Below are 101,398 nucleotides of genomic sequence, written 5' to 3' on the forward strand. Positions count from 1 at the left end.
CTTGTTAGAAGTGACTCTGTAAATCTAGGCCACACTCAAGGGGAAGAGATGATATAAGTGCATGAGCCCCAGGAGGCAGGGATCATTGGGGACCATCTCAGAGGCTGCCTACCACATTGCCTCTAAGGTATTTGGGGCCGCAGACAAATAGTTTTGCAATGTCTCCATCTATATGAATGGTTTGAATTAAAAGTGTATTGAAAATCATGGGTCCATATGTGGTATTATGATTTATTGATGAGGATTTAGAAAAAAGTGTAGAGAAGAGGTATTTTTATTGGAATATAGTTGCTTTACACTACTGTGTCAATTTCTACTATACAGCAAAGTGAATCAGCCATACATATACACATAGCCCCTCTTTTTTAAATTTCTTTCCCATTTAGGTCACAACGAGGCACTGAATAGAGTTCCCTGTGCTCTACAGTAAGTTCTCAAGAAGAGATATTTAGGTATCTGTTTATTGTATAGTCAATACACCTGAATAATCTTTGTATTTCCAGTCTCCATCTTCCTCTTCAGGTCCAGGAGCCATCTCCTTATGTTCTTCATCTTCTTTTTTGTCAAATGTGCCTAAAAAGGAAAAAAAAAAAAAACATCCTTCACCTTCCATGTAGGGAAAAACCAAGTTTTCCACCTCCTTCTGTGTTTCTCTTTCCAATGTGTCTCCTATACTACTCACACAGAATACTCACAACACCTCTGACACAAGATGTGTGGGTTTTTTTCCCCCACATCAAGCAATTCTCTATGACACCAGCTGGGTGTCCTATAATTTAACTCAATTCCAACACTATCTACCTGGAGAATGCATCAGATACCAGAGGTTAAGGGCTCAGCCCCACGAGACTGCCCCTCACCCCACTTCAGATGCCAGTTGCAAGTAGTAGGTCCCCAGGTTACCCACAAATTCTGTCTGATTTGGTTGCAAATCAGAGGTTCCCACGACCTCCTCTTCAAGTTAGATTAATTTGCTAGAGCAACTCACAGAACTCTGGGGAATACTTATGTTTACCAGTTTATTAAAGGACATGATAAAGGAAACAGATGAACAGTCAGATGAAGAGATACCTAGCGTGAGGTCTGGGAGACTCCTTAGTGCAGGAACTTTTGTCCCTGTGGCACTGGGGTATAGCACCCTCCTTGTATGTGGATGGTTCACCCACTGGGAAGCTCCCAGAACTTGATGCTATTGAAATTTTACGGAGGCTTCCTCACGTAGGCATGATCAATTATTAACTTCATTTCCAGCCCTTTCCCCTCTCTGAAGGATGGAAGGTGGAGCTGAAAATTTCAAGCTTCTAACTATGGTGTGGTCTTTCTGGTGACCAGCCCCCATCCAGGAGCCATCCAGATCCACCTAGAGTCACTCAGTAGAATAAAAGATGTTGCTAGTGCTCTGTTTCTGTTTTTTATTTTTAATTGGAGGATAATTGCTTTACAATGTTGCATTGGTTTCTGCCATACATCAACATGTATAACTATGGCTGATTCATGTTGATATATGGCTGCTAGTGCTCTTGTCATGTAGGAATTTACAAGGTGTTCAGGAGCTCTGTGTCAGGACTCGGGGGCAGAAACAATATATATTTTATATTTTCTCACAGTGCCATTCCTGGCTAATTTCATCTCCTACCACAAGAAGGTAGCAACACCATTATTACTCACAATACCATGGCTCTTTAGAATCTGTTTGTACTGGAAAATGTAGAGCTCTTGCCTCTGCAGTTTCCTAATAGCATTTATTTAATGCTGGTTACATCTTACTTGGGACATCACATCATCCATTGGGCTGCCCATAAATCCTGGCCTCCAATGATTCCTCATACTTCTGTGTTTTGCTGATAAGACCCACAACAGCAAACCTTACACAGAGTATATGGGGAAATGTGAACAAAAATACTTCATTTTCTGGTCATGTTAAATTTTCTGTTTGGAATTTTATATCATAAATGTAGAACAAGAAAACTTCTAGCCATGTCTTTTCTTTAACTCTTTAAACAATGATCACTGCATTCCTAGAATGAGATCTACTGCAAACTTGACTGCACCCCTACCTTCAACACATCCTCACTATGGGGGAGGAAAGCATGGTGCCCATGGCAGAGTGAGAAGTCTCAACTGTAGAAAGAATGTCCATTCTTGGACTCCCCTGGCAGTCCAGTGGTTAGGACTCCACACTCTCAATGCACAGGGCATGGACGGCTTCAATCTCCGGTTGGGGAACTAAGATTCCCCCATGCCACATGGCATGGCCAAAAATAAATAAATAATAATCTATAATAATAATAAATACATAAATTTCATTTAAAAATAATTTTATTTATGGCCACACTGGGTCTTTATTGCTGGGAGAGGGCTTTCTCTAGTTGTAGCAAGTGGAGTTAACTTTCTAGTTGTGTGCAGGGTTCTCATTGCAGTGGCTTCTCTTCTTCCAGAGCACAGACTCTAGAGTGCATGGGCTCAGTAGTTGTGGCACTCGGGCTTAGCAGCCCCATGGCATGTGGGATCTTAGTTCCTGGACCAGGGATCAAACCTGTGTGAGCTGCACTGGCAGGTGGACCCTTAACCACTGGATCATCAGGGAAGTTTTTTTTTTTTAAAGAATGTCCATTCTTCATCTTGCCACCCCATGGACTGTAAACCTCCAGTCTTCTCTGCCCATGGAATTTTCCAGTAAGAATACTAGAGTGGGTTGCCATTTTCTTCATCTGGCAGGGCTTGAGACCCACCTGGGGGAGCATGATGTCACCATATTGATGAGCCAAGAGACCTGACTGGAGTTGTGGGGCAATTGTCTTGAAAGTTCCTAGAGAGAGTGGACATGGCCCAGAGAACTGCCTGATACCTGGTGCAGAGCCTGTGGAGGCAATGATTGCCCTGGACACTATACAAGGTAAAGGCACCTGCCACCACCTCTGTACCTTTAGGTGCCCTAGACTGGAGGCATGAAAAAGGCATGGTGAGAGCTGATACACATGCAGCTCAAGCACAAGGGCTGGCACTGAATGGTCAGGCCTGGAGCCTTGAACTTGGCCTATAAACAACACAACTGAAAGTCACCCCAAATCAGCCTGTTGCCACCATTCTACTGTCCTGGACTCATAAGATCCTATGAAAGAAATGCCACACTAGCCAGCAGGAGCAATCTACTCGCCAGGCCCTGTCCCCCACTCCCCCACCCTAGGACTGGCCACAGAGCTCTGGGACAGCCCCATAGGGTTACATCAGTGATGATGGCTTGTCTCTGCTCCTCTTTGTCTGCAGCCCCAGCTGGAGACTTGAAGACAAGGGCCTGGGTCATCTGAAGGCTCCTATACTCACATGGATGGACGTTGATGCTGGTTGTAGCCCAGACCTCTCCATGTGGTTGCTTTTGGCTTCCTCACAGCATGATGGCTGGGTTCCAAGGCCAAGGACTCTGAGAGAGAGGAGGGTGGAAGTTGTACCTTTCATGACCAGTTTTGGAAGTTACATAGTGTCACTTCCCCTATACCCTATTCATTGAGTCAGTCACAAAGTTCTGCCCAGGTTCAGAAGGAGAAGAAAAAGGTTCTGCTTCTTGATGGGGAGTGACAAGGTTCTAGAAAGGCACGTGGGGCCAGAAATGTTGCTGCGACCAGTTTTGGAAATTATGTTGTTGCTGTTCAGTTGCTCAGTCTTGTCTGACTCTTTGCAACTCCATGGACTGCAGCATGCCAGGTTCCCTTATCCTTCATTTTCTCTCAGAGTTGACTCAAACTCATGTCCATTGAGTCAGTGATGCCATCCAACCATCCCGTCCTCTGCCATCCCCCTTCTCCTCCTGCCTTCTATCTTTCCCAGCATCAGGCTCTTTTCTAATGAGTTGGCCTTTCACATCAGGTGGCCAAAGTACTGGAGCTTCAGCTTCAGCATCAGCCCTTCCTATGAATGTTCAGGGTTGATTTCCTTCAGGATTGGATTGACTGGTTTGATCTCCTTGCAGTCCAAGGACTCTCAAAAGTCTTCTCCAACACCACAGTTCAAAAGCATCAATTGTTTGATGCTCGGCCTTCTTTATGGTCCAATTCTCACATGCATACATGAGTATTGGAAAAACCATAGTTTAACAATAAGGACCTTTGTATGTAAAGTGATGTCTCTGCTTTTTAATACACTGTCTATGTTGGTCATAGCTTTTCTTCCAAGGAGCAAGTGTCTTTTAATTTCATGGCTGCAGTCACCATCTGCAGTGATTTTGGAGCCCAATAAATTCAAGTCTGTCACTGTTTCCATTGTTTCCCCATCTATTTGCCATGAGGGGATGGGGCTGGATGCCATGATCTTAGTTTTTTGAATGTTGAGTTTTAAGCCAGGATTTTCACTCTCGTCTTTCACTTTCATCAAGAGGCTCTTTAGTTCCTCTTCACTATCTGCCATAAGGGTAGTGTCATCTGCATATCTTAGGTTATTGATATTTCTCCAGGCAATCTTGATTCCAGCTCGTGCTTCATCCAGCCCAGTATTTTGCATGATGTACTCTACACATAAGTTAAATAAGCAGAGTGATAATATACAACCTTGATGTATTCCTTTCTCAATTTTGAACCAGTCCATGTCCAGTTCTAACTGTTGCTTCTTGACCTGCACACAGGTTTCTCAGGAGAGAGGTAAGGTGGTCTGGAGAAATCTGTATGATTTTCATAATTTTTAAAATTATAGTCTACCACCTGTATAATTTCCATAATTTTGGAAATTATAATCTACCACTAACTGAATGAGAAACTTGACAAGTTGCTTCACCTCACCAGGCCTCAGTTTCCTTATCAATTAAATGGATATAATAATAGTGTCTATGGTGGAGGGAGAGAATCATATGCAATAATGCACATTAGGTACTTAGCCCAGTGCCCACAATATGGCAAGTACTCAGGGAAAATTAGAAATTATTGTCAGTAATCATTAGCATTGACCAATGAGGCATCCTGATATAGCTGAAACAAGGTGTTATGGGTTGAATTGTGTTCCCCTGCCCCCCAAGGTTTATTCAAGTCTTAACCTGTGAATGTGACCTTATTTGGAAATCAGTCTCTGCAGGTGTAATTAAGATGTGAGTTAAGATGAGGTCATCCTAGATTAGGGCAAGCCCTGAATACAGTCACTGGCATCCTGATGAGAAGAGGCACAGAAATACACACATGGGGAGAATGCCATGTGACAATGGATACAGAAATTAGAGCGATAAGTCTGCAAGCTATGGGCCACCAAGGATTGCTGGCAACCCACCAGAAGCTGGAAGAGGCAAGAAAGGTCCCTCCCCTGGGGCCTTCAGAGGGAACATGGCCCTGCCACCAACACCTTGATTTCAGACTTCTAACTTCCAGAACTATAAAATAACTTCTGGATTTTTTCTGTTTTTTCTTTTTTTGGCAGCACTGCATGGCTTGTAGGTCTTAGTTTCCGACCAGGAACTGAACCTGGGCCCTTGGCAGTGAAAGCATGGGTATCTAACCACTGGACAGCCAGGGAATTCCCAAAATTTCTGTTGTTTTAAGCAACCCCCACCAATGACTCAGCAGACACTGGGACCCTACTCTTTTCTAGGCACTGAGAATACAGTGATGACTAAAGTAAGCATTCTGCGTCTGAGGAGCTGGCAGCAATACAAGCAGTAAAGTGACAGATGTACAAGCTGGATTTAGAAAAGACAGAGGAACCAGAGATCAAACTGTCAACATCTGGTGGATCATAGAAAAAGCAAGGGAATTCCAGAAAAAACATCTACTTCTGCTTCATTGACTATGCTAAAGCCTTTGACTATGTGGATCACAACAAAATGGGAATTCCAGTAGTCATGTATGGATGTGAGAGTTGGGCTATAAAGAAAGCTGAGCGCAGAAGAATTGATGCTTTTGAACTGTGGTGTTGGAGAAGACTCTTGAGAGTCCCTTGGACTGCAAGGAGATCCAACTGGTCCATCCTAAAGGAGATCAGTCCTGGGTGTTCATTGGAGGGACTGATGTTGAAGCTGAAACTCCAATACTTTGGCCACCTGGTGCGGAGAGCTGACTCATTGGAAAAGACCCTGATGCTGGGAAAGATTGAGGGCGGGAGGAGAAGGGGACGACAGAGGATGAGATGGTTGGATGGCATCTCCAACACAATGGACATGGGTTTGGGTGGACTCCGGGAGTTGGTGATGGACAGGGAGGCCTGGCATGCTGCGGTTCATGGGGTCGCAAAGAGTCGGACACGACTGAGCAACTGAACTGAACAGAACTGAACTTCCTCTTCATCTAAGGACACCACCCTTATGGCCTCATTAGGTGGTGAGACCCCACCCTTAAGGCCTCATTTAACCTTGATTACCTCCTTAAAGGCCCTATCTCCAAATACAACCACTTTGGGTGAAGGGCTGCAACAGAGGAATTTGGGGTGGGGGCACAATTCAGTCTCTTACACTAACCAGTGTCCAAGTTTTCAAAAAGGCCTTCCTAAGGACAGCAGTCACACCCCTTCTGTGCTACATCTTTTCAGCACAGGCTCCAAACCCAGCTCTGGAAGCCTTGAAATGGCTGTCAATCACATTGTTCCCTGGGAAGAAGTGGGCCCCATTCGGTGCTGTGGTCCAGGTTACAATGACTCCTTCACTGCGTGTTGAGTACCTTCCTTCCAGCTTGGCCACAGCTGACAAAACCAGAAGTAGATGTAAGAGAAGAAGGCATCCCTACTGTTAAAGGACAGAATGTGTCCTTTATTTAGTGGGGAGTCATTGCAGGGTTTTAAGTAACACTAACAGCTAACACTGCTGATTGAGAGAAGCTTCATTTCTCACAAGTGGCAGAAACAAGGATTTCAGACATGAAATTCACTATGAAATGGATCAGGGCAAGTTGAGACCCTCTGACTGTATTTACTAGACCTCATGTACATACAATAATTCCATGTATTAAATACATATAAAATGCAGTACCACATGAATTCATGCATGTGTTTACCAGAAAAAAGAAATGCTAAACATGGATTGAACTGCTGCTTCCTTAACAGGAAGTAGGTGTCATGGATTTGGGAAATGACTCATAAATTGTGAGATGACTCAGGATTGTATGAAACTAGGCCATCTAAAACTTTATTAAGTCCCATTTCATACAAGCTGTATGTATACAAATTATATAAATAGAATATGTGCTAAGAGTGTATTCAAAGCTAGATCTGAATTAAGGGCACTGTGCTTATAAAAGGCATAATTCCAGCCTTTCCATAATTTTATTTTTACTTTGTATTAGGGCATATTAGAAACTTACACAAAAGTCTAGAGAACAGCAAAATGAACATTCTGTACCACCATCTAGCTCCAAAATTCATAAGCTCATGGCCAATCATCTATATATCCCATCCACTATGTACCCTTCAGATTATTTTGAAGCAAATCTCAGATATCATATTTTTTAATGTACAATAGGTCAGTATGTGTATCTGAAAGATAAGGACTCTTTTAGAAAATCTAACCTCAATACCATTTTCTCATCTAAGAAAATAATAAGAAATCCTAAATAGTTTCAAATATCCATTCAGCCTTCACATTACCCTGATTTTTTTATATATATTCAGGATGGCTTCATATGGATGCTTTATTGTTGTTGTTGTTCAGTCATCCAGTCGTGTTCAACTCTTTTCCACCCCATGGACTACAGCATGCCAGGCCTCCCTGTCCCTCACCATCTCTCGAAGTTTGCTTAAGTTCAAGTCCATTGCATCGGTGATGCCATCCAGCCATATCACCTTCTGATGACCTCTTCTCCTTCTGTCCTCAATCTTTCCTAGCATCAGGGACTTTTCCAATGAGTCAGCTGTTGGTATCAGATGACCACAGATGTTCAAATCAGGTGGCCAAAGTATTGGAGCTTCAGCTTCAGCATCAGTCCTTTCAATGAATATTCAGGGTTGATATCCCTTAAGATAGACTGATTTGATCTTGCCGTCCAAGGAACTCTCAGGAGTCTTCTCCAGCATCACAGTTCGAAGGCATCAATTCTTTGGCATTTGGCCTTCCTTAAGGTCCAGCTCTCACAACTGTATGTGACCACTGGGAAGACCATAGCCTTGACTATATGGAACTTTGTCGGTGGAGTAATGTCTCTGCTTTTCAACACACTGTTTAGGTTTGTCAGTGTGGATGCTTTGCGCCCTCATAATTAGGCACATACTGTTGGTTGTCTCTTTTTATGATGTCACAAGTCATTGATGGGCAGTGACTGGATCCATTTATTTACAAGGGGGTGACAAAGTAGAATATTTTGATTCTCTCATTCTTTCACTTATTAGCCCAAATATATTTATAAAAAGATCCCCCCCAACTCTTTGCTTGTATAAGAAAAGCAGGATCAATAATTGACACTTGATTCTTTCCCTATATTTATCAGTTTCCAACATAAAGAGCTGTTTCCCAAGACTTCCCTGGTGGTCCAGGGATTAAGACTCAATACTATCACTGCAGGGACAACAGGTTCCCCTGGTGGAAAAACATATCCCACTGACCACATGATGCAGGGGAAAAAACAAAACAAAACAAAAAAAACCCAGGTTTATATTTCATGTATTTCAAACCATTGCAACCTTGTTCATGCTCAGATTGTCCCATCGACAAATCACTGGGATCATCTTCAATTTGGCTTCTGAGTCAGTCATTCATGACTTCTGGATTTTCTGTTCCACCAAAGCATTCCTTTCTTTCTGGTATTGTAGAAATATTGAGGGTAAGAGGAAGGGGGCAACAAAGGATGAGATGATTGGATGGCATCATCGACACAATGGACATGAGTTTGAGCAGACTCCAAGAGATAGTGAAGGACAGGGGAACCTGGTGTGTCGCAATCCATGGGATTGCAAAGAGTCGGACACAACTGAGCAACTGAACAACAGCCTCCTTTTGTTTGCTCACATGGCTTGAGGCTTTGTTGCATTTTCCTCTTGGTGGCAATGTTGCTCCAGAAATGCCAAGAAACTCTTAATTCCTCACCCCCACCCCCATCTACACTGCCTCTTCGCCTGCCTTTCACGTCCAAAAAAAACGCAGCAGAGCCCTTTGGTGATTGGGAAGGAAGCTGCTTGCTGCAGTGTTTGCGGAAAACCCGCTCACTTCGGCAGTACTGCCAGTCTTTCTCCTTTGATGAATCTGAAATAAATCTGAAGTCTAAGCTGCAAAGTCTGATGAGACATCTTCTAGAATTTCATTTCTACTCGACCTAGGCTTTGTAAATTGATACGAGTTAACCCTACATTAGATCCCCGCAATTTTCCCAAATTGTCAAGAAATGCTGGAGGCTAAAGGCATGGAGGAGGGTCCTAGCCACCAAGCCCTGAGGTTGCAGGTCTCACAAGCTTGCCAGGCTCTGGGTGTCCTCCTCTGTTTGCCAACCCAGGCATGAGGCCGCAGGGTCTCAAAGCGAGGATGCAGCCACATCACTGGGGATGTGTTAGAAATAAATTCTCAGATCCTACCCCAGGCCCACATTGAATGAGAACCAGTGCACTAGGCCAGGTGTACTGAGTGGGAACAGTATGTGAACCTAGAACTTCCAGATGTACAAGCTGGATATAGAAAAGGCAGAGGAACAAGAGATCAAATTGCCAACATCCGATGGATCATAGAAAAAGCAAGGGAATTCCAGAAAAACATCTACTTCTGCTTCATTGACTATGCTAAAGCCTTTGACTGTGTAGATCACAACAAACTGGAAAATTATTAAAGAGATGGCAATACCAGACCACCTTACCTGCATCCTGAGAAGCCTGTATGCAAGTCAAGAAGCAGCAGTTAGAACTAGACGTGGAACAACTGACTGGTTCAAGTTTGGAAAAGGCGTACGTCAAGGCTGTATATTATCACCCTGCTTATTTAATTTATATGCAGAGTACATCATGCAGAATGCAGGGCTGAATGAAGCACAAGCTGGAATCAAGATTCCCTGGAGAAACACCAATGACCTTAGATATGCAGATGACACCATCCTTATGGCAGAAAGCAAAAAGAATTAAAGAGCCTCTTGATGAAGGTGAAAGAGGAGAGTAAAAAACCTGGCTTAAAGCTCAACATTCAAAAAACAAAGATCATGGCATCTGGTCCCATCATTTCATGGCAAATAGTTGGGGAAACAAAGGAAACAGTGGCTGACTTTATTTTTCTGGGCTCCAAAATCACTGCAGATGGTGACTGCAGCCATGAAATTAAAAGACGCTTGCTCCTTGGAAGAAAAGCTATGACCAACCTAGATAGCGTATTAAAAAGCAGAGACATCACTTTGCATACAAAGGTCTGTATTGTCAAAGCTATGGTTTTTCCAGTGGTCATGTATAGATGTGAGAGCTGCACAATAAAAAAAGGCTGAGCACATAAAAATTGATGCTTTTGAACTGTGGTGATGGAGAAGACTCTTGGGAGTCCCTTGGACAGCAAGGAGATCAAACCAGTCAATCCTAAAGGAAATCAACCCTGAATATTCACTGGAAGGACTGATGATGCTGAAGCTGAAGCTCCAGTACTTGTGGCCACCTGATGTGAAGGGCCAACTCATTGGGAAAGAGCCTAATGGTGGGAAAGATTGAAGGCAGGAGAAGGGGATGACAGAGGACGTGATGGTTGGATGGCATCACTGACTCAATGGACATAAGTTTGAACAAACTCCAGAGATGGTGAAGGACAGGGAAGCCTGGCGTGCTGCAGTCCACGGGGTCACAAAGAGTCAGACACAACTGAACGACTAAACAACAACTAAGTGGGAAATAGCTATTTGGGGCAAGTCCTCAATGGCCTGGTAAGATGTTCCCCATCATTTCATCAGTGCACACCATACAATGCTCACAGAGAGAAAGTGTGCATGGATGCACTTTAGTGGAGGGGGTTCAGCTTAGTCTTGAGGTTTTCTCATTTATATTGGAATGGGAGCCCTTTCCCATTCCATTAAATACCTTCCATTGCTTCCTATTTCTTTTACTTTCATTCCAGAAGTGATGTTTTCATTTATCCTTAGGTCATCCACTTGGCTTGCAAGTTTTCCTGAAAAGAAGGAACTACATTGTAGAAATAAATGACAAACCAATCCAACATCCTAGAAATAGTTCCTCATTTCTGTACTTTACATGTTTATGTATTTCTAAATTTCCATGTTTGTATTTATATAAGTATATTTTAAAAAATTATTTATTCATTTATTTTTTACTGTGCTGGATTTTCCTTGCTACACAGGCTTTTCTCTAGTTGCAGTGAGTGGGGATACTCTCTAGTGGCAATGCCCAGGCTTCTCATTGTGGTGGCTTCTCTTGTTGTGAAGCACAGGCTCTAGGGAATGTGAGCTTTCAGTAATTGCAGCATACAGGCTCAGTAGTTGTGACTCCCGGCCTCTAGAGCACAGGCTCAATAGCTGTGGCACAAGGGCTTAGCTGCTTGGTGGCTTGAGGGATCTTCCAGGATCAGGGATTGAATCCATATCTCCTATGTCAGCAGGCAGATTCTTTACCACTGAGCCACCAGGGAAGCCCTACATAAATATAATTTCATAAAATTGCATTCATTTGTACATATTATTTTGAATTGTACTTTTTAATTTCTGTACGCATTGTTATATAATATGCAGTTTTCCAGTAATGATAAATTCTGAATGCATATATTACAATTTTTATTTTTTTTTATTTTTTTTTAATTTATTTTTTTATTTTTATTTTTTTTTTCCAGTGGGTTTTGTCATACATTGATATGAATCAGCCATGGATTTACATGTATTCCCAATCCCGATCCCCCCTCCCACCTCCCTCTCCACCCGATTCCTCTGGGTGTTCCCAGTGCACCAGGCCGGAGCACTTGTCTCATGCATCCCACCTGGGCTGGTGATCTGTTTCACCATAGATAGTATACATGAATGCATATATTACAATTTTTAAATTAAAATGTGAAAATTATAGTGAAAAATTCAAAAATATAGAAACATAAAATAAATAAATATTTCAAATCTCAACCTAACTTTCTAGCACTATATCCAACATTATCAGCTTGATTTGCATAATTTAGGACTGTACCTATTGTATATAATCAATTATATCTAATGATATATAATATATAATGTGTATGTATGTGTTAGTTGCTCAGTCATGTCTGACACTTTGCAACCCCATAGACTGTACCCCACCAAGCTCTTCTGTCCGTGGAATTCTCGAGGCAGGAACTTTGGAGTGGGTTGCCATTCCCTTCTCCAGGCCCAGGGATTAAACCTGGGTCTCCTGCACTGCAGGCAGATTCTTTACCATCTGCGCTCCCAGGAAGCCCATAATATATAATAATAATAAATGATATATGGTATACAATATATGTTATATAATATGTAATATATGTTATATAATATATAATATGATTTACATAAGATATATTATTTTGTATATAATATAATGTAATATATAATATGGGCTTACCTGGTGGCTCAGACAATAAAGAATCTGCCTGCAATGAGGGATACCTGGGTTCCATCCCTGTGTTGGGAAGATTCCCTGGAGGAGGGCATGGCAAACCACTCCAGTATTCTTGCCTAGAGAATCCTCATGGACAGAGGAGCCTGGTGGGCTAAAGTCTATGGGGTCACAAAGAATCAGACACAACTGAGCAACTATGCACATATATAATATATAACATGTAATACATAATATGTAATATATTATACGTAACATACAATGACTGACCATGCCCTCTTGAATGATTACTATAAAACTTCTCACTATCTTCCCTAAGTTGGGACACACAGTTTTGAGGACATTAGCCCACTGTGACCCCCTTTGCCTTGCAAAGCAATAAAGCTATTCTTTTCTACTTCTCCTGACCCCAAACTCTGTCTCAGAGATTTGATTTGGCACCAGTGTAAAGAGAGGGCTTCCCAGGTAGTGCTAGTGGTAAAAAATGCACCTGCCAATGCAGGAGACATAGGAGACACAGGTTTGATCCCTGAGTTGGGAAGATCTTCTGGAGAAGGCATGGCAATCCACTCCAGTATTCTTTCCTGGAGAATCCAAGGACAAAGGAGCCTGGCAGGCTACAGTCCATGGGGTCACAAAGAGTTGGACACGACTGAAGTGATTTAGCACGCATTCACATACAGAGAAGCTGAGCTTTCAGCATTGATTATACATGAAAAAGTCATTTACTTTTATCCTTCATATAAAATTACATTTAAAATTTCTAGGTGTGTTCATTTTCTGCATGAATAATATTAATATCTCATAAAAATGGAATGATTTTCTACAGTTTTATATACTATTTCTCCAATCATATTATGGTCATTACTCACAAGTTTGAATTCCAAAAATTATCCCAAAGTAAAGTCCTAAACAAGCCAATCCTATTCCTCAAGCCTAATAACTTTCAGGCATTATTTAATTAATATATGTGCCGGCCAAGTTGCTTCAGTAGTGTCCAACTCTTTGCAACCCTATGGACAGTCGCCAGGCTCCTCAGTCCATGGGATTCCCCAGGCAAGAATACTGGAGTGGGTTGCCATGCCCTCCTCCAGGGGATCTTCCCAACTCAGGGGTCGAACCCCTGTCTCCTTCGTCTTCTGCATTGGCAGCTGGGTTCTTTACCACTGAGCCACCAGGAAGCCCTGATCTACCCATATATGGATATAGATATTTTTATAACAAAATATCAATATATATGAACATTTGTTTCACTTCTTGGATTGATTTAGGGGTTTTCATTCTTTTTTTTTTCCTCAGTGACTTGGAAGTTGTATTTTCTATTCCTATTACTTTAATGTTTATATAGAATTCTTAACAAACTAAAGCCTACTTTTTTCTACCAATGGCTAGAATTAATCAACATCTCTATTGTCTGCTTTTTAAAAGCCCAAAGAATCAATTTAACTAAAACAACATCACAGGACATTCTTCTTCCAACCTCTCCTGTTAATATTTTTGGTAATTTAATGTCTAGCTTGTTATCAAAAGTTATCAGAAATGTAAAGTGTATAATTACTGTTACCTTTTGTTACCTTTGGCATCATCGACTCAATGGACATGAGTTTGAGCAAACTCCAGGAGTTGGTGATGGACAGGGAAGCCTGGCGTGCTATAGTCCATGGAGTCACCAAGAGTCAGACATAACTGAGCAACTGAACTGAACTTTGTTTAAACACTTTAAAAATATTTAATTTTTTTTGTCTGCACTGGGTCTTGGTTGCAACATGCAGGATCTTTAGTTGTGGCATGTGGGATCTAGTTCCTTGACCAGGAATCAAGCCTGGGCCCCCTGCATTGGGAGCTTGGAGCCTTAATCCCTATACCACTAAGGAAGTCCTTACTGTTATGTTTTTTGATAGTCAGTGTTTGTTTATCTATACCAGCATTCTATACCGATTTCTTTGCTCACTTTGTGACCCTTGCATCCCACTACTTCCTCATATTATTTTCCTGTTAGCTGAGAGTACATTCTTTGGTACATTTTCCACCTCAGGTTGGTGGGCATTGATCATCACATCCTTATTTGTCCAATCATAACTATATTTTGTCCTGCTAGTTAATTGAGTTGTGATATAGATCTAGGTTAAAACTATTTTTCAAGCTACTACTCCAATCAGTTGTATAACAATTATTTACTGAGTGAGTGTCCACTAGGTGCCAGGCACTGCTCTGGAGACTGCATACATCAGAGGAGAAACAATGAACAAATAGCTCTTATCTTACCATCCAATTGAATGAGAAATGAAACATCACTTTGATCCTATTCTCATGAATTTAATCTGTCCTTTTTTAAAAAAAACCTTTTTAGGATTTTCTTTAGATCCTTACCCCTTTGAAGTTTCACTGCCATCTGTGAAGGCTGGAGAAAGCCTTATGTTACATGAACTAGAAATTCAGGACTGCTGGAGCAGATGGCAGAAGGGTCAAAGAAGTGGGTGTGCTGGAGTGGAGCAATGATGTGAACTAGAAACCCCCCAGAAAACCCACAGGGTGACTACATCCCTTGAGAGGGGCAGGGGTTCCTTCATTTATCAAAGTGATAAGGAATCCTGTGGTGAGGGGGCCCCAGCATCACTAAAAGAATGAATGTGGGGCACTCCTCTATCGCTAATGCCAGTGGGAGACAGTCAGAGAAGGAGGTGGATGGAATGAGCATTGGAGGAGAGATGGGGTGAACAAGAGGACCTGGGGTGGTCCACCCATCCTTCAGGTTGCCCAACATGAAGGTCCATAAGGGGTTCAAGATCAATAAAAACATCTACTCTTCTCCTTGATCAAAAATAAAATTGTGTTTATCACAAAACTTATAACACATGAATAAAAGGGAAGTAAATGGAAAAACACACGGAAATAAAAGTCAAAGAGTTAATATCATTAATACATGAAGAATTCTTATAAACCAAATTCTTACAAATTATTCTTATAAATTCTTAAATTCTTATAAAAATTCAAAATTTTTAATCAGCAAAGGATAACAAATTATTTTTTTAAACACCATAAATGGTCAAAATACACATGAAAATATATTCAACAGCTGCCTGATAATCAAAGAAGTGTCATTTCTCTGGTGGCCTTCTTTGATTTCTACCCCCTCAAGTGATAATCTCCTTGCTCTGTGCTCTCACTGCACTGTCAGTGACTTCTGTGTTATACAGTGTAGGACACGGCTAGAACTCCAGCTCTCTGACTGATCTGTGCACTCTTCAGAACAAGGGTTGTGTCTTTTGTTTTGTTTTAATTATCATATGACAAAATGGACTTTTATCCTTTTAATGTACAGGTCTATGAATTTTACTACATATCTTTGTGAGCTCTATACCAATCAGGATAAAAAATATTTCCATCAGCTCCCACAACTCCTTCGTACTATCCCTTTCTAGATACACCCTACCCTCACCCCAACCCTCTGTAAGGACTTCCGTGGTCGTCCAGTGGTTAAGAGTCTACCCTTCCAATGCAGAGGGCACAAGTTCAATCCCAGGCTGGGGAACTAAGATCCCACATGCCACACAGTGTAGCCAAAAGAAAAAAGAAAAAACCCCAACTGCTGTAAATCACTGATCTCTTCCCATCACTTGAGTTTTGCCTTTTCAATCAGGAAGTATAACCTTTTCAGACAGGTTTCTTTCATTCAACATAATGACACTGAGCTTTCTTCAAGTCGTGCTGTATATCAATAATATTGGATTAATATTCCATTATAAGGATGCACCATACTTTTTTTAATCCATTTATATATTTGTGGATATTTGGATTGTTTCAAGCTTTGGAAAATTATGCTTAGAGTTGCTATAAACATTCATGCACTAGTGTTTTTTTTTTTTCACCTTAGGTTTTTTGTTGTTGTTGTTGTTGAATGATAATAGCTTTACAGAATTTTGTTCTTTTCTGTCAAACCTCAACATGAATCAGCCGTAGGTATATATTTATATCTATATATATCTATATATCTATCTATCTATATATATATCCCATCCCTTTTGAACCTCCCTCCCATCACCCTCCCCATCCCACCCCTCTAGGTTGATACAGAGCCCCTGTTTGAGTTTCCTGAGCCATACATCAAATTCCTATTGGCTATTTATTTTACATATGGTAGTGGAAGTTTCCGTGTTATTCTTTCCATACATCTCTCCCTCTCCTCCCCTCTCCCCATGTCCATAAGTCTATTCTCTATGTCTCTTTCTCCGTTGCTTCCCTGTAAATAAATTCTTCAGAACCATTTTTCTAGATTCCATATATGTGCATTAGTATACGATATTTATCTTTCTCTTTCTGACTCACTTCACTCTGTATAATAGGTTCTGTGTTCATCCACCTCATCAGAACTGACTCAAATGCGTTCCTTTTTTTGGCCGAGTAATATTCATTGTGTATATGTACCACAACTACTTTATCCATTCATCTGTTGATGGACATCTAGGTTGCTTCCATGTTCTAGCTGTTTTTAAAAGTGCTGGTAATGAGTTGTATGAGCTTCTTGTATATTTTGGAAATTAATCCTTTGTCAGTTGTTTCCTTTGCTATTATTTTTTCCCATTCTGAGGGTTGTCTTTTCACCTTGCTTATAGTTTCCTTTGCTGTGCAAAAGCTTTTAAGTTTAGTCAGGCCCCACTTGTTTACTTTTGTTTTTATGTCTGTTACTTTAGGATTTGGATCATAGAGAAACTTGCTTTGATTTATGTCATCGAGTGTTCTGCCTATGTTTTCCTCTAAGAGTTTTATAGTTTCTGGTCTCACATTTAGGTCTTTAATCCATCTTGAGTTTATCTTTGTGTATGGTGTTAGGAAGCATTCTAATTTCATTCTTTTACACATAGCTGTCCAGTTTTCCAGCACCATTTATTGAAGAGGCTGTCTTTGCCCTATTGTATATTCTTGCCTCCTTTGTCAAAAATAAGGTATCCATAGGTGCATGGGTTTATTTCTGGGCTTTCTATCTTGTGCCATTGGTCTATATTTCTGTGTTTGTGCCAGTACCATACTGTCTTGATGACTGTAGCTTTGTAGTATAACCTGAAGTCAGGAAGCTTGATTCCTCCAGCTCCATTCTTCTTTCTCAAGACTGCTTTGGCTATTCGTGGTCTTTTTTGTTTCCATATGAACTGTGAAATTTTTTCGCTAGTTCTGTGAAAAATGCCATTAGTAATCTGATAAGGATTGCATTGAATCCATAGATTGCATTTGGTAGTATAGTCATTTTCACAATATTGATTCTTTCTACCCAGGAACATGGACTATCTCTCCATCTGTTTATGTCATCTTTGATTTCTTTCATCAGTGTCTCATAATTTTCTGTGTACAGTTCTTTTGTCTCCTTAGATAAGTTTATTCCTAGATATTTAATTATTTTTGTTGCAATGGTGAATGGGAGTGATTCCTTAATTTCTCTTTCTGATTTCTCATTGTTAGTATATAGAAAGGCAAGTGATTTCTGTGTATTGATTTTGTATCCTGCAACTTTGCTGAATTCACTGATTAGCTCTAGTAATTTTCTGATACTATCTTTAGGGTTTCCTATGTACAGTATGATGTCATCTGCAAACAGTGAGAGCTTTACTTCTTTCCAATCTGGATTCCTTTTATTTCTTTTTCTTCTCTGACTGCTGTAGCTAGGACTTCCAGAACTATGTTGAATAATAGTGGTGGAAGTGGACACCCTTGTCTTGTTCCTGATCTTATGGGGAATGCTTTCAGTTTTTCACCATTGAGAATAATGTTTGCTGTAGGCTTATCATATATTGTCTTTACTATGTTGAGGTAGGTTTCTTCTATGCCCATTTTTTGAAGAGTTTTAATCAAAAATGGGTGCTGAATTTTTTCAAAGGCTTTTTCTGCATCTATTGAAATGATCATATGGTTTTTATCTTTCAATTTGTTAATATGGTGTATCACATTGATTGATTTGCATATATTAAAGAATCCTTGTATTCCTGGAATAAACCCAACTTGATTGAGGTGTATGAGCTTTCTGATGTGCTGCTGAATTCTGTTTGCTAAAATTTTGTTGAGGATTTTTGCATCCATGTTCATCAGTGATATTGGCCTGTAGTTTTCTTTTTTGTGTTGTCTTTGTCTGGTTCTGGTATCAGGGTGATGGTGGCCTCGTAGAATGAGTTTGGAAGTGTTCCTTCCTCTGCAATTTTTTGAAAGAGTTTTAGAAGCATAGGCATTAGCCCTTTTCTAAATGTTTGATAGAGTTCTCCTGTGAAGCCATCTGGTCCTGGGCTTTCGTTTTTTGGGAGATTTTTTTATCACAGCTTCAATCAGTGCTTGTAATTGGGTTGTTCATAATTTCTATTTCTTCCAGGTACAGTCTTGGAAGATTGAACTTTTCTAAGAATCTGTCCATTTCTTCCAGGTTGTTCATCTTATTGCCAGATAGCTGTTAATAATAGTCTCTTATAATCCTTTGTATTTCTCCATTGTCTGTTGTAACCTCTCCTTTTTCATTTCAAAGTTTGTTGATTTGATTTTCTCTCTTTTTTTCCTGATAAGTCTGGCTAAAGGTTTGTCAATTTTGTTTATCTTCCTCAAAGAACCAGCTTTTAGTTTTATTAATCATTACTACTGTTTCTTTCATTTCTTTTTTATTTATTTCTGCTTGGATCTTTCACCGTAGCTCCACCCGTTCAGGCACTTAGAGGGCTTCCTTACCTGGGGTCCTTCTCTGTTGCTCAGCATGTCAGGCACATAGAGGGGGCCCCCCGGCTGGGGTTCTACTCTGTAGATCGGTGTGTCAGGCACTTAAAGGGGCACCCGGGGTGGGGTCCTAGTCTGTATATAGAATATACATATATTCTATATATGTATATATATTCTATTATATTCTATATATGTATATGTATATACATATATGTATATATGTATATACATATTCTATATATGTATATTCTATATATTCTATATATTCAGTGCGTCAGGTGTTTGATGGGCCAGCCTCTCTACTGTTCAGCTGCCAATGCTGGCATGTGGGGCGAGAGAGGCTGTGGTGATGGCTCCACCCCCTACACGTGACTCAGCAGTTATCGCCTTGCTTCCATGGCTTCCCGGCTTTCCTCCACAGGCATTTCCCACCATAATCTCCTCCCTCACATCCCCTCAATCTGTCTCTCCGCAGTCAACAGCAGCCCTCGCCCAGGGATTGCTCCACAATCCCTAAACTCCAGCTCCCAGCCACTTCATAGTCTGGGATATGTATGGCTGCTGGAAGGACTGTCTGATTATCATTCCATTTAGGCTGCCACAGATCAGCTATTTCACTCTCAGCCTTAAATGTTTCTCCTCTGACTCAATCAATTGCCCCAATGTGGGGATCGGACCCCTGCTTCAGTTCCCTCACCCACTGAGGGCAGGTCCAGTCCTACTTACACTCCTGTTTTTTCCCCTAGTTCCTTCATCCTACTGAGTTTTGCGTGGGTCTATATATTCTTTTCCACTGGTCAGGTACTCCTGTCTGCTCTTAGCTGGTGTTCTGCATGCATTTCTGTGTCTGAAGGTATATTCCTGATGTATCCGTGGATAGAGATGTACTCCATGTCCACCTACTCCTCCGCCATCTTGTTCTCCCCACATGCACTAGTTTTTATGTGAATATAAGCTTCCAGAGTGACTGTGCCATTTTGCTTTCCCACCAGCATATATGAGTGATCCTGTTTCTCCATTTTCTTGCCGGCATTTGGTGTTGTCAGTATTATTTAATTATTCATTAGAACGTGTGTATCCCATCACAGGGGGCTTCCCAGGTAGCTCAGCTGGTAAAGAATCCACCTGCAAGGCAGGAGACCCTGGTTTGATTCCTGGGTTGGGAAGTTTCCCTGGAGAAGGTATAGGCTACCCACTCCAGTATTCTTGGGCTTCCCTGGTGGTGCAGACAGTAAAGACTCCATCTGCAATGTGGGACACCTGGGTTCAATCCCTGGGTTGAGAAGATCTCTGGGAAGAGAGCATGGCAACCCACCCCAGTATTCTTGCCTAGAGAATCCCATGGACACAGGAGCCTGGCGGGCTACAGTCCATGGGGTCACACAGAGTCAGACACAACTAAGCGACTAAGCACAGCACATAGCACATCCCATCATGGTGGTAATCTGCATTTCCTTCATGGTAATGAGGTTGAATATCTTTTTTTTTAACAGATACATAGTTTATATTGTCCATACACACGGTCATAGTTTTTAGAGTAGTTTCAATTTTTAAAAAATTTATAATTTAATTTTGTTTACACTGGGTCTTCATTGCTGCTCATGGGCTTTCTCTAGTTGCAGCAGGTGGGACTATTCTGCATTGTGGTGTACAGGCTTCTCATTTGTAACAGCTTCTCTTGTAGAGAACGGGATCTAGGTGTGTGGACTTCAGTAGTTGTTGCATTCAGACTCTAGAGCGTGGGCTCTGTAGTTGTGGCCCATGGGCTTGGTTGCCCTGTGGCATGTGTGATCTTCCCAGAGCAGGGATAGAATCCATGTCCCCTGCCTTGGCAGATGAATTTTTAACTACTGGAAGTCCCTTGAACATCTTTTTATGTGTTCATATCCCACCTTATATTCTCTTTGCTGATATATCTATTCAAATCTTCTCCCCATTTTAAAAACTGGGCTTCTTTTTTTTTGTTGAGCTTCAGCAGTCCTTTACATATTCCAAATACAAGTTCTTTGCATGACATGTGATTTGCAAATACTTTCTCCTAGTCATAACTTCACTCTGTTCATTCTTTTAGCCATGTCTTTCAAAGAGCAAAAGTTTTTAACTTTTGCTTTTAACTCCATCAAAAGTCAAATTTAATCATTTTTCTGTTATGGATCAGGTATTTAATGTCAAGTCTAAGAACTCTTCCCCTAATCCTTGGTTACCAAGCTCTTCTCCCATGTTTCCTTTTAAGAGTTTGATAGTTTTATGTTTGACATTTATTTCTATAATCTGCTTTTGTTAATTTTTTTCTAAAGTTTGAGGTTTCCATCAAGATTCATTTTTCGCGCATGGATTACTAACTGTTCTAACACTACTTTTGGAGAAGGCAATGGCAACCCACTCCAGTACTCTTGCCTGGAAAATCCCATGGACGGAGGAGCCTGATAGGCTGCAGTCCATGGGGTCGTGAAGAGTTGGACACGACTGAGCAACTTCACTTTCACTTTTCACTTTCATGCATTGGAGAAGGAAATGGCAACTCACTCCAGTGTTCTTGCCTGGAGAATCCCAGGGATGGTGGAGCCTGGTAGGCTGCCGTCTATGGGGTCGCACAGAGTCAGACACGACTGAAGCGACTTAGCAGCAGCAGCAGCAGCAACACTACTTTTGGAAAAGACTCTCCTGCTTTCATTGAATTTCTTATGCAACTCCATCAAAAGTCAGCATTTGTGTGAGTCTATTTCTGAACCCTCTCTTTTGCTCCATTGGTCTAAGTGTCTGAACATTTGTCAATACCACATTGTCTTGAATGCTGTAGTTTTAACGAAATTCTTAAAATTGAGTAGTGCGATTCCTCCAACTTTGTTCTTCCTTTTCTAAATTCTTTTGGGCTTCCCAGGGGCACTGGTGGTAAAGAACCCAGCTGCCAATGCAGGAAATATGAGATGCTAGTTCGATTCCTGGGTCAGGAAGATCCCCTGGAGAAGAGCACGGCAACCCATTCCAGTGTTCTTGCCTGGACAGAGGAGCCTAGCAGGCTAAAGTCCATAGGGTCGCAAAGAGTTGGACGTGACTGAAGCAACTTAGCATACACACACACACACACACACACACACACACACACACTGTAGTTCCTTTGTCCTTCTGTATAACTTTTAGAATCAGTTTATCTAAAACTACATAAACCCTGGCTGGGATTTTGATAGGTATTGCAGTAAAAATTTTGATCAATTTGGGAAGAACTGACATCTTTCCTGCATTGAGTCTTCCAGTCATGGAACACAGCATACCTCTCCATTTATTGAGTTCTTGTTGATTTCCCTCAGGGAAGTTTGGTGACGTGGCAGGGGTTTGCTAGGGGTACACATTATCTGGCAACAGTGGTGGCTGTTGGGAATGTTGGTTTCTTGGAAAAAATGATCAGGGTGGTCTCGAATTGCTAGTGGGCCGCCTGCAGTAGCCACTTCTTCTGGTTGGTTGAGCAGCCCAAGGCCAACCACAGCTTATTCCTGTTCAACAACGCACCTGAGCCAGCAGCCTCTGTGGACCCTTGCCCACCCTCAGTCCAGCTGGTGAGTGTTGTGTGTGGTTCTGCTCTTGCATCCTGCCAGCACCACTAATACACAGTTCTTAAAATAATTTATATAATACCCAACTGAGCCAAGGGTAAATTCTTTAGCTTCACTGCACCTTGCAAAGTAAGAGTATTTCTTGCTACCATAGAACTGAATGCTGAGAGTCCTATGAGAGTTCAGGCCAACACCCATGTGAGCCTTAGGGTGAAGTTACTGGAAGCTTCAGCCCCATCTGCATGCCCCAATTAGCCTCACAGTTTGCCTCTGAAGTGCAGGTCTTTGTTTTCTCAGGATCATGAATGGTCCATGGTTACCTCTGATCAGAATGAGACCTTAGAGGGAAGTGAGAGAACACCTAGCAGTCTCTTCTTTATGCTCCAACTCAGCCTCATACTTAAGATCAGATAATTTGAAGAAAAATTAATTTATGCAAAGCATAATCAATGATAGTTTAGTTAAACTATAGGTTTTATATCTGGACACTTTGTTGACAAACAAAATTCATAATCAATGTAAGTGACACCCAGAGGCCTCTAAGTATTTAATGGTTAGAAATCAAACCTATGTGTGGTAGATTGTGGAAAAGGCCCTAATTCTCCACTATTCCCTGCTTCCATGCTCCTGTGTAATGTGACTTCACAGCCCCTCCCATCAAGAGGTGAATATTTCTTCACCCCTTGAATCTAAGCTACTTTAGGACTTGCTCTGGCCCATAGGACGGTAGCAAATGTGATGAAAGCAGAGGCTTGAGGTATGCTTACATATGCTGTTCTTGGGAACCTAAACCCAGGCTAGCCTACCAGAATGAGGTGAACCAGGTCAGCAGAGGCCTCTTTTATACCTACCAGCTTGCCAACTGCCACATGTGTGAGTGACACCATCTGGTACCCTCCAACACCAACTGAGTTGGCCTACCTACACCAGAACAACCACCCGGCTGACCCACAGAATCTTGGGAAGTAATTTAATGTTTACTGTTTTAAGTCACTATGTTTTGGGGCTGTTTCTTATGCAGCAGAAGTCATCTAATACGCAATTCTTAAAAAGATTTCTAAATACTAACATAAAAATGGAAAAAGATATTTTTAACAAACCTCTTGTCACTGTGCAAGCATCATCAAAATATCTTTGCATAGAGCTTCTTTTCTTTTGGCTGTACCTTGCAGCCTGTGGGATCTTAGTTTCCTAACCAGGAATTGAACCCACATCATCTACATTGGAAGTGTGGAGTCTTAACCACTGGACCACTAGGGAAGTTGCTAAAACTTCTTATTTGAAATGAAGGAAAAGGTCATTTCATTAGTGTCAGGAATAAGGTGAAGATGTCTGCTCTTGCCATCTCCATTTAACACTGTAGTGGAGATTCTAGCTAGTACAATCAACACCACCACCAAGTAAAGCTATCTTCATTCATAAACAATATGGTCCTATATGTAGAAAATAGTATCCTAAGACATCCTTTTAAAAATAACCACTAGAGGACTTCCCTGGTGGCCCAGTGGTTAAGAATCCACCTGCCAATGCAGGGGGCACCGATTCAATCCCTGCTCTAGGAAGATTCCACATGCTGCAGGACAACTAAGTCCATGCACTACAACAGTGTATTAAAAAGCAGAGACATTACTTTGCCAACAAAGGTCCATCTAGTCAAAGCTATGGTTTTTCTAGTAGTGATATATGAATGTGAGAGTTGGACTATAAAGAAAGCTGAGCGCCAAAGAATTGATGCTTTTGAACTGTTGTGTTGGAGAAGACTCTTGAGAGCCCCTTGGACTGCAAGGAGATCCAACCAGTCAATCCTAAAGGAAATCAGTCCTGAGTATTCACTGGAAGGACTGATGCTAAAGCTGAAACTCCAATACTTTGGGCACCTGATGCAAAGAACTGACTCATTGGAAAAGACCCTAATGCTGGGAAAGATTGAAGGCGGGAGGAGAAGGGGATGACAGAGGATGAGATGGCTGGATGGCATCACTGACTCAATGGATATGAGTTTGAGCAAGCCCTGGGAGTTGGTGATGGACAGGGAAGCCTGGTGTGCTGCATTCCATGGGGTCGAAAAGAGTCGGACACGACTGAGCAACTGAACTGAACATTTATGGTCAATTATTTCAACAAATGTACTAAGATAATTCAGTGAAAGAAAAAAGTTGATAAATTGGACATCTTTTAAATTTAAAATGTTTGTACTTCAAAAGACATGGTTAAGAAAATTAAAAGACAGTGCTTGCTTCAGCAGCACATACATATAGTAAAACTGGAACAATACAGAAAAGATTAGCATGTCCTCTGCACAAAGATGGCATGCAAATTTATGAAGCATTTCCGTTTTTTAAAAATAAAAAAGTTAGCTAGCTAATGGGAATACAGCAATAAGATTGCTGTATAACACAGGGAGCTCAACCCTGTGCTCTGTGACAACCTAGAGGGGTGAGATGGGGTGGGGATTGGGAGGGAGGTTCAAGAGGGAGGGGACATCTGTATACTTATGAATGATTCATGTAGTTGTATGGCAGAAACCAACACAACATTGTAAAGCAATTATCTTCCAATTAAATATAAATTTTAAAAATAAAAAAGTAATACCCATTAAAATGAAAAAAATTAATTACAGAAATATTTAGCAAGAAGAGTAAAAAGTTTACTACCTAAAATTTCTATTGCTCCAGAATAACCACCGTTGAAGATTTGATATATACTCTTCCAGTGTGTTTCCAATGAATATTATAAAACAAAAATAAACTTTTCTAAAAAAAAGACAAAAAAAAAGAAAAGACAAACCATAGACTGGAAGAAAATATTTTCCAATCACATGTCTGATAAAGGACTTACATCTGGAAAATACAAAGAACTCTTCAAACTCAGTAAGAAGACAGGCCAATTTAAAAATTGGCAAAGGATTTGAGTACACATTTCACCAAAGAAGGTATAGGAATGGCTAATAAGCAAATGAAAATGTAGATACTCAGCATCATGAGTCATTAAGGAAATGCAAATTAAAACCACAATAAGATGTTACTACATTCCAAATGGCTTTAGAATGGCTATTACCAAAAAGGCAGATAATACCAAGTGTTGGCACAAATGTGGAGAAACTAGAACCCTCATGCATCACTGATGGGAATTTTAAATGGTACAGTCACTTGGAAAGAAGTTTGACAGGTTTCTTGAAAATTTATTAATAAACTAATCATGTTGTTGTCGCGCTTAGTGACTCTGTCATGTCTGACTCTTTGCAATCCCATGGATTGTAGTCCACAAGGCTCCTCTGTCCATGGGGATTCTCCAGGCAAGAATACTGGAGTGGGTTGCCATGCCCTTCTCCAGGGGAACTTCCCAACTCAGGAATCAAACCAGGGTCTCTTGCATTCCAGGCAGATTCTTTACCAGCTGAGCTACCCTCATACAACCCAGCAATTTCACTCCTAGGAATCTACTCAAGAGAATAAAAATATGTTCACACAAAGACTTGTATGTGAATATTTTTAACCTATTTTTTTTTTTACTATTTATTTATTTATTTTGTTGCCTTATGTCTTAGTTTTATTGCTACTCAAGGATTCTCTAGTAATGGCAAACAGCCCTGTGGCATGCAGAATCTTCTTGGACCAGGGATCGAACCTGTGTCCCTGTATTGGCAGGCAGATTCTTTACCACTGGACTACCCAGGAAGTCCATTATTTATAGCAGCATTATTCATAAATATGCTTTTGAACTGTGGTTTTGGAGAGGATTCTTGAGAGTCCCTTGGACTGCAAGGAGATCCAACCAATCAATCCTAAAGGAAATCAGTCCTGAATATTCATTGGAAGGACTGATGCTGAAGCTGAAACTCCAATACTTTGGTCATCCAATGCGAAAAACTGACTCATTGGAAAAGATCCTGATGCTGGGAAAGATTGAAGGCAGGAGGAGAAGGGGACGATAAAGGATGAGATGGTTGGATGACATCACTGACTTGATGAACATGAGTTTGAGCAAGCTCTGGGAGTTGGTGATGGACAGCGAAGCCTGGCGTGCTGCAGTCCATGTGGTCACCGAGTCAGACACAACTGAGCAACTGAAGTGAACTGAACTGATTCATAATAATGAAAGTCTAGGAAGTATCCATATGTCCAATACTGGTGAATGGATAAACAAAACATGGTATATCCAAGCAATGGATTACTGTCAGCAATAAAAAGGAACAAAATACTGATATATACTATAACATTGATGAACCTCAGAAATCTTATAGAGAGTGAAGGGAGCCAGACAGAAAGGCCTACACATTGTATGATTCCATTTATGTGAAATGTCCAGAAATGGTATCCACAGGGACTTGCCTAGGGCTGGGAATTGGGAGTGGGAAGTGACTACAGGTGGGCTTGAGGGAAATTTTGGATTTGATGAAAAACTTCTGAAACTGGTTCATGATGATAGTTGTATGATTCTGTCAATTTATTTAAAAATCTTTGAATTGTACACTTACAATGGGTCAATTTTATGATATGTAAATTATACCTTGATGAAGTTATAAAATACATGTACAGACTCAGGGGAGACAGACGGGCTTTATTATCTTGCCCCGGCAGCCGTAGCAACACCAACCACAGTGTGTGCTTGGAAGATAAACCAGATGAGAAACCAGGGCTGAGGGCATGGTGCAGCCACCACAGTTCTCTGGACCAAAACTGGTGACTTCCTCAAGGACCTACTATTAGCATTGTGAGATGCTCTTCTAGGGTTCTTCACAACAAAATATTTCATTTTCTTGACTTGAAATCAGATTTTTCCAGGCCATGGTTTCTGTGCTCTCTGTTTCCCTTCAAATCATCACCAATAACTAGTGAGGTGCTGCCGCAGCAATTTCTTAAACAAGAAGGGATCACAGGTGCTGCTGGGCCTTAATACTATCCAAAAGATCTTTTGTTTGCCTTTGGGAAGAAATTCCCATTTCCCTTAAAAGATCTTCCAAAGTTTTATGACTACCCCCCAGGCTTATTTCCTTTATCTTTCTGGCAGATGATCTGGTACTACAAGATCTGGAAAAGTGGAATTTTCTTTACTTTTCTTCTCTCCGTCCTGCTCAGTCTTTGGCATCTTCACCTCCATTCTCGCTTCCTTCTCTGGATCTCTGGAACTCCAGAAGATGACATGGCTAGATTCTGAGATTAGGTCCTTTCTCCATTTTTTTCCTAATGTGAAAATTTTTTCTTTTTTCACAAAAAAATGGCAAGAATAGTTCGAAGTTGAGGCTCTGTTAGAATGCTAAGGTTCAAACTTGGTAAAAAAAAAAAAATTTTGTGTGAATATACCTTGTAGGATTTTATTTAGGCCAAGTTCTTAGTACACAGCAACAATAAATTCCAAATACAATTTCAAAATTAAAGAAAGAGTGTTCCCCCATCTCATCCGGAGGTGGTTTAATGGCACATACAAGAAAAAAATATGGACTGCTTCATGAATTTGCATGTAATTCTTGAGCAGGGGCCATGCTAATCTTCTCTGCATCATTCCAGTTTTAGTATATGTGCTGCCAAAGTGAGCACTAACTTTGTAAATTGAAAGTTGGCCAACATCTACCCCCTCTCACATGTGTACATACATGGCCATACCTGTTTTGGGTGGAGGGGAGGAGGAGATTCATTAGTCCATCAAAAATTTGACTAGAGTCCATGTTAAATTATACTTTAAAATGTGCATAAAATTTATAATAAATAAATGATAACATTTATAAAAAAGTCACCAATAGTCTCCATATTGTCTCTAAAAAATGGCAAACTTTGCAGAAGACTGGATCCTGCTAAAAGAACAATAGGAAAAATAGTAATAATAGCTGAAAGTTTGGTTTTGTGCCATTGCTTAAATGAAGTGACAAGAGACAATCTTGGAGGAGTGAAGTGAAGAAGAAATGGGAAAAGAAGAAGAAATTGAGCCAGGAGGTACCCAGCGCCCTACCAAAGTGTCCTGGGGGCAGCAGCAACCTCCCTCCCAGGGCTGAGGGGACTTCTAAGAAAGTGGAATTTGTGTTCAATTTGTTTTCAGCTATGTAGCCCAGGGTTATCCTTCTCCTGTGTCCCCACACAGAAAAAGGAACAATAATTCTGGATACAGAAGGAATCAGAGCCAGGGGCAGCTACCAAGACATTATTTAGGCAGCAGCTGCCAAGAAGTAAATAACATGTAATGTAACAGTAAAAAAAAAAAAAAAATGATGATGATAATGACAGAAAAAATACAATGTAGGAAAATTTGGACTCTTGCCTAAGGGGGCCTTGTTTAATTAACTACGTGGGATTTCATCTCAACTGCTTCCATTAAATTTTGTTTTCTGATGGCCTCGTTCCTTGCTTTCTACCCTTTCTTCACCTTGTTTTCAAAATATTTGTGTCTCTGGTCAGAATATGTTAAAGGAAAATAACTTTCTACCTGTATCAGTTCACCTCAGTTCTGTCCTGTATCTTGTACCCCTGTGCCCTTTTCTCAATGAGAAATTTCTGGAGAAGAGAGGCCATGACTGTTTCATTATCCTTCTGCATTGCCTGGGAAACTGGCATATGCAAAAAGGTATTTAATACATATTTTGAAAAACAACTTCTAATCTCTTCAGAATCACTGAAGAACTGAAAGGTTGAATGAGTTGGCTGATTAAGGCCTGAAATAGATGCTATTTCTACTGTGAAGATATCAAACAAAGGTCCAATGGTGAGTAAAGGAATTAATCAAAAGGATGAATCTTCAGCAAGATCCCAATTCAGTTTCCCCTTGAATTCCAATCAAACATTGACTTCGGTTATTCATTTTCCCAGAAGGTGGCAGCAGGAATCTCTTCTTAAGCCCAGGCATTGCCAAGAGGCACCTATTAGGAGGTCACTCTGAAAAAGGTGATGGCAGTTGCAAATTACAGAGCTTCTGCCTTGGCTCAGAGGCACTGATTTCTTCTCTCTTACCAGAGTGTGAAGGGCATAGGGCCTTGGCAAGCAGGAGGAGCAGTGAGACTTATCTGCAGCTGTCACCCAAACCAGAAAGCCAGCGACTCACCAGCAGGCTAGGATCAGGTCTGGGGTAGTCTTCATGTCTCCTCTTTGCCCATACAAAGAACCAAAAGAGAAAAAAAAAAAAAAAGAAAAAATGTTGAATGACAAGAATTACTTGTGTCAAACAAATACCATCAAAGACAATTTAAGAATTGCTCATCTGTGTGGGAGATAAGGGCTTCCCAGGTGGTGCTAGTGGTAAAGAACCCACCTGATGATGCAGGAGACTAAAGAGAAGTGGGTTTGATCCTTGGGTCAGGGAAGATCTCCTAGAGAAGGGCATGGCAACCCACTCCAGTATTCTTGCCTGCAGAATCCCATGAACAGAGGAGCCTGGTGGCCTACAGTCCACGGGATCGCACAGAGTTGGACACGACTGAGCGCACACACACCGTATAATAGATAATATATCACTCACAGGTAAGAGTGTATTTAGCCTATTCATCCACATCTGACCATAAAGGTATCAGGCTTGATTCCCTAGTTCATAATTTTTTAAAAATATTTGTAAAAAATGTTATTTATTTATGGCTGTGCAGGGTCTTTGTTGCTGTGAGGGCTTTTCTCTCATTGTGGTGAGTGGGGGCTACTCTCTAGTTGTGGTGTGTGGGCTTCTCATCGTGGTAGCTTCTCTTGTTGTGGAGCATGGGCTCTAGCGTGCATGGGCTTCAGTAGTTGCAACACCTGGGCTCAGTAGTTGCAGCTCCCAGACTGTAGAGTGTGGGTTCAATAGTTGTGGTGCATGGGCTTAGTTGTTCCATAACATGTGGGATCTTCCCAGACCAGGGGCTGAACCTGTGTCTCCTACATTGGCAGGAGAACTTTTTACCACTTAGCCACCAGGGAAACCCCACCCCCCAAGTTCATACTTTATATTAATGTGATTGTTTTCATATTTGGACTGAGAAACGAATTTGGATGAACCAGACTTCTGTTTGCCTCTTTGCCAATGACATCAGTTGATTTTCCTGTCTCAGCTGGCCTCTATCCACTCCATCTCTAGCTCAGAGAACACTGCATTACCAATCATTATTTTCTGAATTGTCTCTCTAACTAGCAGTAAAACCACGAAGGCAGAACTCATTAATCTCTGTACATCTCCCCCTACCCTAGAGGGTTCAGCACTGGGCTTATTGTGTCTTATGGGAGATGATGGGGTTTTGTGGAAACCTGGGGATTGGCCTGCTCATGTATTCATTTATTTACTCATCCTACAACTGTTTCTTTTTTTTTTTTTCACATTCCTGTTTTTTAATTTTATTTTGTTATTTTTTAAGACCAAAAACATTTTGTATTGGGGTATAGCTGATTAACAATGTTGTGATACTTTTAGGTGAACAGGGAAGGGACTCAGTCATACATACACATGTATCCATTCTCCCCCAAACCCCCTCCCATCCAGGTTGGCACATAACATTGAGCAGAGTTCTCTGTGCTATACAATAGGTCTTTGTTGGTTATCCATTTTAAATATGGCAATATACACATGACCTTCCCAAAGTCCTTAACTATCCCTTCCCCTTGGCAACCATGAGTTTGTTTTCTAAGTTCCTACAGCTATTTCTTAAACATCTCCTACATGCTTAAAACTGTAAAATCAAGCCACAAATCTCTTGGCCACTTAGGGATTACAGAGGAGGGATGATGGGGTAAGTCTGGGGGCCCTGGGAGCCCACAGGAGAAGCACAGAAGCTGAACTCAGGGTGTCAAGGAAGGAAAGAGATGTTTCAGCTAAAATCCAAAGGATCAATAGGAGGTTGATAGATGAATGAGGTGAGGGGATAGGGGAACTGGGGGCTACATTTTAGAAGACACTGCTCAGCTTTATTTTCACTGGCTCTGTGACCTTTAGCAAACCGGCCCCCTAAATTCTCCGAATTTCAGTTTCCTCATTAGTAATATGTGGACAAAAGTAGCTACCTTGTGGGTTGGTCGTGAGGGTAAAAGGAGAGAATGTATATAACGTATGAGGCAGAACACTTTGAACAACAAATGTTCAAGAGACATCTCAGGGAGTAGAGATGTCTGAGCAATTCATCAGATCAATCCCCTGTATTAAACATGGGACAGAGCTGTTATATGGGGGCAAGGATTCAGTCTGAGATCCAATTCACTTTGGCTCTGCAAACTTGAGTCAACTAAGGGTGAACCAAGAAGGCATCAAGTGTTCAGCTATCGGTGACAACTGACCAAACCAGTAGATGGTAACTATAGTTGCAGGCCATCAGATGGCAAATAATTTTGTTTCAGAAATGACCAAAAGGGAAACTCATCCTGAAATTTTGAATTCATGGCTACAAGGACGCACTCCAGAAACCTAACCATGAGACTTGAGAAAGTGAGGCTGATGGTGCTCTGGTTGGTTTAATTATCACCTCCCCTCACTGGGAGGTGTTCTAATAAAAGGGAAGATTTGGTGTTTAAGGTCCTAAATTTCCCTGTGTGCAAATGACCAGATCAGATCTACTCAAGCAGGGAAATGCTCAATTCGGTGCCTAAAATAGAATCAAGTTATTGAGACTCAGAAATCCTTCATTTTTGCTGAGTTAGCCGAGTTTAGGAAACATAGTTAACTGGATTTTAGAACTTGCCTTCTTCTTTTTTGCCACACCACGTGGCATGTGGGATTTTAGTTCCCTGACCAGGGACTGAACCCAAGCCCCCTGCATTGGAAGCATGCAGTCTTAACCACTAGACCATCAGGGAAGTCCCATTAACTGGACTTTAAAAGACACAATGCTGTAATGATGTTTTTAGAATGAGTTAGTGGGTGCTAGGGGCTGGAGGGAGGGAAGGGGTCACTGGGAAAAATGGGGAGATGTTGGTCAAAGGGTATAAATGTCCAATTATGAGATGAATAAGTTCTAGAGATCTAATGTACAGTGGTCTGGTGGCAATAGTAACACTATTGTATTGTAATACTTGAAATTTACTAAGAGAGTAGATCTTAAATATTCTCACCACACACAGATACACACACACAGAGTAACTTCTATGAGGTGATGAGTGTGTTACCTAACTTGATTGTGGTATAAAATAGATACATAGATCAATGAAACAGAATAGTGAGCCCGTAAATAAACCCACACATATACGCTCAATTAATTCATGACAAAGGAACTAAGAATATAAGATGGGGAAAGGAGAGTCTCTTCAATAAATGGTGTTGGGAAAACTGGATATCCACAAGCAAAAGATGAAACTAGACCAATATCTTACACTACGCACAAAAATTAACTCAAATGGATTGAAGAAATGTAAGGCCTGAAACCATAAAACTTCTAGAAGAAAACAAAGATAGTAAGTCCTTGACATCAGTTTTGGAAATGATTTTTTGGATCTGACTCCAAAAGCAAAAATAAACAAGTGGGACTACATCAAACTAAAAAGCTTCTGCACAATAAAGGAAACCATCAACAAAATGAAAAATTCAACCTATGGAATGGGAGAAAATATTTGCAAATTACATATCCAATAAAGGGTTAATACCCAAATATATAAAGAATTTTGTATACAACTCAATAGCAAAACACCAAACAATCCAATTTAAAAATGGGAAGAGGATCTGAATAGACATTTTTCTAAAGAAGAGATACAGATGGCCAACAGGTACATGAAAGGATGCTCAACATCACTAATACAACTCAATAGCAAAACACCAAACAATCCAATTTAAAAATGGGAAGAGGATCTGAATAGACATTTTTCTAAAGAAGAGATACAGATGGCCAACAGGTACATGAAAGGATGCTCAACATCACTAATCATCAGGGAAATGCAAATCAAAACCATAATGAGATACCACCTCACTCACATGTGTCAGAATGCTTATCATCAAAAAGACAAGAAATATGGACTTCCCTGGCAGTCCAGTGGTTAAGACGCTGTCCTTCAAAAAAAAAAAAAAAGACTCTGTCCTTCCCCCACAGGGGGTATGAGTTCAATCCCTGGTTAGGGAACTAAGATCCCACCAAAAAAAAAAAAATTTTTTTAAGACAAGAAAGAACAAGTGTTGGTGAGGATGTGGAAAAAAGGGAACCCTTGTGCACTATTGTTCAGTTCAGTTCATTTCAGTTGCTCAGTCATGTCCGACTCTTTGCGACCCCATGAACCACAGCACGCCAGGCCTCCCTGTCCATCACCAACTCCCGGAGTCCACCCAAACCCATGTCCATCGAGTTGGTGATGCCATCCAACCACCTCATTCTCTGTCATTCCCTTCTCCTGCACCATTCGTGAGGATGTAAATTGGTGCAGCCACTATGGAAAATCATATGGAAGTTTCTCAAAAAATTAAAATTAGAATCAGCAATTCCAAAACGAGAACACTGATTTGAAAAGATATATACACACCTCTGTTAACTGCAGCATTATTTGCAATAGCCAAGACATGGAAACAATCTAGGTGTCTATTGATGGATGAGTGGATAAAGAAGATGTGGTACATATATACACAATGGTACATATATACACAATATACACAATACTCAACCATAAAGAATGAAATCTTGCTATTTGCAACAACATGGATGGACCTTAAGGGTATTATGCTAAGTTAAAAAAGTCAGACAGAGAAAGACAAATACTGTATGATTTCCCATATATGTGGAGTCTGAAAAACAAAATGAACAAACCAAACCAAACTCAACTCACAGATACAGAGAATAGATAAGTGGTTGCCAGAGGGACTGGAGGTTGGAGGGTGGACAAAGGAGGTCAAGAGGTATAAACTTCTGGTTATAAAATAAATAAGTCATGGGGATATAATGTACAGCATGGTGACTATAATCAATAATATTGTATTGCATGTTTGAAAGTTGCTAAAAGTAAAATCTTAAAAGTAAATCTTAGAAGTTCTCATCCCAAGAAAAACATTTCATAATTTTATATGGTGACAAATGGTAACTAGATTTATTGTGGTGATCATTTTTCAATGTATACAAATATCCAATCATTATATTGTATGCCTGAAAATAATATAATGTTATATGTCAATTATATCTTAATAAAAATGTTTCTTGAATAAATGAATTCTGATTGGACAGATCTAATACAGTCCATAAATTTTACAGGTGTTCCTCTCCTGCCTAAGATGGAATCTCAAATTCTTGTGTGAAATCCTCATTGAATTATTTTAAAATAATTTGGTATCGAGGATGGGGTGTCCAATCACTTTGATCAGTCCACAAAATTAGGCTTTACCCCTCGAGGCCCCTGACCAATCTATGGTTCTACATCCACACAAATATGCACATATCTATCTGTGTGAGTGTGCCTGTAAAGTATATACACACGTGTTTGTCTGAGAAGAGCCATCTCATAGCATTAGCTGAGTTTCTAGAGGTTTCCTATCCTTGTGGTTCAGCTTTTCCTCTGTCAAGTGGGAATGTGTTTCAGTTTCCTATTTCACTGAAGGTTTTACAAAGATTACTATGATATCACTTTCCTGAATGAAAAATGTCACTTGACCACAGGGAATAAATTTGAGGAATCTAAAGGCTGGAAGCTGAGAGTTTATATCTCAAGACAATATTGTTAGTATGTAAGCCTTTATGTTGATCAAAAACAAACCTATTCACTGCTTAATCAAAATGTGGCATGGAAAATCCTATCCTGAAATTCAGTGCTCATTTGGGCAGAGAAATAAAAGACCTTTTTAATAACATTCATTAGAGAATGTTTTTGAAAGTTTGGCAGAAGTCATACGAAGGGATTTCCTCTCACACAATGCCAACAAGTTGCTGACGGAGATTAACAATATGAATTTGGTTTTTTTTTTTTTCATTTATTTTTATTAGTTAGAGGCTAATTATTTTACAATATTGTAGTGGTTTTTGCCATACATTGACATGAATCAGCCATGGATTTACATGTGTTCCCCATCCCGATACCCCCTCCCGCCTCCCTCCCCACCCCATCCCTCGGGTCTTTCCAGTGCACCAGCCCCGAGCACTTGTCCATGCATCCACCTGGGCTGGTGACCTGTTTCACCCTTGATAATATACATGTTTCGATGCTGTTCTCTCAAAACATCCCACCCTCACCTTCTCCCACAAGTCCAAAAGTCTGTTCTGTACATCTGTGTCTCTTTTCTGTTTTGCATATAGGGTTATCGTTACCATCTTTCTAAATTCCATATATATGTGTTAGTATGCTGTAATGTTCTTTTATCTTTCTGGCTTACTTCACTCTGTATAATGGGCTCCAGTTTCATCCATCTCATTAGAACTGATTCAAATGAATTCTTTTTAATGGCTGAGTAATATTCCATGGTGTATATGTACCACAGCTTCCTTATCCATTTGTCTGCTGATGGGTATCTAGGTTGCTTCCATGTCCTGGCTATTATAAATGAATTTGGTTTAAAATCAAGTGAAAAAATCTGACTACTCTTGGCAGTGGAAAGAATTCTGTAATAGCTTGGGTAAATATATTAAAATACCCAGGCAATTAAAAAAATAAAATTAAATAAATAAATAAATAAAATAAAATACCCAGGCAATTTTTTGTGCATTTTTCATAACAGCTGACTGTGTTTTTTTGTTTTGTTTTTGGCCATGCTGCACAGCTTGTGGGATATCAGTTCCCTGACCAGGAGTTGAACCCAGGCCCTGTCAGTGAAAGCCTGGAATCCTAACCACTAGGCCTCCAGGGAACTCCCTATTTGTGTGTTTTAAAATAATAATGAGTGACTATAATAATAAACAGTGAGTTGTTTGAAAGTTGTAGGATTATAAAGCAATTTTCTGTTAAAAATTTAATAAATGCATGATTGATTTTCATCATGAACCAAAATATTATAAGATTATATACTTCAGTAATATGTAAAATGATCTTTCCCCGACATAAACATTTGATAATCAAAAACATTAAGAGACAGGAGTAGTGATACACTACTGACTTTGGATCTGGGGAAAGCTCCCAGTCACGAGCCTGGAGTGTCTTCTCTGCCTGTGTGTGGGAGATCCCTGGCCTAGGGACAAGAACTGGTCCTTTGGCTGCCCAAACAATTTGCCCTTTAGGAGTATCATCGGGTTCACTCAGCCCTAGCCAGGGAGAGAAGAATATTGTGTCAGCTTGGTTACTATTTCAAAACAAAGGACTGTAAAACATAGCAGCTTTGAATTACAACAGTGTATTTGCTCACAATCCTGTAGGTAGGCAATTTGAGCTGGGATCGGCTGGTGGTTCCACTCTTGGACTTCCCTCTGCTCAACCATGTTGCTGCAGTGAACTGGAGGATAGGCTGGACTGGAAGTTTCAATGGCCTTGATCACATGTCCAGCGTTGCTGCCAGCTGTCAGTGGGGGTGCTTTGGTTCTCTGTCCACTCCCTCTTATTCTCCAGACCAGCTTCCTCACGCGGAGGGCTCAGCGCAGCGTTGCACTAGGGCCCAGACAGATGCTGCAAGGTCACTTGAGGCCTAGGCTCTAGATTTCACGTGATGGCAGTTCTGTTGCATGCTGTTGGCCAAAGCACAGGCTCAAGGGGTGAGGAAATAGATTCCACCTCTGAATGGGGAGGTGCAAAGTCCCATTGCCAGAGGACATAACAACAGACAAGGGAAGAATGTTGGCAGCCATCTGTATTTATCTGCTTGGGCTATCATAATGGAGTACCATGGACTAGTTGACTTAAACAGCAGAAATATATTTTCTCAGTTCTGGAGGTTGGAAGTCCAATATTAAGATGTTGGCAGTTTTGGTTCCTGAGGCCTCTCTCCTTGAAAGGCTGCTTCCTTTAATGATGGCTGCCTCTTCACTGTGCCCTCACGTGGCCTTTTCTCTGTGTATATGCATCTCTGATGTCTCTCCCTCTTCTTATAAAAACACCAGTTCTATTGGATTAGGGTCCCATTAAGATTACATTTAACCTTAATTACCTTCTTAAAGGCCCCATCTCCAAATACAGTCACACTAGGGGAAATCAGTCCTGAATATTCATTGGAAGGACTGATGTTGAAGCTGAAGCTCCAATACTTTGGCCACCTGATGGGAAGAACTGACTCATTGGAAAAGACCCTGATGCTGGGAAAGATTGAAGGCAGGAGGAGAAGGGCACGACAGAGGATGAGATGGTTGGATGGCATCACCGACTCAATGGAGATGAGTTTGAGTAGACTCTGGGAGTTGGTGATGGGCAGGGAGGCCTGGTGTGCTGTGGTCCATGGGGTAGCGAAGAGTCGGACATGACTGAGTGACTGAACTGAACTGAACTGAGTGCCAAAGCACACAGGACCTTCAGGAGTATCACAGATAGAACTTTATGGAGGGAGGAGAGATTCTGTTAAGTAGCTGGTCTCACTCATTGCAAATATCTGGCACTGCTATAATTATTTTATTATTAAAAATTTACACAAAAAGTTCATCTATCTTTGATAAGACTATTACTAGTTATTAGGAAAAAACTTTGAAAAGATTAGTGTTTTTCTCTTTTTTTAATCCCTGCCCCCTACAGTGTCCTGGGCCTACAACCTGCCACCGCATTCCACTTGCCCCCACACCCAGCTGCCTAAGTATTTTTAAACATTGACAAATTACCTTTCAGTTATAAATCAAAGAAAATTAAAAAGCTTTATTTCTTTAAAAGATTTAGTGGGGACTTCCCTGGCAGTCCAGTGGTTAAGACTCCATGCTTCCACTGTAGGGTATGTGGGTTCAATCCCTGGTGGCAGAATTAAGATCCCACATGCCATGCATGGCAGCCAAAAAACAACAACAAAAAAAAGATTTTGCTTTGATTTCAAAAGACCATTGTTGGTAATGAATAACTTTTTAAAGCTTCCTGTCCAACTTCTAACACACAAGCTATGCTAATACTATGCATCTGTGCATCTTTATCGCCCAATTTTCTGAACGCTCTGTTGATCATAAGATTGTAAACACACACATTGGGTTCTTCCATAGTTGCCAAACTTAGCCAATTAAATAAAAAACAAAAGCTTTTCTCTTCAAGTTGCTGTAGTCAAGGTATAAACGAGTTGATAATGATGGAATTGGAAAAATTAAAGGGCTATACACATAGTGCATGCTATATTTTTGGAGTTTTTTTTTAAATAAAAAAGCATTTTATTTTATTCAAATAAGCTCATCCTTTTATTCATAAGCTAAAGATCTCGGTCTTCTTTAATTATATCACTTTGGGGTATATTTTTGTAATATAAACTATATAGTTTATTACATGTTGGGTTATACCATTATTGCAAGATCCTAAACAAAGACAATGCACCTGTCACTAACTATGGACCCTGAGTGGAGATACTAAATTGAAGTACATATATTACAAATCCAGCCACCATCAGAAAGAAGCATTCAGGGTTGACCAAGTGCCCACACTTCAACCAACCCTTTCAGTTGTTCTACCCAGCACCCCAAACACCCATACACACACTTAAAATAACAATCTTTCTAGGATCAGAACGGATACAAAGGCCAGCTTGTGTTTTCAGCAGTGGAGGCAGTGCTGGACATAGAGTTTCCAAGCAAATTAAGGGAAATTTGTCCTATTTGGTGAAAGCAGAGGACTCAAAGCTCAGCCTTCCTAAAAGTGGGAACACTATGTAAAATCAGCAACAGTCTTCTCCTTGGAATTCCTCTGTGGTCCAGTGGCTAGGACTCTGCACTTTCACTGCTGAGGGCCCAGGTTCAATTCCTGGTCAGGGAATCCTGCAAGCCACTCAGTGCAGCAAAAAAAAAATAAATTAATAAAAAAACATAAAAACAGTCCCCTTCTCTTTCAGCATGTGACTGACCAAGAGCAGTGAACTGGGGCCTCACTACTCCATCTATATCATCCATATCTATACCCTTATGAATCATGTATTTATTTATAGATATTATATATGTTTATAATGTATGTAACTTAGTGACTAAACCACCAACCTATATTTATATTTTAATTTATATGTGTGCATGCATGCTCAGTCATGTCTGATTCTTTGAGACCCCATGGCTCACCAGGCTCTGCTGTCCATGGTATTTTCCAGGCAAGATACTGCAGTGGGTTGCCATTTCCTCCTCCAAGGGAATCTTGCCCACTCAGGAATTGAACCCACGTGTCCTGCGTCTCCTGCATTGGTAGGTGGATTCTTTACCACTGTGCCGCCTGGGAAGCCCTTAATTTACATATATAATGTAAAAATTGCAGAGTTTAAAGTAGGTAACTGGCTATACTGCCTATGATGTATATTAAATAACACGTCAATCATAGCAATCCTGTCCTGTCTGAGAAGGCCTAATGCTCCAAAACCATCACTTTGCACATTGAATACTGTGTAAAGTGTATTCTCTTAAACACCTTTTGTCAAAAAGCCTTGCTGTTAGGGCTTTCAACTGCTGTAAACTTGTTGCTGAAACTCGGCCTCTGTTCACCGGTGCCAGATAGGAACAAGGAGACAGAGTTTTGGGTGAAGTAGGAAAGAATAGCTTTTTATTGCTTTGCCAGGCAAAGGGGGCCACAATGGGCTAATGCCCTGAACACCCTGTGAGCCAGCTTGGAGAGGGTAGTAAGGAGTTCTACAGTGTTCAAGGAGCAGGGCGTGATCAGCTCGTGGACAGTTCTTGGATTGGTTGGCATCAAGGTGACATTTCAAGCATTATCAACCTTCTGGTTTCAGCCAGTCTGGGGTCTGTGTCCTTGCGGTCAGCGGTTTTCATCTGGTGGGGGGTGGGGTGGGGTGTCTGTTTCCTGTAAAAACAACTTAGGAATGTGTATCAGGCCTTTATCTATGTCCTTCAGGGAACTGGGAGTTCGGGTGATTCTGTTATGTGGCAGAATTATAGTCTAAATTGTTACCAGTTCCTTAGCCCAACAGCTATCCTTTGTTTCTAAATCTTCACATTTCCCAATCATTGACTCAAGTCAGCATTTTACTTTAAAAGACAAGGCCATAGAGGCTTGAATACAGTTTCAAACTTTGTATCGGTTTTGTCAGGAGTAAAGTTAATGATTTTGGTACATCATATTCAAAGACTACAAGATGTCACTCTGCAATTTATAGTCTTGGGAGAGCCAGACACCCCACTGTACCCATCCCACTGTGGCAGGATTTAATTTTATTAAAATAACTTCTGAGAGTTTTCCTAAACTCATAGAACGTTTTCTATTTTGAGTAAACTAGAGAATAAAGGGTTGCAGAAACACTTGGCACACGCACTTAAAACCCTGAAAGTGAAAGTCACTCAGTCGTGTCCGTGTGACCCCATGGACTGTATAGTCCATGGAATTCTCCAGGCCAGAATACTGGAGTGGGTAGCCCTTCCCTTCTCCAGGGGATCTTCCCAACGCAGGGATCGAAACCGGGTCTCCCACATTGCAGGAGGATTCTTTACCAACTGAGCTACTTAAGGAAGCCCACCCAAAACCCTAGTGGGTGAGTTACAGAATCTACGATTGTATCACCCAGTACAGCAGGCGTCCTGATGTGTGATCTTACTAACCCTCCAGCAGTAAACACCACCTTCTGCACTTGAGCAATCTGAACCTCTGGGGCGGTATTCAAACCCACCACCCGAAGTCCTCAAAGCCGCCTTAAATGGCTCGGCACACTGGTCTGGCATCCACTGCGCATGTCCTTGAACCATGACCAATGGGAGCCCCGAGCGCGGGAGCGGAGGCGGGGCCATGTTATTCTCTGAACCCGTGCAGCTTCAAAGAATAGCAAGGACGAGAATTCGGTCATCGACCAATCAGAGCCCGTAGCGGTCCTGCTCGCCCCACCCGTAGGCCAATTGCCAGCTCCGGCATTCCGGCTATGAAATAAAGGAATGGAGCGGGTGGTGAAAGTAGTTAAGATGGCTGATATGAGAGAGGCTGAGGGTGGGACGCCAGAGAGAGGCTTGCCCAAAGTGGGTGAGAATCAGGAGATCTTGGGACTAGCAGGATTGCGACACTCCACTCTCCATTAGGGAACGAGGCAGCCACCGTATCCCTCCCCCACAAGCGAAATGGTATGTTGCAAGACGGCCACCCTCTCCACAGTGGTACGATCCTGGACGGACTGCTCCATTTTGCGTTCCTCCCCTTTCCCGTAGTCGTCCATTCCAGACTGCAGCGCTATCCCCCCTGGGCTCACACTGTCAAGGTGTGGGCGACCCTTGGGACCCACTGACCAGAAGGTGGACTGTCTTAAGAGTCTCACACAGACTCGGTTGTGGACCCTTCTGGTGTCACTGAGTGGGAAATAGACAGTTGGGGTCACAGATCGGGGTGGGGATTAGGAAGTACCCATTTAGGGAGAGTTGGTGGTGATTCTGAGGCTGTGATCAGTGTAGGGACTAGGAGGGGACCTTTGGCTGCCTGGCTGGTCCGAAATGAGTAGCGCAAACCTAGACGGGAAGGAGAGAGCTGGCTGGTGCTGTGTTTTCCCATGCAGGTGAGAGGAGTAGGGCAGGAAACGTGGTGGGTGGGACCTCCGAGGTTAATGGGGAAGGGCCTTGGAAGAGTGTGACTGGGCCCACACAATGGATCTCCGAGATGGGCTTTGCAGCACGGAAAAATAGGGAAAGGACAGAGAGAAGGTGGCCATGTGCTGGGTCTCTAAATATCCAATGGCGGTGGGACTTGAATGTCTAATGGAGGAGGGTGAGAAGAGGATTGGAGCAGGAGTGGGGAGAATGCTAGGCTGAGGGAAGGATGGTGCCTTTATCCAAGTTATTCAGCCATTTCATGAAAACAAACAATGCATAATTATAACATGTTAAGCTCTGTCCTCGTCACTTGACATGAATTATCTCATTTAAATCTTCACAACAGTCTTAACTGCTATTGTTATCCACTTTATGGATGAGAGAACTAAGGCACTGAGAGGTTACCAGACCTTAAGCAGCTGATAAGTGCCAGAGCGAGGTTGTAAGGCTAGAGAATCTGGCTGTATCCACTGAGCAGTTCTTATCTCTACAGGCGTCTCTGCTTTTCTGTGCACGCCCTGTCCTCACTCAACCCCAACCAGGACTAGAAATCAGCCCCTCTCCTAAAACATCCCTTTGGCTGTAGCATCAGTGAACAGTGTAGACATCTCTGTGGGAGGGTCTGGCTCTTGCACACTCGAAGCTGTTTTTCTTCCCTCCCCCCAGGCAGGGAGGTGAAGAGAGGAGGGGGGTGGGCAGTGGGAAGAGGGCAATAAGTCACAGCATAGGTAACTAGACCATATAGTGATTATTCAACAGATACTGATTGAGCTTCTGCATGCAGGGTCTTGTGCTAGGTGGTGGGGATATGGCAGTGAACAAGACAGACAAGTCTGGTTCCTGCCTGCCCTAGGAGTGTGTTTTGGGAATTCCTGGTAGGCAGACTTTGATTATCACAATGATGAGGATGTTTTGGCATTGAACAGGCAAGGGCCTGAGATGCTGGGGGATGGCCCCACACCACCAAGACTTGTAACATCTATGAATGTCATTCTAGGGTGGTAAAAAGAGGCTTCCCAAAATGTTTCTTATGGAGAGGGTGCATTGTATCCGAGGGTTGGGAACTGCTGTTTCCTTAAGCTAGTCCCAGGAAACACCCCTCAGTCAAGGGTAGGGAGGACCACAAGGGGCAGGAAGGAAAGGGGAGAAGGACCAGGGTGTGGAAGAAAACCCTCATGTCTTCTCACTGACGGTGTCTTATTACTTACTCAGGACTTAGGCATGGCAATGGGGATCTTTAAGCAATATCGGATGCCCCTGCTCCCCCTGCCTTGAGACGTCCCTGGCAGTTCAGTGGTTAAGACTTCACTTTCCAGTGGAGGGGGTGCAGGTTCAATCCTTGGTTGGGGACCTAAGATCCCACATGCCTCTTGGCCAAAAAACCAAAACATAAAAAACAGAGGCAATATTGTAACAAATTCAAAAAGACTTTTTAAATGGTCCACATTAAATCTTAAAAAAAAAAGCAATATCTCCTCAAAATAAAGTAAAATATGCACAAGATATAAACAGGAAATATATCTTCATCTGGGGATCCCTGGGAGTTTGGCAGAGTTTGGGGTTGATGGGAGAGCATCAGGTGGGTTCAAGTCATTGGGCTTATGGTTCTTGGGGGTTCCTGGGTATTCACTGGATTACTGATAAGTAAGTTAGAACGTCTCCTGCCGTGGACTGACTTGTGTGGTAAGTATTCAATCCACTTTCCTGCTGGGAACAACTGGAAAAGCTTGATTAGGGGTTTTTTTTTTTTTCTATTTGAAGTCCCAGGTGAGCAAATTACCTTTGAGGTCATCACCTCACCAAATACTGTCATCCAGTGCAGAGAAGCAAGCGTTGAAGGGAACACATAACAGTAAAATAAACCAGATTCCAATTATTAATGCAGGCCAACAGAGCAATAAGATTTAAAATGATCATAAAATGCTTAATGAATCACTGTATTCCAGACTGAGGAAACTCATTGTATTAGGGACAAAAGTAATAAAAATAAATCTACCTAGGTTTTTTATTTGGAGAAAAATACAAATTTTAAACTTGTCTGCTCCTTAGAAGTAAGAACATGAAATATACAACTTTTACATATTAATTTACAAAATCACCAGCAAATGTAGCAGAGGTTTAAAACCCCCTGAAATAGACTTAAAGGGGACAGATATAGGAGCAGAGAAAGAAGGAAAACAAAAGACCAAAGTAGCAGAAGAATCGGAGAAGGCAATGGTAACCCACTCCAGTACTCTTGCCTGGAAACTCCCATGGACGGAGGAGCCTGGTAGGCTGCAGTCCATGGGGTCGCGAAGAGTCGGACAGGACTGAGCAACTTCACTTTCACTTTTCACTTTCATGCATTGGAGAAGGAAATGGCAACCCACTCCACGGTTCTTGCCTGGAGAATCCCAAGGACGGAGGAACCTGGTAGGCTGCCTTCTATGGGGTCGCACAGAGTCGGACATGACTGAAGTGACTTAGCAGCAGCAGCAGAAGAAGAAGAAGAATTTCATCCCAGGCCTCATGTGACATTTTAGAGTTTGGGAACCATTTCTCACAAAACTGGCCTCAGCTTCAACTCTCACAAGCTGTATGACCTCGGGCAACTTAGCTAAGCTACTCTGGGCCACTGCTTCCCTATCAGTAAAATGGAAACAGCTGAAGCTCTCACCTCCTGGGGTCGTCTGTGCATGTGAAATAAGTACATAAGTGTGAGGCACTTAGAAAAATATCAGAAAACACTAAATCAAATTAGATATGAATCCCTCACTCATTCCTTCAAGAAACATTTATTGAGTGTCTAGTTTGTGCCTGGCACACAGTGAGAGCTCAACAAACAATGTCAACATGAGTGAATGCAGTGACTTTCTAAGGAAAAAACAGGTGCTTGCCCTAGTGAACAAGCTGGAAGGGATTCCAGACCAGGAGGTATGAAACTGCCCGGTGACTTGGAAGCACCATATGCTGGTTGGTGAGCAGAGAAAGGAGGGAGGGAGGTTGGAATTGCCACACTGGAAGTGGCTTTGATGGTGCTTCCCTGGCGGCTCAGATGGTAAAGAATCCACCTGCGATGCAGGAGACCCAGGTTCAATCCCTGGATCAGGAATATCACCTGGAGAAGGGAATGGCTACCCACTCCAGTATTCTTGGCTGGAGAATTCCATGGACAGAGGAGCCTGGCTGGCTACAGTCCATGAATGGGGTTGCAGAGTTGGACACGACTGAGCAACTAACACAAGTGTGTTTGAGCCTTGGCTTAGAAGAGAAGCTTGGCACCTGCAGGCATGGGAGCCATACAGGTTTCCAGGTAGGACTGTGGGTTCCAAGTTGACATGTGCTGTTTCCCTTCAGGTATATGGGAATGCCAGACACACCCCAGATTTGCTTAGCTCCCCTCAAGCTGCTGTATGTGTACCTGAAAACTTCACATCTCCAAATGGGAGATAGGTCAGGGAGGGGTGGGGACCAAGCTGCCATTCTCTTGGGGAAACAGTCTGTCAAAGTTCGAGCTATGCAAGCCCTCCAATGCCCCGATTCCCCTCCTGAGAGTGTGTTTGCCTATTTGGACCAGGAGATGCATATAGGAGCGAACAAGGCAGCGTTGCTGCCAACCACAAAAGCCAGAAACAGCTCAGATATCTGTTAACAGGAGAATATGAATAAACAAATTGTCTAGGAACACAATGTGGACTTCCCTGGTGGTTCAGTGGTAAAGAATCTGCCTGTAATGTCTCCTGCAGGAGATGCTGGTTCAATCCCTGTTGGAGTTGGGAAGATCCCCTGGAGGAGGGCATGGCAACCCACTCCAGTATTCTTGCCTGGAGAATCCCATGGACAGAGGAGCCTGGCAGGCTACAGTCCAAGGGGTCACAAAGAGTCAGACACAACTGAATCGACTTAGCGTGCACACGCACACATAGTAACACAACAGAATGCTATATAGCAGTAACAACTACTGCTACAGGCAAATATGAATCTTAGTAACAGAGCAGGCTGTGTAGCATCTTGATGAAAAGTGCACACTAACCAACCTGCCTGGCATGCTAGCTCGGAGCTACTGGGGAAATCATTTAACCACTCTGGGCCTCAGTTTCCCTCCATCAAATGGTAAAAATAGCATATGTCCCCCAGGCCAATAGGAGGATTTATATAAGTCAATATTTACAAAGAGGTCAGAAGAGTGCCTGGCACACATGTTCAGTGCTACATGAATGTTTGTTAGATAAAAATAGAATGTTGAGGGACTTCCCTGGTGGTCCAGTGGTTAAGAATCTGCCTTCCAATGCAGGAGATGCGAGTCTGATCCCTGGGTGAAGAACTCAGATCTGACATGCCAAGGGGCAACTAAGCACTCGCATCACAAGAGAATCCCAAACACAAGGAGAAGCCCTTGTGCTGCAACAAGAGAAGCCCGTGTACCGCAAAGAGCCTAAATAAGTAAATAAAACATAGAATATTGAGTGGGGGTAAAAACAAGACTCCAAAGATTACACACTTTCAAAAGTTCAGAAGCAACAGCAGTTAAATGAGATGGTGTGGTAGGGATGCGGAAGTTGAGCCAGGTGTGAGTGAGTTGGGGTCTCAGGAGAGAGGTGGGGGTCCCAGGTGCTTGCTATGTAATTAAAGGAAAAGCTTTAGTGCAATAACCCTTCAGCACCAGAGCCTTGGACCTTGGGCCCAGACTAACTGGATGCTTTGGGGAGGAAGAAGGCCGCTCAGCCCATGACTGCCCCCCGTGGCACTGCAGAAATGCTGCAGTGGCCTATCCCTCACTGCCAGCCAACCAGAGGGAGGAGGGTCCAAGCAAGTCAGAGGGAGATGGGCCCCAGAGAATAAGAAAGGAGGACAAAAGCTGGTCCAAATGATGGATCTAACCAGTCAAATGGAGGAGGGCCCCAGTCTAAGGGAGGAGGAGGCCAGGCCTACTGAGGGGCCCCTAGAGGACTTGTTTCCCTTGTGGTTTTTTGCACTTCCTGTTCCCCCGCTCACTGCGGAAGTTCCTCTTCTTACCCTGCACTCAGCCCAGCCGGAGAGGACAAGGGCAGGAGGCACCATGAGTGGGGGCCCTTCGGGAGGCAGGCCTGGGGGCCGCGGAGGACAAGGGGGTCAGCAGAACATCCCGTCCACCCTCCTCCAGGACCATGAGAACCAACAACTCTTTGAGATGCTCGGACGGAAGTGCTGGGTGAGCTGGGGATCTTCTGGCCCTCCCTGTCTTCCTCTTCTCCTCTTCTCCTCCTCCTCCTCTTCGTCCTCTTCATCTTCCCCTTCCTCTCTCCTCATCTTTCCCATCCTCCTCTCCTTCTCCTCCTCTTCCTCTCCATCATCTCCTCTCAGAATCCACTTACCCCCATTCACCAATCCCAGGAAGAACTCAATGTTCATTCACTTTCACTCTGGTTGTGGCTCTTCCTTTGGAGCCATGATGGCCATAGGCAAGAAAGGACCAGGTCTGGTTCCCAGACCCTCTGGCTCCCCCTGACTGGATTCCAACGAGTCCTACTCTCCCCTCCCAGACGCTGGCCACTGCGGTTGTTCAGCTGTACCTGGCGCTGCCCCCTGGAGCTGAGCACTGGACCAAGGGACACTGTGGGGCTGTGTGCTTCGTGAAGGATAACCCCAAGAAGTCTTACTTCATCCGCCTTTATGGCCTTCAGGTGATCCCCACCCCCCCCCACTGGACAGACAACCCAGTTTTCAACCCATAAACCCAGATTTGTGTCCATAACCCAGAGCCCTCAGACAGATCAGTGAACCCTCTGAGCCCCAGAACCAAAGACTTCATCCAGATGCCAACCTTTGGTTTGTCTTTCTAAGCCTGAGATGACTGACCCCAGAGTCTTCGTGTCAAGATCTACAACCCCCAATATTAGTATACCCCCTAAATCTAATCTGTTCCACAAACTACACACACACACACACACACACACACACACACACACACACACATACGTATATACATTCCATATTTTTACCTGAACCTCATATCTATTCAAAACTTCACATTATAGGTCTCAGAAACCTCCCATCAGTACTCCTGAACTCCGGAATAAAGCCATAAATATGTCCCTCAAATCCCAAACCTAAGTATGCCATTGAATCTTCAACCCCAAATCTGTCCTTTTAAGCCCACAGCATTGGATCCCAGAACTCCTATATGAAAACTCCTAATCACCTAAATATTGAGATAGCTCCTAAGTCAAAAACCTATTCCACAAACACTTAACCTAAATTCTCCAAGCATAAACCCCAAATTCATCCCACTAAACCGATATAGATCCAATAGAACCACATCAAGATCCCAGGGTCAAAAAATATTGACCAAACTCCTAATTTATAACTCTGCTCTACAAAGCTCAAACTGGCTCAACCCCCTCCCAAAAACCTTCCCAAGTCTGTATGTCTGAACCTCAAATCTCAATCCCAAATCCTAATATTGGAACCCTACCCACCCTAATGAAGACCCCCATAAAAGGGAGGGGGCATTTGGGACAGATTCTCTGAATGGACTCAGTTTCCTAGAACTAGAGTCCAAAATCCTCAAACTCAAGCCCTCATATTCCACATCTGGACCCCAAATCCAAGTTTCTCGCTGAAGGGTCTGACTCCCATACTGTATCCTAATCCCCCACATCTGACTCCTAGATTCCCAGCTCTCCAGTTCTGAGCTGGAAATCTCCAAATCAGATTCTGGGGCCCCAAATTTGTATACCACGCTCCCTATCTGGAAAACAGAGGCCCGCCACCCAGGGCGTGCCTTGGTGCCAGTGTGCTCCCCCTCTCCAGGCTGGCCGGCTGCTGTGGGAACAGGAGCTGTACTCACAGCTGGTCTACTCTGCTCCCACCCCCTTTTTCCACACCTTTGCTGGAGATGTAAGTGACCACCTAAACCCTGGGCCTCAGTTGGGGTGCAAGGAGGAGAGGGGAAAGGTGTGGGGGGGGGGTCTGGAAGGCAGCTGACCCCCCAGGCATGTGCAGGACTGCCAAGCGGGGCTGAACTTTGCAGACGAGGGCGAGGCCCAGGCCTTCCGGAACCTGGTGCTGGAGAAGATACAAAAACGGAATCAGAGGCAAAGCGGGGGTAAGGAGGCCTTGGGGAAGGGAAAGAGGTTGAGCAGAAGTGAGGGCAAGAGTGGGGAGCTGGAAAAGCCCCTCTCCTGATTTTGATTTCCTGTCTCTCCACAGACAGGCGCCAGCTCCCGCCTCCACCAGCGCCAGTCAGTGAAGGTGAGTCCTCTAGTGCAAGGAGCAGTAATAAGGGGCTAGCGCAGAAAACTGAGGCAGGGTTGTGATAGTTCTCTATCCATTCCATCTTCCCAGAGAGAAGAGGAGGGCTCCCACCCCTGCCCCCGCACCCAGGTGGAGACCAAGGGGGTGAGTGCTGAATCTTCCCTGTGTCTCTGGGTGGGCAGGTGTCACCAGCCCCAGAGACACTGGGCTGGCTTCTGGGCCTGTGGGGAAAATGGGTGACTGGGCCATTGACCCATTTACCTACCAACCAGAGCATAAGAGTTAGAGACAGGAAGATGGTTGGGGGAATCAGTGTGTTAGATGGTCATGGAAGGAGTGGGGGAATGAATAGATACACAGGTGGGGCGTAGGTAGATAAATGAGTAGATGGGTGGGTGCAGCGATAAATAGGTGAATGAATAGGTGGATAGACATGTGTGTGGATGGATTGGTGGTGGACAGATGGTTAAATGAGGGCATGAATTGATGGAAGGATGTAGATGTACAGGTGGGTGTATAGATGTAGGTGAATGGGTATGTGGGTGAATGGATGAATAGATGGATGGATGATTGAGTAAATTAATGAATGAGTGATGGAATGAATTCAACAGTGAATAAATGAATAAGTGACAAAATTTCAGTCAGTGGAGAAAGCAATGATTGAATGAGTGAATGAATAATTTAACAAATTAGTCAATGAGCCAGTGAATAAATGAGTCAATACTTAGGTGTGAGTAAATTAATTAATGAATCAGTGAATGTATGGATGGTGTGCAGGACTTACCCACCCACTTCTCCATAAACCTACTTGGACCCCTCACCCACTCCTTCCATGATCATCTAACACACATTCCCCCAACCATCTTCCTGTCTAACTCTTATGCTCTGGTTGGTAGGTAAATGGGTCAATAGCCCAGTCACCCATTTTCCCCACAGGCCCAGCAGCCAGCCCAGTGTCTCTGGGGCTGGTGACAGTGGACATCCAGAACCCAGACATCACGAATTCACGATACCGTTCGCTCCCACCACCTGGGCCTGGCCCAAGTGATAAGAAACGCTCAGGGAAGAAAAAGATCAACAAGTCTGATATTGGTGCACCCAGTGGATTCAAGTGAGAACCTCTCTCCAGTGGGCCCATGGATCCTGGGGGTGGGGGAGCAGATGAGCAGGTGGATAGGAGGAGAGCTGAGTGAATGGAAGGATGGAAAAATGGATGGGTAGGTGAGAGAGTAGGCAGATGAGTGGATGGGTGGTGGGGGAGTGCAAAGCTAGGATTATGGAGAGATACCAAAGGCATCAAGATTGCAAATTTTACAGAGGCAGTCACTCTCCACCACATCACCCAACTATAATCCATGACTCCAAGAGTGAGTGCCTCCTTAAATTTTGCCCCCTAGGCATTTCACTCAACCTAGTCCCTCCCTGGTTGGGCTGGTGGGTGAATGGATGGATGGGTAGATAGATAGATGGATGAATAAATGAATGGTTGGGTTGGAGAATGAATGGATGGGTAAATGGGAAGTGGGTAGGTAGATGGGTGGGTGAGTGGATGAGTATGTGGACAGAATGATATACAGGCCAATGGGCTCATATACAAGGTGGATGGGGATGGTTAGGTTGCCACATATGTGGATGAAGGACAATTCAGTAGCTACAAAGAAGTGTGTGATTGAATGGGTAGTCAAGTGAGTGAATGAATGGAAAGATGGGCATATGGGTAGATGGATGGGTGGATGAACAAGTGTGGGTTAGGACAGATTGGTGGACAAATGGGTAAATAAATGTGTGTGGACAGATGAGTGGGGAAACAAATATATATACATCAGTGGTCTGACAGGTGAATGTGAACGGCTAGGTGGACAAATAGATGGGTGGATGGATGGTGGAAAGAGGGATGGGCAGACAGATGGGCATCACAAACTGTGAACCCTCTTTAGTTCCATAACTGCTACTCTCACTCATTCATTCACTTAAGACTCATTAATTCTGGCTCCTGAGAGTCCCTCTGGGCAGGGGAGGGCAAGAGAGCTTCACTAGGAAGGGAGGGAAGGAACGGCCATGGCGGTTCATTGGGGTCTCCTCACCTCCTTCAGACATGTCAGCCACGTGGGGTGGGACCCCCAGAATGGATTTGACGTGAGTAACTCCAGAGTCCCCTGGACTCCACTCAACTCCTGCCTACCCTTCCATAGTCCACAGCTCCAGATTTACCCCCCAGACCTCATCCTTCCCACCCTCCTCTCAGATCCCTCTCTGGGGTGGACCCCCTGATAATCTGTGCCCCTCCCCTCCCCACCCTATTCCCCGACCCTTGCCGGGGCCTTTTTCCTCCTGGGAAGGTGAACAACCTGGACCCAGATCTGCGGAGCCTGTTCTCAAAGGCGGGAATCAGTGATGCCCAGCTCACCGATGCTGAGACCTCCAAATTTATCTATGACTTCATTGAGAACCAGGGTGGGATGGAAGCTGTGCGGAAGGAGATGAGGCGCCAGGGTGAGCCCCCCCTTTCTGGACACCCTTTTCTTCTCCAACCCTGGTCGCTGATTTCTAAGAGATACATTGCAGGCTCTCAGTCCTCATAGAAACCCCTATACTGCTTGAATCGGGAGTTGGTCGGTTGGGGTACCCATTTTACAAGTAAGCAAACCTGAGGCTCTGAAGAAAACTATAATAACAGCTATGTGTTGTCTTTCCCCTCAGAGCCACTTCCACCGCCCCCACCGCCATCCCGAGGAGGGAACCAGCCCCCCCGGCCCCCAACTGTGGGGAGTAACAAGGGTCGCTCTGGGCCTCTGCCCCCTGTACCTTCGGGAGGTGCTCCTCCCCCACCAACTCCCCGGGGACCCCCACCCCCGGGCCGAGGGGGCCCTCCGCCACCACCCCCTCCAGCCACTGGACGCTCTATGTTACCGCCCCCTCCACCCTCCGGAGCTGGGGGTGGACCGCCCATGCCTCCGCCACCACCGCCACCACCACCGCCACCACCCAGCTCTGGAGATGGACCAATCCCTCCCCCACCCCCTCCTTCTCTGGGGCTTGTGGGGGGCCCGGCCCCTGGTGGGGGTCGGGGGGCACTTTTGGATCAAATCCGGCAGGGAATTCAGCTGAACAAGGTGAGGACCAGTGTGATGGAGGATTGGGGAACTGGGACTCTGGGGTGTGCTGTGCAAGTGAGGATGGCAGGGGGCTGGGGCTGAGAGTGATGGGGGTCCCACGATTTGGGGGTTCACTGATAGGGTTGGGAGGTTGGTGGGGAGAGGTGAGTTTCAAGGCAACTAGAGTATGTGGGAGGAGAAAGAATGATGAAGGGGTGGGGAGAAGTGCTCCTCTCATAGGCCCTGAGCCCTCTTTGCTGCATCCTTCTTGCTGCAGACCCCTGGGGCTCCAGAGAGCTCAGCGCTGCAGCCACCACCTCAGAGTTCAGAGGGGCTGGTGGGTGCCCTGATGCACGTGATGCAGAAGAGAAGCAAAGCCATCCATTCCTCTGGTGAGAGTGCGTCCCCCCTGTGAGCCTGCCATTCAGAGCCCATCCTGCCAGGACCTGTGGCCCTGGTTCCCAGCTAGTGTTGACCTAAAAACACCCCCAACAGCCACCAGCAATTAGTCCCATCTGTTGATGAGAGAATGAACATGAATCTGTAGCAGTCTCTTTTTTTGACAGTGTTAACTGTCATTATGTAACAGTAATATGATTAACTCTCATTGACAATATTAACATTAATCCCATATGTTCAATAGTATTAACATTAACCCACTATGTGATGATAATATTATAAAGAACCCCTTCTTTGACACTAATATTAACTCTAATGTCATGTGTCAAAAGATTAACTCATTAAGTGACAATATTATAACTAATTCAATCTTTTACAATAGTGTTAAAGTTAGTCCCTTGATGTGTCAACAACATTGTCATTATATGAGAATTATATGAGGATACTATTATCTCAGGGCTTCCCAGGTGGCTCAGTGATAAAGAATCTGCCTGCTAATGCAGGAGATGCAGGACACATGGGTTCGATCCCTGGATCAGGAGGAACCCCTGGAGGAGGAAATGGCAACCCACTCCAGTATTCTTGCCCGGAAAATCCTATGGACAGAGGAGCCTGGTGTGCTACAGTCCAAAGGGTCACAAAGAGTTGGACACAACTGAGCAGAGCAGAGAAAGAGAGAGTATTAGCCTCAACCTACTGTGTGACAATAATATAATTAAAGTTCAGCTTTGACAATAATACTGACATCAACCCTGGAGTCTGTTCACAGATCAATAGGAATCCATTATATGCCAGAATTATAACAAACCTTATCTTTTGACCATGACATCATCACTAACCCCATTCTGTGTCAACAATGTTAACAGTAACCCACTATGAAAAAACAACATTGTAACTTCCTCCACCTTTGCTAATATTTAAATCCACTCCATTGAGTGACAAGCCTGTTAAAAGTAACCCTTTGTGTGGCAACAATATCCCACTAACCACACATTTTTGATAATAATATTAACCTCGACTCCGACTAGTACCTAGACCCCAGCTATAGTCCCTATCTTGCCCCTAACTCTCCCTCCTCTTAGGAGGTCCCTTTATCCAACACACAAACCTCAGATCTAACTTCCAAGTGGGAGATCTCAGGCCCCAGGGTTTAGTAATCCCAACCTCCCAGACCCTAGTAACTCCTCTCTCCAGGGCTTTTGAACCCTCCTACCCATCCTGAGTTCCACTCTCTCCCTCCAGACGAAGGGGAGGACCAGGCCGGTGATGATGACGATGATGATGAATGGGACGACTGAATCACCACCACCTCCGCTGTTCTGTGCTGGACTCCCCTGGCAGCCCTCCTTGCCACCCTCCACTTAACTTCCAGGCCCCCAAGCCCCATTTCTTTCCCACCCCCCCCTCCAATGCTGTTATCTCTGACTGGCCTCCTCCCACACACACTCACCCTAGCAATAGCCAAGGACCTTTTTATATAAAATGTCTCAGTTCTCCTCATTCAAGGATTTTTAAACAAAAATAAAATAACTGTCTTTTTGTTTCTTTAAATCTCAGTTTCTTTACCTACCAAATATGAGAATTTGGGGTCCTTTTCCCCCAAAGTCCCTTTTACTCCCATTTCATTTGTTTCGCCTTACATATATATATTTATTCATTCATTTGTTCCCTTGGTCATTTAGTCTGTATTTCTTTGTTTCCTTCTGCCCTTCCTTCTTTCCACAGATATTTATTGCCAGGCACTACCTTGGGGGCTGGGGATAAAGCAATGGGAAACAAACAACAAAAGTTCTTGGTCTTGTGAGGTCAACATTCTCGGGCAGGAGATAGACAAGAAACAAGGAATTAAGTAAAAACAAAAAGAGTTACAGATCGTGGTAAGAGCTATGTTGTGCTGAGGGGAAGTGATGGTAAGATGGAGAGTTCAGGGAAAGCCACTTGGAGGAGGTGACAGTTATGCTGGACCTAAAGAGAAAGGAATCAACCATGTGAATATTTAGAGGGGAAGGCCTTCCAGGCAGAGGGAACAGCCAATGCAAAGGCCCTGAGGTGGGAAAAAGCTTGGTGTGAGGCTGAATGTGGTGAATGAGTGAGAGTTATTTGTACACTTATTTTAAAAAAGGTGCAATCAACACAGTATTAGATCAAGAGAGCACTCAATGATCAGACTTCCCACTCTCCATCCACACAACTCCTACACTAGGATCCTGCTGGGCAGGATCCCCCTCTCAATGCCAAAATTTGATTCTGCCTGGTTCCCAGTGCAATCTAAGTCCTGGCCAATGGCAATGAAAGAGGCAAAGATTTAATAATCACATAGATCTGCTCTAGATCCCAGGCAAGATGACTCACTTCTGAGCCTCAGTTTCCTCATCTATACAATGGGGGCAACAATATGTAACCTATTTTCAACTGGGATCCCACTGGGTCACCCTCCTCCTCTATAACTTGCTCTCCAGAGGGCGAAAAAGGCCCAATTCAAAACTGTCCCTGGTGTTCAAAGCTGTTTCCAAGGGGGTAATTAGAAACTATTGTACATCAAAGCCTAGAATAGAGGGGTCTGCCCCTTCCCATTTCTGAAACCTGGTGGATACAAGATCTCAGGTTTCCTACCTTCAGAGTAGGAAGAGAGCAGGGAGGAAAATAAAGGTGAGGGGGAATTCAAAGGGGGCAGACTTTTTCCATCTGCAAGACCAGTGGAAGAATTTCTGAACCATCCAAGGGCAGCTTAAGGGGTTAGAGAAGGGTGGAGGTGTAAGGAGTAGGAGCTGACTTTGCCCCTTAAGAATTTCCCTGCAGCCATGGAAGCTGGAGAAGGAGGGAGTCCTGGGTTCCCTTGAATTCTTTCATTATTCTTCATCCTTTACTCCACTCCCCACCCCACCCTGGTTGGGTTCCCATGGCAAGCACTGAGTCTAGGAAGGGCCTGTCATATCACTTCTACCCCCGCCAAATCCAGAGTTCCATAACCCTTTGGGCAGGCTTTGTTCTGGAAAAGACCTTACATCATACAACCTCTGAATCCGCAGGAGCATTGGCTAGAGCAAGCACAGATGTGGGGTAAAAGAGTTGACTATGGGGAAGTTGCTTGACCTCTCTGGGTCTCAGTTTCTTCAGTCTTTAAAATGAAGATACAAATGCTTACTGTAATCACGGGGTTGTGACAAGAATGAAAGTAGATAGTGTTTGCAAAGTTCCTGGTTCCTTGTAGGCATTTATAAACATGAGATGCTGTTTCTGCTGTTGTTACCATTTTTTTATTGGGTGTCGCTGATCCTGAGTCACCACTGATTATAAAATGCACCATTATTCTATATATCACTTAAAAAGACAAAAAAAGTACTTTCAGTTAAGTTATGACCCATCAGTGCTTTTAAGACAGTCTGATTTTGGAGATGTTAAACAATTAAGTGCTTCTAGGGCCCTGGCTGACAATGTTTCTTAACCTGAATTCCGATTCCACATGTATGTTCATTTGTGAAACTCATTACACAGGGTCACCAACCATGGTCTCCTTGTTTTTCTGTATGTGTGGTACACTCCAATGTGAGGTTTATATTAAAAGCCAGTCAAACTTGTGCAGCTTGGAAAGGATAAAATCTTGTATTGGCCCTGCACTGGGAGAAGTAGTCTACAGAGTATGCGCTAAATTAATGCTGAGTGAACAGATGAGCAGCTGGGTGTAGGACACAGTAATAATAGGGTCTTTTCTTACTTTGCGGTATCCTAAAAAGGTGCTAGCCCAGAAAGATTCATTTCCCAGATGAGCAAGAGATACCCACCCCAAGGTCACTCATCCAAGGTTTTACAGATGAAGAAACTGCCTAAGGTCCCACACTTTAGTGAAGGGTTGAGTTTGGATTGTACCCAGGTAGTTGGGCTCTAAAATCCAAGCCTTTACCCACTATACTATCCTATTTAGGGAAGACTGAGGGATGGTCCCCAACACCTGTAAACCACTACATCTTCCCCAGATTCAGGCAGAAAGAGGTCATGCCAAAAAAAAGAAAAAGAAAGAGCTCATGCCTTAAACTACTTTTGTGGGTTGGACAGGCCTCCTGGCTCCTAGGAGTGGGATGGTCCTGCCTGCCTGGGGAGACTGGGGTCATGTGAGGACCAGCATCTGACTGTTCTAGAAGTAATAAGGGAGAGAAGAAGAATTCACGGTGAGACTTCCACTGTTAACTGTTCCACCCATGGCAAGCAGGGGCTAATGGAACCTCATCCTGACCAGTCATTTCTCCAGCTGGCTCACAGTTGGACTGGAAGGCACAGAATAACCATTTGGTTGACTACATAAAGCATGGAGCATCAGGGAGAGGGGCAATTTGAGGACATGACAGCATGGTTTATGCAAATTGAGGACATGACACTGTGAGCTACTTAAAATCTGACTGAATTACAGCCTGCTTGGGACTGGCTGGGGCTGATGACCTGATGGTGCAAAAGAGAGGCAGCCTCCTGATGGACTTACAGGTTGACTGACTGATGACCCATGCTGTTGCTGCCTGCCTGGGTAGCCGGATGTTGTGAATGGCTGGCTATTGCTAGGAATCACACCGGAGGGTGTGTGTGGATGTTACACTGTCTGGGAGTGTGTAAAGGAGATCTGCTCAGTCGCTCAGTCATGTCCTACTCTTTGCAACCCCATGAACTGCAGCCCACCAGACTCCTCTGTCCATGGAATTTTCCAGGCAAGAATACTAGAGTTGGTTATCATTTCCTACTCCAGAGGATCTTCCCAACCCAGGGATCAAACCTGTATCTCCTGCCTTGGCAGGCAAATTCTTTACTACTGAGCCACTGGGAAGCCCCTAAAGGAGGTCTACCCTGAGGGAATTTCAGGTTGACTGATGGACAGATCTGTGGCTGCCTGATAGGCAACTATATCTAGTGACTGACTGTCTACTGTGAACAAATCACAGCATGCTTGACAGACCGTGTGATCAGTCAGATGTTGAGAATGGCTACCTGGTTGACTGATACAAGGGGCAGACTGAATGATTCACAGGCCAGCTGGCCCACTGAAAAATCAGTGTAGCTGCCTGAAACCATGGCTGTCTGCAGACAGAATCACATCCACCCTAAAGGGCCCGGGGGTCAGAGAATGCTGACTTATCGACCAATGGAGAGTATGCCTTGCCTGAGAAATGACAGATTGCTGGCCACTGACAGGTGGCCTGGAGGCTTTAGCTGCTGTGAGTACGTGCTCTGGGGGAATAAACTGCCTGATCATGGCATGAATGGGGAGGAACCTGAGAGAATTACGGAGTGACCAGCTGACAGTGGAGAGTGTAGCCCACACGACAGGGCTACATTCGATGTTGACAATGACAGCCTGTCCTGACATAATCACAGCCAGCCGGAGGGCCCAGCTGGCTTCCTGGGCGGTGGTGAGACGATTTCCCCCAGGGAATTCGGAGCTGCTCCCAGGGCCAGGGTAGATGGAGAGCCTGGCTACTGGACAGACTGATGGTGTGATGAAGGGACAGTCTAAGGGAATGACAGGCTGGCTGACAGCGGCATAGCTGTTGTCAACGCCATTTGTCTGCCTCGGGGGCCTCGCAGCTGGCCTGAAAGCAAGAATGGATGCTGCTACTGACAGACTGACAGCGTGAATGGCGGGCGGGGGTCTAATGAGACAGTGGTAGTGGTGATGGATTTCAGTCGGGTGACTGCCCGAGCAGCTGTATGCGGCGGTAGTCCACCTGGGGAGTCACGGCCTGCTTGGGGTTAAAATATGGTGACGGACTGACTGACGGAGGTAATTGGGGGTCTGACAGGACGGAGAATCCCCTCTTGTGGCTGGCTGACAACGTGATTGGCTGACAGCGTGACAGACAGACCAGCGTGCGGGCAGGGCCTCCGGCAACCTCAGCCGCCCTTGCTGCCGCTGCCGCTGCCGCCCCCCAGACGCACTCTCGCAAAGCACTGGCGAGCACCCGCCTTCGGGACCGAGCCGGGTGGCTGGGAGGGGTCCGGTCACGGCTCGCCGGTTGGTCCGCGCAGGCGCTGCTCGTTGCACGGCGCGGCCAATAGGCTGCGCGTTCTCGGCCACGCCCGCGCGAGCTCTCTTCTCGCGAGGCCGGTTAGGCCCGAATGTCGTTAGCCGTGGGGAAAGATGGCGGAAAATTTAAAAGGTGAAGCAGTGGCGGCAGCGATGCGGGCCCGCTGGCAGGCTGGGTGGGCTGGAGGGGTGGTGTCGCGGACTCGGGGCCCCCGGCGTCCGAGGCCACCGGGCCGGGAGCCGGAAGGTCGGCGCCTGAAGGCTGGGGCTCGAGGCGCGCGGGCCTGGCGCGCGGGGCTGGGCGGGGCTGAGGGGAGGGGGCGCGTGCCTTGGAACGCGGCGGGCGCGGGGCTAAGTGGGGACGCGAGAGGGGGGCGCGCGCCGCGGATTGCGACCGGACGGCGCGCGCACGCGCGGGGGCTTGTTGGGGGAGGCCGCGCCCGCGCGCGGGAAAATTGGCCGCCGGTGACCGTTACCCTCTTGGTGTCCACGCGAGACGCCGGAAGGGGAGGGAGGGAAGGGGACGGACCTCCTTTTCAGAGTTGGGGGCCAGGGGATTCTTCAGGGGGAGGATATCTGCTCGCAGCATGATGGGGGAAGGATTTGCGGCAGAGAGAACTTCCCCAGGAAGAGGGGAAGAGGGCTTCCCTAATGGGAGAGCTGGGCTCCCTCATGCGCAGGCAAAGAGGGGTGACTCAGTGTGTTGGGGAAGGTGGGCCCCTCTGGATGAGGGAAGCTGCGGGGAGGATGGGTTCCACAGGTGTGAGGGGGAGCTCTGAGGGTAGGAGAGTCCACCTGTGGTCAGTGCGGAGACAGCAGCATATGTGAGTTGGGATCACATTAGTTGGGGCTTCAATTGCAAGTTTGCAAGGGAGAGGCATCATAGGGAAAGGAAGGCGTGGGTACAGGCCGAGTCTCCACTAGGCCTGTCTAAGAGAAGGGGTGGAAATGCACACGCAATAATTTTGCAAAGCTCTTGTACATTTGTAGGTTGACATCTAGAGTATTTAACCATGAGTTTCGGGTTTTGTAATGTAAGGTAGAAAATATTAAACATTTTTAAAAGATGAAACAGGATGAGGACTGACTGATTACATTTGGAACAAGGGTTTTGTGAAATGATTTTATAAAATGGCTTCTAAAGCACAGCAATCAAGAACATGCCTTGAACCAAAAGAAGTCTTTTAAATTAAAAAATTGTCCTGTGGTAGCCCCCCCCCCCCCACTAACCTATTTGTTCTGTCTGTTCTTGAATTCAGAGCACACTCCTTTGGGCGAGCTTTACCCTTCACAGAAATATGAATGAGACAAAATCAAAATGCAGCCTAAAAAAATATATCTTATGGATTTTAAGGCACCCACATGAATCATTTGGGGACGATTCCTATAATCTAATACCACTCCACAATCTCTTATTCTTAATTCCAAAATCTAAAAAGCCCTGAAAACTTAAATTTGGTGTCATTCAGTGGCAAAATTAGGCTGTCACTGCCACTATCTTTCATCTTTCTCTTATTCAGTGTGAAAATTCACTTTTTCTGCAGAACTATTAATGTGTTTGATTATGGCTTGATGCCCTTGACCACACTAGGGCTGTGTTAGGGAATGTAGGGGATATACCTAGAACTACACTTGTAAAATCCCCCAAAAAGAATTTGGATTCTAAAACACCTGGCACCAGGAGTTACAGATGAGACTGTGGACCAGTCTTTCCAGTTAATGCCTTTGTCTGGTACCCTGGAGGCTTTAATTCCATCCCTACCCACCCACCTTGGGACAGTGCACCCTACTGAGATGGGGATTTTTCTCTTTCTTTTGCAAAGTGGGGAGAATGACAGTTAGGTCCTGAACTCCTAGGAGGTTTGCAGGCAGTTTAAAGAATGATATAGAGGGAGCTGGAAGCTCCGGAGGAGGGGTGGGGAATAGATTCCTTTAGGACGATCTGATCCAAGCAGCAGAAACCACTTAGAAGTCTGCTGCTCCAGGGTAAGCCGTGGACAGTGGGCACTGGGGTAGATGGGAGTGGCACATCTTTGTTGTAGAAGGGTCTTAGCATTGGGAAGGCCTGTGGATTAAATTTCACTGACTCTGAGGTAGTCCTTTGGAAGTCCCAGGGATGATTTGGGGTCCTCTTTGACCCCTGGCCTCACCAGGATGCCCAGCAATAGTTCTTCCTGGCCCTCTTTGTTCTAGGCTGCAGTGTGTGTTGCAAATCTTCTTGGAATCAGCTACAGGACCTGTGCCGCTTGGCCAAGCTCTCCTGCCCTGCCCTTGGCGTCTCCAAGAGGAACCTCTATGACTTTGAAGTCGAGTACCTGTGCGATTACAAAAAGATCCGCGTGAGTCTGGGGTGACTGTGGCCAGGGCAGAGGTGACTCAAGGAAGCTGGCTTCCTGCCCCCCTCCTCCCCCATTACCCACATCTGTTTCCAAAAGCAGTTTTCTCCTCTGATCTTAAAAACGTAGGATTCGTAGGCCCTCTTATCATCTCCATTTTACAGGTGGGAAAACCAAGTGGCTTTCTGAGAAGGGCAAGAGCCAGAAAGAATCCCTAAATAAATCTCTCCTCCCACCTCCCTCTGAATACAAACCAATTGCAAAGATTGAGATGCTGAGCCCAGGAGTGGAGATAATGATAGCTAATGGTTTTGATGATGATGGACAGGGAAGCCTGGCATGCTGCAGTCCATGGGGTCACAAAGAGTCTGACAGGACTGAGCGACTGAACTGAACTGAATGGTTTTGAGCACTTTGTATGCCAGGCACTTTCTTTTAGAAACTAGTTTAATCCCACCAGCAACATTGTAAAATGGCAACTGTTACTGTTGCCGGAGTAGATAATGGCAGGACAGTTAAGAGAACAGCCTGGAGCCAGCATGCTTCAGTTCACATCCAGGCTGTGTAACCCTGGAAAACTTACCCAAATTCTCTGTACTTCATTTTCCTCATCTATAAAACGGGGATAATTAGCAGTATCTACCTTATATAGAGTTGTGAGGGTTAAATTAGCTAATAATACATATAAGTTGCTTAGAACAGTACCTTCTACATAATGAATGCTAGACAAATATCTGCTCTTTTTTTCTTATTTACAGGATGAGGAAACTGAGACCCAGTGAGGTTAAATAACTGCCTGAGTTTAAGTCTGCACTACTAGGGAGCGGCAGATTCAGGATGTGTACCCAACGTGTTTAGTTGTAGAATCTGTGTAGTTAAACTCTATCCTGTAGTGCCTCTCAGCAAGAAAAGATCCTTCTGGCTGCTGTGTGGAGAACAGACCTGGGGTGAGGGTGGAAGCAGAGGGACAAGTGAGGAGGCTGCTGCTGTATTCCAGGCGAGCAATGAGGGTGGTGACAGAGATTTGAAGTGTAGGATTCTGGATGTAGCTTGAAGGGTTTCCTGAGGGTGGATGTGGGGAGTGTGAGAAAAAGGAGTCAAAGATGACTCTGAGAGGTGAAGCTGAACAGCTAGCAGGAGGGAATAGGTTTGGAAGATAAAATTAAAAGTTGGATTTAGACAGATAGTAAGGGGAAGAGAGGGATTTGAACCTAGTGAGCCTCACTCTGAGAGCCCATGTTTTTTAATCACTGCAAAGAGTCATTCTAGGAAAGGAGCAGTTTGGGTGTTGCCCACAGGCGTTGGGATGGAAGTGCCACAAGAGCTGGCCCAAGGGTCTCATCTGTCACTTACAGTGCCCCCACCCCTTCCCCACCCCCCCCCAGGAACAGGAGTATTACCTGGTAAAATGGCGTGGGTACCCAGACTCCGAGAGCACCTGGGAACCACGGCAGAATCTCAAGTGTGTGCGCATTCTCAAGCAGTTCCACAAGGACTTGGAAAGGGAGCTGCTCCGGCGGCACCACCGGTCGAAGCCACCCCGGCACCTGGACCCAAGCCTGGCCAACTACCTGGTGCAGAAGGCCAAGCAGAGGCGGGCATTGCGGCGCTGGGAGCAGGAGCTCAATGCCAAGCGCAGCCACCTGGGACGCATCACCGTGGAGAACGAAGTGGACCTGGATGGCCCCCCACGGGCCTTCGTGTACATCAACGAGTACCGTGTTGGTGAGGGCATCACCCTCAACCAGGTGGCTGTGGGCTGTGAGTGCCAGGACTGTCTGTGGGCACCGGCCGGAGGCTGCTGCCCTGGGGCGTCACTGCACAAGTTTGCCTACAATGACCAGGGCCAGGTGCGCCTGCGAGCCGGGCTGCCCATCTACGAGTGCAACTCCCGCTGCCGCTGTGGCTATGACTGCCCTAACCGCGTGGTACAGAAGGGCATCCGCTACGACCTCTGCATCTTCCGCACGGATGATGGACGTGGCTGGGGTGTCCGCACGTTGGAGAAGATCCGCAAGAACAGTTTCGTCATGGAGTACGTGGGAGAGGTAGGGAGACAGGGCTGGGTGGGTGTGTATGGCTTTCCCCACTGTGTGTTCCCACCCTGAGCGCCTGCCTCTCCCCGCTGTATGCCCAAAGCTCTCCTGCTTTCCCTGGGGAAAAGGTGTTGAGGGGGTAACCTGAGTGTGAGAGGGACATCCTGGGCACATATTCCACGCTGGTAGTTAAAGGCACGTTGAAATACCTTCAAACCGGGTTGACTTCATAAGGGTACCTAGCAAAGAGGTAAGTGGGAACTGAAATCCAGACAGCATTCCTTTTAACAGGCCACGTGGTCTGCACAGGATTGCATCATCTGAAAAGGCACTTCCTCTTCTCATTTCATGAGGGTCCAGCTTATCACCAGGCAGTGTCTGCCCAGGAGCACTTTTTTTTTTTTTTTTTACTAATCTGCACAAAAGGAACACAGTCTGCCTTGGGCGGGAAGCGGGGGCAGGGTTGGCTACCTCCCCCTCTAGCCACTGCAGGACACTAGGGCAAAGCTGATGCTGTGTTAGGCAGGCTATTTGCATGCCAGACAACATCTTAGGGGCTTCACATGTTCTCAATCCGTTTGCTCCTGTAACTGTCTACGTGGGCATTTGGGTGGTATCCTTCCACCCAAATGGCATGGCCGCCTAGGTTCTTTCCCTCTTGTGCCTTTACCGTGTCTTAGAGCTGCCTCTGATCCTCAGTGTTGCCTGGTGGGTGGGCTGAGGGGGGCAGAAGGGGAGGTCTCTAATTGGCCGGGCCAGGATGCGGTGCATATCATGTCTGCCCACACCTATTGGCTGGAACCGAGTCATGGGCCTTACTTCAGTTCAAAGGCAGCTGCGAAGCATGATTCAGCCATATGCCCAAGTGGAAAACAAAAGGGGGTTGGGTGAATAACTAGCAGGTGTCTGCAACAGCAAGTTCTGAAGTGGGTCGTGGTGGGCATTTGGGGTGAGACAGTTGTTTGTTACATAGGACCGTGTCATGCATTGGGGAACATTTAACATCCCTGGACCATGACCATTTAAATCCATGAGTGTACCTTGTCACAGGGACAGCCCCAGACACCTCTGTATTTCTGTGGGTCTCTTAGGGGTGTGATACAGCTGGGAGGTGACAGCATTGGCTATAGTGATAACAGTGATGAAGAGGAGAGGCTCCTGTTCTGAGGAACTATGTGTGTGTGCTTAATTGCTTCCGTCGTGTCTGACTCTTTTCGACGCTATGGACTGTAGCCTGCCAGGCTCCTCTGTCCACGGCATTCTCCAGGCAAGAATACTGGAGTGGGTTTCCATGCCCTCCTCCAGGGAATCTTCCTGACCCAGGGATTGAAGCCATGTCTTAACATCTCCTGCATTGGCAGGTGTTTTTTGTTTTGTGTTTTTTTTTTTTTTTTTTTTTTTACGACTAGCACCACCTGGGAAGCCCTAGGGAACTATAGAGAGGGTCATAGCCCCAGGGGATGGGGGGAACAGAAACTGTCTAGAGACTGAGCAGTCCACACTGCAGAGGACCCTGACAGTCTGAACGAAGAGATATCCACACCCCAGACAATCCTGGGGGTCAGGTGGAGTAAATGTCCACGTGTCGAAGGACTTTACAGTCTAGAGGAAGGAGGAGGCAGCCACAGCTCAGAGGGTTCCTGATAGTCTGTAGGAAGAGGTGTGTATGTCCCAGCGCGACCCAAGGAAGAGGGCAAGCTCTCCATAGGACCCTGGCAGTCCCAGTTAAGAAGTGTCCATGCTCACGCTGCCCTGACAGTCAGGAAAGTGAAATGTCCTCACCCCAGTGGGATAGTGACAGTCAAGAAGCTCAGGTGTACACCAAAGAGGCTCTGACAGCCTGGAGGAAGTGTCCACACCCTCAGAGCCCTGACACTCCGGTGGAGATATTCAGGTCTTAGAGGGAGAGCAACAGTGTGGAAGAGATGTCACAACCCAGAGGGTTGTAGCCATGCAGGGGAGGAGGTGTCCACACCCACAGGATTCAGTGGTCCTGAGGAAGTCCAGAGCAGGGGTGTACCTAGCTTCACTGCACTGGCCGTCTCTGGAGGAGTTGTCAGCAGCACAAGAAGATGCTGACAGGCGAGGAGGAGGAACAGTCTTCAGCTCATTGGCACCCCAAGGGCCCACAAGCCTGACTCTTTTCACACCATTCTTCCTTAGCATCCTTACTCCTCCATGCTATAAACATGGCAGTTACTGGGGACCCTCTCATTTCCTATCCTCACTCTTCCCACTCTTCCCACATTCTCTTCAAGGTATTTCTTGGCTTCCCTCCTGCCACATTCAGTGACTTCCAGGCCCACCTCTGACATCCTTAGACCTATGGGTCCTCCTGATGGCAGCACAGGCCCCCAAACACGGCCAGGTCCAAAACCATCCCCCTGCATCCCACTCTGACAAGGCAGCATGGCAGAGGGCTCAAGAGGATGGAGTCTGGGTGCCTGAGGCTGAATCCCAGCTCCACCACTCATCAGCAGTCACTTAACCTGTTTGTCTTAGTCTCCTAATCTGTGTAACGGGAATGATAATAGCACCCACCGCATAGACTTGTTCCAAGAACTAAAGTGAGTTATGATGTGTGAAGCATTTGGTGTTCAATACACAGTAAGTCTTCAAACAACGTTAGCCATTATAGTCCAAAATTCATGGAGAAGGAAATGGCAACCCACTCCAGTATTCTTGCCTGGAAAAGTCCACGGACAGAGGAGACTGGCGGGCTGCAGTCCATTGGGGTTACATGACTGAGCATGTGTGTGACATGCTCACATGACGTATTACATGACAAGGGTGGAGGGAGATGGGTTGGTAGCAATAAAGTGGTAGAACTAAAAAACAAACAAACAAAAACAAAATTCAGAACATCCAAAATGCCCAGACATCAAAAATTTCTGTAGCCTACCTGGCTGCAAAAGCCAACCTGACTGGATATATGCCTATTTGTAGTGTGTTTACCCCACTTGGTGTGCATATTCGTCATTTTGCAGAAATATTAACTTACTTGATTATGTGGTGCTGGCCTCCTGGGTGTTACATAATTGGGGGCATACCTCTGACCCCCTTCACTCTGGAACCCAGTTCACTCTCCACCTCTGCTCTGTCAGTCCCCACACCAGCTGTGCTTCCACGTTCATCGAAACATCACCACCCTAACCCACCAGAGAACATAGCCTAGTTTATCCATTCTGAAACATGCACTTTCTTCATGTTTTTTTCAACTCTGAAATGAAGGTGAACCTCACTTTAATTAGTTTAATTAAATGATGGCATATCATCATTTAATTAGCAGAAGTTTTTCTTTTCTTGGGAAAGGGCACACAAAAGAAGGGAGCCTGTTAGATTTTGACAAGCTACAGTACTCAGCCACTCCTAACACGAAAACAAACAGAAACCCCTTTCACATATCTGAACTTGTTGGATTCTTACAACAGCCCCTGTCAAGTTGGGATTATTGTGCTCTCCATTCTACAGATGAGAAAACTGAGGCACAGAGAGGTAACGTGCCCAAATGTCTAAAACTGGTGTCCTGCCAGACCTGGTGGAGTGTTGTGGTTTGGGTTTGTTTGTTTGTTTGTTTTATTTGGCTGAGAAAACAGGCACAGGGAGAGAACATTCAGGATCCCATATCCGGGAGGGGGCAGAGCAGCAACTGGCTTCTGAGTCTTCTGGTTCCCATTCCCATCAAAATCCTTTCCCGGCTGCCAGCTTCTAGCCCATCTATCTTCCCCAGTCACTCTGGTAGGGAGCAGGGACATGGACTGTTTCGGTCTCAAGTTTTTGGGGTGGACCAACCCTTACAGAGTGGGGCTGAAAAGAAGCAAGAAGGAACCATTTGTGCCCTGCAGGGTCTGCAGTGTGACTCACTCATGGGGAGACTGAGGGAGCAAGTAGGAGAAGAACAGACAGGAAAACAGAAACTGGGGAGGAGGTGGGCATTCCGTCTGGCTGGGGAGGGACCCAAAGGGAAAAACCAGCCCAGGCACCACCTGGTCTGCTGGTGAGCCCAGGAGAGGCTGCCCTTTGATCCCAGGCTTCTAGAGGCGGTGGTGGGTGGGGAGCGGGAGCTTCAGGAAGGCTGCACAGATAAGTGACATCTGTGGGAGCTGACATCAGAAGGTAGAGTGTGTTCCCTGGGAGGTGGAAGGAGGCTGACCTTGATGTACTCCTACTCAAAATGCTTCTGTGACTCCTGTTTTGTCCCACAGGGGAGAGTCCCCACTCTTCAATCTGGTCAAAGCCCTTTTGTGATCTGCAGTTGCCTTTAGATGGTATCTGTCTTTTCCACTGCCCCTCAAGCTCTAAGCACTAACTAGACTGTGATCCATGAAGGCCAGACCGGGCCTGGTCCCTGTACTCTCCCGCCAATGGCCCCCGAGGGCCAGGACCAGCCTGGTCCTGTGTCTCCCCCACCCAACTGTGACCCCTGAGTACTGGGACCAGGCACAGGGTAGGCCCCATGAAAATCTACTGAATGAATGAGTGAACAAACAAAAATTGGGATGGGGAAACCAGGTTCCTCAAGGAATGGAGCTGGAGTATGGGGCAGTGAGCAGCATGGCCCAAGGGATAAGCCTGCGTCTTCTAAGGGGGCTGTTGATCAGCCTTCAGCACGGAGCAGAGGCTGGAGGTGATGATGGAGGAGGCAGGGAGGAGGCTAGAGAAAACAGAGGTTGGTCACAGGCTGGCATGAGAATGAGCAAGAAAGGAGGGTGGGGTGGGTCTCAGGCTTATGTCCAGTGTGGAAGGAGGGTAGTGGTGGGCGGTGGTCTCTGACAGAGGGAGAGGAAAGGAAGATGGGATGTGGCAAAAAGAGTACCTGAGCTGCCTTTAGAACCACTGCTGGACAGAGGTCAGGGCTCCGAGCTAGAGAGCGGAATACACGACAGGTGTCTGCTGCAGGTCAGCGGCATACTGCGCTGACACCTGTGGCTGATAGGCAGCAAGAACCCAGGAGTGGAGAATGAGGCTGACCCTGGTCTAGGGGAACCCAGGCTGGGGAAGGGGAAGTCTCTGCTACTGGTGGGACCTCACCCAGAGGCAGCATGGTTGGGGATTACCAGAAGGCTGTGGTTGACCAGGAAGAGGGGACACGAGGGATAGAGAAGGGGTGGTGTGTGGCGGGGGTTGGGGTGGGGAGTCTGTTGCCAGCACTTGGGAGGCAAGGACAGGCTGGGCTAGGATAGTGGTCCAGTTACTAGGACAGGCGGGGACCCAGCTGGGGAGGAGGATATGCCTCTTGCTGTCTTAAATACCAGCTGTTGGCAGTGCACAATGTTAGACCTGAGTGAGGTGGTCTCATCTGTGCTCTGGTCTCACTTTCCTCTTCCTTCTCTCTCTGAGTTTTTAGCCTCCACCTTTTTTTGTGTGTGTGTGCTATCAGACTCTCTGGGGTCTTGGCCTTTTTTCTGGACCCGGGACCTTTGCATTAAGATTCTGTGTGTCTAACTCTGCCTCTGGCTCTGGCATCTCAGTCTCTCTCTCATTCATTCAGTCTCCCTTTCCCCAGGCCTCTCTTGCTCACTATGTGTTTTTTGCTGTCTACACTGCCCTGCATAGGCTTCCCAGGTGGAACAGTGGTAAAGAATTCACCTGCCAGTGCAGGAATCATAAGAGACATGGGTTTGATCCCTGGGTTGGGAAGACCCCCCTGGAGAAGGGAATGGCAACCCACTCCAGTATTCTTGCCTGGAGAATCCCATGGATGCATGGGGTTGCAAAGAGTTGGACACGACTGAGAACACAGTGCACACACACCGACCTGCACTGGCTTGATTCTCTTGTGCTGGGTCTTTCAATGCCTCAGGCTCTCTTGCCCTGGATCAGCCTCTCACTCCCACTCTCCCCGCCCTTCTCTGTTCAGCCCTGGGTCTTTTTCTTCCTCACCTTTGATGTAGGTCTCTCACTAAGGGGGTTTCTCTCTCTCCTGGACCTTGTGGCTGGCCTCCACCTACCATTGAGAGACTCACCATACCCTCCAGAGGCCTGAGAAGGACTGGCAGCCCTTGTGTATTGCTGCTGAGCCAGCCACAGGGGTGCCTCCTTGCTCCCTTGTTCTCCTCCAGGGGGCCAGGTTGGGGGTCAGAAGCTGTGCTGGCTTTCCTGAACCTTCTGGGCCAACCTCCTCTCCCCTGTGGCCTTCTCCCCAGATCATTACCTCAGAGGAGGCAGAGCGGCGGGGCCAGATCTATGACCGCCAGGGTGCCACCTACCTCTTCGACCTGGACTACGTGGAGGATGTGTACACTGTGGACGCCGCCTATTACGGCAACATCTCCCACTTTGTCAACCACAGTGTGGGTACCCGCAGGTGGGCAGGGGGTTGGGAGGAGCAGGCTGGGGCCCCTCCTCACCCTCCTGCCGTGTTTTTTTTTTTTTTTTTTTGCCCAGTGTGACCCCAACCTCCAGGTGTACAACGTCTTCATAGACAACCTTGATGAGCGGCTGCCCCGCATTGCTTTCTTTGCCACCAGAACCATCCGGGCAGGCGAGGAGCTCACCTTTGATTACAACATGCAAGGTGGGGGTGGCAGGGGACTGGGGGCAGGGACACACAATGACATGGGACATGAGGACCCCTCCCCAAGGAGCTTTAAGATGCTCTTCCTCACTCCCAGTCTCCTGTCTGGACTCCTGGATTCATGCCTACCCTTTGGGGATCCCTTCATTCCTAACCACTGGACCCCAAGCCTGAGACCCTCATACCAACTTCTCCTAAGGCTCCTGGGGGAGGATGTTTGGCTCAAGAGTTGAGACACTCCTCCTGATTGCAATCTTGTCTGAATTTCCCCAGTCCCCCAACCTTCACTGCTCCTAACCCCCTTTGACCTTCCTCATTCCAAGCCTCTGGACACCCTTGTGGCCTCCAGCCAGTCCCTTTCTTGACAAACTAGCCACCTCTGAGACACTCAAGGGGAATCTTTGGCAGGAGAGTTCAGATGCCCCTCTGGATGCCCAGGTGACCCTCCATTCCTGACCCCTGTCTGATACAACCCTCTTGGTCACCCCTGACAGCTCCCTGCCTCCTCCGAGAACCCTCACTCCCTGGCCATCTTCCTAACACCTGAACACCCCTCTAGTGGAAGCCCTGGCCCCTGCCTGAAACCACCAACCCCATGACCCGCTACCTGACTCACATCTCAGACCTGCTCCCCGCCCCTCAGACCCCTGGGTCCTATGGTAAAAAGGGCAGCGGGACCCCTCCATCTTGGCCTTCTGTCTAACAAGTACCCCCCTCTGGCTGTGACTCCACAGTGGACCCCGTGGACATGGAGAGCACACGCATGGACTCCAACTTTGGTCTGGCTGGGCTCCCCGGCTCTCCCAAGAAGCGGGTCCGCATTGAATGCAAGTGTGGGACTGAATCCTGCCGCAAATACCTCTTCTAGCCCCATGAAGTCTGAGGCCAGACTGACCAGGGGGGCCTAAAAAGCTGCCCACCCCACCCACCCACTGCTGCCCTCCTGTTGAAGAACGACTGCCAGGGCCTCCTGCCTGCCTCCGCCTGCCCCCTGCTCAGGGCTGCATGGCCATGGGGAGGACGGACTCCAGGAGTCCCCTCTCCCTGTCCCAGCCCCATCCATGGGTTGCACTTACAAACCCCTGCCCACCTTCAGAAGTGATTTTTCAACACCAGGACTTTCTGCAGTTGGGATTCATGGCCTAGCAAGGCGGTCCGAGGATGAACCCCAGCCCATACCCAAAGTAGAAACATTTGTTTGTGCACCTGCTTCTGGCCAGAGCTTGAAGGGTCTGCTGCAGGCCCTCTCCCTACTGCCCCAAGGGTGTGAGGAAGCACTCCCAGGACAGGCTGACCCCAGAGCCCAGGATTCCCAGCCCATTCGCCACCCCCACCACAGAAATGTGCTAGTGAAAAGAGGGGGGGTGTCTTCAAGGGCTGCAGGCTGTGGCTAGGTCCTGCTCATGCTTGCATGCTGGCTGGTGTTGGCCTGCCAGCTGTAGGGTCTCCTTTTCAGAGCTGTGCCTCTGAGAAGCAGACACCCACATGCCACTAGAGGAGAGTGGATGCCCATGGCCTGTTGGCCAATGAGAGGCAGCCCAGACTTTGCCTGTCCTTAAGGTGGGCAACCCACTCCAGTATTCTTGCCTGGAAAATCCCATGGACGGAGGAACCTGGTAGGCTATAGTCCATGGGGTCGCAAAGAGTCGGACACGACTGAGCGACTTCACTAAGGTGAGCTGGGACTCAGCTCTGCCTTTGCAACAGCTAGAAGGTGCTCAGGGCTCTTGAGCTCAAAGGATGCTGGGAGCCCTTAACCTGCGGTGTGAGGACTGCTGATAGCACCCAGAGCTGGACCCGAGACCTAGCTAGGCTGTAGACAGCACTTAGACAAAACGTGCATGGATGGGGTGCTGAGGAGGTGCCAGGCACTGGGCTGAGCACCTGGTCCACGTGGATCGTCTCAGGGAAGCCTTGAAAACTATGGAGGTGGATCCCAGGAAAGGGCCCGTGTGGCAGAAGGCAAAGCACAGACCAAGAATGGGGTGGGGCTGGCTTACCCACCAGGGTGTGGCGAGGTGAGGGGAAGCCCCTGCCGCCTCCTAACCCCCCAGCCCTTTGCACTCACCTTGGGTCCTCTGGTCTCAGTTCCCTGCCCACAAATGTATAAAAGGTGAAGGCGCTGATGGCTGCCTCGTCCCTTGCTTCCCCTGTGAGGTCTTCTCTAGGAAGCCTTCCTTCCCTGACTACCTGTACACAGTGTCCCCACGTGAGACTGTGTGCCCTGCCAGCAGATGCCAGATCTGTGTGTCTGTTTTTGTGTCCATCTGTGTGTCTGTGCTCCCCACCCCCAGACTGACCTTCAGGCTTGGACTGAATCTGATTCTCCTCTTGTATATCCCCTTGGCCTTCCCAGTCTGGGAATGGGCGTCAATAAAACAGGTTATTGACTGAAAAAAACAAGGTGTGGGGATTGAAGACCTTGTGTAGGTGAGGGTTGGGGAGATGAGAGGCTGGGAGCAGGGGTGCCCAGGAATGCAGTCCTCCAACCTCAGCCATTTAACATTCCCTGCAGTGCACCACTTGCACCATTGTCTACATACATGCTGACCTAAAATAAGCTGGCTTTATACTTAAATGTTATCATACACTGAACAAGCAAACTAAATCCATTGCTGTTGAAATGGACAAACCATTATCACTGGCCATACATATGACACAATTCTAGCTGGATCATCCATGCTTTTCAAACTTTTGAGCCTGAAGCCTGCTTACTACATTCAAAGAGAAAAGTCTGTATGTGCTGGGGGAAGCTTTTCTGCAAATATTTATTGAGCACCTATATGTGCCAGGGTATAAAACAGAAGAAAGAGATGGTGTTTCAAGTATACATACTTGTCTTCATCATCCTTCAACCTGAATGTGAACCCATGCCCTTTGGTTCTGCTCAGAGACCACACATGCTGTGACACAGGTACCCAAATATTTCAGAGACCTTGCACACAGGCGACAGGATCCTGAACAGCTCAGAGATCTCGGCACCTAAGCATGGGTCTCCAAACAGCTCATAGACCTTATAACCTGGACATTGACCCTGGACCTCAGGGACCTCACACCTTGGGACACATCTCCCTACAGCTCTGCAATCCCACCTGGACACGAACAACATATAACCCATGCTGCACTGAAACTAGGGGACACAAGACTTCCAAAGAACCCTGAGGCTACAAATGCTGCCCCCCACACTGCATCCAATTTGTGGGATAGAGATTCATAAACATCTCAGAGACCTCACAACCTGTGATACTGTTCCCCAATCTATTCGGAGCCTTCACCCCTGATCATTGATTCCCAAACTGCCCAGAGACCTCAGCCTCAGATAGACCCCTGCACCCCAAACAGCAGAGCTGTGAAACCCTGGACATGGACCACCCAAACACCCAAGAGAACATAGATCCCTAACTGGTTATAAAACCTCATACTTTAGACACAGACCCCCGAGTTACTGAGACACCCTGGAACACAGAGCACTAAACATTTCAGAGGCCTTGTTCCCTAGAATACAGTGCCACAAACAACTCAGACTCACGTCTTGGACACAGACTCCAAAGAACTCAGAGACTCCATGTCCCAGAAACAGACCCTGTTCAGAAAATTCTGACCCTGGGAAACATCTGTACACAGTTCAGAGACCCCACAACTTCCGACACAGACCTCTAAACAGTTCAGAGTCAGGGCATCCTAGGAAAGACTGAAGCATTTCGGAGACCTCATGCTTTACAACCCACATACCCAAAGAGCTCAGAGATCTGAAAGTCTGACTTCAGATCCCCACAAAACTCACAGACTTCACAACCAAGGATAAAGACCCAGCAACTTCTCAGAGAACTTCCAAACCGGGATAAAGATGGGCAAACAGTTCAGAGACCTCATATCCCAAACATGATGGTAGGGTACACCAAAACCACATCTGCTGAGACACAGGCACTAAACCAGCTCAGCAACCTCACACTCAACAGATTCCTGTTCAGACATGTCACAAATTGGACAGAGATTCCCCCTAAATGGCTCAGAGCCTTCAACACTGAGACACGTCTGCAAACAGCTCAAAGGCCTCATGTTCTAGTTCACAGAAGAGCTCAGAGACCTGAAAATCTGGACACGGATCCTCTACAGCTTCTAGACTTCATGTCCTGTGATACAGACCCAAAAATCTCCGAGGTCACACGTTCTGAACACAGACCCCAAACAGCTTAGAAACCTCATACCCTAGGCTAACATCCCCAACAAAAAAAACACAGACTGCCAAATGATTGAGAAATAGCACACCCTGGACTCAGACCTCAAAAGCACTCAGGGAACTTGCACTTTGTACTTGTATCCAGGAAGACTTCAGACACCTGACCCTCATGGACATAGATCACCAAACAGCCCAGAAACCTCACGTTTTGGGCAGAGTCAGCCCCACATGGCAGAGAAACCTCAGAACTGGGACACGGACCCACAACAGCTTGCAGACCTTGCATCAGAGAACTTCTATCCTGGGAGACAAACACAAAAACGGCTCAGACACAGCACATCCTGGCTCCCTATGCCCACAAACAAGCAACTCACATTGTGTGACAAAAACCCTCAGACTTTATTAACTTCACGCCCTGGAAAGCAGACCTGCAAACAGGCCAGAGACCTCACATATCAGATACACAGTGCCAAAATGCTCAAAATTAATGAACATCACGCCCTATGACACAGACCCCTACACTGCTCAGAAACTTAACAACCAGGACATGAACCCCAAAACATCCAAGAGACACCATAAACTGTTGACAGAACCCCAAACCTCTCAGAGACCTCAAACCCTGGAAACCTAGTAAGTCAGGGACCCCATTCCCTGGGATGGAGGCTCCTCCAACAGGAGTTACCTCACCCTTGGAAACACACCCCAACAGTGAGGGACCTCAACAGCAAGGGGATACAGAGCTCAGAGATCTCACGCTCTGGGACACAGAGGGTGAAGCACCTCCGAGGCCTGAGGCATTAGAAAGACCCCAAACTCTGGAAACATATCCAGAAACTGCCCCTCAAAATCGCACCCAAAGACAAAATCCCCAACATCAGCAAGAACTCATTCCCTGGGATGTGGGCTCAAAACAGTTCAGGGGGTGACACCCGAAACAGCTCAGCCACCTTCTCACCACTTCTCAATGGTTCAGAAATGTCATACTCTGCACAGAAACTACCACAGAGTTGAGAGATTTCACGCACCTGGTAAAGACCTCCAAATAGCTCAGAAAACTCATTAACCAGCAACCCCAATCCCCCCATTAAAAGCTCAGAGAACTTGACCCAGGAACAAATCCCTAATGAGTCAGATAGCTCACACCCTGGGATTGAGGCCTCCCAAAAAGAAGAGGCCTGAAAATATGTCCCAAACAGGTCAAGAAACTCTCAAACCAAAAGAGTTCAGGGACCACAGACTCTAGGACAGTTACCCAAAAAACACAGTGAACTCACCCCTGGAATGTAGACCAGAAAGAGCTCAGAACCCCCAAATCCAGCATTCAGAAGTCCTTCTGAGACTTAGGATATAGACCCTAAAATATAATTCAAAGAAAATATGCTGGATGTAGAACATCGAATAACCTCAAATCGCAGGACGCACACACCCAAACAAATCAGGAAACTCACACCCTGGGACATACATACAAAAACAGCTCAGAGAATTCAAATTCTAGGAAATACAAGCCCCGAAAGACCAGACCTCACATCCTGTGACATACTCACAAAAAGATCAAAAACCACACAGGCTGAGATACACACTTACAAGTATTTCAGAGAAACAGCATTCAGGGACATATACCACAAACATCATAGACCTCAATCCCTGCAACATTTGCACATAAACCTACAGGCATGCCACATGCTGGCATTTGTTGTTTAGTCGCTAAGTTATGTCTGACTCTTTTGCAACCCCATGGACCACAGCCCGCCAGGCTCCTCTGTCCATGGGATTCTCCAAGCAAGAATACTGGAGTGGGTTGCCATTTCCTTCTCCAGGGGATCTTCCCGACCTAGCGATGGAACCCACATCTCCTGCATTGGCAGGTAGATTCTTCTACTGCTGGGCCACCAGGGAAGCCCTGGGATACGTATCCACAAACAGATCAGAGCACTCATATCCTGGGAAATAAACCAAAGAATGGATGAGGGACTCACACCCACAAAAAGACCAGAGACTCAAATCCTGAAACACAAACCCAAAACACCCTGGGACCTCATGTGCTAGGACAAGAAAGACAGGTTAAAACCTTGTGATCTGGGACACAGAGCCCCAGACAGATGAGACACTACACACTGTTGATGGACATACTAGAATAGATCTTCATATCTTGAGACACACCACCACTAGAGCTGTTGAAGTACACCCACAAACAAATGTGACACCTGGGGACATGGGTCCTCACATAGATCAAAGACTTTACACCCTTGGACATACACCCACAGACAAGTAAGAGACCTTGAAAGCTGGAAATACACACAGAACTAGATGCAAGAGCTCTCATCCTGGGACATAAACCCCCAAAGAGGTCAGATAACTCATGTCTTTGGACATACGCCCATAATCACAACAGAGACCTCAGACCCTAAGACACAGAACGTCACACAGAGCATATACCATGGAATGTACACAGCAAAGGGATCAGATACTGCCCACCCTGGGACATACATTGAAAAAGGCCAGAGAGAGACACATGTTCTAGGAAATATACTTTAAAATCCTGGGAAACACATCCACAGACTAGAGGCCTCAAACATTGGGACATGCACCCCAAAATAGATCAGAGACCACACAGCCTGGGACACATATCCACAAACAGATTGGGATTTCACATCCTGGAACAAACAGCAAAAAACAAATTAAGAGACCTTGAATGCTTGACAATACACATGAAGATATCAGGGCTGCCACACCCTGGGGCATAGAGTAACAAAATGTTCACAGACCTCACATGCTAGGAAATATACACAGAAACAGATCAGAAACCGTACATCCTAGAACACACACTCAAACAGATCAAAGACATGAAATCCTGCAAAACACACCCACAAACCATTCACAAACCTTGTATCCTAGAACATACAACAAATCAGAGACCTCACATCTTGATGCCTGAAACCAAAGAGGATACAGATAACAGATCCTGAGACGGATACCCAAAACCTATCAGTGACCTGAAATTCTGGGAAGACAGCAGCAAACAGATCAGAGACCTCCCTTCAGCAAAATAGACACACAAAGTGGAGAGAGAGACACATTCCAGAATACTCATCCACAAAGAGCTCCCCAAAAAGTCATGTATTGGGAAATATGCCCACAAACACCTCAGAGACTTCACATCCTTGGACATTCACCAACAGATCAAACACATAAAAACCTACAAATCACATACAGAAACATACTGGTCCTTATATATGGGGGAATACATCCACAAATAGATGGGAGGGCTCAAGTCCTAGGGTGTACATTGACAAAAAGATCAGAGACCTTACAGCCTGGAGCATATAAAACGAAGACATCAAATCCTGCAACACCCATCCACAATCAAGTTAGATACTCCCTGTGCTGAAGAATACATCCAGCAAATACACAAGATTGTAGATGTCACATTTTGTGGCATAACCCACAAAGAGGACAGAGGATCCAAGCATTTGTAGGTTCAAATCTCTCTCACCTCAGCTTCTACCATCACATCACTTTTTGTGACTTTCCTCTGTCATAACATAGCCCTCCATGTCTCAATAAACACAGTTACTTCATCCTCTCTGATACTGAAGGTTCTGCCTCCCTCATATAAAGATCATATGGTGACTATACTGGATCCTCCAAGGTAATCCAGGATAACTGCCCCAATCTCAGGATGCTTACTAGTACATATTTGCCAAGTCCCTTCTTCCAGGTAAGATAATACATTAAAAAGTTCTAGGAATGGGGTGAGGACATTGTCTATTATTCAACCAAAGAGAATATACATGCGCAAACAAAAAGAGGCCTCACATCCCAGTACATACACCCATGAAATGCTCAAAGAATTCACATCTGGAGTTACATACCTCAGAGACCTTCTACCCTGGGAACATACTTGTGAAAGATGAGACAGCTGGGTATTCTGGAACATTCACCAATTAATGCTTAGAGTCCTCACACTCTGAGAATCAGACCCACAAAGACATAAGAGAATGCACTCTCTGGGACACACACCCACAAAGAAAAGAGGGACCTGACATCCTGGGATAAACCCCCACAAAGAGGGACCCACATTCTAGGACCCACAAATAGACCCCCTCTAACTCTGGGATATGTACACACACAAAGGGCAAAAAAAAGCCCACATTCTCTGACATACACACACAAACAGGTCAGGGATCTCACAAACTGGGACATATAACCTCAAATGAAACAGACCTCATATACCCTTTTACAAACTCACCCAAAGAGATGACACACTTGCATGTGGCATACACGCACAACAGATCAAAGACTCAGTCTGAGAAACGCAACCCAAATCACACCAGAGACCTTCGATCTTGCAACATGCACTGACAAACAGGTTACAGACCTCACGTGCTGATAAATGCACCCAGACAAATACAGACACTGGAAATCTTTGGGCACACAGACTCAAGGAGATCAGAGAGTTCAGATCGTGGGATACACACCTACAGAGATCCTCCCCGAAACAAGTGCATGGAAATACACCCATAAGCACCTCAGAGGGCTGTCAATGTGGGATATGCACCCACAAATCAGAGGCTTCACATCCCAAAACACACACCCAGAATGAACTCAGAAATCTCACATCCTGGATATATCTCTGTCTATCTGGGCTTCCCTAGTGGCTTACATGGTAAAAAAAATCTGCCTGCAATGCTGGAGACCCGGGTTCGATCCCTGGGTCGGGAAGATCCCCTGGAGAAGGGAATGGCAACCCACTCCAGTATTCTTGCCTAGAGAATCCCATGGACAGAGGAGCCTGGCGGGCTACAGTCCAAAGGGTTGCAAAGAGTCAGATATGACTGAGTGACTAACACTTTCACTTTTCACTTTAATCTATCTATAGTGATATGAATATTGATATAGAGAGGTTTTAATAGATAAGACTTTCACTTAATGGCATATATGCCATCAAACAAGTAAAAAAAAAATGCTTAAATTATCCCCATAAGACATCAGATACCTGGAATAAATACCCACAAACAGCTCAGAGATCTCACACTCTGGGATGTATTATACATTCACAAAACACCAGACACCTCATATCCTAGGACATGCACTGAGAAACAGATCAGAGAACTCACCTCCTGGGAAAACACCGTCAGGCACATCAGAGACCTCACACTCTTGTCCACTCCCCCAGGAAAACACCAGACACTTCACACTATCAGACAAGTACCCACCAACACATGAGAGAATTCCCATGATGGCATATACACCTGGATTCACTCCCTGCTTCATTCACCAGTAAACATACCAGGGGCCTCTCACCACAAAACTGAGACAAACAAACAGATCAGGAATCCTCACATCCTGGAACATAATCCGAGAAACAGATCTGGGGTTTCAATCAAAGGGAAATGTACCCACAACGAGCTCAGCATCCTTACGGCCTGGGCATGCATACCTCAACAGTTCAGAGAACTCACATCCTGGGATCTGTACACAAAGTCAGATCAGAGGGCTCCTGTCTTACTCCAAAACAGCTGGGCCCACAAATTCTGGGACATGCAACATCAAAGACAACAGAGACCTCACACCCTGGTTCAAACACTCGAACACAAACCAGAGACCTTCCATCAGCAGACACACACTCACAGATCATGGCGTTCACATTCTTGGGTGTGTACTAACAACCAGACAGAGACATCACAACCTGGGACATTGTATTCTTCTTTTTTCCCTCTCTCCCCCCTTCCCTCTCATCCTTCCTACTTTCCTTCCTTCTTTCTTTCCTTCCAGAGAAGAAGACTACATTTATTCCTTTTTTAAAAATTTTTTTGGGCCACATTGTGCAGCCTGTGGTGATCCTAGTTCCCCAACCAGGGATTGAACCCAGGACCTCAGCAGTGAAAGCATGGAGTCCTAACCACTGGATCACCAGGGAATTCCCTATTCCATTTCTTGAAGATGCAGGCCTTTCATCTTCTCAGAACTTGCTGCTGTAACAAATCACCACAATCCTACTGTCATAAAACAAGTTTGTTATCTTACATTTCTGCAGATCAAAGACTGGAAAGGAGTTTTACAAGGTAAAAGTTAAGGTGGCAGTAGAGCTGGTCTCCTTCTGGAGTTCCTAAGGGAGAAACTAGTTCCTACAGGCCACCTGTATTCCCAAGCTCCTGGCCCCTTCCTCCCATCTTCAAAGACAACAGTGTTTCATCTTCAGATCTCTCTTTCTTTTTATTATCTATCTATATCTCTATGTCTCTTTGATTTCTGCTTATGTCATCATGTTACCTTTTCTGACTCCACTTCTGTCACTACATTGTGTTCTCTGACTCTTACCTTCATGTGTCCCTCCTATAAGGACACTTGTGATTACACTGGGCCCATCTGGGTAATCTGGGATAACTTCCTCATCTCAGGATGCTTAACATAATCATACCTGCAATGCCCCCTTTGCCATATAAAGTAACATAAGTACAGGTTCCAGGGATTAGAGAGTGGACCTCTTAGAAGGGCTGTTATTCAGTCACCAAAGACAAACATGCACCAATAGCTCATAGACCTCACGCTCTGAGTCACATACTTCCAAATAGATGAGATACCCCCCACCCTGTAATATCCATCCAAAAAGAACAGAGTGACACTCATTTTGGAACACATACCCACCAAAATGCTCGGCATCCTCAATCACTTGGAATTAAACTTACCATCTGGGACACACACACAAATTGCCAAGAGAAACACATCCTTAGACATAAACCACAAACAAGACACATAGCAGTGAGCTAAATGGATCTCACACCCTTGATAAACCTGCACAAAGAGTTCAGGCACTCACATACTGTGATAAACGCTCACAAACAGATCAGAGACTTTACGTGAGAAATACCACCAAAATGAGATCAGAGCCCTCAAATCCTGCAGCATGAAACTACCTTACATACAGGAAATACAACCAGAATGAGTACAGAGACATGGCACCTTGACATGCACATCCACAAACATATCAGAGAACTCACAACCTGAGATAGACACCCACAGACAAATCAGAGATCTCAAATCCTGCAATATATACCCACCATCAAGTCAGAGACCTCATTTGCTTGTTTGCTCTGTTGCTAAGTCATGTCCGACTCTTTGCTATCCTATGGACTGTAGCCCACCAGGCTCCTCTGTCCATGGAATTCTCCAAGCAAGAATATTGGAGTGGGTCGTCATTTTCTTCTCCAGGGAATCTTCCTGACCCAGGGATTGAACCTGTGTCTCCTGCATTGGCAGGTGGGTTCTTTTACCACTGAGCCACCAGGGAAGCCCAGAGATCTTGTATGCTAGGAAAAAAGAGCCAGAAACCAGTCATAGGCCTGAGATCTTACAACATATACCACTTAAAAGGTCAGAGAGCTTATATTCTGGGACATTCCTCCCAAACAGGTCAGAGGTTTCAAAACAAAGAAAATAATCCACTGAGAGCTCAGTAACCTCACAGCCTAGACACACATACCTTTAGATCAGATAAGTACATAGACATAGACATGTGTGTGTGTGTTAAGTCACTTCAATCATGTCCAACTCTGCATCATGTCCGACTCTTTGCAACCCTATGGACTGTAGCCCTCTAGACTCCTCTGTCCATGGGATTCTCCAGGCCACAATACAGGAGTGGGTTGCCACACCCTCCTCCAGGGGATCTTCCTGACTCAGACTCAGGGATCAAAGCCATGTCTTTTACGTCTTCTGCATTGGCAGGTGGGTTCTTTACCACTAGTGCCCCCTGGGAAGTACATACCTTCAGATCAGATAAGTATATAGATATAGACATCAGTCAGTCAGTTCAGTCACTCAGCCGTGTCCAGCTCTTTGCGACCCCATGAACCACAGCACGCCAGGCCTCCCTGTCCATCACCAACTCCTGGAGTCTACCCAAACCCATGTCCATTGAGTCGGTGATGCCATCCAACCATCTCATCCTCTGTCGTCCCCTTCTCCTCCTGCCCTCAATCTTTCCCAGCATCAGGGTCTTTTCAAATGAGTCAGCTCTTCGCATTATAGACACAGACATATATCTATCTATCTATCTAGGCAAACAAACCAGGAATCTCATAAGTTTGGAAGTATCCTCCTCAAACCTCAGAAATCTGACAACCTGGAATATGCACGCGCCAATGACACAGAGAACTCATATCCTTGGAATGAATATCCATAAAGAGTTCAGAGATTGAATACTTCCTAGAGCATGCTGAAAGCAAATGAATTAGAGAACTAAGATCCTGGAAGAACATCTTGGCATAGGTCGGAGACTTCACACTCTGGTTCACTGGCCAGTGAACACATCAGACATTTCATAGCATCAGATGCTACCTACCAACAGATCAGGGCATTCACATCCTGGGACATAGACCAACAAAGAGAGTACAGACATCACCACCTGGACATGTAGCCATAAACAGATCAGAGACCTCAAACACAGTTCAGAGGCCTCACATGTGACATACATCATCAAACAGATCAAGGACCTAAAATCCTAGGATATACATCCACACACAGATTAGAGCCTCACAACCCTCCCATGAAGTCACAAAAAGACCACAGACTTCAAACTCTGCAACACACACCCACAAATAGATCAGAAACCTCAAGCCCTGGTTCATATATAACAAACAGATCAGAAAGTTCAAATCCTGGGATATGTTTGACAAACAATGTTGAGATCATAGGTACCTGAGACCCACAAATGGAGACCTTAAATCCTGCAACGCACAACCACAATCAAATCAGAGACCTTACAGGTTAAGAAAACACCAGCAGAGACCTGATATCTTGCAACATAGATCCATTAACAGATCAGAGAGCTCATGTACTAAGACATAACCAGCAAACAGATCAGAGTCCTCAAGTCAAGGAGACACACCCACAAAGAGCTCTGGACTCCCCCACACACTGGACATATAAACCTAAATAAATCAGAGATCCAACATTCTGGTAAACACATGATCAAACAAATCAAAAACCTCATATCACCAGAAATACCCCCCCAAGTAGATCAGAGACCTAACAAACTGAAATGCAACCCACAAACATTGCAGAGACCTCAGATATTGGAATGTCCTCTCTAAATCAGGTCAGACACCTCATATGAAAGGACACGTACCAAAAAAATGTGTGGAGACCGCACATCCTGAGACATATCCCCACAAACAGCTGTGAGACCACAAGTTCTGGGACACACCCCCTCAAACATTCAAAGACCTCTCAACATGGTTCATACACCCGCACACAGATCAGAGACCTCCCACTCAGACACACATTCACAAACAGATCATGGAGTTTACACCCTGGGATGTGCCCTGACAATCAGATAGAGACAGTGCAACCTGAGACATTGTTTTCATTTCCTATTGCTGCTGTAACAAGTCACAATTTTAGTGTCATAAAACAGCACACATTTATTATAGAAGCCAAAAATGGGTTTCAAAGGTCTAAACCCAAGTTGTTGGCAGAGCTGTGTCACTCCTGGAGGCCCTCAGGGAGAATCAAATGTTTCCTTGCCTTTTCAAGTTTCTAAAGATGTTTGCATTCCTTAGCTCGTAACTCCTTCCTCCACCTTCAAAGCCAGCAGCGTTTCATCTTCAAATCTCTCTCTCTGATCTCTACTGCTGTCATTACATCTGACATCTTCCCTGACCAACTGTTCTGCCTCTCTCCTATAAGGACCCTTGTGATTATCCTGTGCACACCTGGAAAATTCAGAATAACCTCCTTCATCTCAAGATGATTACTTAACCACATCTACAAAGGATTTTTTGACTTGATCCAGAGATTAGGGCATGGACATCTTTCAGGGACCTTTATTCCAACAACCCCACGTATACCTCCACACACAATTAAAAACACCCCATCCTGAGACATATACCAATAAGTAGCTTAAAGACTTCACATTCCGTGCCATACAATTCCAAAGAGGTCAGAGATCTCCAACCCTTGGCCATACATCCAAAAAAGGAGTGAGGCACATGTTCTGTGCACATCATCTACCCACAAACGAGGCAGGGACCTCACAAACTGAAGCATATAACTACAAATAGAAGATATCTCACATCCTTGACAAACACACACAAGGTAACCAGAAACAAATTCTGTGATAGAAAGGTGAAAACAGAACAGAGACCTCATATGACAAATGTACCCACACACAGAGGTGAGACTCTCTGCAACCCAAGACATACACTCACAAACATAGTAGAGCTCTCAAGTCCCGCAGCACACACCCACAATCAAGGAAGAGACCTCACACTCTAGGAAAAACAGCTTGAGGCTGATTGTATACCTGACATCTTCACAAAACACCCACAAAGAGTTCCAAGGATTCATATCTTGGGACACAGATCCACAAAAAGATCAGAGACCTTAAGCCATACAAAATGCACCCATAATAAGCTTCAAACCTCACACCTGGATGTATGTGCTTTTGTGCTCAGTTTCTCAGTCATGTTCAACTCTTTGCAACACTTTGGACTTTAACCTGCCAGGCTCCTCTGTCCATGGATTTTTCAGGAAAGAATACTGGAATGGGTTAACATTTCCTTCTTCAGGGGATCTTTCTGACCTAGGGATCAAACTAGCTTCTCCTGTGTCTCCTGCACTGCAGACAGATTCTTTACCTGCTGAGCCATCAGGGAAGCCCCACATCTGGATATACACACTGAAATAGATCAGAGATACATACATATGTGTATATGTATACATCTACATGTGTATATGTAAGTATATGTGTATATGTAAATATATATATACATACATCACCAAATTAATCAGAAATCTCCTATTTCAGAAACACCTATGAAACATCCAAGACCTAGCAACCTAAACATAACTCACAGACACCTCAGAGACCTCACATATGTACACATAAAATCAGTACAGAGACATCATGTCCTGGGGCACACACTCGCAAACAGATCAGAGCCCACATGTTCTGAGACATACACCCACAAAAACCTCAGAGTCCACAATTTTAGGGGGACACACACTCTCAAACAGGTCAGAGACCTCTTGCCTGGGGTCACACACTCACACACACAGATCTAAGACCCTTGCCATCAGACACACACTCACAAACACCATGGAGCTCACATCCTCAGATGGTCAGATAGAGGTGTCACGATCCAGGACACCGTATCCATTTCTTATTGCTGTTCTAACAAATCACCACAATCTTAGTGTCATGAAAAAACACACATTTATTTATTATATTACATTTTTGTATGTCAGAAACCCAAAAGTGGGTCTTCCAGTCAGTCCTAAAATCAGATGTAAACAGAGCTGTCTTCCTTCTGGGGACTCTAAAGAGAATCCATTTCCTTGCCTTTTCCAGTTTCCAGAGCCACCTGCATTCTTGGTCCTGGGCCCCTTCCTACACCTGTAAAGCCATAAGCACTTCATCTTCAAATCTCTCTGATCTCTGCCTGGGTCATCACATCTCCTTCTCTGTCTCTGCTTCTCTCATTATCTTCTCCTCGATTAGGGCTCCCTGGCACATGCCCTTTGTTGGGGCCTATCAGTTGCCCGGACACATCCATACAAACAATTAGAGATGTCATAGCCTAATACAGACTCCCATCAACAACTCAAAGACTTCACAAGCTGGGACATATACCCACAAACATCTTCAAATCAGGTCGCTGTGTCTGATCTGGCTTTTGTCATTTCCATTCCTGACAATAACCATTCTGTCCCTCTCTTGAGAGTCCCTTGGACAGCAAGGAGATCAAACCAGTCAATCCTAAGGGAAATCAACCCTGAATACTCACTGGAAAGACTGATGCTGAAGCTGAAGCTCCAAAACTTTGGCCACCTGACACAAACAGCCAACTCATTGGAAAAGACCCTGATGCAGGGAAAGATTGAAGGCAAAAAGAGAAGAGGGTGATAGAGAATGAGATGCTTGGATGGCATCACTGATTCAACAGATATGAACTTGGGTGAATTCCAGGAGATGGAAAGGGACAGGGAGGCCTGGTGTGCTGCAGTCCATGGGGTTGCAAAGAGTCGGACACAACTTAGCCACTGAACAACAACCACCCCCTCATTTCAGGATGTTTGTGATTACACTGGACCCACCTAGAAAATCTAAGAAAATCTCCCCATCTCAAGATGGTTAATTTAACAAGGTCCTACTGTATAGCATGGGTAACTATATTCAATATCCTGGCATACATCATAATGGAAAAGAATATAAAAAGAATGTATATGTGTGTGTAACGGAGCCACTGTGCTGCACAGCAGGAATTAACACAACACTGTAAATCAACTATACTTCAATTAAAAATACATTTTAAAAAGCAGATGCCTAATTTAATCATATCTGCCAAGTACCTTTTAACATGTAAGGTCACATTTTCATAGTTTTCAAGGTTGAAGACATTGGACAAGGATTTAGACATCTTTAGAAGGCTTTAAGTCAGCAGAGACAGACATTCAAAATTAGAGATGTCATATCACAAAAACACACACCTACAAAAAGGTCAGAGACCTAAAATCCTGGGGCATACACCAGAAACAGTTCAGATCCCTCATCCAGAGTCACACATCTAGAGAGTGATCAGAGACCTCCGACCCTCAGACAGACATCTAAAGAGAGCAGAGAGATGTACATCGTGGGACATACACCCACAAACAGGTGTATGGAACAGGTCTGGAACCTCACAAATTGGGGACACATACTCCCACTCAAACAGACCTCATACCCTTGCCTAATAAGCAGAAGAGACAAGGAAAACAAAAAAAACTTCAGTTACCATGATACACACACAAATGGATCAAAGACCTCACTGAGAAATACCATCAAAAATGGCTTGGAGACCTCAAACCCAACAATGCTGCTACTGCTGCTAAGTCACTTCACCCAACAATAAGAACCCATAATATGTCAGAGTATCCTGGAACATACTCCCAGAGTGATTAAAGATACTTTACATCTTGGCACATACACCCACAAGGAGATGAGAGAGCTCAAATCCTGGGGCACATACCTGCAAACAGATCAGAGACCTCAACTCAGATATACACTCAAAAAGAACTCAGAAACCTCATACCTTGGATATACACACTTTAACACATAATAAACCTCTCATCCCATCATATGTTTTAGCGTCAGTTCAGTTCAGTCCAGTTCAGTCACTCAGTCATGTCCGACTCTTTGTGACCCCATGGACTGCAGCATGACAGGCCTCCCTGTCCATCACCAACTCCCAGAGTTTACTCAAACTCATCTCCAATGAGTCGGTGATGCCATCCAACCATCTCATCCTCTGTCACCCCCTTCTCCTCTCGCCTTCAATCTTTCCCAGCATCAGGATCTTTTCAAATGAGTCAGCTCTTCACATCAGGTGGCCAAAGTATTGGAGTTTCAGCTTCAACATCAGTCCTTCCAATGAACACTAAGGACTGATGTCCTTTAGGATGGACTGGTTGGATCTCCTTGCAGTTCAAGGGACTCTCAAGAGTCTTCTCCAACACCACAGTTCAAAAGCATCATATTAGAAATCTCATATGCTTACAAATAACACCAAAAGTATCAGTATCTAACACCCTGGGATATACACCCTCCAACAGCTCAGGGAACTCACACCTGGGATGTACACCCACAAAGGGCTCTGAGACCACGTGTCCTAAGATCTGTGTCCAGAAACAGATCAAAGAACTCACATCCTGGGAAAACACCCTCAAACACATCAGAGTCCTTTCAACCCGGTTCACTTACCAGAAAACAGATCTGAATCTTCACACCATTAGACATGTACTGCTCCCCCCACCCAACACTCAGAGAGATCAGAGAGTTCACACCCTGGGATACACCTCAACAAACAGATTAGAGACCTCACAACCTGGACACGTAACCACAAAGAGACCACAGACCTCAAACCCTGCAGTCTATGCCTTCAAAGAGACCAGAGACCTCATACTCTGAGAAATATACCAACAAACATATCAGGGGACTCACATCATGGGATATACTCTAGAACACTTCAGAGACCACATACAACTACAACTAGATCAGAGATCTCAAATCCTGCAACAGATACTCACAAGAACATCAGAGACAAGACATGCTATGAAAAAGACCCAGAAATAGATGACAGAACGAATATCTAGTGACATATACCCACAAAGAGATCAAAGAGCTCAAAGCCAAGCATAAGTACTCACAAGAGATCAGAGGATTCAGACCAAGGGACATAAACTCACAATGAGCTCTTTGAAACCTAGCACTCTAGATATTCATAACAAAATAGGCTTGAGACTTCATATTATGGTAGATATATCACTGAGAAAAGCAGAAAGTCCATTAATATCAGAAATACCTCTGAAACACACCAGAGACCTAATAACCTGGAATGCAAATCCCAGATATCTTATTAAAGAGCTCATATGCTATGGGCATTCCCTGACGGTCCAGTGGTTATAGGTTTTGTGCTTTCACTGCTGTAAGCCCAGGTTCAATCCCTGGTCAGGAAACTAAGATCCCACAAGTGGCATGATGCCCCACCCCCCCAAAAAAGACCTCAAATACTGGACATACATCCTGAATCAGCTCAAAGACCTCATATCCTAGGACACAAACATACATATTGGAGACCTCACATTCTGAGACATATAGGAACAAACAGCTCAGAGACCAAATATTTGGGGGCACACCCTCACACCATCTGACACACATTCACCAACAGGTAATGGAGTTCTCATCCTGGGATGGGCACTGACAATCAGATAGAGACATCACAACCCAGGACACTGTTCATTTCCTATAACAAATCACTAAAATCTTGGTATTGTAAAACAACACTAATTTATTATCTTACATTTCTATAGGTCAGAGACCTAAACTTGAGTCTCACAGAGATAAAGTCAAGTTGTCAGCAGAGCTACTTCACTCCAGGAAGCTCCAGGAAAATGCACTTCCTTTCATTTTCCAGTTTTAGAAGCTGTCTGCAGTCCTTGGTTCATGGCCCCTTCCTCCATCTTCAAAGCCAGCAGCGTTTCATCTTCAAATGTCTCTCTGATCTCTCTTCTCTCTGTTTCAGCTGTCAAATCTCCTTCTCCAACTCTGCTTCCATCATTACATCACCTTCTTAGACAGCCTGCATTGTCACAGTGTTATTTCTGACTCTCACCATCGTGCCTCCCACATGTAAGGACCTTAGTGACCACACTGGGCCCACATGGATAATCCAGGATAAACTCCCAGCCTCCTGGTGATTAACTTAATCACATCTGCAAAGTCCCTTCTGCCAGAAAGTTAACATAGTCACAGGCTTCCCAAGTGGCTCAGATGGTAAAGAATCTGCCTGCAGTGCAGGAGACCCAGGTTCAATCCCTGGGTCAGGAAGATCCCCTGGAGAAGGAAATGGCAACCCACTCCAGTATTCTTGCCCTAAAGAATCCCATGGACAGAGGAGCCTGGGATTGCAAAGTCAGACATGACTCAATGACTAACACTTTCCCTAGGGACTGAGACATGGATGTTAGTGAGCACCAGTATTCAGCTAAACAGAGATGTACATGAATAGATCAGTCGAGACATGATGTCCTGGGAGACACACACCCAGAAACTAATCGGGGAACTCATATGTGATTTATATACCCACAAACGGATCAGGGACCTAAAAACCTGGAAAATATAGCCATAAAGAAATCATAGACCTAAAATCCTGCAACATAAGCCGACAAAGAGTTCAGAGACCTCACATGTAGGGTGGTACACCTAGAAAGAGATTAGCATTCTCACACTAGCACATATACTGACAAACATGTGAGAGCTCTCAAAGCCTGGTACATACACTCAAAATGAGTTCAGATACATCACCTGCTGGAATTTACTTCTAAACAGATCTGAAACCTTACAATATATACCCACAAACCCGTCACGACCCTCCCTCCCTGAGACATACACATACAAAGAGCTCAGACACCTCACTCTGGGATATTCACCACCAAGCAGATCAGAGTCTTCAAGTCCTGGAATACAAAACAAACAGATTAGAGCATGTGCATCCTTGACAAAATTCAAGAGCAGACATCACATACTGAAACATAGGAATGAACAGAGAATAGACCTCATACCATGAAACACACCCATAGAGAGGTCACAAGCCTTACATTCTCTGGTCATACACAGCCTAAGAGATCTAAGACTTCATATGTACCCACAAACAAAATAGAAATCTCAAATCCTGGGCTTCCCTGGTGGTTCAGTGGTGAAGAATCCATCTGCCAATGCAGGAGACATGAGTTCAATCCCTGATCTGGGAAGATCCCACATGCCGTGGAGCAACTAAGCCCATGAGCCACAACTATGGAGCCTGTGTTCTAGAGCCTGGAAGCCACAACTACTGAAGCCTGAGTGCCCTAGAGCCTGTGCTCCATAACAAGAGAAGCCACCACAATGAAAAATTTGTGCACTGCAACTAGAGAGTAGGCCCCCGCTTGCCACAACTAGAGAAAAGCCTGCATGCACCAACAAAGACCCAGCACAGCCAAAAAGAAAGAAAGAAATCTTAAATCTTGGGAAATAATCTTCCTAGAAGATCAGAGAACTGACAGCCTGGGATGTACACCTATTAAAAGGTAGAGAAACTCGCAAATGATCAGAGAATCATTCAATCAAATCCTGGGAATTACACCCACAATGAGATCAGAGACCTTACATCCTGGAATATGTACCCTAAAACAGATTAGAAATCTCACCCCTGGACAAACATAACCCAACAGATCAGAGCCTCACATCCTGGGACAAATGCCTGCAAACAGCTGTGGTCCTTACATCCTGGGACATAAATGCACAATCAGATCATGCATTACACCCTTGACAAACACAAACAGATCAGATAACCCCTTCTGTGATGTTCACCCACAGAGAGAATAGGAACCTCACAACCTGAGACATACAAACATAATATACCAAAGAACTCAAATCCTGCAGTATCCACCACAAACAGATCAGAGACCCCATATACTGGGAAAAACATCCAGAAACAAAGCAGAGTCCTCTCAAATTGGAATACATCACTCAAAAGAGAGGAGAGAGCGCATATCCTGGGACTATACCAACAAATCAGTTTGAGGCCTCATATCACAGGCCATATACTGTCACTCGATGAAAGACCTTACCTCTCTCTCTCTCTGGAGAAAGGAATAGAGGAGAACAGGAATAAAGGAGAACATCAAGGGACATCAAGAACATCAAGGGACATACAACCACAAATAGATCAAAGACTACATTTTTTTTCACATACCCCCATGTGAGAGACCTCACATATTGGAACATACAATGACAAACAGTCACAGATCTCACACCCTTAAACATACAATGACAAAAAAGATCATAACCCTCACAAGTTCATAAACCATTAAATAATCCCCCAAACCTTACACCATGGGACCTACGCCCCAAAAGACCTCATGGGCCTCACACACTGAGACCTAACCCACAGACAAAAAGAAACCTTGCAACTAGGTTCATTCAACTCACAAACATATCAGAGGACTTACATTCTTGGCATACACTCATGAAAGATACCTCACAAAAAAATTTAAAAAATTTAAAAAAGAAAAAGAAAGATACCTCACGTACTGGTAATTATAGTGACATGAAGATCTCAGATCCTAGGACCTACATGTGCAAACAAATGAGTGACCTCATGCTCTGGGACAGACACCCACAAACATATCACAGATCTCCCATTCTGATGAATATACCCATAAACAGATCAGGACCTCACAACTGAGACCTACACACACAATGAAACAGCAGACATCACATCCTGGGATATTGCAGAAACAACCCAGATACCTAAAATTCCAAGACAGAAAGTCACAAACACAACACAGATGTCACACCTGGGAATAATAACCATAGAGATGAAAGACTTCAAACTCTTGATATAGTCATGAAAAGATCAGAGACCTTACATACAGAGACTTCTGTGGACAAACAGATCAGGGACTTCTTACTCTGTGACATACACCCAGAAACAGATCAGGGACCTCATAACCTGGGAAATATACTCATAAACAGGCCTCGACATACACCAAGGAAAACAGACTCACATACTGGTGTACAGCAACAAACAGATCAGAGACCTTACATTCTTGGAAATATACCACCCAACATATCAGAGACCTCACACTTGGGATATACACCAACAAAGAGCTCAGACACTTTATACCATGGGATACACATGTCCAAAGAGATCAGAAACCCACATCATAAGTCATGCAGTCACAAACATACTTGAAAACTCACATTATGCAACCCCCCCAAAAAAAAACCCCACAGATCAGAGACCTCATTCCCTGGGACATACAAATACAAAAATATCAGAGAGTTTGACATACACCCATATCCTTGACATACACCCATCAAGAGTATTGGTATAGGGACAGAGAAGTGAGACCTCATTTTGGGACATACATCCAGAAATAGATGACAGATTTCATACTGTGGGACATACACCCACGAAGACTTCAAGGAACTTACATCTTGGGAACCATACCCACAAACATTTTAGAGACCTCACACCCACACTCACAAACTCAGCAGAGACCTCACACTCTGGAACATTCACCCTCAGATAGAATAGTCATAACATCATGCAACACACACCTAACAAACAGATCAGAGTACTTATACCCTCAGAAAACCACACCAAAAAATCTGGGAAATATAATAACCAGGGAAATATATCCACAAAGAGCCCAGGGACCTCATATCTTGGGACACATACCACAAACAGATCAGAGAGCTCATACACAGGCACATACACCTACAAAGAGATCAGAGCTCTAACATCCAAGGGTGCATGCTCAGTCACTTCAGTCGTGTCTGACTCTTTGTGACCCTATAGACTGTAGCCTGCCAGGCTCTTCTGTCCATGGGATTCTCCAGGCAAAAATCCTGGAGTGGGTTGTCATTTCCTCTTCCAGGGGATCTTCCTGACCCTGGGATCAAACCTGAATCTCTTATGTCTCCTGCATTGGTGGGCAGATTCTTTACTACTTGAGCCAACAAGGGTATAAGCCCCCAAAATAGATCGGGGACTTCGTACCCTTGACATACACCCAAGAAGAGAGACCTCAAATTCTGTAGCATACAATGACAAACAGATCAGAGAACTCATACCCTGAAATATATACCTACAAGCAGACCAAAACTTTATATCATTGGATGTATACCCACAACAGAGCAGAAACCTCACACTCTGGACATTCACACCCAAATAGATCAGACAACTCACATCCTGGAATATATTCCCACAACCAAATCAGAAGTCTCTCATCCTGGGAAACAACACCCAAATAGATCAGAGAGACTTCATGATCTCAGACACACACTCAAAGAGCTCAGATACCTTCCACCCTGGTATGTATACCTATGAACAGAGAGAGACCTTTTATACTGCAACATTCAGCCACAGTCATGTCAGGGATCCCACACATTTGGAACATACATCCAACAACAGCACAGGAACCTTACAACAACCTTAAACAGTTTAGGGGGCTGAAACCCTAGGACACAGATTCCCCCTGCCCTCAAAATCAGTCATATTAATATCTGAACACAGACTCTCAAACACCACAGAAACTTCATATCCAGGAACTCAGTGGCCCAAACTGTTCTGACACCCAGTACCCTGGATGCAGACTCTAGTCACCTCGGTGATATCTCTTTCTGGGCCCTAAAAATCCCTAGAGTTCAAAGAACAAACAAAACCTGTATGCATCCTCCAAAGAGTTCATGGCTGTGAAATCTGAGACACAAACTCCTAAAGGCCTCAATGTCCTCACACCCAGAACACAGACTGCCAGAGGGCTCAGAAAGTTCAAATCCTGAACTCCAATACAAGGTATTTTAGAGACGTTATACTGTGGGATCACAAATCCCAAGTAGTTATGATCACATTCTGGACATGAACAGAAAAACATCCCAGAACTCCCATAATTCTAGACCTAGATCCTCAATTGGTTCAGACATCTAAAACATAGAGAGAGAGAACCCAGAGATCAGAGACCTGAAAATGTGAAGCACAGAATGCTTAAAACATACAGATATACATACAGGTTACAAGAAACTCAGGACTCTGGAACCCTGGACCAAGACTCTCAAAGAGCTCAGAAACACCTCAAATTACCCCTAAATTTAGCAGCTTAAAACAATGGTAAATGTTAATTATCTCACACAGTTTTGAGGAGTCAGGAACTCAGGAGAAGCTTGACTGCACAGTTCTGGCTTTGGATCTCTTGGGCTGCAGTCATCTGAAGGCTGGAGTGGAGCCAGAAGCTCCACTTGCAGGTTGGATCTCTTACACGGCTAATGAATTAGTGCTGGCTTTTGGCTGAGATACTTCAGTTATGTGGTACAGGTGTATCCCCAAGGGGCTGCTTGAGTATCCTCACAATATGGTGGATGGCTTCCACTAGAGCAAGAGATCCCAGAAAGAGCAAGGCAGAAGCCAAAATGCCTTTTAAACTTCCCTAGAGGGCAGAAGGAGAAGGGGGCAACAGAGGATGGGATGGTTGGATGTGAGTCTGAGTAACGGACATGAGTCTGAGCAAATTCCAGGAGATCGTGAAGGACAGGGAAGCCTGGCATGCTGCAGTCCATGGGTTGCAGAGTTGGACACAACTTAGTGACTGAACAACAACTAAGTAAGCATTGCTTTGCTGCATTCCACAAATTAGGGAGTTTTAGTTTCATTTTCATTTAGTTTCAACTATTTTAAAAAATTTGTCTTAAGGCTTCTTTGACTCATTGAGCCTCTGTGTGCATGTGTGGTAAGTCACTTCAGTCGTATCCAACTCTTTGCAACTCTGTGGACTATAGCCCACCAGGCTCCTCTGTCCATGGGATTCTCCAGCCAAGAATACTGGAGTGAGTTGCCATACCGTTCTCCAGGGGATCTTCCCCACCCAGGGATCAAGCCCACATCTCTTACATTTCCTGCATTGGCAGGCGGGTTCTTTACCACTAGCGCCACCTGGGAAGCCCCCTAAGCCTCTGCACCCTCTCCCAAAGCCTTTCTCCAGAGTTCAGAACCTAACCTCTTGCATAAATGCACAAACCTGTCTGTCTTATAACCAGATTTACAGTTTTCACAAGAGGAACAATGTTTTTTCTTCATTGTGTAGCCCTGCCCCATGGTATACAGTCAATTATGCCTGTTCTCAAGCAAACAAGTGAAGTACAATTGTGAATTTTGTAGAGATGGAGACACAAATCTGGCGAGTATTTATTTACTCTTTCTTGAATCCAATACACATTTATAGTAAATGATATGTGCATGTTACTCCTACATTCCAACTGAAACAATCTCAGACCCACAGTGGCCCCTGACCAGAGATGGCATTTACCTGGATTGCATTCCTCCCCCTACCCCTGAAATCTGCTTTCAGAAGTCAGGGGAGTGTAGATGTGTGGACTGTATATTGTCCTATTGACTCAGAGCTAAGTCTTGTAAAACTTTAGTAAATCAAGGTTTAGAAAGATGATTCAAAAAGTTAGACTCTCCTACCATCCAGTCAGGACTTAGGGGTTCCAGACTCCAAAACAGGGTCTGAAAGTGAAGTGAAAGTGTTAGTTGCTCAGTCATGTCCGACTCTTTGCAACCCCATGGACTGTAGCCCGCCAGGCTCTTCTATCCATGGGATTCTCCTGGCAAGAATACTGGAGTGGGTAGGCATTCCCTTTGCTAGGGGATCTTCTCGACCTAGGGATCAAACCCGGGTCTTCAGCATTGCAGGCAGATTCTTTACCGTCTGAGCCACCATATGTGACAACATCTAGGGACAGTTTTGGCTGTCAAGGCTGGGAGGGCAGAGGTGCTATTGGCATCTAGAGGGTAGAGATCAAGGATGCTGCTTATCATTGCCCTTTAGCCAAAGACCCCCCACCCCCAGGAACATACCTGTAGTTAAACAAGTTGGGTTTATTACTCATTGCAGTGAGGAAGAATGTGGGGAACCGTGGGACATCTAGGTAAGAGGGTGTTAGAGAGAACAAATCATAGAATCTGGGCTTCAGTTGAGTGGTTTGGGGAAGGGTCTAAGGAACTGCAGGCTCACTCTAGATCGGATGCTGTCACAAAGTGAGAGCAGATTTATTATTTGGTATCCCAATAAGCCTTTAAATCTATGGGGAAGGCAGCCTAGAGTAAGGATAATGCTGAAATTGATAGAGAAGTAGCAGTCACTCATTTTAACCAAGTTGTTGTTGTTCAGACCCTAAGTCATGTCCAGCTTTGTGAATTTATGGACTGCAGCATGCCAGACTCCTCTGTCCTCCACTGTCTCCTGGAGTTTGTTCAAATTCATGTCCACTGAGCCAGTGACACTATCAAACCATCTCATCCTCTGTCACCCCCTTCTCCTTTTGCCTTCAATCTTTCCCAGCATCAGGGTCTTTTCCAATGAGTCAGCTCTTCCGTATAGTCCGTATAGTCAAAGCTATGGTTTTTCCAGTAGTCGTATGGATGTGAGAGTTGGATCATAAAGAAGGCTGAACACCAAAGAATTGATGCTTTTGAACTGCGATGCTAGAGGAGACTCTTGAGTCCCTTGGACTGCAAAGAGATCAAACCAGTCAATCCTAAAGGAAATCAACCCTGAATATTCACTGAAAGGACTGATGCTGAAGCTGATGCTCCAATACTTTGGCTACCTGATGCAAAGGGCCGACTCATTTTAACCAAGAGAGAAGGATGTTTGGTATCGTGTGGATGGCACAGTGACCTTGTTTTTGCCTATGCTTAGACAACATTATAACATGGCTTGGCTTTGTCTCATTTTGGCATGGTCTCAGAATAACCTTGTCTGAGGTTCGTATTCTATGAGATTTTTTATGTCTAATAAGAGAATAACAGCTTACCTGTGGGTGCCAGGACAACTTCTGGATGTTGGGGACTGCTCCTTCTCTCTCTCCCTCCTTTCTTTTCTTTCTCATGCTAAACATCTGTTATGAGTTGAATTGTGTCCCTCAAAATTCACATGTTGAATTCCTAATCCCTAGGACCTCAGAATGTTACCTTATGTGGAAATAGGGTCATTACAAATATAAGACAAGGTCATACTGCAGTAGGGTGAGCCCCTAATGCAATATGACTGGTGTCTTTATAAAAAGAGAAATTTGGGCACAGACACACACAGGGAGAATGCCATGTGGAGATGAAGGCAGAGATTGCGGTGATGCAGCAAAAGCCAAGGAATGTCAGACTGCCAGCAAACCACCAGAAGCTAGGAAAGAGGCATGGAACAAATTCTCCTTCTCACCCCCCAAGAAAGAACCAACTGGACTCACACCTTGATCTCAGACTTCCAGCCTTCAGAACTGTGAGAAAATAAATGTCAGTTGTTTGAGATACCGAGTTTTTGATACTATTTTTAAATTTTTATTGTTGCTTTACAATGTTGTGTTAGTTTCTGCTGTACAATGAAGTGAATCAGCTATATATATATGTGTGTGTATATATATATATATATACACACACACACATGTATCCCCTTCCTCTTGGACCTCACTCCTACCCCACTCACATCCCACCCATCTAGGTCATCACAGACTGAGCTGAACTCCCTGCATTATACAGCAGGCTCCCACTAGCTAGCTATTTTACACATAGTAATGTATATATGTCAATGCTACTCTCCTAATTCATCCTACTCCCCCTCACTCCCATGTCCACACATCCGTTCTCTACATCTGTGTCTCTGTTCCTGCCCTTGATGTGGTGCTATTTTTTAAAGCAGCTCTAGCAAATGAATACAACATCCTACAACACCTTCCATAAAAAATTTTCCAATCCAAAATGTCAATAGTGTGTGGTGATCATTTCGTAATGTATAGAAATATCAAATCATTGCTATGCACCTGGAACTAACATCATGTTGTAGATCAATTATATTTCAACTTGAAATGTATTATTTATCCAATTATTATTTTTTTCTGTGTATTCCTCTTTATTTTTTATTATTTTTAAGTTTAATGGTTGATTTAATTCTGTTATGAACAACAGAAATCTACTCACATTGGCTTAAACAGTTTTTTCCTTTCACACATTTTATTTTTTAATTTAATTTTTATTTTATATTGGAGTATAGTTCATTTACAATGTTGTGTTAGTTTCAAGTGTACAACAAAGTGATTCAGTTATACATATACATATATTCATTCTTTTTTCAGATTCTTTTCCTATATAGGTTATTAAAGAATATTGAGTAAAGTTTCCTATGCTATCCACTTATTCTTGATTTGGGGGAAATTCGTGTAGAATATCATAATCTTAAGATTCATGGTCTTGAGTTTTCATTTACGTAATAAATTTCAGCAATATCCCAAAAAAAAAAAAACCTGTCAACAGTGCTGAGGTTGAAGAATCCTGCCCTAGACATGTAACCCAAAAGTACTTACTAACCTCAGAATCTCTGATAAAGACCCATAAAAAGTAACAGAGTACACACAGCTTTGGACATAGATCCCCAAAGTGCTCAAAGACCCCACACCCTGAATACAGAAGCCTAAACAGCTCAGAGAAGACGTGCCTTCAAGAGACCCCTAATAAGTCAAAAACTTTATTCTCTGGGGCAAAGACCACCAAGAAGATGAAAAACCTAGCATCTAGAAACAGAAACCAAATGCTCAGAGACATCAAGTATGGGACAGGAAAACTAAGAGAGCTCTGGGTCCAAAATGCTCAGATATTTCACACTTTGAACACACACCAAATAGGTGAACAGCTCAAGAACAATAGTATCATTCATCTCCTGCTTCTAAAACTGTATTATCTTTATTTAAGTGCTTTACATTAGGGGAAGCTGGGCAAAGGGTATACAAGAACTCTGCACTATTTGTGCAATTTTTCTCTAAGTCTAAAGTGATTTTTAAAATAAGCTTTTTAAAGGAAAAAAGATCAAAGGACATAGAACGGAATTTATAAACCTTAAATACACGGTTCCACAAGCTCAGAAAACAACATTATGTCCCTCTAGTAGTCAAAGAAATGCCAAAAAAAAAAAAAAGGAATTCAACTTTAAGTGAAAAAAAACCCCACTTACCCAAGGACAAAGACCCTCAAACAGCTTAGAGATTTTATACCCTGGGACAGAAATCCACAAACGTCTGGAAAACCACAACCCCTGTGACAAGAGCCTCAAAACAGCTGAGAGACTTCACTGTAGGCCCACAGACGTCATACTTTGAACTGAGATTCCAAGCAATGAGATTTCACATTCTGAACACAGTCCTCCAAAATGCACACAGCATATAATAAGTCGACTGACTTAAAAACCATTATCCTCCTACTCACTTACACTCAGCCAAACACATTCCCTGCCTGATGCTTAAAATCCCATCATCAAAGTTTACTCCTTTGAGTTGTCTTTCTCCCCTTCAAAATTCTCCTTTAATTGTCACACATCCTTCTGTCCTAGAGCGTGAAATCATGCATCGCTCTGTAGTCATTTATGACCCAGCCCCTCACCCTAACTCCTACACACACACACACACACACACACACTGCCACACACCCCGAGTCAGGCCTGGTCCAGAAGGGGTATGAAACGTCCAAGTCATCCTCTCCCGGGGGAGGAGGGGATGGCTTGGAGGAGGATCATGAGATCGCCTTGAACCTTCTCTGCCGGACTCAGACCTACAAAGGCAGCCTAATACAGTGATATCAGGAACCCTGGAGAAGAATTTTTCTCAGTTGCTGTTGTGAATGGTGAGTGGATCCTGAAATCAATATAATGGGATGCAATAAGCATTGTTCTAAAAAGAGAAACAACAGGTAAAAGAGAATAGAAAAGATTACCCGACACATTCTGTGCCAGCCAATAATACCAGCTTCTTTTACAGGTGCGCAAACTGAAGTTCCTAGATGGGATTCGAACCTACACTCTCCAGTAGCCAAAGCCCTGCCTCAGCAACCCCGAACGTCAACCCGGGAGCCATAGCGCCTGCGCCAAACCAGCAGCCAATGGCATCCCGCAGCCGGTGAACCCCGGGCTCTTAGCCTTTAAGTGATTCCAGAAAACCTCGGTACCCTGGAAGAGCTTCAGTAGGGAATCTCGCGGCGGCCAATCAAAGCTCAGGGCAAGATTTGATCCCGCCCTCCTCATCTAGGATCCAATCACCACTCCACGACCTTCCACCCCACTCCACCCACCCCGCTGTTGCTTAGAAGCGGTAGCCAACTCAAGCGGGGCTAAATATAAGATCGTGGCGGTGGCTGAAGGTGGCGTTTACCCTACCCCGGCCCCCGGGGCCGAGGTCGGTCAGGGCATCGCTATTCTCAGTTTGGGGAAGGGGCCGATACACGCGCGGGATATTTCGTGTCCCCAGACATGAAATGGTTTCTTCCAAAGTACACTACCCACCCACCTCCGTGGTACCTCCCACAGCGGACTGTTCCATCTCTGCGTCGCGCAATGGAGTGTCCCGAAGGTGCAGAGTCTCGTCAGTAACTTCATTCCCAAACCTCACGCTCTTTGTGTGTGTGACCTAAAAAGAGCTGTTTTTTGTCAATACTCTAAGGATCATTCACACTTCGATTCACGCTGACATAACTAAAGACGCCCTTTCTCTTTCATATCTTCCTCCCCTTGCCCATGTTCCATCCTCCGTCTCCCTCTCAAATGTCCCTCAATAGAGCATCCTAGCCTAAAGATCTTGTTGAGAGCCATGCTAAGGGATTCAACCCCCTGCTGCAGATCCCTGGCCCATAAAAAGGCATTCGTTCCCCTGATGCCACTGATGGAAGTGTGAATTTATGTGCCAGCATCTATAAGAATTAAAAAAAAAAAAAACAGACACCTCTTTCTACTAGAATGTCAGTACTACCAGGGTGTATAGAGATTTCTAGTTCCCCTGTGTCCCCACAGCACCTAAAACTGTGCCCTGTACACAGTAGGTGCTCAAAGTGGGGGGTGGGGGGTTGTTGAATAAATTGAGTCCTTTGACCTAGCAGTTCCACTTCTAAATATGTGTTCTAAGGAAATACACATGCACCGGTTTGTGTGCACATGAATATGAGAAACACACAACTGGGGTGCAGGGTAATCGATGTCATACTGTTGTAGAAACCAGTAATCTAGAAACCAAGCACCACACTCGGAGAGTTGGAGAACTCAGGTTTATTACGCCGGTGGGCCCAGAGGAGTTGGGCCCAGAGTGGGCCCAAGCTCTGAGCCCCAAACAAAGGGGTTACAGAATTTTTATATACGGACAGGCATGATTAAGTGGGTTTGCAGGTTTGCAGGTGCTGGGCAATCGCAAAGAACAGGACAAGGGTGAGTGAGATAAGCTCCAGTTCCTAGTATTGTAAGTCCCCACTTTCTGAGACTATGTGACCTACGTGATCCAGACTTTGCAAGGAGCAAGCTGAATTACAGAGGCAGAAGGAGCAGGAGGTTATGTAAAATTTTAACTTTTCCTCTTCAATACCACAGAGTATGGGCTGTGAGACAAAATAAGACCTCAACACTGGAAACATACCCTACA

The 101,398-nt window shown here is 44.8% G+C and overlaps 2 protein-coding genes, 2 long non-coding RNA genes and 3 other non-coding genes across 7 annotated transcripts; 4 read left to right on the top strand and 3 right to left on the bottom strand.

The window, feature by feature from the left end:
• Positions 1 to 377: 377 nt before the first annotated feature.
• Positions 378 to 29,724, bottom strand: LOC122434498. Its single transcript, XR_006267387.1, has 4 exons — positions 29,685 to 29,724; positions 10,930 to 11,017; positions 3,325 to 3,421; positions 378 to 573 (listed from the first exon to the last, which is right to left on the bottom strand). It is a non-coding gene; the product is annotated as an uncharacterized LOC122434498 (long non-coding RNA).
• On the top strand, positions 24,887 to 24,995 carry LOC122436130. The gene has a single exon (XR_006267899.1). It is a non-coding gene; the product is annotated as a U6 spliceosomal RNA (small nuclear RNA).
• On the bottom strand, positions 28,086 to 28,192 carry LOC122436114. Its single transcript, XR_006267884.1, has one exon. It is a non-coding gene; the product is annotated as a U6 spliceosomal RNA (small nuclear RNA).
• A 9,546-nt stretch (positions 29,725 to 39,270) lies between the features above and the next one.
• Positions 39,271 to 39,344, top strand: TRNAE-UUC. Its single transcript has one exon. It is a non-coding gene; the product is annotated as a tRNA-Glu (tRNA).
• A 7,149-nt stretch (positions 39,345 to 46,493) lies between these two features.
• On the top strand, positions 46,494 to 54,340 carry WAS (WASP actin nucleation promoting factor). The gene is made up of 13 exons (XM_043457904.1): positions 46,494 to 46,509; positions 47,094 to 47,257; positions 47,589 to 47,729; positions 48,859 to 48,945; positions 49,051 to 49,153; positions 49,258 to 49,299; positions 49,393 to 49,446; positions 50,239 to 50,413; positions 51,396 to 51,438; positions 51,642 to 51,795; positions 52,003 to 52,415; positions 52,675 to 52,789; positions 54,039 to 54,340. Exons 2-13 carry the CDS (start codon positions 47,126 to 47,128, stop codon positions 54,092 to 54,094), a joined length of 1,515 nt encoding a protein of 504 aa, XP_043313839.1. The 5' UTR covers positions 46,494 to 46,509; positions 47,094 to 47,125; the 3' UTR covers positions 54,095 to 54,340.
• A 4,405-nt stretch (positions 54,341 to 58,745) lies between these two features.
• Positions 58,746 to 72,092, top strand: SUV39H1 (SUV39H1 histone lysine methyltransferase). Its single transcript, XM_043457905.1, has 6 exons — positions 58,746 to 58,936; positions 60,997 to 61,142; positions 62,525 to 63,187; positions 69,322 to 69,468; positions 69,563 to 69,692; positions 70,427 to 72,092. The coding sequence occupies exons 1-6, from the start codon at positions 58,918 to 58,920 to the stop codon at positions 70,558 to 70,560; spliced, it is 1,239 nt and encodes a 412-aa protein (XP_043313840.1). The 5' UTR covers positions 58,746 to 58,917; the 3' UTR covers positions 70,561 to 72,092.
• Positions 72,093 to 88,676: 16,584 nt separating this feature from the next.
• LOC122434497 lies at positions 88,677 to 100,133 on the bottom strand. Its single transcript, XR_006267386.1, has 3 exons — positions 99,711 to 100,133; positions 89,802 to 89,868; positions 88,677 to 88,991 (listed from the first exon to the last, which is right to left on the bottom strand). It is a non-coding gene; the product is annotated as an uncharacterized LOC122434497 (long non-coding RNA).
• Positions 100,134 to 101,398: the final 1,265 nt, after the last annotated feature.

This window comes from Cervus canadensis, chromosome X, assembly GCF_019320065.1.
Source record: "Cervus canadensis isolate Bull #8, Minnesota chromosome X, ASM1932006v1, whole genome shotgun sequence".
Lineage (NCBI taxonomy): Eukaryota > Metazoa > Chordata > Mammalia > Artiodactyla > Cervidae > Cervus > Cervus canadensis.

What these genes read in the sequence shown, in the direction of transcription:
- WAS (XM_043457904.1), top strand. Translation starts at nt 47,126, where the DNA reads ATGAGTGGGGGCCCTTCGGGAGGCAGGCCTGGGGGCCGCGGAGGACAA. An exon ending in GAATCAGAGGCAAAGCGGGG is followed by an intron (nt 49,154 to 49,257) that starts GTAAGGAGGCCT and finishes GTCTCTCCACAG; the next exon opens with ACAGGCGCCAGCTCCCGCCT. An exon ending in GAAGGAGATGAGGCGCCAGG is followed by an intron (nt 51,796 to 52,002) that starts GTGAGCCCCCCC and finishes CTTTCCCCTCAG; the next exon opens with AGCCACTTCCACCGCCCCCA.
- SUV39H1 (XM_043457905.1), top strand. An exon ending in GCGATTACAAAAAGATCCGC is followed by an intron (nt 61,143 to 62,524) that starts GTGAGTCTGGGG and finishes ACCCCCCCCCAG; the next exon opens with GAACAGGAGTATTACCTGGT. An exon ending in CCCACTTTGTCAACCACAGT is followed by an intron (nt 69,469 to 69,562) that starts GTGGGTACCCGC and finishes TTTTTTGCCCAG; the next exon opens with TGTGACCCCAACCTCCAGGT.